Raw genomic sequence first — 144,179 nt, forward strand, 5'->3', positions numbered from 1 at the left:
TTAGCAAAATACAAGTAAAGTTATGTTGTGTTTATTTTTATTCTTTGATATGTTACCATTTAAACATTTTAACTCAGTTAGATGAAAATTATAGGAAATGACTTCTGACAGTCTGGGAACCAAACAACCTTTTGTTTCTATGTAAACTGGCTGTATCTGGGTCAGTGAGGTGTTTGACTGTGTCCATGTGGTTTAGTTTATATTTAAAGGGTTAAAATGTGAAAATAAACGTATGAATAACTTGCACACATTAATCTTTTTTTGTGGACCCAGCATCAAATTTCTGCTTTTAATCCATTTTGAGAGAATATATTAGAGGATTATGGCAAAAATGTCTAAGTGGTGTAACCATAAAAACTTTGTACCAAATAATTCACTTTGCTTAAAAACAGTAAATTGTCAATAAAACACCATATCAACTAGTTTGGCATGATCTTACATTATAACTTTTATATTAAATAAAGGTAATGGAATACAATTGTTCTAAATATTACATTTACTCTGGTAACCATGGAGATCAGGAAACATTTACATGTTTTAAATGAAGTCATTATTAGTATAAGTCCACTTAAATACACTGTAGGTGATAAAATATGTAATATTTATCATTCTTTTGTGGTTACACCATTTGACATTTTCAGGAGCATTCAGTCTTACTTTTGGTAAAAATGGTGCAAATGTCATTTCAAATGATATAAAACCAACACAAATACTAAATGTACATTTTAACAAACCTGATGCTGCTTTTAAAAATAGTTTTTAACATATTTTTGAATTGCAAACACTTATTTCTCACTGACCAATATGTGTATGTCGCTCTAGACAATGCTTTGCCTCCTCTTACTTGCTGCTTTTAACTTGATGGAGACACCTGGAGAGGATTTGTGGGAACTGAAAGTTACTAAATAAAGGAAATAACCTCAGTGCCTGCCCACCAGCGTTTAGAGCTGCACACCTGCACCAAATTAAATAAAGCGTTACGTGTTGGTTACACTTTATTTGTTATGTGGTTCAAAGAAGAAAACAAAGCACAGACTGATTTATTACTTTGTGTGTGTGTGTGTGTGTGTGTGTGTGTGTGTGTGTGTGTGTGTGTGTGTGTGTGTGTGTGTGTGTGTGTGTGTGTGTGTGTGTGTGTGTGTGTTTTCAGTCTATGTTATTTTAGGTGCAGTTGCTGGTACTGTGGTTTTTGCAATCGGTGCCCTTACGAGCTTAATACTTTGCCTCCAATACACCGGATTCCTGTGTAAACTGAAGGCGACTCTGCCCAGAGCACTGACTGCAGTAAGAAACGTACGTATTTGTCTCTATTAATCCATCTAATGTGTTGTTTTTTACTATTTGTTCTTATACAGATTAAATGAGTGTTATTATGTGGTAATGAAATAGCTTTAGATGAGCTAGCAGGCGGATTATGTTACTTTTGTTTCTCCTGTTTCCACCATGGATGTATTATAAGAGCTGGATACTGGACCAAAAGTGGCGCCCATTCAGCCTTACAGTATAAGAACCACTCACCTGCTACATAAGCGTTATGTGACCCACTGCTCATGCTTTTATTTAACATTTAACTGTTTTTATTCACATTAATATGAGAATAAAAACAGATAAATAAGGAAAACAAACAAGTGTATACCTATAATATATACTTATAAATTAGTAAGAAGTATATACATATAAAGAAGTATATACTTTTATACCTACAAATTACAAAGAACTATATACTTATAGATTAGAAGTATATACTTATAAATTAATTAGTAACAAGTACTTATATATGAGGAAGAAGTATATACTTATAAATTATGTGTAAGTATATACATATTAAGAAGTTTATACTTGTATACTTATAAATTAGGAAGAAGTACTTATATATGAGAGAGAAGTATATACTTCTTTCTTTCTTTGTCTGTCTGTCTGTCTTCATCTTCCTCCTTTTTTTTCTTTCTTTCTTTCTTTCTTTCATCCTTCCTCCTCACTTTTCTTTCTTTCTTTCCCCATCTTTCTCCTCCTTTTTCTTTCTCTCTTTCTTTCTTTCTTTCATTTGGACTCCTGACTATTGATTTAAGACGCTTGAAAAATGGTGAACTCGTCCTTTAATCTGATTTGTCTCTTTCTGTGTTTCTGCTGCAGTCGACTCTTCTCTCCGGCAAAATCCTGACTCTGGATCAGACGATCCCTGACCTGATCTCTGTCAGCTCGGAGAGTAGAAACCCCACAGTGCCTCTTCCTGTCCCCAAGTCCACTAGCACAGGGGAGGAGATAGAAGAAGAAGAAGATGATGAAGAGGAAGAAGATGGAGACGGAGAGAAAAACCCCTACATGGACAGAGACGGTGGACTATCCTCGGGGGAAAATTCCCACCAGGACAGTCGGGATGTGTCGGCCAACAGCGCGCTGGCTTCACCGCTGAGGCTGGAGGAAGCAGACGTTGAGTTTAATCCATATGAGGGTAAAGATAGAGGAGAGAAGGTTTCTGTTGTGTCTGAGACGCGTCAAACTGGAGTCCAGGGACATGGCTCAGGTCAGAAGGAAGAGGAGGAAGAGGAGGAGGAGATGAAGGAGGAGGCATGCCACAACTTGAGCAATATCAACCTGTTCTCAGTCACCCTCGCAGCGCTGGCTGTAGGTGAGGAAGAGGAGGAGGACTTGTTGGAACTCTCTGATCTGAAGCCTCTCCTGCTGACAGACTCGCACACACATGACGAGTCACGTGATCGGACAACTGCGGCATTTAAAGGCGTTAACGAGAGCGGATACGAGGGCAGAGCTGCTCGCTCTTCATTCGGCTGCCTCAAAGACTCTGATGGGGAGACGCAAGAGGAGGAAGAGGAAGAGGATGAATGCTCAGGATATATGGGACGCACGTGATTAATGCTCTGATGAGTGTGTGTGTGTGATATAGGAAGGTATTGATTATGGCGTTTATGAAAGAAAGGAAAACTGAAATATTTAAAGATCACCTCCAGACATGTTTGAACCCTTCGTAGGTCTGCTCAACCGTCACTTTGTGTCATGATATCTGCTCAAAACCTAAATCTATTGAACCCATTTAACTTTTGCTATAGATACAGGTTGTTCTATGGTTGCTATAGATACGGGTTGTTCTATGGTTGCTATAGATACACGTTGTTCTATGGTTGCTATAGATACAGGTTGTTCTTTGGTTGCTATAGATACAGGTTGTTCTATGGTTGCTATAGATACAGATTGTTCTATGGTTGCTATAGATACAGGTTGTTCTATGGTTGCTATAGATACAGGTTGTTCTATGGTTGCTATAGATACAGGTTGTTCTATGGTTGCTATAGATACAGGTTGTTCTATGGTTGCTATAGATACAGGTTGTTCTATGGTTGCTATAGATACAGGTTGTTCTATGGTTGCTATAGATACAGGTTGTTCTATGGTTGCTATAGATACAGGTTGTTCTATTGTTGCTATAGATACAGGTTGTTCTATGGTTGCTATAGACACAGGTTGTGCTTTAGTGTATAAACGAAGAATAACACAAATCACTGCTGACATCAGAGATCCTGCTGGAGACATTTTTAGAAGTTGACTTTCATGTTTTCATCTTGTAAACGAACAGAATGAGAGGCCATCCACATGGAGACGATTTTGGAGTGAAACCACAAATGTGTTGTGCGTTTAGGCCGACCGTAAAGACGGATCCGGAGTTTTCGCTGCTTGAAAACGCACTTTTTTGAAACCTGGTTCCAAGGTGGAAAAGTCCAAAACGTTTCAGGTTTTGGATTCGTGAGAACACCAGAAACGCAAACGATGATGTCATCACCCCTCGACCCGCCCCTCTAGCTTTTGACCTCTTAAGACTGCGACGTCTCATAACAACAACACACAATGGCGGAATACAGCCTAGCCCCGACGATGCTGGCGGTGCTGCAGCAGATAATGACCCTTATTAACACGCTGGGGGGATATATATTCCAGCAAATCAATATCATCCAGTTATTTCTCCTTCTTCGACTGTCTGTTTGTATACAGCGCGCAGGCTTTATGCGCATGCTCCGCCTCTTCTTCTTCGTTTTTCGGTGGATTTTTGTAGCTGAAACAGCGCCACACACAGGCCTGGAATATGTACTACAGCGTTTTCGAGAGTTAATGCGTTTCCATCGTTACGGAAAAATGTCTGGCCCCCCTGCCATGAGATATGGGGGGGGGGGGGGGGGGGGGTCGTTTTCGAAATCTGGCTTCGTGTAAACGGCCCCTGAGTCTCTAACATGTTTTTAAAAGAAAGTTTAGAACAAATGAGATGTGAATGAGTCTGTAGAGGTCTGTAAAACATCACATTTAGGCTCAATGAAGAAATAATCCATGTTTTATATTGTCATGATTTTTTAAAATAGCACTTTCTTGGTGTGACCTACAAAGGGTTAATAGTTTGTGACATCTCCTCCTTTTTCTTCTTTGTGTAAATATACCAAAAAAAAACTATGAATTCATTCCATATAACATTAAATTATTTAGAAAGTTGTATTTCAAGACCAGCAAACTATTTTGTTTTTTGTTTTTTTGTATGAGTGACCAAATAAGTCAGTGCATTGCTAGAAAAGTCAAATGTTTTATGTGATGAAGATTAATTTTTTTGGGGGGAACATTTTCGACAAAGACACAACACACAGCATTTTACAGAGCGAGACGCCTCAGTGTTAATCTGAGTCGGTCCTGACTGAAAGTTTTTGTTAATACTGACTTTTTATGGTGCTTTATTGACTGCTGCATGGTGCAATCTGGCTATATCTGCATGCTTATTCTACATATGTCCGTTAAAAACCAGCATTCTCCATTCACACATAGCCTACTAGGCGACTGTAACCACTTTCTTTCATTTCTCTGCGGCTCTTACACTAATACATCAAATCATTGACGTTAAAACTGACCCTTAAAAGATCCCTCGCTAACTCGCTGTTAGTGTAATATGTGTGTCTAATATGAGGCTTCAGCTGTTCAATTTAGCCAAATCATGTAGCTATATATTCTCCTTTTTTTGTACAAATGTTCCTCTTTTTGTTAATATTCTTCCACTGGAGCTCAACAAAGTGGGACATTTGTACTAAAAAACACTTGTATTAACTTGATTTGACTCATTTGGACAACTGAAGCTTCATATTAGCTTCAGATCAACTTATAAATACTTTTTTTTTTGCACAGAAGCAGTCTGAGTTAGTCATATCAAGTGATATCTGACACATTTACAGTCTTTATAGCATCACATTTCCCCTTAATGTTTCCCTGTTGAGCTGTGGTGGAAGTATGGTAACAAAAAGAGGAACTTTGCTACTAAAAACACTGAAACGCTGAAACATAGAAGATGAAGATTTGACTCATTCAGACGACTGAAGCTTCATATTAGCTTCAGATCAATTTTTAAATCCATGTTTCCACAGAAGGAGGACTGTGGGTTTAGTCCTCCATCACTTCCATTGTAAACATTATGAAGGGATCTTCTAATGGTCAGTATGAACAGGAGGAATCATAACACACACATAAACACACTTCATGTTACTTTGGGCTCCTGACTGTTGGTTTAAGATAGGTTTAAAAAATTGTGAACTGATACTTTAACCCTTACACACTGTTCATATTATGACTCATAATTAGTCTCTACATCAGTTCACATTCATAAACTCCTGTCAGTCATTAATAAATATTTCATTAATCCTTAATGAAGCTTATTATAATCACTATTGTATGATCCATATTTATAGAATATGAACAATACAACATGTTTTGAATTTTGTTATAAACACAAGTCACATTTGTACATTACATATACAAAAATGTGTACGAGCCACACACACACACACACACACACACACAAAAGCAGTTTTTTCCATTTTTGTAAACTGTGGGTCACATTAGGAAAATAATCTACCTAGAAGAAATGTGTATAAGTTGTTTTTACAGCTTTCAAGTGTGAAAATGGGTCTCTTTTTCTATTCAATTACTTTAAAGCTATATTTTTTTTAATTACACAGGAACATACAGTCTACTAGTGTTTTAACCTAAAAACTACGGGTACGCACATTTCAGAAAGTTTTGGCAGATAAGTTTGTATTCCTAAACTAAAAAACTAATGTCCAACATTACAAAATCTACAAATTCTGAAATGATTTAACACAAGGAATATTAATATAAGTGCCATGTTCCTTTTGAGTACAATATCCAAAAATTGTCTTTTAATTTAACAAGGAAACGTTAAATCATAATCATATTAGGTGTTGATATAATGTATTGAATTCATATGAACATAAGGTAAACAAGTCAGAATTGCAAAAAGTGTCCCACATTACCCTAATCTACCCTATGAAGGGTTAATAGAAACTGGCTTATTAATGTGTGTGGGGGGGGAAATATGAAATCTGACCTCACACACAATCCTAAACAATGTCATAAATCTGTTTTGTTCTTACATGAATTAAAAGAAATGAGCATGAATTTACTGAATGTTAGTTGTTGACTCCCTGTCTTGAATAAAGAGAGATAAACCTGGAAAGGAAAGGAAAAGGAAAAGGGAAAGCTGGATGTTACTGTACATTACAACCTGCTTCCACTACATCACGTGATTTCTCATCAGCGAACGTGCTCTGATGCTGCCTTCACGAACCGCCGGATAAATTTAAACTCTTGCAATATACCAACAACAGGAAAAGTTGACACGAAATGTAAAAAATAATAATAATAGCTTTGACAGCAGGAGAATGTATGTTAATGCTGTTTATTGAAATGTGTTTTTTTTAAATAAATATTTGTCATTGTGTAATATACATACTATAACAAAAGACTGCTGTATGTTTTGTCTTTATGTGTGTACTTATTAAGTATTATGAGTGATGTAGCATGCAGTATGCAGTATTACAGTAAAAGTACTGCAGTATTATGAGCGATGTAGTATGCAGTATTACAGTAAAAGTACTGCAGTATTATGAGCGATGTAGTATGCAGTATTACAGTAAAAGTACTTCAGTATTATGAGCGATGTACTGTAGTATGCAGTATTACAGTAAAAGTACTGCAGTATTATGAGTGATGTAGTATGCAGTATTACAGTAAAAGTACTGCAGTATTATGAGTGATGTAGTATGCAGTATTACAGTAAAAATAGTGGTTTGGTCCCTCTGACTGATATATTATTATATATGATAAAAAGTAATGTAAACAGTAAAGTAACTAAAGCTGTCAAATAAATACAGTGGAGGAGAAAGTACAATATTTCCCTCTGAAATGTGGTGGATTTGAAGTATAAAGTAGAAGCACCTCAACATTACACTTCAGTACAGTTGAGTAAATATAGTTAGCTACTTTACTCCACTTCTCATTTTGTTTTGTTCAATGTTTTCTTTTCAGCTTCTGATGCTACATGAGGAGAAGCGGAATTTTCCTGGCTGACCCTGAACGCAGCAGCAGCAGCTCTCATCGTCTGTGTTTTTACTGCTGATTTTTGCTCCTCTGGCTGTAATTAATGGATACAAATAAAACTACTCTTCAGTACAGGTAGCTTTAATATCTATCACTCTATTACCTGTTGATTATAGTTATTGTAGCTTCGGATTTTAGTTAAACTTAGCCTACATGCTAAGTCGGTTAGCTCGGAGGCTAACTGTGATACACATCCGGAGAGTAGGCGTCCTGTCAAAATGTGTTTTCTGACTAAATGAACGGGTAAGATATGCTTATCTGGCTTCAGCAGCTCAGGGCGGTTATTTTTCTGAATAAATGTGACGTTAAGTTATAAGTTTATGAAGCTGTTAGCCGGCAGAGAAAGTGAAAGTGTTTCAGCTTCATTGTGTTTAAATTGACAAAAGTTAACGGTTAAAATGTGTCGTCACTATTTAACTGACAACTGATTAAAACAAGTTAACGGTTAAAATTTGTCGTCACTATTTAAACTTAAAACTGTCAGTTGGAAAATAAACCGTCACATTTCATCACATTCAGAGGGTTAGGTTTAAGGTTGTTAGGGGGTTTTAGTGCTTTGGTTTCAGTCAAAGTCGAAGCCCAATTCAGCCATTGTGATGAAAAAGTCAAAATAGTGAGAAACTATCTCTAAAGTGAAAGTATTTCAGCTTCATTGTGTTTAATTGACAACTGAAAAAGTCAAAAATAATTAAAAAAAACTATCTCAAAATAATGAGAAACTAATAAGTCATAAAATGAGTCATTATTTTGAGTGACTAAGTCATTAATGCGATATATAAAGTAATTATTATGAGACACTAAGTCATATTTTGACACAGTAAGTAATTATTCTGAGTTACTAAGTCAATATTTTGATAAACTAAGTCAATATTTTGAGATAGTTTCTTATTTTAAGACACTAATTCATTATTTTCAGACATTAAGTCATTATTTTGAGATAGTTTCTTATTTTGAGACACAGCCTCTTTTTTTTCATCACATTGGTTGAAATGGGCTTCCTTAGCTTCCCCCAGAAATTGCAATAATTAACGCAACCTCAAGAAATCCCCTGAAATGTTTACAAGAGCTTTGAAGTGTTGCTTAATTATCTTCCACATGAAATACTCAAAAGAAAAGATTCACTTATACCTTTATAATCGATAAAGTAAGAAGTTAGTTAGTTCTAGGACAAAAAGTGGTCTCATTAATGTGTTTTCTGTTTTAATAATCAGCCCATAAATTCCCAAATACTACTTAATATAATATAATGTAAGACAAAGAAAGGTGTCAAGTTTCATATTCTTGATCGAATAATCAATTAATTGACTAATCATTGCAGCTCTAATCATGTTTACATGTATTTCGCTGGTACTTTAGTATGTAGTCTTTATATTCTTCTCAGTCATTCTGACTCCAGGTTTGTGTTACAGACAGTGTCTCATATGAAAAGTGAAAGCAGAAGCAGCAGAGTCCAGCTGATGGCCGAGCGAGCTACGGTGGCAGAGATGGTTTGGCTGTCATGACTGCTCTCATTTGGCTGCTCACATGGCTGCCTCAGGTCCTGTCAGGTGAGTCCACAGTCAGGTGATGTTGTGTGTTCACTTTATTAACCCCGAGGCGAAGGTACACCTACATTAAATACCTTTTGTGGTCTATGAAAAAAGCCTGTGTGATATTATAATGAGTCATAAACAGCAGTATCAGAGTGTTAACACGAAATCAAACATGTCCAGCCCTGTTCCTAAATATTTGCATATCTCTTTTTAGCTCGGTACTAAATAAAATACTTATCATAAGTTTATATGTTATTAACAGTCAAATAACTTTGTATAAACATTATTAGACAGTCAGGCGATAAAGGAATGTAAAACCACTTCAACATAGACACACGTCAGATGTAAATGGGTCAGTGACAAATAAGGGTTGGCAAGATGATCAAACCCTCATATACTGTTCATTGGGTGGGGGGGGGGGGGGGGGGTGTAGCCTCAAAATTATATCGCTATATTTTAAGGAAATTTGCAATTATTATATTTATGATGATATAGAACAAAATACTGAAATACATGTCTGGAGGGGATCTTAAAATAAATCATTGGACAAACCAAAACAACTTCCCGATAAACAAAACCATTTCCGCTTCGATGGTATTTAGAGTTCATTTTCCATTTCATAAACTAAACTAAACTAAACTAAACGATCATGGTTTCACTTTTTCAGCTCATCAGCAAACATCAAATAGTCATGTTTGAAACCCCACAGTATGTAAAGTCAGAGCCGTATCTCCTGTTTTGGTGAGAAGATTAACAGTACTCGTTAACCAGCGTTACCATGGTAACATACATCAGTAGTAGTAGTAACCTTCCCGTTAACGTTTGTCGCTTGTGGAGAATTGAGTTGAACGAGGGTCTAAGCTACCTCAACCTTTTCTCTAACACCGTCACATCTCACGTTCTCTGACTCAAATTTGACCCTGATCAGTATGTAAGGGTTGAATATGATAGACTAGCTCTGTAATCCGGCTGTGGACGTGTTGCTGGCTGCTGAAATTTGGTTCGATTGGTGGTTGGCGGTTCGATTCCCACCAAACTCCTCCAGTCCACATGATGCTGAACCCCATATTGTTCCTGGTGGCTGGGTGAATGTGACCGTAAAGGTGCTTTGAATGGTCTGAGGACTATGAAAAGCACCATCTAAGTACAGTCCACTTATCATTTACCATATAGTATCATTTTAGTTAGTTTGAGTACTGGTTGATGCTTTTATTTTGAAGGTACTGGGCAGTTTGGGTATAGGTAGGCAGGTAAAGGACCAGCAGGCACTGAGAAGGGTTGATGGTTTTGGTTGTTTTTTTACCAGGTAAAGAGGTGGCAGAAAATTGTAAAATAAACCAAAAAAGCTTCATGCTTTCCTGGACAATGAACTTATTTTTCCAGTGTATGATTCAGTCCTTATAGTCCTCATGCCTCAGTGGCCGTTTGATTTTGAGTTTCAAGTTAAAGTCAAAAAGCCACTGGACGTATATTAAATGCTGTCCAACGGTGACCAGATGACATCATTCACCCCTTTAAGATTTCCCTGAATTTCTAATGTCTTGTGTGTGTGTGTGTGTGTGTGTGTGTGTGTGTGTGTGTGTGTGTGTGTGTGTGTGTGTGTGTGTGTGTGTGTGTGTGTGTGTGTGTGTGTTTTCCAGCTATGAGTGAACTCCTGCCGCCGGTGAACGTCACTCTGACCTCCAAAGAGTTAATTCACCTGCTGAGATGGTTGCCTGCACCGGGTACACCTGCAGGAGTGTACTACCATGTGGCCTCCTGTCTAAACACGTTAGTTTCTCCTCTGTGTGTTTGTGTGTGTGAGCGCCTGTATTTCTGCTGCAGGCACTTCTGGATCTGTCAGTACAGATCAGATACGACAGGAAACGATTACAGATGTTTGTTTGTCTGACTCATAGAAGATGTTTTCAGGAACTGGCAGCTTTAGAAACTTGTACTAAGTTGTAGTTTTAGTCTGAGTTCATTTAGTGGCTCCAAACAGGTTCATGTTTAATGTTTGTTTCATAAGAGACAGATACTCATCAAATTACATATATCTAAATAGTGAATATCTAATTAAAGGATCATTTTGGTTTATGAGTCAGTGACAAATAAGGGTTGGTAAGATGATCAATTCAAAATATGTTAAAGAAATAGTTTTAAAAGCAGCATCAGGTTTGTTAAAATTTGCAAACAAATTTAACCAAAAGTAAGACTGAATGCTCCTGAAAATGTCAAATGGTGCAACCACAAAAGAATGATAAATATTACATATTTTATCACCTACAGTGTATTTAAGTGGACTTATACTAATAATGACTTCATTAAAAACATGTAAATGTTTCCTGATCTCCATGGTAACCCAGAGTAAATGTAATATTGATAACAATTGTATTCCATTACCTTTATTTAATATAAAAGTTATAATGTAAGATCATGCCAAACTAGTTGATATGGTGTTTTATTGAGAATTTACTGTCTTTAAGCAAGTTGAATTATTTGGTACAAAGTTTTTATGGTTACACCACTTAGACATTTTTGCTATAATCCTCTAATATATTCTCTCTAAATGGATTAAAAGCAGAAATTTGATGCTGGGTCCACAAAAAAAGAATGTGAGCAAGTTATTCATACATTTATTTTCACATTTTAACCCTTTAAATTTAAACTAAACCACATGGACACAAAAACACATCTTTGACCCAAATGCATTTTGTATAGCTGACTTTCATCTTGCCAAATAGTGACCCCACATTGATGTATGGGAATTTGACTAAACTACATGGACACAAAAAAACCTCAATGACCCATATTAATTAATCTGGTTTTATACCCAGAAATGTGATCGTTGTGAATAAAGCTGCAGTGTTCAGTCAATTAATCAATTAGTTGCTAATTATTAAGCTAACTGCCAGCTATTATTGAGTCAGTTCAAACTCAGAGACGACTGTATGAAATAATAGAAACCAGTTTATTTGGAGACTCGCAGTTTACATCAGGGGTGTAAAACATACGGCCCGACAAAGGGTCCAATCCGGCCCCACTGGATAACTTTACAAAGTATGAAAATAACAGAATAATAAGTACAATCTTTCAACATAAACTGCTGTTTTATTTTTGCTCTTCATTCTCAGTCAAGTCTTCTGATCTTCCTATGGACGTCAAACTTGAGATAATTGACTTGCAACATGATTCAGATTTTAAGAACACATTTTTATCAGTATCTGTTACCATGGTAACCCCCAAACTGACAGCCCTGTCTGCAAAAATTCAGTACATGTTTAGGACGATATATCTCATCTTTCTTAAGGCTGTTTTGTGAATAGATGTTTTATTATAGAAAAATCGTAATGTATATAATATGGATTATTTTTAGGTTATTTTGTAGTGGATTTTAACCCTTTCATGCATGAATTATGATAAAAAAGTGAATAAAACAAGATATTATTTGAATAATAATATAATTTACAGCTGATGCTTCACCAGTTCTTTATAGTAAATACATTTGAATGTAAAACCAGAAGTGATGACAGCTAACCTATCTTTTCTTTTATCTTATCAGTATATTTTATAGAGTTAAAAGAGACTGCTTGACCCGCTCCTCTCCCTCCTGTCCCGTTCTGCAGGGGGACACAGTTGCTGCCAGTGACTGGCTGCGAGCGAGTCCAGCACCCACTGGTTTGCAACCTGACGGATGCGTTCTCCAACCCCACACTGATCTATCTGACCCGGATTACAACACGACTGGACACACAGCCGGCCTCGAAACCATTTGACTACAAAAAATTTGAACCCATCGAAGACAGTAAGTGACATCTGAGGTCCTGAAACTAGAAGATGATGAATGAAAAGGGACATTTAATTACAGGCAGCACAGTATTTTCCACTTCCTATTAGGTTATTATTAGGTTGCTAAATTAACAGAGATTCAGACACAGCGTTTGTGACGAATCTGAGCTTTCATCACACTGCAGACATCCGCTCAGAGCTATCGTAATCGACCACATACACAAATGACAGAAGAGATGCACACAAAAGCTGCTTTTCCACAATAATGAGAACATGTCTTTAAAGGACAAGTTCACAGTTTTTTAAGTGTCTTAAAGCAGCAGTCAAGTGTCTGTATGAACAGTAAAGAGGTTTTCCTCTCTGTAATCATTCCTCCTGTTCATACTGACTATTTAAAGATCTCCTTCAAATGTGCTTTCAATGTAAAGTGATGGAAGACAATTACAGCGAGGAAAATATTGTGAACTCGTCCTTTAACCTTTACACACTTTTCATATTCTGGCGTTTCAAAATATCCCCTCATAAGTCTATATTCTTAATTTCTCAACCACAAATCGTTCATGAACACCTCATCAGTCATTAATAAACTGGTGATTAACACTTAACTAAGCCTTCAGAGCGCAGAGAGTGTGTATTATTTATTTTACATTTTATTTAGTTTTTAGTTTTTTGAATAAATACGTGCTAAACACTCAGTAAAAATGTGTAAAGCTGCATAACATTTTTTTGTTAAGGTTGAAATATTTTCTATTTTTGTATATTTTGGGTCCCATTAGGAAAAGTCTTCACATTTTTGGCTAGAAGAAAAAAGTTTTTAAGGTGTGTTTTCTTTGCTCAAATGTAAAACTGGGTCAAATTAGACCCTGAACAGTATGTGACTTTCTAATGACTGATTATAATGCTGCATCTCCACTTGTTACTTACAAGATGATCATAGGTGACGATTACAACACCTTCCTTCACAGTCTGTTCAGGTTTTCGTAGAATTAAAGCGAGAACCACAAGACTGTGAACCAGTTTCCTGATCAGCTATAACAACAACAGACTCTTAATTTGCACATTTAAATCTGCACCTTTTTTTTTTTTTGGCGTGCGCTCTGGTAGTCGAGTCCCTGCAACGCCCCCGGTTCAAATCTGGGACTAGCAAGGGACTTTTGTTGCTTGTCATACCCATTTCTCTCCCCTTGTTTCCTGTCGGCCTATCTGCCACTAACTATTCAATAAAGGTAGAACAATATGGGCTAATTTACACAATAATACTAATAATATACAGGGTGTCCATAGGAGACTTTGTGGAAACCCATATATATACACTGCTCACTTTATTATAATTATTAATTATACGGTATATTTATGGTTATTGTGTAGATGTTCTTTGTTGTATTTATAATTATATTGTCACAACCTGGCTGAGAGATAGGACCAAATATGGACACCACACATGACTTTTTAAACTCATGGGTGTGTGTGAATGTATGTAGGTGTAACACTAAAACAAAAATCTAAAATGACCAAAGTTCAAACAAACCCAGCAACTCCAAGAGGAGATAGAGGGAGTGAATGCTCAGAGCCATATTTATAAAGGATGTCTCCTAATGAGTCACTTCAACCAGTAAGAAAATAGGTCAAAGGCATTGGGGCTTTCACAATATACATAAACATATGAGAACAGTATTTAGTTTTCTTTCATGTGTCTGCACGGCTGGAATGACACAAACATCCTTTAATCCTTGAATATTAACATTTTTAAAAATCCCCAGATTTCCCCCAAATGTTTACCTTATGGACTTTATTTCACTTTCATATTTATGCTTCTATGGTTTCTATTGTTTTTTAACTGAAACTGGTTTTAAGTGTTATTTAAATGATGTATTTTTGCACTTTTATCCGCAGTGAAACATTGTTTTTATGACACCGTGCAGAAATGTTTGGTAAAAATGACAGTAAACAGATTTGATTTGATAGATAAACATGTTTTGAGCAGAGCTGCTGCTGCTTGATAAGATTTCAGTGTTTATCCCAAACGAGCCGTGACTGCAGGTTCAGTAAAGTGACTGATATCCATCTCATCTTACTTTCATCCTATTGTTCCCAGTTTGTCATGAGGTACAAATGTGAGTTTATGTAACTGAAGTGTGTTTCTCTGTGTTCTGTCGGTCAGCTGAACTCTACCCGCCGCGGCTCAACGTGACGCCCTGCGGTAAAGGTCTGTGCGTGGAACTCCAGCCTCACACAGAGCACCTGAGATACATCTACAAGTCACGCAGTTACCGACTCAGAATCAGGAGCAACAACACAGATAAAGGCCAGGTAGTGTTGGTGGACTCACACACGGACAGTATTTATGAAAACTGGTTTATCCTCTTGTGCCACAGCAATAAACGGGATTAAACGAGAACCGTGACCAAAAATATCTCCGTTTTTTAAAAGAGAAAAAGAAACAAACAAAGAGCTGCATTGTTGCAACAGTTACAGGTGAGAGGATACCATCCAGGAAGTCTGGTTTGAGTTTCACATCCACATGTTTTCAAATTTCCTTCCACATTTTCATCTTGAAAACTCAACTTATATACTTGTTAAGTTTAAAAACATTGTTGTGGAAATTGTTTGAAAACACTAAACACAAATATGTGTTTATTATACAATAAAGTACAATAAGGCGAGAGCAGACACTCAGAGTGTGGCAACAGACGAGAAATCTCATGAACATTGTACCTACTAAACTCAGTCATGGTGTCACCATAACTAACTGTCACCATGGTAACTATAATAGCGCAACAGCTACACAGATGCATTGTGAGAGACAGTGCTAATAAATACGTTTAGAAGAAATATTATTAATATAGTCTAAATAACCCATGTAAATATATATTTATTTCTATATATTTTGCACTAGTTATATATGTTTTATATATTTAATTGGTATATATATTTAATATTTACAATGTATATATTTTTCGCACATTTTCTTTTTCTAATAATTGCACCCTTTATATATGTTGTTATATCTTTGCTGGACAGGTACCACTAACATTTCAGTTATACACATTGTACTGTGTTTGATAATTATAGTCTATTTTTATTTTATTTTCCTACTTTTATATTGTTTTTTAAAATATTCAAAATAAATATAGACTCTATACAAGTCAATGGAGAATTTACCAACTTCTCACTTGATTTCTAACCTCAGTAAACGTTTTCAAAATGTGTTTATGGTCTCAATCGCTAGTTTAAAGCCTTCTTCAATGCAGTATGATGTTCATTTGGGACATTTTGGCCTCCCTGATTTTATATGTGACGATAAAGCAGGGTATGCATTAGGGCGTGGCTACGTGGTGATTGACAGGTTGATTGGTTCACAGGTTCAGGAGGGCGCCTCATGCTCCTCCTGATGCCCATATAAGTAGAATCCCTGTTTTTATTTTACCCAGCATGCACCTGAAACTTTCAAGTTGGCGCTGCTCAGATCCGAAACTATTCGCTTCCAAGCAGCAGTCCACAAACCAATGGGTGACGTCACAGATGTTACGTCCATTTTATATACAGTGTATGGTTGTATCACAATATTAAAATATAAAAAATCTAAGAAGATATCTAATCTGTATAATATCAATATATAGCCCAGCCCTAATGTGCTTTATGTATATAATATTATAAATGTGTTGTGCAAGGATGTATTGAAAATGAACTTAAACTCAACCCTGTCTGTGCTCTCTGCAGTTCTTTAGAGACACAAAGGGTCTGGAGGGGCTGAATCTGACGGACCTGGCTCCAGGCAGACAGTACTGCGTCTCCGTCTGCTTCCCTAAAAAGTGCAACTACAGCCGGCCTCAGTGTGCCTTCACCCACGGCGTCTTCAATACAGACGTGCTGATCTCTGCTCTGAGCTCTACTGTGACATGTTTGCTGGTGATGTCCGTTGTGGTCGTACTGGTGCTGCGGTTCCAAGCTGGTTTCATGTGTCTGAAATGGAGACCGATGCCACAAGTTCTGGTAAGTTTCAGTCTTATCATTTCTAAAAGGAAACACAAAACTTCTCAGCCTGGTTTTTGATTCATAATGTAATAGTTTATAGCCTTCTTTTTTTTTTTATGTCCACTTTATTTTACACTTTTTTATTATTATCATTCTATAGTTTTATCTTCTTATGGATTTTAATTGTCTATTTATTTTGTCTTTTAGTCTCTTTAAACTTCTTCTATTTTACTTTTCTTTTGTCTTTTTAATCTATTTTAACCAAATTTTTTACTTTTTATAAACCTTTTCACTTATTGTCTCTTATTTTCCTTTCTGCAACAATTAGTCGATCAATCAGCAACTATTTGACAATCAATTAACTATTTTTGTTGTTTTTAAAGCAAAAAGTCAAACATTTCCCAGTTTGCCAACTCGTCATCATGAGACTTGGCTGCTGTTTTTGCTTGTGTGTGACAGTTATTTAAATGTTTGGACAGCTTGTTGAACAAAAGATATGAGGACATTACATTGGGTGTTAAAGAAGCCATTACAGACATATTTTTACTGTTTTTATTTCTCTTTTTTTGTGAAAAAAGATTAATTGAGAGGAGAGTCATGATCATAAAATTATAGTTATTAGTTGCAGGCTAGTAAAAAATGTAAGCAGCAGAGGTGGAGATGTGTTGATGTCCAAAAAAACACTGGAGACTACATTTCCCACAGTGCAACTCACTCATTAGTCTTTTTCATTAGATCCTCCCGGCCATCTTTCAAACTTTACACACACTTTTTGTTCAGTGTAAAGTGTATTAATGAGCATTACAGAGACCACAGAAGACATTATACAACATGTTTCACTGTTTTTGTCGGTTTAATCTTATATTTGGCTGGTAAGTAATTCACTATTCCCATAAATTGGACATATTCTGCACATTTCCAGCTCTATTTTTATATTCTGAGGATCTACTGGAATATCTTTTAAATGTCGGAGCTGAATCACATCTGAAATATGAGCGATGACAGCGTGAACATCCTGAACTTGAACTGTGTTTAACATCCAACATCATAACAGTATATGAAAAGCCTGATATGTCCCCTTTAATCTTATTTAAGCCGTACTGTAGATCACTACTTTAGTGATGTAATTGCTGCCAAATCACTGCAGGAATAAAAATAACATCATATACTAAACGTCATTTAGTATTCACAGGAGTTGTAATCTCTTTATACTGATGAAAATAAAAGAGTTTCTGTGGTTTTAGATCTTATCTGTCATCTAAGATCTGCTGATATCAGAGGTTTGAGTCGATGCAAAATTATAAAATACCACAATGAAACTAAGACATTAACATCAAAGTGTTCAGTTGTCATTTCAAATTCAAATTTAGTCATTTGACAAGAAGTTATTAGTATTAAAATCATAGTTTTGGTATTTTTAAGCAATAATATGAAACATTTTGATAATTTGATGGGGTTTTTTTGGTCATACTTTGGGGGTCACATATTTTGGTGGTTTTGGACTGTTCAGACACAACGAGACATTTGAACACATCACCTTGAGTAGTGGGGGAATACTCATCATTAGTTGGATTTTTTATAAGTTGACCACACTGTTAACATGAAGCAGCTCAGCAGCTTTTTTCTGAGTAAAGCGACAGGAAAAGAAAATGCAGACGGAAACATAACAAAACATGCATTCAACACTGAACTCTGAGCTGTGCCATGGTTGTGGTTGATCTGTGGTGAAAGAAGAAGAAGAAAAAAAGAAAAAAGCAGACAGCTGCAACGTTTCCTTTGCAACAAACCTGCAACCCGATGGCAGGTCTTCTTAGAATAAGGTTTAACTGAGAAGTGCGCGCAGAGTCTGAATGATCAAACAAATGTGAGTCAAAGTAAAAAATACAAACCAGGAAGTGTATTATTGAATATTTGAGGATTTTCTTTTCTTTTTCTAGTCAGTGTCAGCTAGGGCTGAACGATAGTAAGCGGCTACAGGACGCGGTTGTGTTAGCTGTGGTCGTGCAAGCTAGAGAGTGAATGAAGAGAGAGAGCGCTTACAGACTAAAATACATAAGGATTATTTCTTATTACTAGGGGTGGGGCCCCACCAAAGGGTCAGCAGATAAATGTGAGGGGTGGTGAGATGATTAATGGGAGAGGAAAGAAGAACAAACTAAGTTCTGATACACAAATGTGTTTCAGTTTTTGGACTTTTTCTCTAATCTTTGATTTTTGCTGAAATATTGGATCATTTGAACATTTAATGAAATGAAAGCATGTGAGAAGTTTAGAGGGAAAAATCAGTATTTGGTGGAGCTGTTAACAACTCATAGACATCTGAAATGTGAGCCGACTACACACTGCTTTTTGTAAGATGTGCAGCATCACATGGAAATACTGCAGTCAGTTACTTTCCATCACTGCAAACAACTGATCCATTGTCCAGAGTCATTGAGCATTTTTCTCTTGTATCAGCTCAGAAATGTGGAGACCATTTTTTGAGACAGTGTGATTTTTACAACTAGACGAAGAACGAGTGTGTGTGTTATTTGTTTAGTCAACTGTGCGGGTCACATCATCTACACTCGTCTGTGTCTCGCTGTCATTGCATCAGTTCAGTCGGGGTAAAAGATTTGTGAGGCCCAACTACAAAGGTTGGCCGTCAGAGCCTCCTAGTGCCCCACAGGGGGATGTGCTCAGGGAGGGTGAGGAGAAGCACTGATGCTGGTTTCACTCAACGTGTCGCATGTGTGTGATATTTGAAGCAGTGTTTGTGTTTGTGTTTGTGTTGTAAACTGTTCTCACATGATTTCAGACACTGTCACTGCTCTTTCTGGCCATTTGTTATCGTCTTATATCTAACGTTTCACTATCAGGTTAGATGTTGTTTACTGACAATAAAGATGAATTAAAATCTAGTTAATGTTAAAGGTGGAGACGTAATTAGCTGGTGACGACATGAGACAGAGAGTGTTGATCTGTTAGTTTCAAAATTAGAGATTCAAAAAGCCATCAGGTAAAATATATTATACAAAGGTTAAGTATAAAGGGGCTCCTTGTGACCACCTTTTCACACGCCAATATTAAGATAGAATTGAATTGTGTCACTTGGGATCTAGGGCTTTGGTATCGGTACTCAATATCTTTAAGGTATTGACCGAAATAAATGGATACCAAGTAGTATGGAAACATCTCCCCAAACGATACCTGCAATCGATCCTTTTTGCACCCAGAGCTATAAAACATGACTATTTGTATGGACTTGCTCACAGCCAATCAACACAAGCGTTCTTGGATTTAATGTGACATGTGATTGGTCCACTGCCACAGCAGCTACAACCCGTCTGTGGTGGTGAAGTCGTGGTGAATTTGAGTTAGCGCGCTTAGCAGTTCAGCAGCCAAGATGCCTCCTAAACGCTCTAAAGTGTGTCTACACTACACGCCTGTTACCACGGATACAAGACAGAGACATACATGTGTTAATGGGAATCTAATGAAGTACTCGGTTGGTATCAGTGTCACTTTGAGGGGACTTGGATTGGTACTGGTATCATCATTTTTTAAAGGATACCCAGCCTTAAGACTGAGTAACATTATAGATGTGGGATTCAAATGATAACGTGCTGTCCAGGATGACACCCGGACTCTTTACCTGAGGAGAAGAGCGATGGAATTAACAGTGGTCAAGGGTCAAAGAGTCGGTTTTTTATCAAATGTGGACTCTGTACAGATGAGGAAGACCTCGGTTTTGTCGCTGTTAAGTTTGAGAAAGTGAGATTTTTTTAAGCAGATGAATGTGAAAACAAACTCTGCACAGAGAAGAAAAAAAACATCCAACTGAAGAATTGAGACTTAAGAGAATGATTCAGCTGATCACTGTAAAAAGATACTGATATACAAATATGTAGCATTTTATTTAGTTATTGTTACACAACATGTTTAATGTGGGTAAGATTGAAATGATTATGATTCATGGGAAACCACATTTTCTAAATCAGACTTCTGTTAAGATTAATTACCCAACCGAAATAAATATGCGAGCATAAAAAAGGCGTGTTTGACATTATCTTAATCAGCCGATAGTCACCAATAACTTGTGAAACCTTCGGTCCTGATCAGTCATTGTCTTGTTGCTGCGCTGCGATGTGACGATGTGGGCGTCGTTTACAGTTAACCTTTTATTATTCGAGGCCTTCATCTCATGTGAGGGGGATTTGAACACACTTCTTTATAAAATAAGGCGTGGTTTCATGTTCTGGTATTAATCGCCTCAAGTCGATCGGCAGCAGTGAGGCGCGAAGGGGCTTCCCCCCCCCCCCCCCCCTTCACACAGGGTTTATATGTGGTCAGTATATTACATGTGAAAATTTGGAGAGGATGCGAGGCGCAGTGGTTGCTCACCCAACTGTCTCTTTTCCAAACACATCGATGCACCCAGCAGTTTGCGGGATCTCACTTCCTTTCATGTGATTCAGTAACATTTCCACTGCTGAGAAACACACAAAAAACAAACAGCTTTATTTGGTTAAATGTCAGAATGTGTGCTCAAATGTCAGCATCCCTTCTGTTCAACAACCTGAGGCTTCACCAGCTGCTGGTTATTAGCTGAAATGCTTTAAACACTTTTCAGGTTCAGCTCATCATAGTAACAGATTAGAAGTGTGAAAACATGTCAGCGTTTAATGAAAATATCTTCCCTAAAGTGGTTAAAAAGTAAGAAAATTAACACTAAAAGGATTTCATTATCAACAGTAAATAAATCAACAGTTGGAATAATTATTTAAAGTTGTTTATTCTCTAAAAATAGTCAAATATTTGTAAATGACAGGTTCTCTGATATGAGCAAACAATGCACATTTTTCAGGTGGAGGTAACTCAGAGACTGAGAGGAAGTACATATTTGTGTTAATTCAGGTGATAATTGGTCCCTTTTTTTAATAGGTTTAAATAATAAAAATTACGACAAAATAATGAATCTGTGTCAATTTACAGCTATGATTGTAATGATGTAGGCAGGTGTCACTTATTATGTCTCTCACAATACAAGAAGTGTTAATCGCAGTTGTAAAAAGTACAAATTACACATTTAAAATAGTAATTAAGTAATTGTATATTTAGCATGTTGCCTGTAAAATGCCGGGAGGTCGATTAAAATGCCCAAAGTAATTTACCAGAAGTCAACAGGATGTATTTCAGTTTGTTGCTGTTTGACCAACAATCTAAACTCAAAGATATTAAGTTTAGACACACACACACACACACACACACACACACACACACACACACACACACACACACACACACACACACACACACTGTAATGTAATAGACCTAAACAGTCAGAGGTGGAAGAAGTACTCCAATCCGATCCAATACAGTAATGTAAAAATACTCATTACATTCCTGGATGAAAAATCTACTACAGTAAAAATACATAAGGATTATTTCTTATTACTAGGGGTGGGGCCCCTCCAAAGGGTCAGCAGATAAATGTGAGGGGTGGTGAGATGATTAATGGGAGAGGAAAGAAGAACAAACTAAGTTCTGATACACAAATGTGTTTTCAGTTTTTGGACTTTTTCTCTAATCTTTGATTTTTGCTGAAATATTGGATCATTTGAACATTTAATGAAATGAAAGCATGTGAGAAGTTTAGAGGGAAAAATCACTATTTGGTGGAGCTGTTAACAACTCATAGACATCTGAAATGTGAGCCGACTACACACTGCTGTCTGGTTTCATCTTTAACAATGTGTTGTATTTATAAAGCTTGTTATTTTATCCATTGTGTCAAATCTGCATCTGAAAAGTAACTAAATCTGTCACATAAATGTAGTGGAGTAGAAAGTACAATAATTCCCACTGAGATGTAGAAAGTAGCATCACATGGAAATACTACAGTAAAGTACAAGTACCTCAAACTGTACTACAGTAAAGTACAAGTACCTCAAACTGTACTACAGTAAAGTACAAGTACCTCAAACTGTACTACAGTAAAGTACAAGTACCTCAAACTGTACTACAGTAAAGTACAAGTACCTCAAACTGTACTACAGTAAAGTACAAGTACCTCAAACTGTACTACAGTAAAGTACAAGTACCTCTAACTGTACTACAGTAAAGTACAAGTACCTCAAACTGTACTGCAGTAAAGTACAAGTACCTCTAACTGTACTGCAGTAAAGTACAAGTACCTCAAACTGTACTGCAGTAAAGTACAAGTACCTCGAACTGTACTACAGTAAAGTACAAGTACTTCAAACTGTACTGCAGTAAAGTACAAGTACCTCAAACTGTTCTACAGTAAAGTACAAGTACTTCAAACTGTACTGCAGTAAAGTACAAGTACCTCAAACTGTTCTACAGTAAAGTACAAGTACCTCAAACTGTACTGCAGTAAAGTACAAGTACCTCTAACTGTACTTGAGTACTGTAGTTACTTCCCATCACTGCAATCATCCAGAGTCACTGAGTATTTTTCTCTTGTATCAGCTCAGAAATCTTTCACAGCATTTGTTTCATATAGCAGCATGACAGAGATCTGATAGTTTAAACACATTTCTTCTCTTCTTCTCTGTGTCTCAGACGTCCATCCAGCACATCCAGGAGGACCTGGCCCAGCCTTCACACTTGTCTTCCCTCTTATATGTTACGTTAACACTGCCCTCTGCAGGCACAAAGAGGAACAGTCAGACATCATCAGACGACAGCGATGGAGAGAGTGAAACAGAGAGCACAGCTGCGAGCACGGGAGCAGGTTATAAACTGCGGGCAGGCAACAAACCCCTCTCTGCCTTCACTACATCTTCATCATCTTCATCAGCACCTTTATCTCCTGACCCTGTAGTGCCACACAGCTATTCCTCAAAGCCCGACGCCGTGTTTCTTCCACCGGGCTTCTTCAGTCCTCAACCTGAAGCCTCAACATCGGGATCCAGACTGAACCAAACCGGGACCGCAAACACGACCTCGCCCCCTGCTCCAGTCCTCAACCCTGCAGGTCCGGACAGTCCCACGGAAGAGGGGCGGCCGGTGGGAGACGGGGACTGCCAGGTGGTGAACCTCTTCTCGTTAACTTTCGGCAGACGAGAGGAGAAAGAGGAGGAGAAATCCCATCCTGACATTTCGGAGGTTGAGCCAGAGTCTCCCTCCACCATCCTAATCCTGCCCTCACACACTTTGGACACTAAGGAAGTTACCATAGAAACAGTTTCCTGCTTGGTTGTCGAGGAGGAAGAAGACGAAGATGAGCTGTCTCCTTATATGAGGCGTCCGGACAAAGTCGTCTTACGGAACTTGATATAGAAGTCTTTACAGATGGAAGCTGCTCACTTTTTGTGTCTTTTTATACTTTTTTGTTGTTGTTGTTGTTGTTGTTGGAACAGAGAAGCTGTGAAGCTGTTGTCATGTGAAGCAGCAGCCGTCATTTCCACCCAAAACCACAAGAAGTACAAACAGATTCATTCTCTTCAACGGCGTCATTACATTCAGAGATTCAACTCAGCGGCTCCTCCACTAATACATCAAATCATCTACAACAACACGTCAGTTTAAGTGATACAAAATCTACAAGCCTCATTTTATGCTTATGATGCATATATGCTAATATGAGGCTTCAACTCTCCAAATGAGTCAAATCATGTAGATCAGGGGTGTCTTTCTTGGTGATGGTGATGTATTTCTTTTTTTTTTGTCATTGTAAATTTGACGAAATGTACAAGCCTCATCAGAAACTAATATGAGGCTCCAGCTGTTCAAATTAGTAAAATCATGTAGATATATCCTCCTTTTTTTGTTAATATCCCTCCACTGTAGCTCAACAAGGAAACAAAGTGGGAAATTTATACTAAAATAACTTTGATTAACTTTGGTAGATATCCACTTGATTTGACTCATTGGACAACTGAAGCGTCATATTAGCTTCAGATCAACTTTTAAATCCTTTTTTTCCCTCACAGAAGCAGTCTGAGTCTTTTTAGCATCAGATCCCCTCTTAGTGTTTCTCTGTTGAGCTGTGGTGGAAGTATAGTAACAAAAAGACTTTGCTACTAAAAACACTGTAACGCTGAAACATAGAAGATGAAGATTTGACTCATTCAGACGATTGAAGCTTCATATTAGCTTCAGATCAACTTTTAAATCCATGTTTCCACAGAAGGAGGACTGTGGGTTTAGTCCTCCATCACTTCCATTGTAAACATTATGAAGGGATCTTCTAATGGTCAGTATGAACAGGAGGAATCATCACAGACACATAAACACACTTAGGGCCGGATTCACTAAGATCCCAAATAAAGGATATTAAATTGCGTGCACAGTGCAATAGATTGCGCGTTTAGTTAGCATTTGGACGATCAGCAGGCTGCAAATGCAAAATGAACTTTGATCCCATGGAATTAAAGGTTCTAGTGAAAGATGTTAACTAATATATTGAGTATTAGTGACAAAGTCAATGCTGTTAGTAAAACCAAAAATATAACACTCTGTCTCCTCGTCTCCATAGTAACAGTTGGATAATATCTGCCCTTCAAACCTGTTATTTATAGACACAGTTACTGTCAGCAAAATTAGCTTCAGGTTTGGTAAACCACAATGCGTGTGCTAAATAACATATTTACATTTTTACTCCAGTATTTTGCACACTGGGGTTAAAACGCCTCATATTACATATTCACACTTGCATGGGTGACGTCAAGTTTGCACATGTTACACACGCAAAACTTTAGTCAATCAGGCCTTTAATGTTCATTTGGGCTCCTGACTGTTGATAAGACAGATTTGAACATTATAAACCCGTCCCGTAAAGTTGAGGGTACCAGTGATTTTTTTAGAGAACTTCTTGGAGTGATTACAATTTGGATGAGTTTGAATTTTATGTTATTGATTGAGGTATTTTGGTGACTCTACACTTTAATACTCTCCTCTGTCTGCTTCAGTGAATCATTGTCCTACTGTATAGAGTCTGCATGACTTAACTGAACCCCCCCCCCCCACACACACACACACACACACACACACCCTGTACCAGTTTGCTTTGCTCACTTTTTATTTCCACCACAGCGCACCTGACACATTGTTGGCAGCTGAATTGATGTTCTGTAGCTGCTTTTTGAAGTTCTGTAATGATCAGTAATTCCAATCATCACCTTTCACACGTGCACCTCATCTCATGAACATTGACATTTGATGAGTCTGACCTCACAGAAGAAGAATGCAAAAATGAGTTTACTGTAATTTGTGCAGCTGTATGAATCAGTGCTTCCTCTGCTGCTGATTGGACCGCTAATCCACCGCTCAAAGAAAAGCTGCCGTCTCTAAAGCAGACTGATGCTGAAAATGTTTGCACTCATTTTATGCTTTAATCCACAACTAGACTTAATAAAGAAGGGAACACTTGATTTTTTTAATTAATTTTTGTTTTATTTTTTGGGGCATTATGAAATGTAATTTGTACTTTGAAGTTCATACATCTTAAACTCTCAAATACAGTTTGCAGTATGCATTTTAATGTATGTGGTCGAATTTATTTCATATAAAACATGGAGTTAAATTAGGACATTACGGTGTGATAGCGAAGGAAACTTGAACGCTCAGAATTGAAGAACAAACGCTTATTTGTTTCATTTCACTTTGTCTTTATTGGAAAAAAAACCATCATCTCACATCTGGTGTTACATGTCTAGAAATGTTTCTCTGCTGGTTGCACAAGAGCATGTTGGGAAATGTAGTTTTAAGTAGTCTTATAGGAAACTTTACCTATTGTACGGTCGGTCACTGATGATATTTAACTGTTTTAAGATGTTTTTTTTTCACTTTAAACATTTACCTTCATCCTGCAGAAAAAAACTGAATTCATTACAATGAGTATGTCTTGCTTTTTAAAATATTTTGTGTTTGAGTGTCAGAAAAAAGTCAGTTTTCATGCAAAAAATGCCAAAAATGTGCTGATTTTGGTCTGTTGGTCAAACAAAACAAGCAATTTCAATATGTCACCTCAGGTTCTGGGAACTTATAATTCAGGTTTGTTTCAATTTGGATTGTTTTTGGCAGTTAAATATGCAAAGAGACAAAGAAACAGATAGGACTTGTGATATTAAGCTATTTATATATTTAGTGTGTTTTATGAGTAGGAGAAAAGTCATTTTTCAAGCAAAAAATGCCCCAAATTTAGCTGCTTTTTTATTTTTTATTGGACTGTTGGACTTGTAATTCATGTTTGTTTCAGTTTGGATTTTTTAAGGTTATTTTTTTGGCAATTTTTGCCTTTTTTTCACAGTTGAATAAGCAGAGAGACACAAACAGGTAGAAAGGATGCAGATGTTGTAGTTACGTGTAGTTACCAGTAGGACGCCTTCCCCTAATTTTCAACATTATCAACAGTTTTCTGACATTTTACAGACAAAAGAATCATTTTAGAGTCAAAGAATAATTGACAAATTCATGAATGATGACAATAATTGTTGTTGTGGGTTTTGTTTTAAAGTAAAAGCACCTTAAGGTCGAGTATGTTGGCCAGATTATTTTTGTGCACACATTCAAAGTTTTTAGTGATGATGAAAAGATGATGGGAACAAAACAATCTCTTCCATGTATTTAGATTTCTGAATAGTTTTCATATGTGGTTGTTGTGCTTCATGTGTTTCTGTTACAGCTGTGCACCTTTTAATCACGTTTAATGGATGATTCTTATAAAGTCTGTACTGTATACTTTTATTTTGTTAATTTGTCACATGCACAGTATTAATTAACAAATGCACTTATTAGCTACACATTGCATCAGGATAACATTATGCATTATAATCATTACTGGAAATTACATCTTTTTTTCAAACATAATCCAATGACTTTATGTATTTTTATACTGTCAGACTATAAGAAGAAGCTATTAAAAGCCTTGTGTTGTTCAGTATTGTCAAATAAAAGTTACATGCCAGATAGAAAGTAAGTTGTGTTTTGTCTTTAGTGCTACTGCAGTAAAAAGAAAAAGGCAACAAGTCCTATAAAAACTTCACAATAAAAACAATCAAATAATCATCACTATGTTATTAAAAACTCACAGATATCAGACAGTAGGTGAGTAAAGTCCAGCGTGGATCACTTTCTGACATACGACTGTGAAACTTGACTCAGTTAAATGCAGGATTTTGCAGGACAAGGCACAAGGGAGGGACTTCTGGGGAAATAGAAACTTAACCGTGTACATTTTAACTTGTGTTATTTCCCAACCCCCACACACCACCACCTCCCCCCACCACCACCACCACCAACCCCTCCAGCTCCCTCCCATCCCTCTCTATAGGTTGTTGTATGTTTTCAAACCCATAAAACAAAAAGCCTTATCATTCTTGCGTAAGGCGTCAAAGCAGAGCAGTGAGCAGTCCATGGAGGGACGATGGGGTTGTGGATGCTTCTTCTACTCCTTCTTCTCCTGCAATTTCACCTTGGTAATGCTCCCAGGATTGAAAGTGGAGGAAAATTTGGGGGTTTAAATGGTGAATATGTGACATAAAGGGGGTTTTTATTCGTGTCAGTGTATGTTTTTTATGTTTTATTTGATTTAAATTGTGTGTAAATTGAAATGTGTGCATGTTAGCTGGAGTAGTAAATGTATAATATTGCTGTTAATCTCTGTAGTCAGATGGAGAAGCTCAACTTTAGGTGCATAGCGAGTTTAGAAAGTTTATGAACAGGAACTGTGCAAACCACAAACTGAGCGACATGTGCATTTGCAGACTTATAGAATAATAAGACCAAACTTTCTCTTTTTTGACATCACAAAGCTAAAATCATTAATCTCTTCCTCCTCTGCAGGGCTCTGTGTTGCCCTCCCTGCACCTACTAAGGTCTCCATCTCTTCCTTCAACTTGGAGCACACACTCAGCTTCCTGCCAGGCCCTGAAACGCCGCCCGACACCCACTTCACTGTCCAAATCCTGCGTTTCAGGTACTCAGTCAAAAGGATGGGGGGGGGGGGGGGGGGTGGAAAAAGTGAGGTGATAAGACAGTTTGACAGACTCAGGATTGTGATTCATGACTTCCTGTTTTGCATTTTACATCATCTGAGCTGCTGCTGAAGCTGTGTCTAAACTAACGTGAACAAACTACAGTCCGACTGATGCTGGATTTGGACACTGTTATAACCCAGTGTCCAATCGGTGTAACCAGTATTTGTTCATAAAAATCTGATTATATACAGTGAGATAGATAGATAGATGATAGATGATAGATAGATAGATAGATAGATAGATAGATAGATAGATAGATAGATAGATAGATAGATAGATAGATAGATAGATGATAGATGATAGATGATAGATGATAGATAGATAGATAGATCATTTCCTTCTAATTTAGGCATCCAGTAGCTTATATGACCTTGCAAGGATATATAAATGTGGAATAAATTAGTCCACTTTAGCAACACAACACAATGGTTTTTTTTAAACAAATTTTACACAATTTGTCAAAATGTATTTAGAAAAATGTGTTGTTTTTAGTATAAGTCCACTTAAATACACTGTAGGTGATAAAATATGTAATATGTTTCATTCTTTTGTGATTACACCATTTGACATTTTCACGAGCATTCAGTCTTACTTTTGGTTAAAAAATGGTGCAAATGTCATTTCAAATGATAGAAAACCAACAAAAATACTAAATGTACATTTTAACAAACCTGATGCTGCTTTTAAAACTATGTTTAAAGATATTTTTGAATTGATTATCTTGCCAACCCTTATCTGTCACTGACCCACATTCACACACACGCACACAGTGAGGTCCAAAGGTCTGAGGCCATTTAAACACGGGGAAAATAGTCTCAGACTCTTAAACATGCTTAAAATGCTGCCTGTATAACTTTAAGAAATAGTTATTAGTGCATATTGGACACGATATACAAAGATACTGATATATCTGGAATTGGCAAATATTAGCCAATAATATCAACATAACAATATATATCAATCTCTTAATAATGAAGAGTTTGGCCTAGAGTCTGGTGTTTTTAGTCTTTGAACAACAACAGGGGAATAAGATATATCAGGCTTACATACACACACAGTACTTTGTTAGTAGATCAGTTCATTGTTGGTTTGGATCCAAACGTGAAATTTATTTACAGTAACAAAACATATAGAAAATCTCTGTCATCCTTTAAGATAAAGCCATCTTGATCCCCTCACACAGCTGATGTCCAAACTCAGATCTTTCAGGTAAATATATATATTTCACATGGACTCACAATAATGAGTTTTGGTGGTAAACCATAGACTGTATATAAGAAATGGACGTAACATCCGTGACGTCACCCATTGGTTTGTGGACTGCTGCTCGGAAGCCAATAGTATCGGATCTGAGCAGCGCCATCTTGAAAATTTCAGGTGCATGCTGGGAAAAATAAAAACACGGATTCTACTTATATGGGCATCAGGAAGAGCATGAGGCGCCCTCCTGAACCTGTGAACCAATCAACCTGTCAATCAGGACGTAGCCACGCCCTAATGCATACCCTGCTTTATCGTCACATATAAAATCAGGGAGGCCAAAATGTCCCAAATGAACATCATACTGCATTGAAGAAGGCTTTAAACTAGCGATTGAGACCATAAACACATTTTGAAAACGTTTACTGAGGTTAGAAATCAAGTGAGAAGTTGGTGAATTCTCCATTGACTTGTATAGAGACGGAAGTCCTTTTGACACCAAAACGGTCGCCCCCTGGTGGCCTTTTGATGGAATGCAGTTTTAAGTTACTTCCACGTTGGCCTCATTTCAGAGGACGAGAACTCCTCACCTGTGGTAAACATAAAGATGATAGAAAAGCCAACTTTACAAAAAGAAAGTACAGTATCTAAAGTATCTCTATCTAAATGTTGTGGTTGATTTCATTTATTTGTATCAGTGGAACTTCCATTAATGGAGCAGCACATCTCTTTGGCATTAAAACCAAGAAAGAAGGAATCATTTAAGAAACACTCTGCTGTCACCAACATGTTGAATTTAATGAACTGTTATCATTATAAGCTATTTAACATGGCTTTAACCTTGTCACTTAGATAAACACAGGTTAAACTTGTACATTTGCATACTTAAAAATGTGTATCAGCTGCACAAAAAATACATTTTTATACATTCAGGGTAGGAAAAGTCCACCTAGAAGAAATGTGTATATGGTGTTTTTACAGCTCTCAAATGTAAAAATGGGTCAAATTTGCCCGTGAACAGTATGTAAGGGTTAAAGATGCATAGAATAGTGGAATGGTTTTGGGTTCACTTATTGTGTAAAGTTAGGAGACAATTAACAACAACCTTCCAATCTAACTCAGTCGGTCCTCCTGGCTTCCTGACAAGTCCAAATGGCAGCAAAAATAACAGAAGTGGTGATTTATTCATCTTGCATCATGCCTAACTTTAGAGGATCATAACATTACGGCCATGAAACTGATCTGCAGATGCTCCGGTTCAAGATGAGACTAAACTTTTCTGTCTTTTCTTTCTAATATCGTTTTTTGAGCCACAACACAGACCAAAATGTGGCCTGCAACAGACTATGTAAGGCTTGTTTTTAGCCTAGATCACTCAGTTGGTTAATAAGAGCGAGGAGTCAGCATCCAGCCAGAAATGTGTATAAGATAGCAGTTTAAGATAAATGTTGACTTTTCTACCGATATCCGATATTCCGATATTCCCCAACTCTTAATTTCCGATACCGATATCACCCGATACCGATATTTGCAGGCTTTTTACACCAAAACTATTAGGTAACAACATAACATATCTCCTACTGTTGAATTAACACATTATGACTAATTTTATTGTGATGCCCCACTGGATGCAAACATAAATGCAACATGGCTTTCCAAATGTAAACACTGACTGTGCAAAATAAGAGAACAACTTCAACTGCACTGCCATATTTATTATGCTGCTTTGCAGTCATTTACTATCCGTAGGACAAACTTGGAAATAGTTCCAAACCACAGACATAAGCCCCGTTTCTGGAGGCGGGACCTTTCATAGGAACGTCCTCTCACTCGGTCCTCTCAGCTGTTGTGTCTCCAGCAGAGTAGGACCCAGATAGGACCCAGATAGGACCTAGATAGGATCCAGATAGGACCCAGATAGGACCCACCGGACTCTGACGTCACAGAGGCGACTCGCCGAAAGCAAAACAGAGAAAAGGACAACGAGGAGGTAAACCTTCTGTTTGTGTGCTCGTGTACATGGCGGTGGACGCTATGAACTTGTTAGCCACGGTTAGCCACGGTTAGAGACCCACGAGTCTAGCGTGTTGTTGTTGTTATACGTCATCAAACGCGCGCCGGTAAACGTGCCATGCTGCGTTCATGCAGGCTCGGAAATGCTGAAGCCTACAGAACAAACATCGGTTATAAAAACCCGATACCGATACTCCCCGATATTACATTTTTAAGTAAATATCGTCCAATAATATCGGAGGGCCGATAATATAGATTGCCTATATGGTAGATCCGGCCATGCGTGTATATTGTATATTGTTTCTACACAGTTTACAGCACACAGTTAGCTGGTAGGGTAAATTACAAGATAGTAATTCATTGGTTTCTGTAAGTATAACCTGCATGAGTGTGTTTGGTCTGCTTCAGGGTGGTAGGGAGATGATGATATCCCAATTATTATTATCAAGTTAAAAAAAAAAACACTTAAATCAGGAATGGGCTGAAAAATATAGAGGTGAAAATGTGCATGATATGTTCTTTCAAATAGTTATAACTAAAAAAAATGTTGATTCTTTGTCCTTTTGTCCTTGTCTTTTTAAATCATCATTGTCGCTTTATTACAACAATCAAAACATGAAAACACAAACATAAACACACATAAATACAACAAACTTTAATTTACAGTAGTAATATAAGCTTACTGTTAGTTTGCATTAATCAGAAGTATATTGGTATTAAAAAAACAATTTTCTGTATTACACATAAACTGTTGGTTCCTGCTGCAGGTACTTAGGTTGATGGTCACATCTGGATAAATAATGTTATCTGTTGAGCTTCTGCTGAGCTCTGCACAGGTCATATGTTTCATTTTTGTTCCTGAATGGCTCCTAAACCGCTGTGAGTAAGCACTTTCTGTTTTCAGTAAGCATGATTTTTGCTGGTGCCAGGATGACGTTCATCAGTGTGTCGCTAGTTAAGTTTCTCTTTCCTGACATTCACCTGCTGGGTCGTGACTAATTATTTCTTATCAGTGTTCATCCAGTTACCATCAAGGGGAGTTTTTTTTGTATTGCTGCTTTAAACAAAACTTAAAATCAATGTGCTTTACATGAAACATAAAAGGCATTTAAGGACATAAAAGAAACAAAATATATATTTTTAAAAAGACACATTTGAAAGGTTTTAAAATAAACCAGAAGAAAATAATAAGTTCAAAAATAATTTGAGTTTGATTTAATAAAAGGAAGCAGCAAACACTGCCCACCCAGCATCACATTTCTGCTTTTAATCCATTTAGAGAGAATATATTAGAGGATTATGGCAAAAATGTCTAAGTGGTGTAACCATAAAAACTTTGTACCAAATAATTCAACTTGCTTAAAAACAGTAAATTGTCAATAAAACACCATATCAACTAGTTTGGCATGATCTTACATTATAACTTTATATTAAATAAAGGTAATGGAATACAATTGTTCTAAATATTACATTTACTCTGGTAACCATGGAGACCAGGAAATATTTACATGTTTTAAATAAAGTCATTGTTAGTATAATCCACTTAAATACACTGTAGGTGATAAAATATGTAATATGTATCATTCTTTTGTGGTTACACCATTTAACATTTTCAGGACCATTCAGTCTTACTTTTGGTTAAAAAAAATGGTGCAAATGTCATTTCAAATGATATAAAACCTACAACACACAAAAGGTATATTTTTAAAACTATTTTTTAACATATATTTTTTTTACATTGCTCATCTTGCCAACACTTATATGTCACTGACCCATATATTAAAAGTGTCTCTCACTTTGTAGGAAGAGCACATGGAAACTAGTGACTGGCTGTTCAGAGCTGGTTGTTGGACAGACGTGTAACCTAACTCGAGTGCTCAAGGACCCGTTTCAGAGCTACCAAGCCCGCGTCCAGGCCTTCACACCCAACCAGAACCAGACCTCTAAGTGGACCATATCAAAGAGGTTCCTGCCCCAGTCAGACAGTAAGGCAACACCAGCAAACACACTTAATAACACATGAAAGATATAAACATTTCATACACACAGTAATCTCATTGGCTGAGCTTAAACGCTTCACTTTGTACCTTTTGGCTGAATGCAGTTTCCAATAATAACTGTGGCAGATATAACATTCAAGGTTTGGTTAGGTTTAAGAAAAGAGCATGTTTTAGATTAGAATAAGTAAGAATAAGGTTACGAGTCACAATAACTACCTCGTTAAGGTAAGGGGATCTTTGTTGTCCTGGTTAGTAGGCCTGTCACGATAAGTACTGTTGGACGGAGTTTGTTGGACGATATATTGTCTCAGAAATAATTGTGATAAACGATATTATTGTCATTTGAAGATCATTTTATACCACTGATATAATGATAATATAATAGCATAATAATGTAAAACCACAGACTGCCATTATGGTTGGGGACAGAGTTATTTACCTTTAATTCTTCTGCAGTCTCCACTCAGGACATACACAGTGAAGAATGGAGGACAGTACTCACTTAGCCAATGTGACATGATTAGCCTCTTAGCTGCTAATGTGAAGTGTGGCAGTACTGAGGTCAAAGGTCATGTCCATGTATCATACGATAAGTCCATCTATAGATATGATGATGTTGATAATAATGTTACTGTACGATGAGTCGATAATTATTGTGACAGGTCTGCTGGTTACAATTATAAACAATTGGTTAAGGTCCAGTACCAGTTAATTTCTGGTCATTGACCTTTCCAGCATGTCACAGTTTCACTTCAGCTTTTTATAACAACATCACCAGACTTGCTTCTTTGCTCCTGATGTACAGAGTTATAGTTAGTATTACAAAGTAAACAAATGTGTTGAAATGACTGATTCTGTTGTTTTTCTTTGAAAAACAGTCTCTTTTTTATCTTTAACAAGTCTTTTTCAAGATTTTAGACCGAAGCATGCTTCATATTTCTTTTCTTTTCATTTTTAATTTGGTTAATTAATTTTGGAAAGGTGATAATTGAGAGGCAAAAAGGAAAGATAGACAGACAGACAGACAGACAGACGACAGATAGATACCATAGATAGATAGATAGATAGATAGATAGATAGATAGATAGATAGATAGATAGATAGATAGATGATAGATAGATAGATAGATAGATAGATAGATAGATAGATAGATAGATAGATAGATAGATAGATAGATAGATAGATAGATAGATAGATAGATCTTTGATTTTTTTGCCACCTGTGTTTTTCTCAGCCCATCATCATTTCTGCAATTGTAGAAGCTCTGCTTGCAACTTACATAATACAGTTACATTTTTTAAGTTTAAATGAAACTTAAGTGTTGTCCAACGTCTCCTCAATGCTAATCTTTGCTTCAGTGTTTAAAATGATGATTAGTCCTATTAGATGAACATGAGTTCTGTTTCTCCCTGCAGCTGTGATTGGTCCTCCCGATGTTTCTGTATCCGGTTGTGGGAACTGTTTGCTTCTCTACGTCACTGTTCCCAAAACATCAGGGCTACAGCAGGACAAGCAGCTTCAACTCCTCTACAGAGATCTCCACATCCACGTGCACAGGACCCGGGACGGGGTACAGGTATGTGTCAGCTTAAAGGATAAAGTAACAATTTTCTTTATTTTTCTTATTGTCAACAAATTTCGTGTGGATCCAAACCAATAAATAATGGATCTACTAACAAGTATTGTATGTGTATCCAAAGCCTGACTTATCTTATTCCTCTGTGCCGTAGATGTTCCTTCATTTTAAAGAGTTTAGTCATGTTAGTTTGTTTAGAAATGGCTCCAAAGACCAAAAACAGTGATCATTTTCAGTCTCCAGAGAGTAGTTGTGTGAAAGGCAAAAAGTAGGCTACTTTTTACAGCTTTGTTACCTTGTTGTTCTACATATCACAACCTCTTTGACTTTGTACTAAACTGCTTTGAGAAATTTGAGGAATATGTGGACATTGGCACTACATCTTAAACTTCTCAAAGAACATTAGTACAAAGTCAAAGAGGTTGTGATATGAAGCACCAGAAGCTAGAAAAACTGTAAAGGAAATCTACTCTCTGCTTTACACAGAACTACTCTCAAAGAATAAAAATGATCACTGTTTTTGGTCTTTGGAGCCATTTCTAAACAAACTAATATGACTAAACTCTTTAAAATGAAGGAACATGTCACCCAGTGCAGCAGTGTGGCTCACTGATGTGTTTTTGGAACAATATCAGAGGAATAAGATGTATCAGACTTTGATGCACACACAATACTTAGAAGAACAAGAAAAGCACAACACCCTTCATGACCACATTTCTGCCAAAACAAACTGCCACAAAGAAATTCATTTGTATACATGCATATTTATTACCCAAAATTCATGTCATACATGGGTCACATGTCCTCCGCACATAGGAAAGTGGAACCATAGAAAGTGGAAGCCATAAATAAACAACTGGCACTTAAACATGTCCTGCCCTTTCCAAGACCCCAAGTCACAGCGTATCAGCGCACTGTTGCCATGGAGACCAAAATACACAAGGTGAAGGACTGGAGTCACACATCCATACCAGCGATAAAACGGATAATTCCGACTCGCGCGAACACTCGCATTTGATAATAATAATATTTTAAGCAAGATTTTCCTTTTTTAAGATTAGACCAGGGTCCGCAGATAGTTGTCCCGCGGTCTGGATGCGGACCCGCCCATTAAATCCAGACACAGAAATCTTGAAACACAGTTTGTGAAGCCTAGCTCCACAATTCAAATCTAAATGGTTGAAATGCTTTTTACACCTTTTTTAGAAATACATTTCTGACCTATTTAATGTGTTTAGAAGAAAATGTCTGAATTCACTTTACACGGTCTTTAATGTATTTAACTTGAGCATTCCTCAGGACACAGAGCCCTATGGGGTCAGGCAGTGGTCAAATATCCCAAAACTCAGAACTTCTATCTTATTGAGATGTGGACCAAGGCGAGGAAGTAACAGTAAAACTTATTAATAATAGCAAAGAACACATTCCACAAGACAAAACAGTCACAATCATACATTAAAATGGTTAACTCCACACTGATTTCACGTTGCTTCTTTACTTTTACAGTAACATGTGGCAGCACTGCCATGATTTAATCCCTGTGCCATTTATCATCCCAACATACAATAGTTTACCTCATGAGATAAGACTGGATTTCTGCAGGTCTGCATGTTTCTTTCAGTGTTTTATATCGGGTTGTGTGTGTTTAGATGATATGAAACTCGGCTCAGAGCGGTGTGGAATACTAAGAAATCAAAACAGCAGCCCACAACGCCACTGTTATTGATCTCTGTGAAACACTCTGTGAGAGACCGATCAAAATATTGAGCAAAACAAACATGTTGGAGGCTTATTTATCGCTTTCGAAAGACATTTGGTTCCCTCAGATAGCTGATGTTTTGCACTGTCTGTGGTTTTTGCCCACGTCTTCCTCTTGTCGCCTCGTGCTTGCTTGTGTTCGAGGAAACAGTCAGCCTTGATTAGAAGAACAAAAGAAAAGGAGCTCGTCTTCACATCTGTAATTTCAGTCCTCCCACAGCACATTTTTGTCAGTTATACTATACAGACCTGATAAATAATGAAGTCTTTTGAAAAGTCTGACAGACTGAAGAAGCTAAACCGTAAATGGAAAACATCCTGAATGTACTTCCTGTTGCCCCTTGAGGTTCAAAACCACAAAAAAAATCTCACTTAGCAAAGCAGTTTTGAAAGAGACACTCAGGAAACACATGCAGCTTTTTATTCTCACTAACAAGCATGTGCATCACAAAAAATCCCGAAATCAAAGCAGAATAAATTGTTTTCCTGCCTCATTAAGTATCAGTGATTCAGCTTGTATCTCATTGGTTTGCTTTGCCTGTTTTAACATCTGCTGCGCAGCAGGTCTCTCTGGGGAATAATGTAGAAAAATACAGAACATCGTCACAGGAAGTGGCGAGTATCATGCTCAGTACAGCAACAGTTTCTATGGAATTGCACATAATTACAAACCTAACTACCCGTTTCTTCTTCGCTTATGTGTGAAAAGTGACGGCTGAACAACGAAAGAAAAGAGTGCCACCTGCAGAACAAACAGAAATGTGGCTAATACAAATAAACTAAGACAAGTCGATTAATAGAAATGGGGCAAAACATTTTCACAAATCACATCAACAAAAATGGGAATTTGTATCTACTATTATGTCTGTTTTTATATATGAATTACAAACAAACTTGACAAACAAAAAATGGTTGTTCCATGTGATTAGAGACTCAAAATCAGGCTTTGTCTGATGTTCAGTGGTTGACAAAAACCCTTCAAGCACCGATAAAGGCAAGTTTACTTATATAGTAGTTCATACATAAATAATGAAGTCAGCTGCTGTCAATCAAACACAGACACCGACACACACCCCAAGCTGCTGTCAATCAAACACTGACACACACCCCAAGCTGCTGTCAATCAAACACAGACACGACACACACCCCCAGCTGCTGCCAGTCAAACACAGACACCGACACACACACCCCCAGCTGCTGCCAGTCAAACACAGACACCGACACACACCCCCAGCTGCTGTCAATCAAACACAGACACCGACACACACCCCCAGCTGCTGTCAATCAAACACAGATACTCACACCAGCGGAGACAAAAAGGAGCAAGAATTTCCTCGAAAAACCTGTTTTTCCATTCTAATGATACAAAACTTTTAACAATACAATTTTTTCTTAAACGTTGGCATTATTGACTGCAGAGAGTAAAGATTAAATGTGATTTTAATTGGACTTTAGCACACAAATCCAATGATAAAGTTCAACTGAAGCATTTCAAACTCCATCAAAGACGGAGACAAGTTTAAAATAACAAGCAGCCTATGTATGAAGTGTAATAATGTCGTTCATTACCTGGTTTGTTGTGTTTCAGTTCAAACTGAATCTGGAGTACAAAGAGGAGAACATGATCTCGTACTTGCAGCCAGGTGTGGAGTACTGTGTGACGGTCACTGTGGCAGTATTCTTCAACTCCAACTCTGTTCCCAGTAAACCTTTCTGTGCCTTCACCAGCCCTCCGCCCAGAAGCTCACGTACGTCATCTTGATACTCAGCAGATACACAGACTGCAATCCTCTTTCTTCTTCTGTGCTATCAACTTAAATCAGCTTATAAATCTCTTCACCAGCCTTTAATATATTACGTGCACTTTATTACAAAAATGTGAAGGCAGTTTAACATGTTGGTCTCATGTCTGAATGAGTACCGCAGCGTTTTGTAGTGATACATATTATCTGTTTATTATAAAATACCAAATCATCCCATTTAAACAAGAAACTAAGAAACATAATTACCATGTTATAACAAGAAATGTGTCTTCTTTTCATGAGATCTGTTGATTTTGTATGATGAGAAAATATCGCAATAAACAAGATAAAATGATGTTATACATGTATAGTAGTTCGCTAACAAATATTTGTTATTATAACACAAAAAATATCCTGTTATAATGTGAAAAGGTCCTTAAAACAAGAACATTATTTCCTTGAAATTGAAACAAAGAAAATACTGATTGCCTCAGATAGAATTCACACTGAGGTCACTTTACTGTAAGTCACAAAGGCAGAATAAGAAGGTTAGACCTAGAAATATTATATATTATATATAGTGTGAAAAAAAGTTGCACATGTTACACAATTTTATGCTTGGTGATTGGATGTTTCTTACTGAAATGTACCTCGGGAGTCGTGGATAAAGGATAAGGTCTGCAATTTCTTATATTTCTCTTATTGTCAACAATTGTAATCTGATCTACTAACCAGCATTGTGTGTGTATCAAAGTCTGATATATCTTATTCCTCTGTTGTTGTTCCAAAAACTATCAAAAAAACACATCAATTAAGTAAAAAGTTAAGCAGTTGTGATTTGTAGCACAACAAGCCAGCAGATCTATAAACAGAACTGCACATTACTGCACATGCTCAGTAGCGTCTGCCTTGCACAGAACTACTCTGAGACTGAAAACATGATCACTGTTATTAATCTTTGTTTCCGTTTCTAAACAAACTGACGTGACCAAACTCTTCATTATGAAGGAACCATAAACTGTATATAAAATGGACGTAACATCCGTGACGTCACCCATTGGTTTGTGGACTGCTGCTTGGAAGCGAAGTTTCATATCTGAGCAGCGCCATCTTGAACATTTCAGGTGCATGCCAGGTAAATAAAAACAGGGATTCTACTTATATGGGCATCAGGAGGAGCATGAGGCGCCCTCCTGAACCTGTGAATCAATCAACCTGTCAATCACGATGTAGCCACGCCCTAATGCATACCCTGCTTTATCTTCACATATAAAATCAGGGAGGCCAAAATGTCCCAAATGAACATCATACTGCATTGAAGAAGGCTTTAAACTAGCGATTGAGACCATAAACACATTTTGAAAACGTTTACTGAGGTTAGAAATCAAGTGAGAAGTTGGTGAATTCTCCATTGACTTGTATAGAGACGGAAGTCCTTTTGACACCAAAACGGTCGCCCCCTGGTGGCCTTTTGATAGAATGCAGTTTTAAGTTACTTCTGCGTTGGCCTCATTTCAGAGGACCGGAACTCCCCGCTTGGAAGGAACATGTGACCCAGTGCAGCGATGAGACTCACTCACGTGTTTTTAATAGTTTTTGGACAACATGATTGATATATCAGGCTTTAAATTCACACACAATAATTGTTAGAGGATTAATTTATTGTTGGTTTGACTCTGCTCGTGAAGTTTGCTGACAATAAGAGACATATACAAAATTAACAGCCTTATCCTTTCTCTTCTATCCCTTGAACCCCTTTTGTCGTCTGAATGATCCAACCAGTAGATTCACATGTTGATGCAATCATGTGATGTCTGGGGGCAAAATTAATAGCATTTTAATCTCATTTCATCAACTGACCATGAAGGAATGAATGAGCTAGCATTCATTTACAGTCATAACCTTCATGATGGTAGGATGTTTTGATTGGAATTGGGCAGCTGTGTGTTTTATCTGCCACAGTTCCCCTCACCAGTGTTTGTAGCTCCTGAAAGAGGAACTTCATTAGAATTTTAACGGTTCCTCTCAGAGATGTAAATGTATAAGAATTTAATATTTAACAGACATAGAAGATCGACCACAACACCTGCCAGATGTCAGGTTATCTTTCCAAAGGCCCAGTGTGTAAGATTTAGGGCGGATCTATTGGTAGAAATGGAATATAATATTCATACGTGTGTTTTAATTATTGTTTAATCACCTGAAAATAAGAATTGTCGTGTTTTTGGTAACTTGGAACGAGCATTTTATATCTACAGAGGGAGCAGGCCCTCTTCAATAGAGCCCACCAGGTTGCATTGCCATGTTTCTACAGTAGCCCAGAATGGACAAACCAAACAGTGTAGCTATCATAGTTTCTCCTACACACTTCGAAGGGGGAAGAGGAGGCTATTCAGTTAGTTGCAACCTCACCAATAGATTATCTTTAAATCCTACAAACTGGTCCTTTAATGAGCTGAATTTTTGAGTTTTAATTGAATTTTGAGTCTTTCTACTGGTGACTAATGTCTGATATGATGAGTATATGTGTTAAATGTTGTTGTCCTGTTTCACAGTGAATGTGGTCTTCTGCCTGCTGGGTGCGTTCTGTGTGATCGGATTCTTTCTCATCGGAGTCGTGGTTTACGGCGGTCAGCTGAGCTACGAGTTATTGAGACGACGCCTACCCAGAAGTCTGGTAACAGATCGAGATGATGAACAATTGAAAAATTATTCATCATCACCTTAGACTTTCCAATCAATATACTGCTTGAGTAGGTCTGATAGCATTTTATGGAATTCAAATCCAGTTTTAAATCTGAATCCTTTTGAATCCTTTATCGTATCTTATTAGGTTTTTTTATTTCAACATTTGTAGGTAACTTAATCCCAAAATAACTAAAATTCAAAGATGTCAAATCAGCTATTGATGGCTGAGAAGCAGAAATACAATAGTTTATAGTGCCAACTTAGTTTATTGTTGTTGTTGTTGTTGATCAACTCATTGATTAAATCAATAGACCCTGATGAGACTGTTGGAGTGTCAGAAGTCCAGATCAGGGCCAGATGATGTGCCTGGACTCTTAACCAACACTTCACTGAAACTCAACTGAAATAAATAATTGAAGTCTCAAAGTTGCTCAAAAGAAGTTCCTGGAAAGAGTTTTATTCACAAACAGGAACAAAGCCTGAGTCAGACCCTGGAATCAGACTGTGCTCCTTTTTATATACCCTACGTTCCCCCCCCCCCCCCCCCCCCCCCCATATACTGGTGGGTACCCCATCATATCCCCGTAACAGTAGTGTTATACCTTCTAAAAGCGATAACGCTTCACCCCCCTGTGCCCCAGTTTTATTGCCAAGGCCAGGTGGGAAAAAAATCTCCCAGATACCAAATTTAGCTGTTTAGATCTACTAGAGACCCACGAGGGTAAAAGGCCACGTTCCCAATTAGCATGAATCTACTAGAGAACTTCGAGGGGGTCAAGGCCAAAACTGTTGACACCAACACAAGAGAACAGCAGCTTTTATTTCAGCCTAAACTTCACCCAACGACAAGTTACACTGAATAACAATAACGTAGGTTTTTCATGACCAAAGAAACTAATTCTAACATTACATGTGTATGGGTGAGTGACAAATAAGGATTGGAAAGATGAGCAATTAATAAATCAGTTAAACTAGTTTTAAAAGCAGCATCAGGTTTGTTAAAATGTACATTTAGTATTTTTGTTGGTTTTATAAAATTTGAAATTACATTTGCACCATTTTTTACCAAAAGTAAGACTGAATGCTCCTGAAAATGTCAAATGGTGTAACCACAAAAGAATGATAAATATTACATATTTTATCACCTACAGTGTATTTAAGTGGACTTATACTAATAATGACTTCATTTAAAACATGTAAATGTTTCCTGATCTCCATGGTTACCAGAGTAAATGTAATATTTACAACAATTGTATTCCATTACCTTTATTTAATATAAAAGTTATAATGTAAGATCATGCCAAACTAGTTGATATGGTGTTTTATTGACAATTTACTGTTTTTAAGCAAGTTGAATTATTTGGTACAAAGTTTTTATGGTTACACCACTTAGACATTTTTGCCATAATCCTCTAATATATTCTCTCTAAATGAATTAAAAGCAGAAATTTGATGCTGGGTCCACAAAAAAAGAATGTGTGCAAGTTATTCATACGTTTATTTTCACATTTTAACCCTTTACATTTAAAGTAAACCACATGGACTTGTATACAGTATGATTGACATTCTTGGTATAAATAGGTTTGCACAAAGCATTATATCATACAGAGCACTTTTTACAAAAGTTGACCACAACAAGACCTTAAAGTAAAATTTAGTCCCTGTTGTGACTCTCACTCTTGTCTCCAGTAGTACATCGCCCTTCAAAGCCAGGACCGTGGGAGTGCAGCGCTGGAGCTCTCGGACCAGACTTCACCCCCCCACCCCCCACCCCCACACCCAGATACACAACAGGGACTCCTCTGACTGCCTCCACAGTCCACATTCCCCCCCCCCCCCCACTGAGGCGCAACTCTGAGACCAGAACAGCTTGTTTAGGTGGAGCTGAGTCGGCTGAAAAGGAAGAAGTTAAAGGATATAAAGGATAAAGTTGATCATTTCATACCTGACCGAGATGTTTTTTTATGAATTATAATCATCTTTTCTCTGCACAGATATTTCTAGTTTATTCTGAGTTTAAATTAGTTTGAGGAAGAGCAAGGTATTGATTTTAAAAATGTTTATAACCCAGAAAAAACTGGATCAAATGAGTAGGAACAATGCAACAATAAACTTTACAAATACTGTAATTGATGTTTGACACTTGACCCGAGCAACCAAGTTAAATAGGAATAATCATAATAACTCACTTTAATTCATGCATTAGTTTACTATCATATGTATCATAACTTCTTTAAATGCTGCTATTCATTCTGCTTTGTCTCTTTGTTACCTCTCTGCCAGCTCTGTGTTTTATTCACCAAATGTTTGCGGCTATCTCACCTTCATCAGGTTGGTGACACCTACGCTGAGGTGGTGTACCACCCTGATGAAGGTGAGATAGTGAAAACATGGTGAAGGAAATACAGTGTCCTGGAGAGTTGCTGTGTAAACTCTGACGCACTGGTTTGCACCTGACTGTGAATTTTATCAAACATCAAAAAGCTTCAAAAACCATTCATGTAACTTTATTGATTATGTTTCCAATAAAGAAAATTCTGATCAATAAAAAGCAGTGTGTAGTCGGCTCACATTTCAGATGTCTATGAGTTGTTAACAGCTCCACCAAATACTGTTTTTTTTCCCTCTAAACTTCTCACATGCTTTCATTTCAATAAATGTTCAAATGATCCAATATTTCAGCAAAAATCAAAGATTAGAGAAAAAGTCCAAAAACTGAAAACACATTTGTGTATCAGAACTTAGTTTGTTCTTCTTTCCTCTCCCATTAATCATCTCACCACCCCTCACATTTATCTGCAGACCCTTTGGAGGGGCCCCACCCCTAGGTTGGGAACCACTGGACTAAACTAGCTAACTGTATATAAAGTAGTGTAAACTAGCTCCACCTCCAGCAGCTACAACAGTAACATGCTGCTCTAACACTGATGCTTCACTATTAATAATCTAATGATGTCATAATAATAATATATCAGTCAGAGGACCAAACCACTACTTTACTGTAATACTGCATACTACATCACTCATAATACTGCAGTACTTTTACTGTAATACTGCATACTACATCACTATAATACTGCAGTACTTTTACTGTAATACTGCATACTACATCACTCATAATACTGCAGTACTTTTACTGTAATACTGCATACTACATCGCTCATAATACTGCAGTACTTTTACTGTAATACTGTATACTACATCACTCATAATACTGCAGTACTTTTACTGTAATACTGCATACTACATCACTCATAATACTGCAGTACTTTTACTGTAATACTGCATACTACATCACTCATAATACTGCAGTACTTTTACTGTAATACTGCATACTACATCACTCATAATACTGCAGTACTTTTACTGTAATACTGCATACTACATCACTCATAATACTGCAGTACTTTTACTGTTTTTCATGCTGGACTTTAACGTGTAGGAGTATTTTTACGTTTTTACAAGTACTACAGCAGTAGTAAACTTCATGAATTAAATGTGATGATAATTAAAATGTAAAAATATTGAGCACAGTAAAATCCAGACAGTCAAACAAACCTCTCAGCGCGTACTGTAAAAACACCAGCCTGGTTCCTGGAAACCTGTCAGACGACGTTTCTGCGCAGAGTTGAGTTTCGTTTTTTGCGGACTTCCCCGCCTCCTGTTGGTGAGGACTACCAGGAAATACACATTCAATACACGCAACACACTCACACAGACACAGACACACACACAGACACACACACACAGACACACACACACAGGAGAGGAGCTTCAGAGGAACATGTCAGCCACTATTTGTGCCTTCATACTGACTTTTTCAACACTATGCGGATCCAGAGGTAATTCATGTCTTTAATCTTTAATTCCTGTTTGTTAATAATCGAGCGGAGTGTGAACAGCGTGTGCGCGCGCGCGCGTGTGTGTGTGTTAGTGTGGATATTATTACTCATACTGGAGATTATAAGGAACTATACTCGTATATATTTTACAAAGTTAACGCCAGAAAAGTCCTTAAAAACATGAAGCTGTTGGTTTAAAGTAACTCTGGAGTCTTTCACTGTTCTTCACATTATGGTTCAATTCACATTGATTGAACTGAGAACAAAGAACAAAGAAAGTGTTTTTGAGGCTTGATTGAAAATATATTCAAAAAAAGTGAGATATATAAATATATATTACAGTAAAGTCAGATTAATAAGAGCAGGTGGATCTAAGTGATATACTGTAGAGTGTAAAGTGTGAACTTTGACACCAAGATAACGATCATAGAGATAGCAGCACCTGGAGTTACTGTAGAAGCATTATATTATTTACTCCTACAACACAACATATATATTTTAGTATATAAAAAAAAGTATAAAGGTTATGTATGTACTGTCTTCTCTATGGCAGCAACTCGTAATTAGTTTCAATATGATTAATCCTTTGGTTTTTTAAATATCTGTCATAGTTTCCTATAAAGCTTGAGCTGATGTCATCAAATGTCCCAGATAACTAACAGATTTAATTTAATATAAAACTAACAATAGCAGCAAATCCTCACAAATAACATGAAGATTGTTTTTATTTTCTGCTTTAAAAATGACACTAATAATGATTAATAGATTATTTTTCAGCTCTAGTTTTTATTCCTGAGATAATATAAACTTTTGTGCCACATGATGTTTGTGTGATTTGACTGTGCAGTAGTTTGAGATAAAGGAAACTAACTAACAGTGACGTGTCTGAAGAGAAGGAGAAAGATATTGGTCTCAGGTGTTGGTAAAGACACCAGATGACTATTTAAAGCATGGAGCTGGTTAAAAGTGACTCAGAACTTAACCTTGTCCTCCTGGGTCAAGTATAAATCATCACCCAATTCTGAGTTAGACCTTTTTTTTAGCCAACTTCACTCCAACTCTACACATATGTCTGGAAATTATGGTCAATAGGCGTCATATAAATGAGATTATACTTTATGTTTGTGCTAAAAAAAAAACAGAAATGAATGAATTATTTAAACTAAATTTAAGATCAGAGGAAAATATATTGATGGATTATAACAAACTGGTATATGTCACAAAGTTTAGTCCGGATACAGTTTTGAAACCATTTCAAATATTTGAACGACAGCATTTAATCACAGCTGATGTCCTCCTGGGTCAAAACTGACCTGGGTTGACTTGACTGTTGTTGGTTTTATGTCATTTGAAATTTGAATAAACCACATGGACAGAAAACAACAACAAAAGAAAACGTCATTGACCCCATTTAATAAGCATAAACTACAAATTATCACCCAATTCAGCGAAAGTAATGATGATTATACTTGCAAAGAATATATTACTGGAACCATCTGTGCAATTTATAGGCAATTAGATGAAATAAATCCACATTTCTGATATAAAATATATATTTTTTTAAAACAGGTCAAACCCATAGACTGTATATAAAATGGACGTAACATCTGTGACGTCACCCATTGGTTTGTGGACTGCTGCTCGGAGGCCAATAGTATCGGATCTGAGCAGCGCCATCTTGAAAATGTCAGGTGAAGAAGGCTTTAAACTAGCGATTGAGACCATAAACACATTTTGAAAACGTTTACTGAGGTTAGAAATCAAATGAGAAGTTGGTGAATTCTCCATTGACTTGTATAGAGACGGAAGTCATTTTGACACCAAAACAGTCGCCCCCTGGTGGCCTTTTGATAGAATGCAGTTTTACTTTAAATTACGGCCTCATTTCAGAGGACCGGAGCTCCCCGCCCAGTCAAACCTGACCTTAAGGACAACAGGATTTCACATTTCGATTTAATTCACATTTATTGAACTAGGAAAAAAAGGGTTTTTGAAGCTTGAGTGGAAATATATGTAAGATTTTTCACAAAAATCACCCGGCAGATTGTTCTGTGATCTTTGACATGAGCAGTAGCTATTATTATAATTATTATGGGTTTATACATTAGAAAACCTCCAGATATACAGTTACTCAATAGTCAGTTTCTGTTACGGTGCTTGATGCTAACTGTGTGTCACTCTGCTTTATGGACGCAGTGGTTTCAGGAGTCCTCAACCCACCCAGAAATGTCCGCCACACCTCCTTCAACATGGACCTGGTGCTGCTGTGGGATCCACCTGAAGAGGCACCCGAAGGTCTGGTCTACACCGTCCAGTACAAGTGAGTCAAACACACAATCTCTCCTTTTGTTTAGTGTGTGTTATCAACGCAACGGCTGATTACTGCGATGGCAGCTTCTTTTCATTATGAACTTTAATAATACCATTGATCTTTGGTCCAATCCACAGGGACGTACAGTACCAGTCAAAAGTTTGGAAACACTTTCTCATTGATGTGAATGGGAAAGTGTGTCCAAACCTTTGATTGACGTCAGCATGTATTGAAAGTCAAAAATCATTGTTTTCTTGGTACCACTTTAACAGTAAGACTATCCTTATTAATTAGATCATAAACACTTCATAAACCATTAATTAATTATTGTAAATTAGTTATAACATAAATTCCCATACATCAATGTGGGGTCACTATTTGGCAAGATGAAAGTCAGCTATTCAAACTGCATTTAGGTCAATTATGTGTTTTTGTGTCCATGTGGTTTAGTTTATATTTAAAGGGTTAAAATATGAAAATAAACATATGAATAACTTGCACACATTCTTTTTTTGTGGACCCAGCATCAAATTACTGCTTTTAATCCATTTTGAGAGAATATATTAGAGGATTATGGCAAAAATGTCTAAGTGGTGTAACCATAAAAACTTTGTACCAAATAATTCAACTTGCTTAAAAACAGTAAATTGTCAATAAAACACCATATCAACTAGTTTGGCATGATCTTACATTATAACTTTTATATTAAATAAAGGTAATGGAATACAATTGTTCTAAATATTACATTTATTCTGGGTTACCATGGAGATCAGGAAACATTTACATGTTTTAAATGAAGTCATTATTAGTATAAATCCACTTAAATACACTGTAGGTGATAAAATATGTAATATCTATCATTCTTTTGTGGTTACACCATTTGACATTTTCAGGAGCATTCAGTCTTACTTTTGGTAAAAAATGGTGCAAATGTCATTTCAAATTTTATAAAACCAACAAAAATACTAAATGTACATTTTAACAAACCATTTACTAATGATTTCTTAACATTTTATCTGCTTTATCTTTCATGCTAATCCATTTCTCTTTACTGTAAGTGCTGTGATCAGACACATCATTTGCTTGCTGATGTGTTGCTACTTGTGTCATGTGTCAGTACATTTCTGCAACGTTCATTATCACCACTGGAAAAAGAAGTGGTTGGTGTGTGTCGAGGGGTTTGAGATGTTCACTAACTGACAAACACTCGGTAACACTAGGCGGTTATTGCCGGGCAACCTGAGACTGTGACTTAATCACAAACCACCGTTTATCACAGCTCATCGTTACACTGCTGACTGAAAGCTGACCTCATTGTTCCTCTTCTGCTCGTCAGCTGTGATGACTTATGACTATTCTCAATTTAGTAACCAGTTTTGGTTTTCAAATTAAGAGAGGGATGAACAAGGCTTGATTAGTACCCCCAGGGGCCCCTGGGCACTGACGCTCACTGACCCCCCCCCCACACACACACACACACACCGTCTCGCCACACGGATCAGTAAGTGACGACAAATACGACTTTATTCACGGGACTTTGCAGCCGCTTCTTTCTCTTCCCTTTTTTCGTTCTTTTGGCTTCTACACTGGGTTTCTGGTTACAGCTGGCACTGTCCATTTTCTGCTAAGTGATCATTTTTCCTGCACACCAGGGGAAAAAATTGAATTAAGGGTTAGTTACGGTTTTTTTTTATTTAATGTTAATAGTTTTTGCATTTTAAGAACCCCTTAATGACTCCTTATATTGATAATTAAGGGATTATGTACCCCATAATCATCCTTAGTAAATCCTCAGTAAATAAGGGCTTTATTAAATGAAGGTATTTTAAGAAGTTTTGGTTTTCAAATGAAAGAAAGATGAAGGTGTCTCTGGTTACCCTACTTTACCCCTTCATGTTTCAGGTTTTCTTTTTGCACACTGTTATCACAAACACACTGATATCACTAATACCAGCACTGTGTCCTCCCCCCATGCCCCAGGACTATAAAGACGACTTACACAGAGGTCTGTACCAACGTCTCCACCCCTAAATGTGACTTTAAGAGCCACGTCTACGCGTACGGGAAGTATACGAGCCAAGTGCGGGCGCAGGCGGGGGACGAGATCTCCCCCTGGGTGGAGACTAACCAGACTTTCTTGGACAAAATAAGTGAGTCCACACACACACTGAATTTGAGTGCAGATATGAGAATTTGGCAGAGACTTCAATGGCTGCTACCTCACTAGTAATGTATTTCCAACCATGTAGTTGTTGTATGTAAACAATATAAAATGGACGTAACATCCGTGACGTCACCCATTGGTTTGTGGACTGCTGCTTGGAAGCCATCAGGAGGAGCATGAGGCGCCCTCCTGAACCTGTGAACCAATCAACCTGTCAATCACGACGTAGCCACGCCCTAATGCATACCCTGCTTTATCGTCACATATAAAATCAGGGAGGCCAAAATGTCCCAAATGAACATCATACTGCATTGAAGAAGGCTTTAAACTAGCGATTGAGACCATAAACACATTTTGAAAACGTTTACTGAGGTTAGAAATCAAGTGAGAAGTTGGTGAATTCTCCATTGACTTGTATAGAGACGGAAGTCCTTTTGACACTAAAACGGTCGCCCCCTGGTGGCCTTTTGATAGAATGCAGTTCTAAGTTACTTCTGCGTTGGCATCATTCAGGGGACCGGAACTCCCCGCCTGGTCAGTACACTCTGTACTTATTTGTGTAGCACAGACACAGGTCAGTGTTGTCTCAAATCAAACACAATACATTCTGTTTTCTCATAGTGCTGCATGTTTTCATACTTCTCAGTGTGAATGCACTCAAAATATTAAGAAGTGAGAGTACAGAAGAAGAGATTCAAGACATGGCACTGATAATTATAGGAAAGATAATTGATTAGTAAAACAAGAAATCAGTTAAAGCTGCTCTAATCTTTATATGAAAAACAGGTGAAATGTCAAAGTGTAATTTAACAGGTTCCTCTTGTAGCTTTACTGTTTGGCTCTTTATCATAGCTCGGCTGTGTTTCGCTTCCTGTAGATTCTTCATAATGAAAGTCTCACGTTATCTACTTAAAAGCTTTTCATTGACAGCAGTGAAGCGCCCACTGGGCTTAGGGGCTGGAGAATAAATAAGACAATAAAGAGTTGGAAATGAGTGTAATAGGTTCTCTTAAATACTTTTTCTGAAATGGTTTAATGGCACAGATTTATAATCTTAAATAAAGTTAAAAGTTTTTAAAAGTTTAATAAACCGACTCTGAATATTTGCAGGATGGCCGTGGACTAGCGTTAAATTTTGATGGCAACTGAGCTATTTGTCTTTTCATACTGACCACCATCATTTCCCATAAAATCTGTACAAAATCAGCAAAAAATACATTCGAGCATTAGATAGAATATTCACATGTGCTCCGTCCACAGCGGAATCATACCATCAGTTACTCATTTCTAATCTCCATCCTTCTGCTTCTGTTCTTCCTCAGCCGTCATCGGTTCGCCCAACGTCTCTCTCTTCTCCAGCGGGGCCACCATCGAAGTCAGCATCACTGACCCGGTGTTCGCGACTTCGTCCCTCAGGAGCGTGTACGTCAGAGCCACCTACAACATCACCTACTGGAAGGAGGGCGAGGAGGAAAAGGTGGGACCATTGAATAACAACAACAAAAAAACCTGTCATAGTGCGTCTTTGAAGTGTTTGACAAGTTTGTTATGTAATGTGAGGTCAGTAAAAACCACCAAGAGGAAGTCATTAATATTACCTAACAAACTGTTCAAATAGCTGCTGATCTGATGGACTGTGCCAATATAAAAACCCAAGTCACAGTAATGCAGGCTATACAATATCAACAGTGTTGGGGGGTAACTAGTTACATGTAACGGCATTATGTAATTTAATGAGGAAATAAATATAAGTGTAATCCGTCACAGTTACTGAGAAAAAATGTGTAATTAAATTACAGACTCTTATCATCCGTTTATGGAGGATAAGATTATCTGCATACCACTGAACCACACACCTGACCATCTCCCTTTATGTTTTCTACAGACCATAATCAGCAACCTAGAGCAGAACCGGGTGGTTCTGAATGATCTGGTTCCCTGGACCAAGTACTGCGTCCAAGTCCAAATCGACACAAATAGGGACCCTAAATTCAGCGAGCCCAGCACTGCTATCTGTGAGAGCACCACTGATGGTAAGAGTCCTCTGTTAACAATAAAGTATTTTAAGGACTTTTAGTGAGTTATTCACAGTAAATTGTAATGGAAAAATTTAAATCCACTATAGTCTTTTGAAAGGAGAATCACAAAATGTACTCTCTGCATGTCAATTTAATTGTTTTTCCGGCCTAAAAGGTAACAAAAACATAGAACTGTGTGTCCGGATCTAATTGTGTATACAATGTATTTCTCGCTCTTCTTTTCCTAATAGCTAGTGTGTGAAATTGGTCTGCTGACCAGGCAACACACTCAGGCACTGACCCTGAGCGCTGATAAGTCGACACCTCCCAGTCTTGCCTTAGTTGAACAAAGAACAATGGACTGATTCTTAGAGCGGGAAGGAGTTCACCTGAGATTATAAAACTGTTGCTCATTTTAGATTCGGTGGACTTCTTAATGCAACTCTCTGTGTGCTGTATTCTGAACTCTCATCTTGCTGCAAGTTGTGATCTGAGATCGTTGCTGGAAATTTGATCTGCCAGTCATGAAAGAGTGAACAGATTTCTACCCACATTCACTCAGTCAGCTCAGCACTTTGGTTCAGACTGAAATATCTGTACAACTATTTAAATGAACTGCCATAAAACTGACAGTGATGTAAGAAGTATTCAGATCTTAAAAATACTCCATTACAAGAAAAAGTCTTACTTAAAAGTACTGCAGTATTATGAGTGATGTATTATGCAGTATTACAGTAAAAGTACTGCAGTATTATGAGTGATGCAGTATGCAGTATTACAGTAAAAGTACTGCAGTATTATAGTGATGTAGTATGCAGTATTACAGTAAAAGTACTGCAGTATTATGAGCGATGTAGTATGCAGTATTACAGTAAAAGTACTGCAGTATTATGAGTGATGTAGTATGCAGTATTACAGTAAAAGTACTGCAGTATTATGAGTGATGTAGTATGCAGTATTACAGTAAAAGCACTGCAGTATTATGAGCGATGTAGTATGCAGTATTACAGTAAAAGTACTGCAGTATTATGAGTGATGTATTAAACATGTACGAGTATGAAAGCTTGTGAGAAGTTTAGAGGGAAAAATCAGTATTTGGTGGAGCTGTTAACAACTCATAGACATCTGAAATGTGAGCCGACTTCACACTGCTTTTTGTAAGACGTCAAAAGACAAAAAGGTTGGAAACCACCGGTACTACAAATTAAAAGTAGTAGTAAGTTAAGGTTAAAACATGTTAATTGAAACTTGGTGTTCTTGGTCTGGTTGTTCTGCAGATGAGGAACCTCCATGGGTGGCAGCAGTGGTGACATTCGTCGCCATGGCCATGACGGTGTCTCTGGTGGTGGTCGCAGTGGTGTATCGGAAAATGATATACAACTTTCTCTGCCCAAAAGATACGCTACCTCAGCACTTTAAAGAGGTGTGTATGCTCATGTGTATATGGTTCAATGAGGGTTTTTTAGTGTCCATGTGGTTTAGTTTATATTTAAAGGGTTAAAATATGAAAATAAACGTATGAATAACTTGCAAACATTCTTTTAATCCATTTAGAGAGAATATATTAGAGGATTATGGCAAAAATGTCTAAGTGGTGTAACCATAAAACTTTGTACCAAATAATTCAACTTGCTTAAAAACAGTAAATTGTCAATAAAACACCATATCAACTAGTTTGGCATGATCTTACATTATAACTTTTATATTAAATAAAGGTAATGGAATACAATTGTTCTTAATATTACATTTACTCTGGGTTACCATGGAGATCAGGAAACATTTACATGTTTTTAATGAAGTCATTATTAGTATAAGTCCACTTAAATACACTGTAGGTGATAAAATATGTAATATTTATCATTATTTTGTGGTTACACCATTTGACATTTTCAGGAGCATTCAATCTTACTTTTGGTCAAAAATGGTACAAATGTCATTTCAAATGATATAAAACCAACAAAAATACTAAATGTACATTTTAACAAACCTGATGCTGCTTTTAAAACTAGTTTTAAGATATTTTTGAATTGCTCATCTTGCCAACCCTTATTTGTCACTGACCCTTAAAGATTGTTTGAAATGATTCGAATGTTTGACTTACCTCTTCAACCTCTTTGTGCACATGGCAAGAAATGTGCACTGAAAGAAGAAGAGGAAGAAAAGTGAATTCAACACAAACCTGAATCTCTTAACCTCCTTCTCCACCCTGTAGTATTTGCTGGAACCCCCCAACTCACCCATGTACTTGGCTATGCGCAACTCCCATCCACCTGAGGAGGTCTACCACCAGGTCAGCATCATCCCAGACGGCAAGACTGTGGAGGAAGGGCGCCCTCTTGAGGCAGCAGGGACTAACTGCAGCAGACAGCAGCCTGTGACGTCAGGCTGCTGAGATGCAGAGATAAAAAGCAAAGAAAGAGAGAAAAAAAGACTGAAAAGCACAGAAGAAATGAAGAAGAGCTGATCTGCAGGCCGCTATCATTCAGGGACGCTGAGAAAAAGTGAAATGACGGCGCTTTGCTCGATTTTTTCGAGTTTTAATGCTGTAAATTCTGCAGCAGTCTCGTGTTACTGTGAAGTTATTGTACAGCAGAGCCACAGAGAGGTGTAGATGTGTGTACAGAATGTTTACCTTATTCTGGAGGTGTTAATTATCTGTTGTACATCTCTATTGTTGCTTGCAGTATTACCACATACTGTACTTACTCTACTGAAGACATACTGTATGGCACACCCAACCAGAGCTTCCCACACTAACGTATTTAAGCTGCCTAGACATGTCCACCATTCCTTTACTGTGTACTGAAACTGAAATATAGACTGACAATATTATCTAGACGATTCCAGATGCCTACTCTGACAACATGACTGCGATGTCTGTCTGTGAGTAGGACCGAGCACTTTCACACTGAGAGTGAAAGTTTGGGTTCATGATTGTGGAAGTTTTTCATTGAAAAAAAAAAAAAAAACACAAAAAAACAACATGTATGAAATTGGTTCTGACGCAGGCGTTGGGACAGAAGTAACGTCAGACCTCCACAGTCCGGATGAAGTGTCGCCATGTTTTCGGGTTGAAAGCGATACCTCGGCACAAACGTCCACTCGGGCTCATGAACTGATTCAAATTTGGCGTTTAAAGGTCACTTTGATCCTGCAATACACGTTTTTTTGGCCATAACTCAACAATTCATATGCTCAATATCACAAAGTTCACATAAATGTCTGTCAGGATAAATGTCTGGGTATGATGTTTTATATCGTAAAGGTCAAAGATTGACTACACAATGTTCTGCAAAAAAACACCCTTTTCTGGCCATTATTGATCGCCATAACTCAGGAAGAGAAAGGGGAGACTGTGACCATATTCCACTTGTGGTCAGATACTGACTTGGTGACACTAATCTTTGGGTTTCCACTTTAAAACTGTGGTGATTGTAAAGATCTTCTGTGCTCCCGGGTTGAAGAAGTGTCCCAGGCTAGCAGAAGTTTTGATGGCCCCCAAAGCTTTGATTAAAAAAAATTAATATATTTCATGAAGCAGAGATTTATGGCTGAAAACGGTACAAGAAAACTGACTGTTATAAGATGATATAGTATGTTGAAAAGTGTTTTCTTTAGATTTGAGAACTTTTAGACTATATTTTCACTTTAGAACCACTTTTCTTGGATCTCCTGGACAGATTTCTCAACAAAATCACCAAAACAGTGAGATCCTTGTACATATATTACAATGTTTTATATATATGTATATGTATGTGTGTGTTTACCAGTGAGTGCCATCGATGCTATTTCTGCTTTCTATTAACTGCCAGCACATTTATTAAAGGTATATTCATCCTCACTGGTGCTAATTGAAGATAATGTTGAAGGTACATAATTAAGAGTTCAGTGCTCAGAGTGGAAACAAGGCAGCTGCAAAGTAACACAACGTCCACCTCAGAGTTTTACTCAGTTGAACTTAAATAAATACATTTTTTGAACATGACAGTCGGTTTGGTGTCATTGTGTCATAAAGCAAACGGCAAACATAACTTATTAAACTATCAATTTTCCACATTTTCTTTCAACTTAAGTGAAGATGATGAAGAAGATGAGTGCACATTCTACTCCAATGAACAACATTTATATCATATTTCAATCACTTTTTTTTTCTTAGCAAGCGTCAGATAAAGTCTCATATATATAATATATAGATAGATATATAATAGTGTGTATGGGTCAATTATGTTTTTTGTGTCCATGTAATTTAGTCAAATTTAAAGGGGTTAAAATGTGAAAATAAACATATGAATAACTTGCACACATATCAACTAGTTTAGCATGATCTTACATTATAACTTTATATTAAATAAAGGTAATGGAATACAATTGTTCTAAATATTACATTTACTCTGGTAACCATGGAGATCAGGAAACATTTACATGTTTTAAATGAAGTCATTATTAGTATAAGTCCACTTAAATACACTGTAGGTGATAAAATATATAATATGTATCATTCTTTTGTGGTTACACCATTTGACATTTTCAGGAGCATTCAGTCTTACTTTTGGTTAAAAAATGGTTCAAATGTCATTTCAAATGATATAAAACCAACAAAAATAGTAAATGTACATTTTAACAAACCTGATGCTGCTTTTAAAACTATTTTTAAAGATATTTTTGAATTGCTCATCTTACCAACACTCATACAGTACACCACATGGTGGCAATCTGCAACCAGTAACGATTCCTCAGCCAAGCATTAGACTATTAGATAATTAATTAATATGAAACTGCATCAACATTCATTTCCATATACTGTGTATGTTTAACACGAGGCAGGACTGTGCCCGCAATGTTCACGTCTAAATAACCCAACTTAAAGAAGACAAACTAAGAATAAAAGAGGCTTTGATTCATTTTCTATTGCTCTTGTTAACCCTGAACTGAACCGCAGCTCCTCACCTGTGAGCACATTCCTTTTTATGAGTGAAAAATGTAACTAGTCTCTCAGGGAAAACAGGTGTGACTGGTTAATTATTACAGTAAATGCTACTGGTGTTGGCGGAAGCTCAAAAAGTGATGTAATTGTGTGACGTTTTTCCTCTAACAGGAAGAGTAATGTAATTAGGTCAGTGATTACACTGCAAGTACTGAAGTAACTTTCTCTCTGGTGTAATAATGTAGACATAGTGTCTTTGCTTATATCATTATCATTTCAACTTCATGTAATCAGGTAATCTTATTGAGAGAGACTTGAAACTTCCATAAGGCCGGAAAATCACAGTTAACAAAGAATGAATGAATTAGTTACAAGAGTCATAAATGAAATCTACATATCTGATAATAAAGCTTTAAATGATGGGTTTCCTTCATATCTCTTCATAATGCACTTATAATATAAGGGATGGGAGCCTTTTTCTGTTTAAATATGTATTTAAAACTTTATCTGAAGCTAATATGAAGAATGTAAATATGAATAATATCAACATGGTTTTATAATTATCCTGTAAACTGTCTGATTTACACAAAAGGGCCTTTACTTTAATTGAGATAGAGATCATTTACCTTATCATTATGCGGCACATGACTGGACATAACCATCCCCCTACCAACCTGAAGCAGACTGAACACAAGCACTCAGGTTATACTTACAGAAACTATTGAATTATTATCCTACATGTAAGTTACTCTATCAGCTAACTGTGTGGAACAATATACACTGGAAAAACTGAGAGAAATCTGTTAAAAAAGCACATATTCTGCACATGTACAGCTCTATATTTATATTGGGGGCTCTACTGGAATATCTTGGCATGATTTCCAGGTAACATATATATATATACTGGTCCTTTATGCAGCCCCTCCTGTCTCTATAATGATGAGCCTGCTACTTTTATTATGTACTTTTTAATAAAATTTAAAAAAACTATTTTCAATAATTACTATTTTTGTTTTCCATCTTATATCACACATTAACATTTCTTTTTTGTTCTTTTCAACGTTGTTTTATGCTTTAAAAAAATAGATAAAAATTAACAAATTCACGCCTGTATCTTGATGAATAACTGCTCTGGTAAATATTTATAAGGGTGCAATTTGTAATCCAAATGTACACAAACTGACATGTTGACCATCCCTGCTATAAAAGGATTAACAGGTCTTTGAATACAGGCACGAACACTGAGCTCATTCACACGATGTTTTCTTCTAGATGTTAAAAGGTTGTTGACCTCGGTAACTTTTAAAAACACAGAACTGACCATTTCTGATTCATTGATGCTGATTCAGCAGTCATCTGTCTTCATTTGGCTTCAAGTTTGAGCAAATTAATCCCCAAAAATCAGTTTTGTTATTTTGTTATATTACAAACACTCATCTATATTAAGGACCACACAGACAGTGTGAGAACCAATCACCTCACCATCATCCATATGGCCTCATACTGAGATAAAATAGCTTTTATTTACAACAACAGCCTGTTTAAAACTGTTAAATTAGTGAGAATTGCAGCTTTTCTGACCTAATTTAGTTTTAAAGCTAATAAATAATAATAATAATGATAATAATAATTATAACCGTATTTATATTGCACCTTTCAGAGATAAAATGCAGCTCAAAGTGCATTTAAAGCATTAAAACAAGAACAAACAAGTACAGCTAGTTAAAATGGGTTAAAGCATGGGTTGAAAATGAAATGAAATGAAATAAAATAAAAACATTAAAACATTAAAACATTAAAACATTAAAACATTAAAACATTAAAACATTAAAACATTAAAACATTAAAACATTAAAACAGGTAAGAAGGGATACAAGTTAGAATACATTTAAAAGGGGAAAGTAAGTAAAGTAAAGGTATGTTTTAGGCTGTTGTCCACAGAGGTTGCCCGTTTGACGTACATGGGAAGGATGTTACACAGTTTTGGTGTCTCAACCATGAAAGCAGCTTCCTCACTTTGTTTGCGGAGCTTTGGTTACAACCAAACCATCAGCTGTGGAGAATCTCAGAGAATTAATGTTCAAATATCATCTTCTTTTATAAGCTGAGTAAATAAAACTTTCCCTGTAGAGTGAATAATGTTTGTCTGTCAGCCTTCAACACTCAAACTGCATCAAGCTGCAGACGTAACATCAGAAGAATCATCAGTGTGCTTTCAAACTAAAACTGATGCTGTGATCTTCACCACAGACTGTATATAATCATATATAATTATATAAGAATAGAATAGAATATCCTTTATTGTCATTGTACAACAGGTGTCACAACGAGATTGGTACGGGGTCTCTTCCCGTAGTGCAAAATAGTCAAAATACAAAATAAAAAATTGTGCAAAATAAAGTCAGAATAAAAATAAAGAAGTCTAAATAAATGTAACTATTATACATAAGAACAATGAACTACTTCAAAAGCTATTTACACACACACACACACACACACACACACACAAACACACAGTCACAGTCTATTGCCCATATTGCACTTATGCCTATGTAACCTGAGGTAGGTGTTGAATACTGTACTGTATAAAAGGTGCTGAGTAGAAGTAATGGGGGTGGGGGGTGGGTGGTTAACTGTTCAGGAGCCTGATAGCCCAGTAGAGGTGCTGGGGGTGGGGGTGGGTGGTTAACTGTTCAGGAGCCTGATAGCCCAGTAGAGGTGCTGGGGGTGGGGGTTGGTGGTTAACTGTTCAGGAGCCTGATAGCCCAGTAGAGGTGCTGGGGGTGGGGGTGGGTGGTTAACTGTTCAGGAGCCTGATAGCCCAGTAGAGGTGCTGGGGGTGGGGGTGGGTGGTTAACTGTTCAGGAGCCTGATGGCCCAGTAGAGGTGCTGGGGGTGGGGGTGGGGTGGGTGGTTAACTGTTCAGGAGCCTGATAGCCCAGTAGAGGTGCTGGGGGTGGGGGTGGGTGGTTAACTGTTCAGGAGCCTGATAGCCCAGTAGAGGTGCTGGGGGTGGGGGTGGGTGTTTAACTGTTCAGGAGCCTGATAGCCCAGTATAGGTGCTGGGGGTGGTGGGTGGTTAACTGTTCAGGAGCCTGATAGCCCAGTAGAGGTGCTCGGGGTGGGGGTGGGTGGTTAACTGTTCAGGAGCCTGATGGCCCAGAAGAGGTGCTGGGGGTGGGGTGGGTGGTTAACTGTTCAGGAGCCTGATAGCCCAGTAGAGGTGCTGGGGGTGGGGGTTGGTGGTTAACTGTTCAGGAGCCTGATAGCCCAGTAGAGGTGCTGGGGGTGGGGGTGGGTGGTTAACTGTTCAGGAGCCTGATAGCCCAGTAGAGGTGCTGGGGGTGGGGGTGGGGGTGGGTGGTTAACTGTTCAGGAGCCTGATGGCCCAGTAGAGGTGCTGGGGGTGGTGGGTGGTTAACTGTTCAGGAGCCTGATAGCCAAGTAGAGGTGCTGGGGGTGGGGGTGGTTAACTGTTCAGGAGCCTGATAGCCCAGTAGAGGTGCTGGGGGTGGGGGTGGGTGGTTAACTGTTCAGGAGCATGATGGCCCAGTAGAGGTGCTGGGGGTGGGGGTGGGTGGTTAACTGTTCTGGGGCCTGATGGCCCAGGGATAGAAAGTCTTTTTGAGCCGGTTTGTGCGGCTCTTCAGGACCCTGTATCTACTGCCAGAGGGCAGAAGTTTGAAGAGGCCTTGATTCCTCTTATAATTTCTCACAACTAAAAATGACACATTAAAATAAAAATAAGAGTGGTGTATAGTCTTTTTTTGTTACATAAATATTTTTCTGTATTTATGACATGGATGACAGGAATGAAAGTGGACCGGATTGGACCCTTGGCGGGCCGGTTCTGGCCCACGGGCCTCACGTTTGACCCTCCTGCTTCAGACGCTGTGTTATACTCTTATTTTGAAAGCGCCATCGGATCTGAATTCTGTAGCCGGCGCTGACGTCACGAACACATCCGAGTGAACCCGAGCCGAGCCGAGTCTCTCCGAGCAGAGCCTCGCCGATGAGTACATGAGGAAGTGAACTGACGGTGTAAAGGTTCACTGTCAACACCGCTGAAGGAAATATCAACCATGTCTGCTGTGTTTTACCTCTTTCTTCTCTCTATGTGCCTCCTCATCGGCGCCGGTAAGTGTTTATTTACCGTTAACGTCAGATTTGTGCGTGTTTTTGATGCTGTGTCGGTGGTTTTAACGAGCTACGGCTAAATGTGAACATACTAACTGTACCACACTGAGCTTATTTAACGTGCAGGCCTGATTTTCCGCACAGCAATAAATGTTGTATTGCATGTTAACAGCTTAATGTCTCCACTGTTTAACCCTTACATGTGTTTGAATATTTAGGTTAGTGTCTTGTTAGTGAGAAGACACACACACACACACACACACACACACACACACACACACACACACACACACACACACACACACACACACACACACACACACACACACACACACACACACACAGGCTGCTGATGTTAACATTCAGATACCCCAAAAAATGGTAGCTGCCAAAACAAAAACAAAAAAACAAGCAGGACGTGCACAAATATACAAAACATTGTCAAAACCGAAAGTTTTACTGAGCCAAGATATTCTCAGCTGGATGAGTCAGGTTTCGAAATGAGTCAAAAGGTTTTGGGATTGAATGCTTAAAGGATTGGTTCATAATTTTTCCACATTTGTGTGTGTGTGTGTGTGTGTGTGTGTGTGTGTGTGTGTGTGTGTGTGTGTGTGTGTGTGTGTGTGTGTGTGTGTCTTTCAACAGTCAAGGGCCCAAATGAACATTAAAGCAGTTTTTCTTGCTGTAATCATTCCTCCTGTTCATACTGACTATTAAAAGATCATCCTGCAAATGTGCTTTAATATTAAGTGGATATCAGACACATTTACAGTCTGTTTATGCATCAAATTCCCTCTTAGTGTTTCCCTGTTGAGCTGTGGTGGAAGTATAGTAACAAAAAGACTTTGGCACTAAAAACACTGATGACAACACTGACGTTGAAACATAGAAAATGAAGATTTGACTCATTCAGACGGCTGAAGCTTCATATTAGCTTCAGATCAACTTTTAAATACATGTTTACACAGAAGGAGGACTGTGGATCTAGTCCTCTGTGTATTCAAATGTTTACCTGATGAGCTCAGATTAACCATGCTGGCAATAAACGGTCCCAAAACCTTCACAAACATTTCCACTTTCCCTTTTCATACATCGCTCTCTTCTAAAGAGACAGTTGTTAACATTACCTATCATAATGTGATAGGTAAATATTCTTAGTCAGTTGTGATCAATCTTCCATCATTACTCATTCATTGGCCTACGTGTGGTGTTTTGGGAGTAGGCCTAAAATTAAAAGTCCAGGGTCCATTGGAATATCTTTTGAGATAATCTTTTTTTTGTATTACTTTTTTAACCTCCACCCAAAAAGATTTCACCTTACCTCATTTCCAAACACAATGAAATAGTGTCACCTTTATCACAGTGCATTATGTATATTTAAATTAACTGGAGTGAAATGTGTTAATCAGTCTTAATCGGGTATCTTAATCAAGTACATACTGATTCCCAGTCCTCTAATGATATATTAGGGGATTTGATGCTAAAAAGACTGTAAATGTGTCAGATATCGCTTGATATGACTAACTCAGACTGCTGAAGCTGAATAGAAGCTTCACATCTACTTTTAAATGACTGTGTGGACACACTGTGGATTTTGGCCTACATCACTGAATATTGAAAGACACCTGATTGCTGGTTTAAGACACACTTGAAAAAGGGTCAACCTGTCCTTGAATACTACTTTCAGACCAAGGGCCAGGGTCGGATCAGGCTTAGTTGACCAGGGTTGGTTGTCCAGGGTCGGACCACGGTTGGTTGACCAGGGTCGGGCCAGGGTTGGTTGACCAGGGTTGGACCAGAGTTGGACCAGGGTTGGTTGACCAGGGTCAGACCAGGGTTGGTTGACCAGGGTTAGACCAGGGTTGGACCAGAGTTGGACCAGGGTTGGTTGACCAGGGTTGGTTGACCAGGGTTAGACCAGGGTTGGACCAGAGTTGGACCAGGGTTGGTTGACCAGGGTCAGACCAGGGTTGGTTGACCAGGGTCAGACCAGGGTTGGTTGAATATGGTCTGATCAGGGTTGGTTGACCAGGGTTGGATACCTCACAATGACCTGCAAGCTGAACTATCTCTTCCTTCGCCACACACGGTGAGGAACACCCATACCTCCCAATCTTTCCAGATTTCCCAGCTTGTTAATCAAGGTTCACGTTCACTGTTCTATTTTTAAACATTCTTGCTTGGCACCTTTTTGTTTAGGTGCAAAGGTCGCCTGTAACTGCGTCACGATTATGCACTTTCATCTGTGACCGATAAGATTAATTTGTTAGGATGCCAGGTGCGCCGTTCACACTGAAATCAACCCTGGTGGAGAGGTGGGTCACGCGAGCAGGGTCGACCCTTTCAGACGCAGAATCGAGGCGGGAATAAAACCTGGTTGGAGCTTGGTCTGAAAGGGATGTTAGACAACGTGGGGTAAAAACCTGTTGTGGGAAATGTTATTCAGTGTGTTATTCATGCATTTATTTTGCTAATCGATCAATGCCAAACTAATTGTATCACACCTGCCTCTCAATTATGAGGATTTTCTGCTTTTTCTCTGTCTTCTTTGATAGTAAACTGAATAGCATTCCTCCTGTTCATACTGACTATTAAAAGATCTCCTTCTAATGTACTTCCAGTGTTCAGTGATGGAGGACTGTATCACAGTGTGTTCACACAGTCATTTAAAGTAGATGTGAAGCTTCTATTCAGCTTCAGCAGTCTGAGTTAGTCATATCAAGTGATATCTGACACATTTACAGTCTTTTTAGCATCAAATCCCCTAATATATCATTAGAGGACTGGGAATCAGCATGTGTTTGATTAAGATACCCAATTAAGACTGTTACAGTAGGTTATAAATGGCTCATGAGAACACATAACACTCCAGTTAAATTAAATAAATATAACAGGGGTTTGGGATCATTGGTCAAATGAAACAAACAGTATGATGGCAGCAGCTCGGACTTCAGAGATATGATTGGCAATTTCTCTTTTCTATTAACACTTAAGATTAATTTAGAAAATATTTTGATGACTAATCAGTAATGAAAATACTCTTCAGTTGCAGTTAGTTTAACCACACAAGATGTACAGTAGATAAAAGCATTATGTGCACAGAAATCACATCAGAAGCAGTTTTTTGCCTTCTTGTAATCATCTTCTGGGTATTTTTAAAGTTAAAAATAATTTGTGAAATGTATCCCCTGAAATACCCAGAATACAATTACTTTGAATCACTCTGAATCCCGAGGCAGGCAGTGATCTTACAAGGTGGAACAATACAATCCCTCATCAGTCTGCCTCTTTTTTTAGGCAAAAGTACCAAACATTACCAAAGTTCAGACATCTCAGCTGTGAGGATTTGCTGCTTTTCTTTGTTTTATGTGAAAGTGTATTGAATATGTTTGGTGTTTTGGGCATTTACCACCATTTTTTTTTTTTTTTTTTTTTTACATTTTATGCACCCATTATTTGGCTGTTTTGAGAATATAATCAGTAAAGCTTCAATGATTAGTCAAGAAAACTTAATTGGCATCTATTTTGATAATTGATTGATTGTCTTCAGTCATTTTTTTAGGAAAAATGTCCAAATCCTATAAAACCAGCTGCTTAAATGTGACTTTTTGTGGGTTTTTTTTTTTTTAGTTCTTTATGATGAAAATGTTTGGATTAGGGACAAAACTGGACATATGAAGACGTCACCTTTGGCTTTGGGAAACTGTTCTTCAACTTTTTCTAACCTTTTACATTAACCAGCAGTCACCTGACTGAAACAAAACACAGAGTTTTGCCTCCAGCAGCTACTTTGTCAGCTAATAATAGCTCCTGCTTCCTCTTGAGTTTGTTCCTCAGTTTTTTTTACCAACACACACATATCACCAACATTACCTAGTTTCGTTCTCTTGCTGTAAGACTGTGGAAGACATGATGAGAAAATAAATTTAGGGCCTTGAATTTTCTTAAGAGAACGAGCATCATGTTTTGTTAATCAAAGTCTGTTTCTAATATATGTAAATTAGCAGTGATATTCAGTCTCTAACAGGTCAAAGATCAGCAGCCAACGAAGTGCTTCTCTGAGAAACATATTTCTGCTGAAGCCTTGAGGAAATGTGTTTTTAAAAAGAAATGAGTGGCATGCTTGTTTTATTTCCTCTATTCAGTATCATGTGATTTACTGTGGACGAGGTTCACCCGGGTTTTTTACATTTTTAAGTAGGGACCTTTATCCTGCAGCTGAACGCTTCCTGTCCTTGGAGTTAAAATGAAGTAGGAGTGATGTTATGATCTGAAGATGTTTTCTCAGCTGTTTCCACCTTGTTTTGCCTTAAATCCTAGAAAGCGACTGTAAAAGGGTTTCTATGACGAGGTAGATGGTGAACAGCTTATGACTTGCTTTAGTCCCTGTCTGAAGGGAGCAGATGTCAGATAAAGAGAGCGATCCTTCCCATGATGGATCTCATACAAAGATGATTATATGTCAGAGTTTGAAAGCATAAAGTAGATTTACATAAATAATATTAAGTTTTTAAAAGAAGGCTTAGATTAGCAATACGTCTTTGTTCTCTGCTAGATTAACTGATTTATATCAATTTCATGAAATTGAGCTTTTAACGTCATGTACAGCTGCTTTTAATCATCACCTGATTGATCTTTAGTCTCAGATTGTGCTGGGTATCAGTACTCGATACCTTTTTTAGGGTACCAAGTAGTATGGAAACGTCTCTTGTCAAACGATACCTGCAATCGATATTTTTAGCACCCAGAGCTAGAAAATATGACTATTTGTATGGATTTGCTCACAGCCAATCAACAGCAAGCGTCTTTGGATTTAATGTGACATGTGATTGGCCCACTGCCACAGCAGCTACAACCCGTCTGTGGTGGTGAAGTCGTGGTGAATTTGAGTTAGCGCGCTTAGCAGTTCAGCAGCCAAGATGCCACCTAAACACTCTAAAGTGTGTCTACACTACACGCCTGTTACACCGGATACAGGCATAACAGACCGACATAAATGTGTTAATGGGTATCTAATGAAGTACTCAGTTGGTATCAGTATTACTTTAAAGGTACTTGGATTAGTACTGGTATCATCATCTTTGACCCAGCCCTAGTGAATCACCGCTCTGAAATCTGTACCTGCAGGGCTAAAGGAAGAGATATATCTACACCTAGTTTCAGTCAGTTAAGTCAGTGACAGATCAGTGTTTAATGAGGTGTTTAAGTTTTCATCACTAACCAAAACTTTTTTTAATGCCAAAATTGTAAAGCTTGTTTTCAGACTCTATTTGAAGCGCGTGGAGCGAATGTGAGTCAGTTATTTGTATGAATTTAGTCACTGTAGTGTTTCATTTATATATGGCAGACCTTATTTTTCATGCAGATGTATATTTATATTAACTGTCTTCACTGTCAGTGTGTAATGTGTTTGTGTGTCTTAATGATGAACCTACAGAATATTATCAGAGACTCTGCAGCTCCTCTCGGCTTTATGAAGCTTTATAGAGAGTTTCAACTCATTGTTAGCTGGTAAATAAAAAAATAAAACATTTTTTAAAGCTGTATGTGATGTGAAAGGAGCCAACACTTGATTCACTGCTCTCTCACAGTCTGTCAGTGATTAACAACAACATTGGTTTTGATGCAATATTATTAGTTTTATCTGCAGTGTCAGATTAAAAATGCTAAATGACATTATCTGGTGAAAATAAAAAATAAAAAACTACAATTTTGAAGCTTGGGAAACAAGATTACGGGAATGCATGAAAGAGTCATATATTTTGGCAGAGGGGGTCAAATGAAGTAGTTTTAATGGGGACGTTTTTGTCCCTAAGAGTCTTAGAGGAACAATTTTGTCAATACAGTGTAATATAGAGCTATTATAAGTGATTGATTGAAATAAAAGGAATATCCTTGGAGAATTTGATGCTACAGTATATGGATGAACACAGCCCAAATATTCAAGAAAATAAAAAATGAAAAACCAAAAATGTCCTTAGTGAGGCACAAAGGTTAATATATTAACTTCAAAGCTGATGAGTTGTCGTCGTCTTTCTGATGAAAACTTTTGAACCAGACTTGTTGAAAGTCTCGGTTTAGTCTCTACAATGAACCACTGTAATCCTCAAAAACTCAGATTGACTGTATATGAGCTGTAAGACTTTGGGAGGCATGTGCCAAAACAAACATGCTTAGATGTGTTTATTCGTAATGGGGTGTTTTCTCATTTAGTTCTGAGTCACGTAAGGAGGGTGCAAATGAAACCATTACAGTTTAATTTAGTGTTGAATAATTTGAAGAAAAATGGTGAAGGGCAGACAGAAAAACAGCAAAAAAATAGAATTGCACAAGAAATGGAAATGAAGGACTGAATCAGTGCGGAAACTATTGTGAAACCTCATCAGCCCAAAATCCAAAAAGGAGTCCACTGAGACCTGAAAACCTGAGACACACAATCATATAAAAACCCCTCACGAGCAGAGAGAGAGGAGTCACTCTGCTCCCACAAACCCCCCCAAATACTTCCTGTTTTTGTCATGCGTTCAGTGTTTCGAAACTTCTAGTCTTTCATCTATTTTTTCTCTTTTTTGTAGTTTTCCCCTGTTTTGAATGTACAGGTGCTGTTGAATCACTTGAGTTAACAATGTTCCTTCAGTACAGACGATAAAATGTCCTTTAATCCTCCAGAGAGCCAAAATTATTCAGTGTTGTCTTTTTCCTCCTCTGTCTGAGTTCACTTCCTCCCTTTTGTTTTCCCTTTTTGTTCTCCATTTATCTGTTTGTTCTTGTTCTTTATGAGCATCAAAGAAATGACGCTACAGTCTGCAAAAACTGTGCCTATTTTTATTACTATTATTTCAAAATAACAGCGCAAAACAGCAAATATAAAAACACACATCATGAAGTAAAGTAAAAGCAGTTCAGACTCATATTTTAAGTCGTATAACACCCGTGTTAAACTGCATGAAAGCCATTTAAATCACTCCTGAATAAATGCGTCCCCATCGTCCAAACACCAGAAAACACCTGTGTTTCTCAGTGTGAGTGTCGCAATAGAAAAGACTCAGTTCCTGTTGTGATCTAAACCTCACACCACTGTGTTTGCATGTCTTACGTCTTTTAAAACCACAAATGTCACCGCTGCTATTGTAAAACGTGCAAAAGTCTTGTGACATTCGATATATATATATACGTGTGTCTCATTTTCAGCCCGACCCATAAAAAGACCAACGAGGAATGGATCTTACCAATAAGTACAATAAGAAATGTTTGTTTGTGTGTGTGTATCTAAAACCTGATTATATTATATTATAATATATATATATATGTGTGTCTGAAATCTGTTCAAAACAAGCTCACTGTTGCACTTCATTACTATGAACACACACACACACACACACACACACACACACACACACAGTAGTTTATTGTGATTCAGACCCAAACACACCATCCAGCTGTCCGAAATACTCACTATACCAAACATGGATTCATCAACAGCTGAAACAGTCCCATTAAAAGCACTGATTAGTCTTGTTTGAATGATAACAACTGTAGTTCCCAGCTGGTTCAGGAAGCCTTTTTTTGTTATTGCACACAAAAGAAAACAAAATACAATAATTATACATAACACAAGCAGAACATCGATATTATAAAAAGAGAACAATCATTAACTAAAGAGAAATGTGAAGGAGAAGCAAATAAAACCGATAAAGGTCCTCCAATTGTGATACATACAACATAAAAACTCATGAGTGAAGAAACACAGAGAAAGACTGTCGCGCGCTGTCACTCTCTGGTGCGGCTCTTGCTCGTTCACTCCAGATTCCGGGAGATTACGTCTCATTTGCGGGCGTCCGTTATCTATTTTTGTAAAATGCTGCCACACTGCCGATGTCTTTGACATGGTAGAGGAGGACTGACTGTAAATGAAACGCTCACAATTAAATACACATTCAGCAAACCACCAGACCAAGGCCTTCTACTCTCCTCAATCTGTCTCCAGTGGGTTGGACTAATCCAAAAAAAGTGAAAACAAGGGGGGGTGTTCTGAAGACAGACTGTTACCTGTGAAACAGGGGTGCTCTGAAAACACCCCCATTAGCAATTAGTGCTTTCCACCTGATGAAATTAACACGGCAAAAAATCGACCAATCAGAATTTTGGTCGAGCCAGAACATATCGACCAATAAATCAACTAGTCGACTGGGAGATTACAGCCCTATTAATATTACTATTAATATTGATAAAACTTGGACGTACTGTTTAGTCCTAACCCTTAAGGCCTTTACACACCAGAGGAGAGACAAATACCAACACAAAAACACAAAATACTTGTGACAGCTTTGCTTCGGCTGCCTCTGTGGACGGAGATGCTCCTCATTCAACAAAAGAGGAGAAATTTCTATCGTCCCACACTGACTCCGACCTGTATTCAGTGTCTCTGTCAACAAACCTGTGGACAGACTGCCTTCACCAGGCTGACTGACAGACAGAAGTTTACTGAACCAAAATAGTTTGCATGTCAGGGCCATTGAAAGAAATCAGTGTTTGTGAATCAATATATTGATTGATTTGGTTTTTATTTCTCCGTCCAGAGTAGTGAGTGAGTCTACCTGTCTGCCTGCAGTGAAACAGGCTCACAGATAGACTGGAAGCTGATTGATGAATGTAGATAAAGTAAATAACACATACAGCGGGTTATTCAACCTTCCCTCGTTGGCCTTTGCAATCAACCGCTATCTGAGCAGAATACGCTTTGTGATGAGTTCATGGTTTTTTTCGTTGTGTGAAAACCTGAAAGAAACATTGCCGTGTAATATCCACATTCTGTGCCAAAGTACTCATGGCAAAAAAACACAGCTCAATAAAATGATTGACGTGTGAACTAATCAGACAAAAAAACGCCTTTAATCTTCAACATAAGAACATTTTGCATCCTGATGACTCCCATTGTCCATGTATGTTTTATTTTGTTACTGACTCATTTACAAGTGAACAGGTTACTAATGAACAGCTTTGTATTGTATTATTATAACAACGTGTGCAATGTTTTCTCCTTTGTGTTTCAGCTGGAGCAGAGCTGGTCCCGCCCCAGAACGTCGCCATGGTCACTTTGAACACCAACTACACTCTGAAGTGGGACTGGGACCAGAGCGCTGCCGAGGGGCACGACGCCACCTTCACCACACAATACGTGGGGTGAGTCTCATTCACACATCCATTACCGAGGAGAGCTCAGACTAATCTGACAGATGTTTGCTCTGTAAAAAGACAGAAAGATGTCTGCAGATCCTTCATCCAAGCAACAGTACACACCAAAAGTTTTCAATTTAATCAAAGTCAAACTTATTGTAACTCTTCAAATAAACCATGAAATCAAAATGCCACCGATGCACCAAAGGGATGTATTGATCCGTCATCCAAATGTATGTTTCATGTGGTTTATTTGACCATGGTGATCAAACAAGGAACCTGCTGCCTCTCTTGTTCTGGTTGGTAAAAACAACATAGACCCAGTATATGAGTCAGTGACAAATAAGGGATGGCAAAATCAAAAATATGTTGAAAAATAGTTTTAAAAGCAGCATCAGGTTTGTTTAAATGTGCATTTTGTATTCTTGTTGGTTTTATATCATTTGAAATGACATTTGCACCTTTTATTTTATTTATTTTTTGAATGCTGTCAAAAATTTGAAAATGTCAAATGGTGTAACCACAAAAGAATGATAAATATTACATATTTTATCACCTACAGTGTATTTAAGTGGACTTATACTAATAATGACTTCATTTAAAACATGTAAATGTTTCCTGATCTCCATGGTAACCCAGATGAAATGTAATATTTAGAACAATTGTATTCCATTACCTTTATTTAATATAAAAGTTATAATGTAAGATCATGCCAAACTAGTTGATATGGTGTTTTATTGAGAATTTACTGTTTTTAAGCAAGTTGAATTATTTGGTACAAAGTTTTTATGGTTACACCACTTACACATTTTTGCCATAATCCTCTAATATATTCTCTCTAAATGGATTAAAAGCAGAAATTTGATGCTGGGTTATTCATACGTTTATTTTCACATTTTAACCCCTTTTAAATTTGAATAAACCACACAAACACAAAACGTCACTAACCCATATTGGAATAGGTATTACCATGTGTAATAACTAATGGGGATCCTAATAAACCTAACTAAAGCATGATTAATGGCTGATGTTTTCTCTGCTCCTCTCCAGGAGGTACAAGCTGGAGATGAAGAATCACGCCAAGAGCTGGATCCCAGTGTGTCAGAATAAGCCACACATGTCATGTGACCTCACCGTGTTGGACATGGAGTACCTGGGCGAGTACATGATCCGCGTACGAGCCAACGTGAACAGGAATCACTCCGACTGGGTGATGATACCATTCGGCCCTGATAAAGATGGTGAGAGAGAGGGGGATGAAATAAAGATGGGAGGGGGTGGGGGGATGGGTTTACCTCAAAGACCACCAAAAACAAGACTTTGACACGGAGGATAAGAAGAGCAACAGAGCATGAGTGTACAACCGCAGAGTGATGTTGATGGAGCTGTGAATCATCTTAGCATCTGTTTTAAGTTGTGCATCTCTGAACTATGAAAACCACATTATGACACAGAGCTGTCTAAGTCTCCAATGTGTCTTCACCAAGTTTAGAAAATCACACAGTTGGTCACAATTAAGAAAGTAAGTCAACTTTATTTATTTATTATAACAGAGAAAATACAGTACCATAAAATAGGACGGGAATTTCAAGGAGTGGCCACACACAGGAACAAGAAATAATAGAACAATATAAAACCACATGAGTAAACATTATTCTTTTTAAAGGATTTTAAAAATGCTGCATGAGTAAACAAACAGGTTTTTTTACAATGAGGCTCTAACTCAGTTCAAGATCAAGATCAAGATAGCTTTTATTGTCATTTCTTAAGTACATGTACATAAGAAACAAAATTGTGTTTCCCTAAAACAAAAAGTTCAGTGCAGTGCATTTTGGTTAAGAAAGAGGTTAAAAAAATCATATGAAGCACAGCAAGTCTGTAGGGATTTAAAAGTAATCAGTGAAATCCTCTAAACATTAGTAACAAGGTAGTGAAGCTGATGTCACTCAGGCAGGACTGGAGACATATTTCTAGTGTTCATTAGAGGTCTTACTGCTGCACTCTGCACCAACCGAGCAACACAGCAGCAGTCGAGGCGAGAGTCCCGATTGACACTGAAGTATCGATCAAAAACAACTCCTAAAATTCTGTCTGAATTAATATTCTGCACATTTCTCTACTGGAATATCTTTATATGATGTCCTGTTAAAAACTTCTTATTTATCTTCTACTGGTCCTTTATGCAGCCGCTCAGTTCAGCCTCTGTCTATTAACAGGCCGTTTTAGCTCCTGTGTCTTTAAGGCCCCCCCCCCTTAAATGTTGTTGTCAAACACTTGTGACAAAGATATGTAATAAATGACATTTTATAGTTTATATTTTAGGCGACCACTAGCTTTGTTGTTTTAAGCAACATTTTAATGACCATCCATGTTTATTTGTTGGTCTCTTTATTAAGATACAAACAGAAAATACAGGAAATATGTAGACAATTTAAAAAACCCACCATTTTCAGAACAAAATGGTTTCTACAGGCAAACGTCAGTAATTAGTGTGACCTCTGTTTGCACTAAACACAACTTGAACTCTTTTTCTTTCCTGTTTTTTAATACTGCTTTCATATTTCCTGTATTCTTTGGTTGTATTCTAATATATAGACTGATACATAATTTAAATATGTTCATTATAGCATTGCTAAAACAACAAATCTAATGGTGGACTTTTGCACAGGACTGTGTCTTTAACTTGATTTAAGAAAAAGGATCAAATACACATTAAATGATGCCGATACTGATATATCTGTGATAGTCTTAACAGTATTGAGCTGCAGAGCACTTAACAAATACAGAGAGCTTTTCTAGAACATCAAATCTTTTGTCTGGAAGCTGCAGATCCAGGTGAGACCACGTCACTGTAAATAAAATATGAACCACGAGCCCTGTGAGGCTCCGTAATCCAGCACATCCTGAATAAAACAGGCAAAACATAGCAGCTCATAACCAACCAGACGTATGTGTGGTTGTTTTGTTGCAGTCTGGTTTTATTTGCATGTGTTTTTAATCTACAGTGTCTGAGCTGCAGGAATGTAACAGAATTTCAATATTTGACTATATAATAATCTTGTCATAATTGAGCTTTAGAGAACAAACATCATGCCCCTGACCCGTCATGTCCACAGGATCCATCTGGAAACGTCTCAGAAGCAAAGCATCTGTCCTTCAGCAGCCACATAAAATCATTCAGACTTGTTTTTCCAATATTTTTTTCTTGTTTTGCAGCTTATTAAAATATGTTTTGGCATGTCGGTCAGATGGTACCGGATGCTTTGTGGCAAAAATGTCAAAACAGTCCCAAGTTTGACCTTTTTATTTGTGATTCATGCATAATTGTAACAACCAAATACATAAAAGATCAAATAATAATAACAAATCTATAAAAAAAATAATCTATAAAAATAAATAAATAAATAATTAAAAACAACAACAACAACAAAAAATTGGTAATATAATATAAATATATAAACCAAGGCATAGAGTTTTTCACTACATATACCAATCAATCAGCCCATATGTGCTGCACATTTCAACAGTCCACAGGAACATTTCTAATAAATCACAACTCACAGCAAATTCAATTTTTTCCAGTTTCAACGTTGACGGCACCTCCTGAACCCACTGAGTAAAAGAAAAGGGCACTGCTCGCTTTCCAATGATGGAAAATAAGTCTGAAGATTTGTTTTACCGTCAAATAATAATATATGTATAGTTTGGACTGTTGATTACTCTGAGATAATCCGAATAATCGATTATGAGAATGATCATCAGTTGCAGGTCTAAAGTCAATCCAGCTGATCTCACATCACAGCTGCTGTCATGAACCTGGATGTTTGTTAATTTTTATCTAGGCAGGGAGTTCCGGTCCTCTGAAATGAGGCCAACGCGGAAGTAACTTAAAACTGCATTCTATCAAAAGGCCACCAGGGGGCGACCGTTTTGGTGTCAAAAGGACTTCCATCTCTATACAAGTCAATGGAGAATTCACCAACTTCTCACTTGATTTCTAACCTCAGTAAACGTTTTCAAAATGTGTTTATGGTCTCAATCGCTAGTTTAAAGCCTTCTTCAATGCAGTATGATGTTCATTTGGGACATTTTGGCCTCCCTGATTTTATATGTGACGATAAAGCAGGGTATGAATTAGGGCGTGGCTACGTGGTGATTGACAGGTTGATTGGTTCACAGGTTCAGGAGGGCGCCTCATGCTCCTCCTGATGCCCATATAAGTAGAATCCGTGGTTTTATTTTTCCCAGCATGCACCTGACATTTTCAAGATGGCGCTGCTCAGATCCGATACTATTGGCTTCTGAGCAGCAGTCCACAAACCAATGGGTGACGTCACGAATGTTACGTCCATTTCTTATATACAGTCTATGTTTTTCATGATGATCATAAATGAATCATTGTATCTGGAGCACAGCAGCTTGGTAGTGTCCAGTCCAGGATCTCATCTCTCTTTCCTCTCCTCCTCCTGCTAGCTGCTCTGGGTCCTCCAACCAAAGTGGACCTCGCCACCTCAGGAAGTGGCCTGGACGTTTACATCACGGACCCTCTGACCAGCACTAACAGCTCCATGAGGGACCATATTCAAGCTTTGTCCTTCCACATCCTCTACTGGGAACGCACTGAAGACAAACAGGTAGGAAATGCTCCCCATCAAAAGGGAGAAATGTTTATTTTAAGCACTTTGATTTCATGATAGCGCCCTCTTGTTTTACATGTTTCCGCTTACGTAGCTGGAGTTCATATTTCCATGAAGCAGACCAAATATTTTCATAAACCAGTAATCTGACAATGAGGTTGTTTGTGTCCATGTGGTTTAGTTTAAATTTAAAGGGTTAAAATGTGAAAATAAACGTATGAATAACTTGCACACATTCTTTTTTTGTGGACCCAGCATCAAATTTCTGCTTTTAATCCATTTAGAGAGAATATATTAGAGGATTATGGCAAAAATGTCTAAGTGGTGTAACCATAAAAACTTTGTACCAAATAATTCAACTTGCTTAAAAACAGTAAATTGTCAATAAAACACCATATCAACTAGTTTGGCATGATCTTACATTATAACTTTATATTAAATAAAGGTAATGGAATACAATTGTATTCTTTCTTTCCTCCTTTCTTCCTCTCTCCTCCTACTTCTTGTTCTTTCTCTTCTTCCTCCTTTCTTTCTTTCTTTCTTTCTTTCTTTCTCCTCTCCCTCCTTTTATCTTTCATTTTCCTTCCTCTTCTTTCTTTCTTTCTTTCTTTCTTTCTTTCTTTCTTTCTTTCTTTCTTTCTTTCTTTCTTTCTTTCTTTCTCCTCCTTCTCCTTTATCTTTCTTTTTCCTTCCTCTTTTCTTTCTTTCTTTCTTTCTCCTTCTCCTTTATCTTTCTTTTTCTTTCCTCTTTTCTTTCTTTCCCTCTTTCTTTCTTTCTTCCACCGTTCTTTTTTTCCTCTTTCTCTTCTTCCTCCTTTATCTTTCTCCCTAGGTGGATAAAATATGTAATATGTATCGTTCTTTTGTGGTTACACCATTTGACATTTTCAGGAGCATTCAGTCTTACTTTTGGTAAAAAATGGTGCAAATGTCATTTCAAATGATATAAAACCAACAAAAATACTAAATGTACATTTTAACAAACCTGATGCTGCTTTTAAAACTATTCTTTAATATATTTTTGAATTACTCTTACTTACTTACTCTAGAATTGTCACTGACCCTAACACACATCTCGTCCTGTAGCAACTTGTTGAACGAGCCACCAAACAAACATTCACAGGGGAAAAACGAACTGCAAACGTCCTACTTTGGTTCAAAATCTCTGTTACGCTGTCTGTCTCTGATTTATATCTAACGCAGTGTGTTGGCTCTGTGTCCGTTGTGTAAATCTTTATTCAGACCAAATCATGCGGTGCAACGAAAACACAGATACTACTATTCATTTGAACAGGGGTATTGTGTAACTCCGTCATGAGGGAGTACAAAGATATTACAAAGAGGAGGGCAGGACATTTTGCTTTGTTTGATAACGCTGAATGTAAAAGACGAGAGAGAGAGAGAGAGAGAGAGAGAGAGAGAGAGAGAGAGAGAGAGAGAGAGAAGCTGTGGTCGAACGAGCTAGAGAGTGAATGAAGAGAGGGAGCACTGGCTGAATCAGATCATTAAAACGTTATTTTCTGATCATTGTTACAGCGAGTACGTTACCAACGTTACTAACAACGGTAGCGCTGCCAGCTGCTGACAATCAAACGCTGACACCGACACGCCATCTAGGTGCATTTCTAATATTTTTAGGAAGATATTTTAAAACCATGCCACGAGATCTCATGAGATTAAAACGTGACGATATTTCTCGTCAAAGTGAATGCTGTCTCCCGAAGCAATATTCAGGGCGCGCACCAAAAAACCCCCCCAAAAAACCAATCTGTTTTCTATCGATCATTCGCATGTCATATCTTCTTTTGATAATGTCACGTGTGGATCATTAACCTTGTTGCAGCTTCTACCTGCTAAGAAGATCTCAGTCAGCAGTATGAAACGAGGAGAGGAACAGGTTAACCTCAGGTCTCTACACTGAGAGCCTGAAGTAGGAGGAACAGGGAATCTAGCAGCTATGGAAGCCTAATGATGCAAAAATGAGTCACACTACCAAATTATAACAATTTATATGTTGTTCTACTTGTTTATTTATGTGACACAGGATACAAGATGATTAATTAAAACCTTTCAAAATGCATTATTTCCATTTTGTGAATTTCAAATAAAGGAACAGTCATATATTTCCTCATTGAAGTTTTCTTAAAAATATAGTTAAAATTTTGTGAGTGTATCGTCACACTCCTAGGGATGACTAAATCTGCTTTCAGCTTATGTCCTTGCAGAGAATTTGTAGTAAATTCCTGGTGCATTTTATATTATAAGCATTTTGTTATGTTATGTGTTGTTATTCCTCTCATACAGGTGCTTTGTGTAAAAAGAGTGAAATGAATCCTCACACACGTGTCACAGCAGGAGAAAATACCCAGCAGTTTCTCACTTTTTCTCCTCGTTCCCTACAGACTTGAATCACAGTGAAACTCGAGGCTGCAGCAGCCACACAAACAGTCACCTGGTTTCTGTTATGCGTGTTTAGCAAAGCGTTGGTTTACCGGTTTCAACCTGTGCCCTATGTGCCAACAAGCAGAGGTGTTTCCTGTCAGCGCTGCGAGTGACTCTCATGTGAGAAAGAGTGCTCTGACTTCCTGCGTGTCGGTTCCATCACAGAACCTGTTAGACGAGAAACATCGGCCTAAAATAACAGCGCTGACGCGGATCTAATGTTCTATGTCAAATGTTCTGGACGAATGCCAACATGTTGTGATACCATAACAATCCTGGAATATGAGTATCATGTCAGTGTGTTAAAAATAGCATCTGTTGTTTTTACATACAGGTGCTTCATAAAAAGAAGATTTAAATCCCCCAGTCTAAGACTTGAGCAGCTGCTTTTTTTGTCTAATTTTGCTATGATGTTTTTCTGTGATCATGTATATCACAATCCTGCTGGGTAATTTTATAAAGATAAATACACTCACTGGCTTCTTCATGCTTCTAATGCAATCCAATACAACAGCTCTGCTATAAATTCTACATTTATGAAGCTTATAAATTCAGTTTTGCACCTCTCATGTATGATAATGGTGTGGACAAAAATATTGGGAACACCATTCAATATAATGCAGCCTAATAATACACCACCATCACCCACTATGACCTCAGTAATAAACATAAAGGAAACCACCAAAAAGCAGATTGAGTCTTTGAGCCACATCGTCGTATTTCTTTTAAAGATCTTTTTCAAAGGCTTTAAAATGACGTCATAGATATTTGAAAAACAAAAAGTCCTGTTTACATACTGCCAGTGCCTCAGGCCTACAAGTAGTTTGCAAAGTAAATGATTTAATTGTCTCCAAACTATGACTCATCTGTTGTTAATGTCAACAGACTGCAGGCTACAGACCTGTCCAACCACATATTTATGGTTTTATCAGAGCACCACAGTGAGTCTAATGGAGGCTAAGTAGATATGAGGTCAGTTTGTGTTGGAACTTCCCAGCTAGCCCAGGACATTTATTTCCTCTTCAGTATGTGGTGTTACTTAGAACTGCAACTGCAGTCAAGTAATCGATTAGTCGATCAACAGAAAAACAAATCCTCAACTATTCAGATAATCAATTCATCATTTTAACCCTTACATACTATTCAGGTCAAATTTGACCCGTTTTGACATTTGACAGCTTGTAAAAACTCCTCAAATGTCTTTTATTCTGAAATGTGATGACTTTTCCTAAAGTGGCCCAAAATGCACAAAAATGATAATATTTTAAATGTTATATTTTTGTATAGCTGCTCCAAATGTTTGTCCATTGAGGCTGTTCTGGGTCAGATTATCTCCGTATCTATTGACATGTGTTTTAGTGAAATGAATAGTTAATAGTTTTAATAAGATAGTAGTTATGAGGATTTCTTTTTATGATGTAGCAGTGAAGACTGATGGCTCTAATGGTTATACAATAAATCCCACAGTTCCATCAAGTTCTTGTCATTTTCACTTTCAATAAAATACATTTAACTCATTATTGATGCACGGATTTGATTGGCTGATTAGTGTCTGTGAGTTTCCTAGGGCCGCTCGACTTTTACCGTAATAGCTGGAGAAGCTGTGCCAGTTAAAATAGAAACGCTTGGACAGAATTTAACAATCCTTAATATTTAATCAGTTACAGGTCTGGGTCTGGATCTGGACCGCGGGCAACCTATTAGTGACCTCTGATATACAGAGTATATGATCCAATACAATATGCACAGAATGGCCAATACTGATTCTTAAGATCTAATTATAATTAGAAAAATGAGTAGAAGTGATTATTGATTGAATGATGTCTTCATCACGTCAATCTGACGTTTCATTCTGTCAGTGATCAAAACTTTAATGTGCTCACTTTTGAATGAATGTCATGAATTAGTCCTCCTAAAGACTGAATCACCTCTCCTTTTTGTCTTTCAGGCTTTAAGAACCGTCTTGTTGCCCACCAATACCAACGTGGTGACGCTGCCAGACTTGAAGGCGTGGACGTGGTACTGCGTGAGCGTCCAGTCACGCTACGAATTCTACAACAAGACCAGCAGCTTCACATCGCCCCAATGCTTGCAGACCGAAGGTGAGTCATTTTTAAAAACTGAGAACCCGACTGTCCATCACTTGTACTCTCTATTTCTGACTACGATTGGTCAAATATGATAGAAAGTGGGCTCATATCAGACAGAAAGTCTCTAAAATCTCGACAGCGTCCCCGCAGATCCTTAAAAAGTCTTAAATTTAGTTTTTGATATTATACTCATGATATTATTATTAGGGCCGGGACTCGATTAAAAAATTAATCTAATTAATTAGAGGCTTTATAATTAATTCATCGAAATTAATCGTATTTTAACCGCATATAAATATTTGACCTGAGAACAGTGAGAAGTCATTTTTTTCACATGGATTTTTAGTATCATTGAATAATGACTGAATAAATAAACTTAAGCAACACAAATATTGTTTATTTTTGTTCAAGTCCAACAGAGCAGTGCAATTTTTGCCATTAAGTGTAGCAATAGCATATTTAGAAATATAGTACATTTCAGAAATTAGCTAGCTACCACACTAGCTTCCATGCTAGCTGCTATATGTTTTGCATTGAGGTGATACTTGAGGCTCGATGTGCTGCGGTGATATGTGAATTCCTTGTTGCATAGCTTGCACACAACCATGCTCTTATCCACACTCCCATCCACGGGGCAACCAAAGCAGTCTCATCAGCTACTTTCATGTTCACTGTGGTTTGTTGTTGTCTGAACTACGCTAGTTAGAAAGCCCACATTGTTTTGAGTGATATTTACCTGTTTATAGTCTGTTTGCATTGTAGGTTTCATTTGTCCTACGTTATTGAATGCAGCTGAGTTTTACCGACGTTCTTGAACGCACCACACCTGTGCAATTCTCCTTCTCCATGCGCTAGAGAGCTGACGTTTTTTCCCTTGCCTTTTTGCATCTTGCATCCTTATTGCCCTGATTTCCTGCTGTGTGTGAATGTATAAGGACCACAGCTGTAATAAAGCAGATAACTCCGTACATCTGTATCCGTGTTCTTTAATCGGGACACACTCATCATACCTTGCCACTCTAAACCAGTTAACTTCCTGGAGACCCCCACTATCTCCTTTTTAACGCTAGTTGGTGCTCCAGTATAATCGGTCCGCCTGAAACTCATCCAGTGAGAAACGTTCCGAGGTGCAAAAATAAGTGTGATTAAAATGCGTCCATTTTTTTAACGCGGTAATTATTGTGTAATTAATTAATCTTAATTAACGCGTTAAAGTCCCGGCCCTAATTATTATTGATATTATACTGTCTTCAAAACGAGCTCCATTTCCACCCACTACAACAGTAAAATCCTGCTATTCCATTATTATATGCCTCAGCAATGGTATCATTTTTTTCCTTTTAAAAAGGTCTTAAAAGTCATTACATTTGTTCTAAAGGTAAAAGTCCGGTACAGGAGAGAGGAGAATCTGTCTCTGAATCATAATCAGACAGATTAGTTTTAATGTTGAAAGTCATCAGAGATAAAAGAAGCTGGTGCAGACAACCCCAGCATGTCCATGTGGGCCCCACATGGGTTAAATGTTAATGTGGGCTACCATATTGTTTCAGCAACATGGGGCTCGCTAAATGGGCCCGATTTAAGGTCCATTCTGATCCTACTTAGACCCCATTGGGCAAACATATACATACATGTGTCTCACGTAGTTGGGCCCCACCTGAAACCCAGCCAGAACCCACTTGAAGCCCATATTTGCAGCCCAAATGTAACCCCTATGGGGCCCACATGGACATGCTGGCTGGGACAGAGTTCATTTATCAAAGATGCCGCTGAGATTTGTTGCGTATTTGAGCGATGTTTTCATTGGAGCTGGAGAAGTCTGCAGGGCTGAATATCAGACCTCAGTGTGATCCTGGATTAACTGTAGGAAGCTTTTATTTCCACCCAGGATGAAAAGATCCTCACTGCAGCTCAGCAGAGAGTAAAAACAGTGAGGATCAGCAGGTTTTTAGTGAGAGGTACAGAAGGGTATCATATGCATAACAATGACGGCGTGACATTAAACTGTGAAACGGTTCAATGAGGTAAAACATCCTTTCTCTTTTTGTTCTCCATGTTTATGAACGATCTGTGTTCCTCTGGTTCACTGAACATGTGAAACCTGAGAGGAAACATCATGAGGCCCCCGTGGACCAAAAGGGGGATAAAAAGGGGACTTCTCTTTTTCAGCAGCTGTCGGAGAAAACAACAATATGTAATTAAAAGAATAAAGAAATACAGTAACTGCTAAATGTTTAGAGAGCAGATTGTAATATTTTAAGTCAAGTCAGATGTATTTTTATATAGCACATTTAAAAATATCATTAGTTAACCAAAGTGCTGAACAATAAAAAATAAAAATAAAACATAAAAGCGCAGCAAAAAATATGAAGACTAGGGTGAGATAAAAAAAAACAAAGATTACTTTTTAATGAATAAAAGACAGGATTTTAAAAAACAGGCAGGGTGGGACATGCCGAACATGCAGAAGCGACTCCTTTAAATAGTATAAAATAGAATACGTTTATCATTGAACAGCAACTGTACAACAACATTTCAGTGCTTCTCCTTTCTGTAGCATATAAAACAACAAACAAACAGATAACTACCAATTTAAAAAAAGTGCAGGATAAAAAAAGATAAAGAACACAATCAACCATGAATCGAATGTAGAATAAATTAGTAATAATAAATGTATTGCACATTATATTGTATTGCACACACAAGCAGGAGATTATTAATTATTGCACGAATCACAAATTATTGCACAGTGTTATTTGATAGAGTTCAGTTCTTTAATTGCATTAAAAATGAACAAAAATTATCAGCCACCTTTTTCCTGCTGATTTTGACATTCATGAATATTATAATAATAATAACAATAATAATAATAATATTAAGACAATAATATTTTACATGTACAATCCTGCAAACTCACGGAGGGTGAAAAAGGTGACAAAATCTTTTAAATATCAGCTTAAAATGTGGATTTAGAGTCAATATTTAGCATTAGGATAAAGGGGGAAACTCACCCTAGAGTTAATGTAATCTTACTGCTACACAGGTAATGTCTGGGGAGGCATGCCACTCTGGATGAAAGTAGCAGAAACTCTAAATTGATTTATGGCACTCGATACTCATTTTCATTCCAGACGAATGAGTTTATGGTCAAGTTGGACCGTTAATCCTCAGCAGGTCTGTGTAAACTGCTGTTCTTCCTGCTATCAGCACCTGGACAGCAGCCATGCCACACGTTGGCAGAGGATCATAAATTATTTACTGCTAAAGGAATTTCATTTTTTGTCACATTGGGCCTGATTTACTAAAGGTCTGCGTGTGTAAAAACTTGAAGGTTTTATTGGGGGCTTTCTGCCTTTTATCTATATAGTAACTGGCAGAGAGGCCGATAGGAAACAGGAGGAGAGAGAGGGTGTAAGATAATTCCTTGGTAACTTAACTTAACTACCTTTTAAAGTAAGAGACCGAGAACAGAAGTATTGAACAGCCAAATGGGATATTTATTAAATATGCGTGGGACACGGCATACAATCGACAGAGACTGCAGCATAGGTCCCTGGCCGGATTCGAACCTGGCACGCTGCGATTATGTGGCACGTGCTCTAACCAATCGACCACCAGGGTGCTCCAAAACGTGTGCAAACATGACATCACCCACAAAAAAATTTGCAATCTGATCTACTAACGCAGCACACTTAGATAATACGCGCTGTACATTTAGTACTTTTGCAATAATGAATATGTAATATTAGTAGTTTACCGTAATGAATGTAATATTAGTAGTTTACCATAATGAATGTAATATCAGTAGTTTACCATAATGAATGTAATATCAGTAGTTTACCATAATGAATGTAATATGAGGCGTTTTAACCCCAGTGTGTAAAATACAGGGAGGAGAAAATGTAAATATGTTATTTAGCACTCGCATTGTGATTTACCAAACCTGAAGGTAATTTTTCTGACGCTAACTGCGTTTTTAAATAATAAATTTGAAAGGCAGGTATTAACCTGCTGTTACCATGTAGACGAGGAGACGGAGGCACAATGACACAATACACAGAGAACAGGTTTTTTTCTACCCGTGTTTTCTACCTGGTAATATTTGTTTTTGCTGTAACTCAATATGTTAGTTAACCTCTTCCAATAGAGCAGGAGGATCAAGCCACATACAGCCCAATTTGATCTCATGTGGGGCGGACCAGTAAAAAGATGGAAGGAAGGGAAAAGGGATTAGGAAGGAAGGGAAAGTGGAAAGGAAGAAAGGGAAAAGAAGACAGGGAGGAAAGATGGAAGGAATGACAGAAGGAAAAACGAAAGGGAGGAAGGAAAAAGGATTAGGAAGGAAAGAAAGAAGACAGGAAGGAAAGATGGAAGGAAGGAAGTAAGAAAGGAAGGAAGGAAGGAAGGACAGACAGATAGGAAGGAAAGTGGGCCGGATTGGACTCCTCGGCGTGCCGGTTCTGGCCCTGGGGCCGCATGTTTGACACCCCTGCACTAGAAGCTGTAATTCCATGGGATCACATTTCTGCTCGTCCAAACTCTCCATTAAGACACAAAACCCTCTATTAAACACTGCTGTCTGCACCTGTTGTTATTAGCACAGTTATTCTCAGTAGATGTAAAACACGCAATAACTAAACCTACAATCTGTTGCACTGCACACATAATTTAACACCCTTTATTTGGGCTCTTAGTAATACAGACACTGTGGTACTAGTTTGTACAACATGTTGTGACAGAAATAGTGGAATCAGATGTTGTGTAAAGGTTTGAGGCCAGAGGGTTTCTAAGTTATTCAACCATTCAGAGAGCAGGTATGACTGAGGGTATTGGCTCCTTAACTGGGCACGTTTAAGGCAAGCACCACACAGAGTCCGTTTACTGGTTCCCAAAATCTGAACTAACGTGTGTTTTGGTGTGTGTGTGTGTGTGTTAACAGGTCCTGTCCCGTGGTGGATCATCTTCTTGAGCTTCCTGGGCTCTCTGGTGATGTTTTTCCTGCTCGTGCTGCTCTCGCTGTACGTCTTCATTCGGTGCTTCAAGACCGTCAAGTCAACATTTTTCCCCTCCGGCCAGCTGCCCAAACACTTCCAGGAGGTACCAACACAACAATTTAAAATCCTTTTTTTATTAGTCATGTGATCAAAATCCTTAAAATCTAAAAGTATTGACTGTGAAAGTACTGCAATGAGTGATGTAGTATGCAGTATTACAGTAAAAGTACTGCAATGAGTGATGTAGTATGCAGTATTACAGTAAAAGTACTGCAGTATTATGAGTGATGTAGTATGCAGTATTACAGTAAAAGTACTGCAGTATTATGAGTGATGTAGTATGCAGTATTATAGTAAAAGTACTGCAGTATTATGAGTGATGTAGTATGCAGTATTACAGTAAAAGTAGTGCAATGAGTGATGTAGTATGCAGTATTACAGTAAAAGTACTGCAGTATTATGAGTGATGTAGTATGCAGTATTACAGTAAAAGTACTGCAGTATTATGAGTGATGTAGTATGCAGTATTACAGTAAAAGTAGTGGTTTGGTCCTCTGACTGATATATTATTATTATGACATCATTAGATTATTAATAGTGAAGCATCAGTGTTAGAGCAGCATGTTACTGTTGTAGCTGCTGGAGGTGGAGCTAGTTTACACTACTTTATATACAGTTAGCTAGTTTAGTCCAGTGGTTCCCAACCTAGGGGTGGGGCCCCTCCAAAGGGTCAGCAGATAAATGTGAGGGGTGGTGAGATGATTAATGGGAGAGGAAAGAAGAAAAAACTAAGTTCTGATACACACGTGTTTTTTTCTTTCTGGTGAGAAAAAGTATAACTAACCATGTCTAAATCATTTACAGTTCAGCATCAGTAATAGTAATTATTCGTCCCATTAAAGCTCAGAAATATTAACTTCCAGCAGAACAATCATCAGAGTCTCACCTCAGTCTCTCTTCTGTCCAGTATTTCTGTGACTCTCCAGGTTCGGACGTCCCTCGTCTTCTCACCCCGGATTCAGAAGGCGAGTTGCTGTGTCATAAAGTGACCATCTGTCCAGAGCCGGTGTTCCTGGAGATCCATGACCCCCCTCCCGAGGCCCTGCTGGAGCCTGAGTCCGGCCTGGAGCCAGATAGCAGGTCGGTACACGTGCGATGTTCATGTTTACATGTTTACGTTGAACGAGTGTGAGGCGCGATAGGAAGCTAAAGGAACTGCAGTCACAGAAGAAAGTAACTAAGACATTTAAATACCAAGATATGTGTTCACAACTGTGAGGTCCAATGGCTCAATGTTTAAAAACATAAAGATATAGATTTATAAAATAAAAAAATAAAAAAAGTAAAGATAAAGATGTTTAAAAATAAAGTTAAAGATGTTTAAAACGTATTAAAAAGAAGAAAAACATAAAAATATATATTTTTAAAAAGCTGTTGAAAATAAAGAGAAATATGTTTAAGAAATAGAGTTAAAGATGTTTAAAAGAAAATAAAGATGAAAATGTTTAAAACTTCTTAAAAAGAAGAAAAAAATAAAGATATTTAAACGTCTTAAAAGGATGATTAAAAAATAAAGATGAAAGATGATTGAAAATAATAGCAATAATAATTTGTGTGTGTGGGTGAGGGGGGCCTTAATAAATCATTACATTTTGTAAGGGATTTCTTTTATTTCTATGGTTGCATAAAGACCTTACAAAGAATCATTCTCCAGCTGATTATCACCTTTAATGTTTAACGTCATGATGAATAAATGACTTTACGTCCTCTCTGACGTTCACAGCGGCAGACACAGCCGTCAGGGCAGCAGCGGCAGCGGAGACTCCGGCGTTTACTCCACAGAGGGCGGCTCTGGCCAGCGGCACCCCAACAGCGCTCAGTCCTCCTCGGGAGCCGAAGACTCCTGGCAGGGCCCCATCAAACCGGACCAGGTGAAGATGCTGGACATGGCTCCAGATCTCAAGAGTCAACGTCCGATCGGAGACGAGTTCATCGTAGACGTGTGTGTCTGAAAGCAGAACGGAGGGGAAAAAAAAGACTTTAGATTTTAGAAGCTGTAACATGAGGTTTGTAGAAAATGTGCAGCATGCCTTTTTTTTTTTTCCTGCTGTCACTGTTAGGAGAGGAAGGAATCATCATGTCTGCTATAAAACTGAATTACTAGTATGGAGAAAAAAAGGACCAAAACTAAAACCATCTACTGTGATGCCACTCAGTGTCTCCAGGAAGCAGGAAGTTCTGTTAATGCTGATTTTAAATGCGTGGTACATTCCTGAACGTGACTGACAGGATACGATTTTATCTGTGTGGCACTCTGAACTAATCGTGGTTTTTAAAAGTCAAATCATTCCATCGTTTTAAAAACCAAACTCACTCCAGAGCTCGACGTCGACACCACCGATTGTTCTGTTAAAGCTCTGCTGTGGTTTCAGAGAGGAAAACAGGAGGAACACACACAGCATGTCTCAACACTGTTATATAACTTACTTAACGACCTATAACCTGGAGCGTCGAGCAGTTTTAGGGGCGCAGGTGATCGTTCTGGTCGGGAAGGCTCCAGTGTATTTGTTTAAAATGTGCTCCCTGTTACAGGATCTTGATTTAATACGATCTGCTGAAAGGTGCCAAAATTGATCTTGTCTCAGAATCTGCGGGAGATTTAAAACGCCTAAATAAAATAAAACCAGTTCGAACAATTAAATAAAGTGGAATGAAATTCAAGTTACTATTCATATGTATTTCCTTTGTATTTATGCATTTATTGTGTCATAATTAAATTAAAAGGATTATTATTTACAATTATCAGAGGTGTGAGCTACTAATACCAAATACTAGTCATTAGTTTATTTTTATTTTTTTTAAGAAAATAAAGGAGAGTCACCCATTAACGAGTAGTATTCTAAATATACTGACACACTGAAGCAGAACTGGACCCTTCCCGACCCGATAAGACCCAATATAACCTGGACCTGACCTAACTCCGGTCCTGTGTTGCCCTCCCCTGTAAAAACTGTTAAAACCGCAGGTCACATGACCCGCTGAGACCCATTTAGTGCCAAAAAAACGACCATGACCATGAGACAGTGACTAAAATATGAGACATCAGGATGTTTGTTTTTTCCAATCAGACAGAGGAAGCATTAAGTCCACCTGATACAGGATGGACCTGACTGGATTCCTCGGTCATTGTTTAAACTGGTTCGTGGCTGCCGGCCAAAAAACTGTGAGAGGCTTTGGTGTCAAACTTGTTGAGCGTTGTGTCTTTTGTTCTTTCGGAAACTAACACGCTTGGTCTTACCCGTTAAACTGATACTGATACAGTTACGGATACTTTACTGTAGCTGTGTGGCATGAGAACCTTATAATAGTTGGAGTATGTGCTTTTAAGCTATAGATTTTTTTTCTTTTGAGTACATTTTGTAGCTTTTCTTTCTAAAGCCCCACCTCATATTTCATGTTCAAAGACTCACGTGGGCCTTTTGAATACTTGTCTGGAGCAACACCTCCCACCACTGAGGTTTTAGAGAGTACAAACATCTGAAAATGACCTTTATGTTAACATAGATGTCATTATGAAAAAGAAAAAAAAAAAAGACTCAAAGCGGATAATATGAAAAACAGTAAGGAAAAAGATTAAATGTCAACAGGGTTAAAAAAACAAAAAACCATTAGAAACTTAAAATAATCTTAAATACTGCAATAGGTAATGTGTCTTGAGCTGTCGGGAGGCGTCTAATGTCTATAAAGTAAAAGTAGAATTAGAGTCTCATAATGGACGAGCGTCATTTTTAGCATCAACTTTTTAAAAAATTGGTACATCCATCCATCCATTTATAATCTGCCACTAATCAAGAGTCCATTCACATTAATTTAATTGTTTTTGTCAGGAACAAATGTTTTATATTGGAAAATACTGAAAGAAATATGATATAATTATAGTAAATTACCGTCCCCGCTGGTTTCCCATCTTTCTCTCATACTTCGGCTGATATGATGGTGAAAGTTACGTTCTGTGTGGTCATAAAATGGCGTTGAAGAGTTTTAAAAATCTCCCTCCAGTCGAAAATATGTTCTTCTTCAATTGTACTCGTGTAACTACGAGCAGGATTCGTTATATCACAACTATCCTGCAGCCAATCGTGGAATATTTACAATTAAGGAGAATTTCTTATGAGCTAATCAACTTTGTTTTCCATGGATGTATTATAAGTGCTGATAGGGCAACGCTGCTCAGCCTATCAGCAGATTTCCCCCAGTGATCACTCGTGGTATTGCAGCTAAAAAAATCCCCTTGCGGCCCCAAAAATAATTTTCCCCCATAGACCATCATTGTAAAAGAGACTGAACTGCAATAAAATGTGAATTATGACTCTTTTTTATTATACATTTTTGATTCGTGGAGGTTTTTTATATTTGTAAAACTTTCCTCGAGCCTAAAAAAGCGATTTAAAACCTTGAGGAACACTATTGAGCATGTGCAGTAAGCCGAATAACTTAGAAGCTAGAAACTTGGCTTATACTGGCTGAATAATTCTTACAGGAATGAATAGGCGCTATTTTTGGTCCAGTGTCCAGCTCTTATAATATATCCATGCTCTCGCTTTGAAGAGGATCCTTAAATTTAACTCCGATATCCTGCTGCTGTGTTATATTTTCATGTTTGTAAGTCCTCCTCCGTGTCTGCACGGTGTCAAAGAACCAACATAACCTGCTCCCTCCATACTTGTGAACGCTTCTTCATCCAATCATGAAAATACTGTGTGTACATATATATACAATATACTGTTGTTGCTGTTTTTAGGCAGTGCTGGTCGTTGCCAGTCAAGTGTAAAACCTAGTCACATACATATTTTTAATATGGTTAATCATTTTTGCTTAAAAAAATAAAAAATAATAATAATAATAATGTGTTCGTTAGAAAAACTGTAAATGGAGAAATCTACTGACTGTTGGGTAATATTATGATAATAAAGTAATAGCTTGATAGATGTAACATCACATAGAAAACACATCTCTGTCTATCCAATGGAAAAAACTTATAATGATGTAATAATAATAATAATATACCTTCTGTGCATAAAGTACCAGTAAATTCGCCCTGCAGTTTTAAAAAAAAAACACCTAAAAAAAATTATAATAATGATAATGAAAAAAACCTGTCTACACAGCGCACAGTCTAAAATAAACCCACAGACATTACTTCAGCAGAGTTGGTGTATGTCGGTAATATTACAGAGAAATATTAGTAACAAGGTAATGAGTCAAAAAAACAAAAGGCAATAATAAAGAAACACATCTACAGATAATAAAGAGGCTACTAACTAAAACTACATTAAAGGACCAGTGTGTAGGATTTAGTGACATCTAGTGGTAAGCTGTGAAACTACAACGAAAAATACAAAAGTCCCTCTCAAGAGTCAGTGTTAAGTTTTTCCGTTCTGGGCAACTGTAGAAACAAATTAAAACATATTTTTTTATGTTTTAATTTGTTGTTTCTAAAGTTGCCCAGAATGGCAACATAATAAATCATATTTGATATATGATTAAAAACAAATTAAAAACATACTTAATGTAATATTATATTACATTTCTGCCAATTCTGCATTCTGATAGATGCCACTAAACTCAACAGACTGCACCTTTAATTATATTAAATGTAATGTGAAGGTAGCCTTTTTAGTTTCTGTGTAATAATCATTCATTAAAGCTTGAAAATACAAAATGTATTGTTTATACTTTAATTTCATGTTAATATTGATTAAACCAAACAACAAATGATGACCTGAACACTCTTCTAATAATATCTAGATATACACATTGTGAACGCCAAGCTATTACCTGTTATTACTGTACTAATTACCATGATATTACTTTATTATTACCCCTTTATTATCAGAATATTACCTGATTATTACTGAGCTGGAGTGTAAAGTGCTTCTGAAATTCTTCATGCAGCTTCTGTGTCAAAAAACACAAGAAAGGAAACAGTTAAAAATATGTTTATCTGTCTTTTTTTAATCATTGTAAAACCATCAATATGAATTTGAAATTTGAATTTGAAAAGTTAATGTTTTCTTTATAGTTATTGTGTGTGTTTCTGAAAGAAGGTTTTATTTTATTGACCTTGTTATTCTTCCATTTATGATTCTTATAGAATCTTGATACATGATATTAGTTTTTGTTTTATTTTGACTTATTTTAATTTGTATCAAAGATGTTTTCTTCATGTTTTTGTTGGAGTTTATTTGTCTATATTGTGTATGGATTATTTTACTGTCTTGTCTATTGTCTGTATGCATCATTATATTCATCAGAATCTGAAGCTTTAAGCCTTTTTGTGTGTGTGTGTGTGTGTGTGTGTGTGTGTCTGTGTGTGTGTGTGTGTGTGTGTGTGTGTGTGTGTGTGTGTGTGTGTGTGTGTGTGTGTGTGTGTGTGTGTGTGTGTGTGTGTGTGTGTGTGTGTGTGTGTGTGTGTGTGTGTGTGTGTGTGTGTATTTCTGCTCTGTGTATTTTATTAAATGACTTTCATCTGCTTTATAACAACAAATACAAAACGCCTTTTTCCTGAATCTGCAACGAGTGTCGAGGCAACGACTGTGGCACAAATGTACACATTTTTTTAAAAAGAATAAATGACGCTGATCTGGACGTGAAATAAGATGGAGGGAAAAAATCCAAGTGAATAAAAATGAATTGAAAGCATAAAAAGCCCAGTTTTCAGAAACCTGACAGCTGCTGCCTCGATGTCCTGCCCGTCACTGTTTGTGGAAGTTGTAAATATTGTGAAGCTCTCTCTGTGTGTAACCAATTCATCATGTGCAGCAGCAGCAGCAGTCGTGTTAATGGACAATCATTCAAATTAAATAAAGAAATAATAACCCGATGATGAAGTTTGATGTTGAGATATCTTTACTACACACACACACACACACTACTTTCCAGACTGTCCCTGCTGGTTTTCCGTCATTCAAACTGAATATTTTAAGTTTGGACTTTTGCTCAGATAAAGCAATAACACAACAATAATAATAATAATGATATGATATATATCTATGTTTCAACGTTACAGTGTTTTTAGTGCCAAAGTCTTCTTGTTAGTATACTTCCACCACAGCTCAACAGGGAAACATTAGGAGGGAATTTGATGCTAAAAAGACTGTAAATGTGGTAGAGCAGGAGGAATGATTACAGCAAGAAAAACTGCTTTAATGTTTATTTGAGCTCCTGACTGTTGGTTTAAGTCCAAGTCCTCAGTAATTATGATTATATATCACTGCACAGGCTGGTATCCCTTTATCTGTCCTGCCGTCTCCTCCAAGTCATTATGAAAGTGAAATAAAAAGCACAATAACGTCTCTTTCATTTCTCTGAAGATGAAATAAGACATTCAGTTGCAGTTAATCCTCATATACATTCATATTCGGGCATATCACAGTATCTCCTAATTATTAGTCTCTATACATAATTTAGGAAACCTCAAATCATTCATGAATTCAGTCATTAATAATTTGGTGAATAATCCTTAATGAAGCTTTCAGAGTTTATTCTTTATTCTAGTTTTTACACTTTTTGTTGATGGAGAAAAAATATTTACAATCACACGATATAATGATCCAATGCTATATAACACTGTAGAACATAATGTTTCAATGAATTATATTAAATGTGATTAAATTGTGCATTGTTTAAAAAAAATGTGATCAGTAAATCAAACTTTATTTATATAGCAGCGTTCATACAGGTTGATGTAGTTCAAAGTGCTTCACAGTTGATTGACAAGCTGATAACCATTTTTTGTATATTCTGTAAAACCATCACATTTCTAGCTAAAAGAAACGTTTAAGGTGTTTTCTTCTCCCAAATAGGGTCAAATTAGAGCAACTTTGAACAGTATGTGAAGTTAAAGTCTCACTGCTGAGGATCAAACCAGGTGATTTAACACCTCTGGATGATAAAGACAATAAATCGAAAACCCCCTGTAGTTTACTACACATTTCATTTCATATTATCACAGTTACAATGAGATAATGAATTTTATGACATCAGAGACATAAAATATGACGTGTGAAACTCAGACGGTTATGTATTGTGTGTGATCGGCTCTGAAGTTCAAAGTTCACATTAACATTAACGATTTACAGCCATAAATCACAGAGGACGTTTTTCCACTGCAGCATGACTGTCTGCAGAGGAATGTGGGACATAATCCTCCCATCAGAAATATAACTGGTGATAAATGTCTCCCTCTACTGTCAAACTGGAGTCACTGACTTCATTACAATTTTGAGGTATCATACTTCACTTATTTAACAGGAATAAGAAAATAATAACATTTTTAAAAAATAAACTTTTTTACTCTGTTTTATTCTATTTTAACTGTCTGATTTTATTGCTTAATTGTAGTTTTTTTTATGTTTCAACCATGAAAATCACTTTGTAACTTAGCTTTGAATATAATATATATTTGTAATATAAATAAAATCTATTATTATTATTGTTGTATCATAATAATAATAATAATAATAATAATAATAATAATACACTACACTGAACATCTGCAATAAGATATGTTGAAATGTGCAATATACTCTTTACCATATGAGCAAAAAATAATGATACTGAACACTTGTGCAATAATAAGCTATGCTGCTGACTTGAATACTTGAGGCTGAGCCTGGCATCACTGCCAATTTTGTGAACTATTTTGTATGATTATTCTGCGGTTTAGCTCTATTCTTTATTTATCTACTTATTTATTTGGATTGGAGTTTTAAATGCACCTCTGGGGTTGTTGCACTCCAATACTATGTTCCTGCAATAGTTTTAAAAGTTAATTCCACCCAAATATTACTTTCCGTATAACTACTGTCAGTCTTGCAATTCAACTTGGTTGCTAAGATGTGCATGTTTGTGTAATTACCATAATTAACTCATTATCAGGTAAAATAAAGATGGAATCAAATGTAATGCTCTTTGCAGTTACAGTACTAGATCTCAACCAGATCTTTTTTAAATTATTACACATTTTTCACACCGTGGTTTTATTTCACACACAGACACACACACACACACACTCACACACACACACACACACACACACACACACACACACACACACACACAGACACACACACACACACACACACACACACACACACATTTACTCTTGTAAATAATGTAAATAATTTAAATAATCTCACTATTATTTATCTAATAAAGGAATATCTTATATTAAGATAAGATAGTAGTATTACAGCAGCAAGTGGACATTAGAAAATAGAAGAGCATCAATAAGAAAGAATAAAGAGCAATAAATAAGTAAACAATAACCATTATAGTAGAAATATATAATTCAAATAATAATAATAGTGATATTATTTACATTATTTACAGCACAACAGTAATATTAGTATTGAGTGGTAATATACCAGAGACAATGTTGTTATTGCACAGATTAAAGTGAAGAAAAAATATATGTATATTATTGCACAGTTTAATTGAAATTCGTCATATACATGAAATACTGATATTGCACAGCATTGGACATTAAAAGAGCATTCTCTTATCTTAACTTATCTCTCACACACACGCACGCACGCACGCACGCACGCACGCACACACACACACACACACACACACACACACACACACTGTATGTCATAAATCTAATAATAATATTACGGAAATACCATATACACAAAGCTAAATTTAGTCACGCAAATACGTTTTTTGGCATTTCAAAGGGAAACTGAACAATACATCCAGAGCATCTGTGACTCGAATAATAAGAAAGCTATCAAAACATATAATTTGTGCACTTTATTTACTGTATTTATTTGAATAACCCTCCTGGCTGATGTTCATTTGTTTGTATGTACATTAACAACTGCCTTTGTACTGAAATATTATTGTCAATAAAGGTTTTTTGAAGAAAAAAAAGAAAGAAAAAAAACTGCAGCTTCTTCCGGTTTTGCAGGAATCCCCCTACTGGTCGCAAAAGTAACTGCGTAGTGCTTTTCAATGGCAGAGTGTTTGTAATGAACAGTAGGTGGCGGTAATGCACTAACACGTTGTTTGCCGACTGCCGACAAATTTAAAGAAGAAGAAGAAGGATGAGAAGGAGGGTGTACGCAGAATGCGGGTAGGAGCCAAACAAGGATCGCTGCTGTTATTTCCCAATCTCACTTGCGTCGCTCCCTGTTTTTAGGGAAGTGACTCACACATACACACACACACTGACGTTAAAGAAGACATGTTTTAGCTCAGATGTATAATGGCTACAGTGGCTCCAGTGACATGACGCCGACACGATGTTTTGTACCTTAACGTTACTCTTGTGGATCTACGTCGACCAAGGTAAATATTAAATACCCGTTTTAAGCGAAGTGTTCTGAGGTGAAGAAATCTGTGTGTGTGTGTGTGTGTGTGTGTGTGTGTGTGTGTGTGTGTGTGTGTGTGTGTGTGTGTGTGTGTGTGTGTGTGTGTGTTTGTGTGTGTGCGTGTGTGTGTGCGTGTGTGTGTGTGTATGCGTGTGTGTGTGAGAGAGAGAAAATGAAAGTTAATGTTTTAATAATTAATGTCGGCTCCTGTGGTTTAATCGGCACATGGAGGATCCTTATCCATTATTATCCTTTAAAAATCAGGTTTAAATATAGTAAATATTAGACAAACCTGTCAGAAACCAGAGGTGGAAAGTACACTTACTGTAGTACAGTTAGAGGTACTTGTACTTTACTGTAGTACAGTTAGAGGTACTTGTACTTTACTGTAGTACAGTTTGAGGTACTTGTACTTTACTGTAGTACAGTTTGAGGTACTTGTACTTTACTGTAATATTTCCATGTGATGCTACTTTCTACATCTCAGAGGGAAATATTGTACTTTCTACTCCACTACATTTATGTGACAGATTTAGTTACTTTTCAGATGCAGATTTGACACAATGGATAAAATAACAAGCTTTATAAATACAACACATTGTTAAAGATGAAACCAAAGAGCAGTGTGTAGTCGGCTCACATTTCAGATGTCTATGAGTTGTTAACAGCTCCACCAAATACTGATTTTTCCCTCTAAACTTCTCACATGCTTTCATTTCAATAAATGTTCAAATGATCCAATATTTCAGCAAAAATCAAAGATTAGAGAAAAAGTCCAAAAACTGAAAACACATTAGTGTATCAGAACTTAGTTTTGTATGTACTTTTACTGTAATACTGCATACTACATCACTCATAATACTGCAGTACCTTTACTGTAATACTGCATACTACATCACTCATAATACTGCAGTACTTTTACTGTAATACTGCATACTACATCACTCATAATACTGCAGTACCTTTACTGTAATACTGCATACTACATCACTTATAATACTGCAGTACTTTTACTGTAATACTGCATACTACATCACTTATAATACTGCAGTACTTTTACTGTATTTTTACATTGCTCTATTGGTACTTTTTAAAAGTCTGAATATTTCTTCACCTCTGATGCAAACAGCAGACTTCAGGCTGGATTGCAAGTCATCAGTTGTGAAATATTTTAGTTTCCAAAGAAGCCTGACAGTGTTTGTATTCACTTTGATTTTATGAGTCACAAATTCCCACGTTCACTATTCCACCCGGCCGCCCCTTTATTCCTATTATGTTGAATTTAATTAGAAACATGCAACAGTGTAGCAGAATTGGTCAATCCTTTAAATAAACAATAATTACTATTAATTATTATTATTAACTATAACAGCAGATTAATGTAGAATTTTAAAAAAACAAAGAAAAGAGAGAAAATTGATTTGATTTAAAACTGAGGTGACTGACTAACTAACCCCCAAATCACAAATACAGCCAGGAACCAATCACATGCCTTCCTTTAAAAAATAAAAGACCATTTAAGTCTTAAAGTCTATTCTAAAACTCAACTATGGCTGCCACTCCTAGAGATTTTTCTTATAGATTCATTAACTGATTATTCTCAAGATTAATAATTTGGTCTGAAACATCCGTCACAACATCCTGGAGTCCGAGGTGATGTCTCCGAGAGTTTTAATTTGTCCAAAACCCCCCAAAATATTAAATTCACAGTAATTTAAGATCATGAAAAGCAACAAATTATCACATTTAAGAGTCGTAAATCTTCAATTATTTGGGTTAATCACAGCAGCTCTAATTTATTAAAGAACAAATAGGTGATACATTAAAATATTTTTTCCTCGTTCTCTTGTCTTTATTTTGTCTCGTCTGTCCAGCGCTGACTGAAACGCCGCCGCCGCCGCCACAGGATGTCCACGCTGATAACTGGCTGCTGACATGGAGTTCCGCCACCGAGGACAGAAATGTCACCTACACCGTCCAGTACAGGCCATAGTGAGCCCACAGATTCATTATCAGCTCATTAGTCGATGATTATCTATATTTATTGATTAGCCGTCTGTACCGCCACTACAGCTGTTTAAAAGCTTTATCTCACAATTCAAAGATAATCAGTTTACACATTAATTTGATGTTATATTCATTTAAGGAGCTGGAATCAGATACATTTTAAAATTCATTCCTTTTTAAAAAATGACTAAAAATGATCATTTTAATAATTATTAGAATTTGCAGCTGGAGTTGCAGTTATTTCATTATTTAGCTTCTTTATTTGTGACTTCTTGTTTCTGCTGATAGCAAATATCACTAAATAAACACCGTTAACAGTTTCTGGTCTGAATCTCGTCGTTGTTTTTCTTCCTCGTCTTTTCAGCTCTCACGACGAGCAGAAGTGGAAGAATGTGCCGTCCTGCGTCCAGACGCCTTCGAATTCCTGCAATGTCACTTTCACCAGAGACGAGGAGGAGAAACACAGATGCGTGATGCTGAGAGTGCAAGCGAAGAGACGAGGCCTGAAGTCTGCGCAGGTTGACGCCTGCAGCAAACACGGTGAGAGACACAAGAGAAGCTCTAAAGATCTGCACACTGTCAGAGTTTGAATATTGATATAAGGGTCAGTGACAAGAAAGAAAGACTCCAAATGTGGTAAGAATAAGACTCTGTAACACATACAAACATCTGTGTATCATTTTAGCATCTGTTATCTGTTTAATACTGCTTAAGGTTTAAAATATGTTTAAACTAGTTTTAAAAGCAGCATCAGGTTTGTTAAAATGTACATTTAGTATTTTTGTTGGTTTTATATCATTTGAAATGACATTTGCACCATTTTCTACCAAAAGTAAGACTGAATGCTCCTGAAAATGTCAAATGGTGTAACCACAAAAGAATGATACATATTACATATTTTATCACCTACAGTGTATTTAAGTGGACTTATACTAATAATGACTTCATTTAAAACATGTAAATGTTTCCTGATGTCTCAGCAATTCGATTGTTTTTTCCTTAAAGAGGTTTTAAAAAGGTTCTTAGAAATGTGCAGATACCCTGTTAGTGTATGAAAGGAGCTGTAAAAATCAGCGGGTTTCCTCTTGCAGTTTTTAAATCGATGTTATCTGTGAATTTCGTGTCCAGCGGAGACAAAACCAATCAAATCATTAAAACCCCACTGTTCACACAGGAAGTGACATCTTTCATTTCTGCCTGTGCGTGTTAACCATCGTCACCGAGGTGTGAACCACAGACTGCAACAGCTCAATAAAACCAAAGCACACTGTACTAACTTCATCTGTATCATTGATTATTGATTATTGGCAGGTTAAGATGAACATGTTTGTGATTTAATTTATTTATGAATGTTTGTTTGTTTTTTTGATTCCAGGTGACTTGTGCACGCCTAATGTCAGCCTGTTGGCGCACCGAGGATCTCTGACCGTTAATCTGAGCGGGAACAGCAAGTTGTACCAAGAATACGCCGCACACATAAAATACAACATTTACTACGGGAAGGAGGGAGAGACCCTGAAGGTGAGAGTCCTCATTAACAACAACAACAAGATTAAAAAAGTTTTCAGCTGTCGTTTAAGAATGAATAATTAATTTTGAATAAGAATATAATAATAAACGTTCTTTATATAGAACTTTTCTTAACAGTGTTACAAAGTGCTTTACAGAAGAAAATAAAACCAAACAAGGCAGATTAAAAATGAAGCAACAAGGAGCAGAAAAACAGGGAAAATGATCTTGTTAATTCAGAAAAACAGAGCTTTAAAAAAAAAAATAAAAAAAAAAGTTCAAGTAAATGCAATATAAAATGTTACAAAATGGTGAAAAATGTTAATCACTAAGATCAGCAGTCCACAATCCAAAGATAATCAGTTTACACATTAGTTTTATGTTATATTCATCTCAGCCAGCAGCAGCAGTCTGTGTAATAATGTCCTCCTCTCCCACACAGGAAAACAGGAGGCAGATATCCTCGGTGACCATCCCCGACCTGAAGGAGGGACAGCGGTACTGCGTCAGAGTCCAGTACCTGTTGTATGGAGATGAAGTCGGCATGAGCAGCTGCCCAATATGTGAAGAAATCCCCAAGACCAGTAAGACCATCTCTGTATTCTCTTTACTGTAATATGAGCTTAATGTAGTATGCAGTATTACAGTAAAAGTACTGCAGTATTATGAGTGATGTAGTATGCAGTATTACAGTAAAAGTACTGCAGTATTATGAGTGATGTAGTATGCAGTATTACAGTAAAAGTACTGCAGTATTATGAGCGATGTAGTATGCAGTATTACAGTAAAAGTACTGCAGTATTATGAGTGATGTAGTATGCAGTATTACAGTAAAAGTACTGCAGTATTATAGTGATGTAGTATGCAGTATTACAGTAAAAGTAGTGGTTTGGTCCTCTGACTGATATATTATTATTATGACATCATTAGATTATTAATAGTGAAGCATCAGTGTTAGAGCAGCATGTTACTGTTGTAGCTGCTGGAGGTGGAGCTAGTTTACACTACTTTATATACAGTTAGCTAGTTTAGTCCAGTGGTTCCCAACCTAGGGGTGGGGCCCCTCCAAAGGGTCAGCAGATAAATGTGAGGGGTGGTGAGATGATTAATGGGAGAGGAAAGAAGAAAAAACTAAGTTCTGATACACTAATGTGTTTTCAGTTTTTGGACTTTTTCTCTAATCTTTGATTTTTGCTGAAATATTGGATCATTTGAACATTTATTGAAATGAAAGCATGTGAGAAGTTTAGAGGGAAAAATCAGTATTTGGTGGAGCTGTTAACAACTCATAGACATCTGAAATGTGAGCCGACTACACACTGCTGTTTGGTTTCATCTTTAACAATGTGTTGTATTTATAAAGCTTGTTATTTTATCCATTGTGTCAAATCTGCATCTGAAAAGTAACTAAAGCTGTCAAATAAATGTAGTGGAGTAGAACGTACAATATTTCCCTCTGAGATGTAGAAAGTGGAACTATAATACATGATCATTAACAATGTCTCTGCATAATTACCACAAAACTCATTTAAAAAATTTAAACTGATCAGTGTGTTGAATATCAATTAATGAGAGTGTCTGTTTTGGCTTCTTACAGAGGAGAGAAATCAGTCTTAAAACACATGAAGTGTTGTGTTTTGAAATGATTGACAGCATTGGAGAGAATTGATGACTTAAAGGGAGAGTCCACTGAAAATCTGTTTTGAGTCAGTCAGATACTCACCGCTGTAGGTTTTTCAGAAAAACAACAAGACACACATTAAAACTTGTGTGTGTGTGTGTGTGTGTGTGTGTGTGTTCAGAGCCCCAAGAATCCAAACTAAAAGAGGCAATAATCGTTCCTGTTGTGGCCGTCAGCATCATCCTAGCTGTGGTTATCCTTTCTTACGTCCTCATCTACAAACGGAAGAAAATCAAACAGTATCTGCAACCGCCGTACGAGATCCCATCTGAGGTGGGTTAAACACACTGACCTCACAAACACCAGGTCAGACTGGATAAAGCTGTTTTTCTGTCTGTAATGATTCCTCCTGTTCATACTGACCATTAGAAGATCCCTTCATAATGTTTACTGTAATGATTCCTCCTGTTCATACTGACCATTAGAAGATACCTTCATCATGTTTACTGTAATGATTCCTCCTGTTCATACTGACCATTAGAAGATCCCTTCATAATGTTTACTGTAATGATTCCTCCTGTTCATACTGACCATTAGAAGATCCCTTCATAATGTTTACTGTAATGATTCCTCCTGTTCATACTGACCATTAGAAGATACCTTCATCATGTTTACTGTAATGATTCCTCCTGTTCATACTGACCATTAGAAGATCCCTTCATAATGTTTACTGTAATGATTCCTCCTGTTCATACTGACCATTAGAAGATCCCTTCATCATGTTTACTGTAATGATTCCTCCTGTTCATACTGACCATTAGAAGATCCCTTCATAATGTTTACTGTAATGATTCCTCCTGTTCATACTGACCATTAGAAGATCCCTTCATAATGTTTACAATGGAAGTGATGGAGGACTAAACCCACAGTCCTCCTCCTGTGGAAACATGAGTTTAAAAGTTGATCTGAAGCTAATATGAAGCTTCAGCCGTCCAAATGAAAGACAGAAAGAGAGAAAGAAAGAACAAGAAAGAAAGAACAAGAAGAAGGAGGAGGAAGATGAAGAAAGAAAAAAGAAAAAGGAGGAGGAAGAAGGGGGAAGGAAAGAAAGAAAATGTAGGAAGAAAGAAGAAGAAGAAAGGGGAGGAAGATAAGGAAAGAAAGTAAAGTAAAAGGTGGAAAGAAAGTAAGACGGAGCAAAATGAGGAAAGAAAGGAAAAAAAGGAGGAAGAAAGAAAAAATGAAGCAGAAAGAAAGAACAAGAAGTAGGAGGATAGATATAAAGAAAGAAAGGAGAGCAAATGAATCTTCATCTTCATCTTCTATGTTTCAACGTTACAGTGTTTTTAGTAGCAAAGTCTTTTTGTTACTATGGTTACACCACAGCTCAACAGGGAAACACTAAGAGGGAATCTGATGCTAAAAAGACTGTAAATTTGTCAGATATCACTTGATATGACTAACTCACACTGATGAAGCTCAATAGAAGCTGATCATCTACTTTAAATGACTGTTTGGAAACACTGTGATACAGTCCTCCATCACTGAACACTGGAAGCACATTAGAAGGAGATCTGTTAAGTGTGCAGGATTGTTTGGTCCTTTCACACTCAGATACATACCAGCATTGCATAAAGCACTTCTCTTTTTCTCTTGGGGAAATACAAAAAGATGAAAACATGACACAAGAAGAATAACGAAAGAGCTGCACGTCCACTTTAATGATTAGTGTGAACACAGACCGACTGTGTTGCTGTCAGTCTGATATAACAGTTCAGTGGTCAGAGATAATATCTGGTTGACAAACATAATCTGAGCTCAGATCAGCGTGCAGGCGCTTCTATATACCTATAATATATATTATAAATAATAGATAAATACTTATAAATGAGTAAGGGTGTGACGAGATCTCGTACCACGAAACAATATTTCTCGTCAACGTGAATTTTGTCTCGCGAAGCTATAATTAAGGGGCGCGCCAAAGAAAAAAGACGATCGTTTTTCTATCGCTCATTCGCACGTCATGTCTTCTTTTGATAATGTCACGTGTGGATCATTAACCTTGTTGCAGCTTCTACCTGCTGAGAAGATCTCAGTCAGCAGTAGGAGATGAGGAGAGGAGCAGCTTAACCTCAGGTCTCTACCATACACTGTATATAAAATGGACGTAAGATCCGTGACGTCACCCATTGGTTTGTGGACTGCAGCTCGGAAGCGAATAGTTTCGGATCTTACCCGCACATCTTGAAAATTTCCGGTGCATGCCGGGTAAAAAAAAAACACGGATTCTATTTATATGGGCATTGGGAGGAGCATGAGGCGCCCTCCTGAACCTGTGAACCAATCAACCTGTCAATCACGACGTAGCCACGCCCTAATGCATACCCTGCTTTATCGTCACATATAAAATCAGGGAGGCCAAAATGTCCCAAATGAACATCATACTGCATTGAAGAAGGCTTTAAACTAGCGATTGAGACCATAAACACATTTTGAAAACGTTTACTGAGGTTAGAAATCAAGTGAGAAGTTGGTGAATTCTCCATTGACTTGTATAGAGACGGAAGTCCTTTTGACACCAAAACGGTCGCCCCCTGGTGGCCTTTTGATAGAATGCAGTTTTAAGTTTCTTCCGCGTTGGCATCATTTCAGAGGACCGGAACTCCCCGCCTGATTTATACACTGAGAGCCTGAAGTAGGAGGAGCGGAGGAATCTAGCAGCTATGGAAGCCTAATGATGCCAAAAGTAAAATGAGACACACTACCAAATCATAACACAATTTATATGTTGTTCTACTATTTATGTGATACAGGATTTGTACAATTTACTTTTATTTCTGTGTTTTTTTATTAGCAATATGTTATAATTTGTGATAATTGGATTCTTTATTTAATTCATATTTATATATTAGAATTGTTTTTACTCTTTACAATTTACTTTTTATTATTTGTGATTGTATCTAACTTTTGTATTTATGGTTGTTATTTCCATAAATACCAAAATGATCCATCTATAAAATATCTATATGGGGAAACCTTTTACAGTGCTGCATACTGCATATGATAATTATATATTTAGAAAGTAGAAAAAAGTGATTCATTACAAGATGATTAGTTCAAACATTTCAATTCAATTTCCTTTTTGTGAATTTTTGAATAAAAGAACAGTCATGTATTTCCTCATTGAAGTTTTCTTAACAATATAGTTAAAATCTCGTCTCGTCTCGATCTCGTGAGCTGAGTGTATCGTCACACCCCTATAAATGAGTAAGAAGTACTTATAAATTAGAAGTATATACTTAAATATTTATAAATTAGGAAGAAATATACACTTAGAAATTAGAAGTGTATGCTCATAAAGGAGTATATACTTATAATCATACATTTAGGTAGTATATACTTTTTCACTATTCTATTAACTCATAGTCACTTGTAGTAATATAAACTATTAACTCATCGTGCAGAATGATAAAAGTTGGACTCAGCAAATCAATCAACAATCTTAAATAGAGATGATTGATTGATTGATTGATTGACTGATTTGATTTATATATTTTTGGACAAAGAAATACAAACAATTTAAAAAAACTAAACACAATCCCAAAAGACCAAATAATACACCATTAACTACTCAATTTACTAAAAAATAAAAATAACCATCACATCAGAAAGACAACAACAACCAAAATAAACAATTTAATTGCAAATCTCAGTGTAGATCTGTTCAATAAAGCAGTTCTAACCTGACTTCTATAAACCACTTTCATTATTAAAGACTTCATGTGTGGCGTGACACTGAAAAAAGGAACTTCTGATCGCACTATGAGTTATTCCCACAAATACATACAACTCACATGTGACCTGATTAAACAGCCTGTAACATGTTTCAGTCACGTTTGTCTTCTCTTCTAGTTCCTCCTCGATGACGTTCCCATCCCCAACAGCACCTACAGACCGCGGGACGAGATCTATGACACCATCTCTGTTATGACTCCACTGGAGGTCCGAGGACAGTGAAGGCCCTCGTGAGGTTTATATATTAAGAGTTAAGACTGAGAGGAATGTTTAACTGAGGATGGTCCGAAGATGATTTAAAACTTGTTTAATTTACTTTCCAGGTGAGAAAAAAGACAGAGATAGTATCTCCCACTCTCCATTTGTTTAATTCAGCTGGGAGCTTTTTAGGAAATGTAAAGTTTTTTGCACAGAAAGGAAGAGAATAATACTTCAATTCAGTCCTAAAAGAATAATCAGGTACCAGTATGAACACTGAAACATCCCTCCCCCTGTTCATATGGACCATGCACTACATTCAGTCCTCTTTACAAGCAGAAAACTGTATTTTTAACTTTTATCAGAAGTTATCTCAGAAGTCTGAATCAGTCAACTCTTCTAAAGTTCATATATTTTTAGTAGAACATTTGTGATTTGGTTTTAAAATGACAATAACTGTAAGTAGTCCCTTTAACCACTGCAGACTCACATTTGTTTATTAAGAAACCACCAAATCCAAATATCTATCAATCAATCAATCAATCAATCACTCAAACTGTATTTATATAGCACCTTTCAGACGGGTTAATGTAGTTCAAAGTGCTTCACAGTTGATTGATGTGCTGATCCACTGTGATGACTACTGATAATAAGACAAATGTCGACATAGCAAGACTAAAGACTAGCTTATAAAAGAGATACAAAGTCAAAAGAAAGATGAATCAATAAAAAGTGTGATTAAGACTAAAAGTTTCTTCATGACAGCAAGTAAAACCTCTTTCATGTGTTGATACTTAGTTGTGAAGGTTACAATGGAAATGTAATAAATTTACAGTTTACTAGTTTACTACTTACTACTTACTACTTATTTAAAATGTAATAAGTAATGTAACTATGTAAATTACTTAATCAAAGTAATGTAACTTATTGAGTTTGATGTAACCTCCTTTATAATCATCAACATTTTCATAAGTAACTGTAATTTATTTACACATTTTTCTCAGTAAAAAATTACAGTTGCATTTATTTTCTAATTAAATTACTTAACGCCGTTACATGTAACTATTTACTCCCCAATACGGCTCATGCTACTCCACATTCATCTATTTGACACTAGTTTTAAGGAAGGTCACTGCAGGTCGTTTCCTCTGAGCCATAAAAACTGCTGATTTGTTGAATACATAACAACCGTACACAGTTCTTTCTTTTCTTTTTTTTATATATCAGTCACAACATTTGTGTTTCACAAGCAGCAGTTTATGACACTCGCAGCATTAGAGCAGAAACAGAGCCTTCGTAGAGAGGAAGTGATAGCGAAGGCAGTCGAGCTCCCACAAAAAATCACTGTGAGCTAAAAAATCTAAATCTCCTGAAGCTTATACATGAACAAACACTCTTTAAATCTCTTATTGTACCAGCTAGATTTATCTAATAGGATTATTAAAGGTGCATTTTGGGCTTGAACATAACATTAACTTCCTTCTTTTTAACACAGAGGTCTTTTTTACGTGTTGTGGTTTACATAATCCTGCACTTGAGGTGGACTTTTTGTTTCTCTTTGTATTCTTTGTGTAGTTTTTGTGTGTTAAATGTGGTCTAAGACAGGGGGTTTCAAAGTTGGAGGCAGTGCTCTAATCCAGTAAAATGTGTGATTTGGTTAAGGGTTCAGATATGCAGTAGTTTTGGGGGATTTTTATAGTTTTTTCCACTTTTATTTAGAGTTAGTAACAGATAAATGCCTTCATGTATTTGTTGTAGTGTTAAGTTTGTCTAACAGCAGTATGAGGCTAAATTGAGTGTCTATGGCATCAAATAACATAATTAGGATCTAATAGGCATCCAAGAATTGAGCTAAACTAAGCAAGTAAATACTTAAGGGAGCTTTTTCTCAGACGTTGAAAACCTCTGGTCTAACAGATCCTGTATCTCAGTGGGATCTTACATTTCGCTGGAGCTGAAACAGTTAAATGTGAACTGAAAGCACAGAACTGGCGTGCTGTTGGTCTCATTATTTCTGCGGAGTTTTTTTTAGCAATCTCTCCTTCAGTTTTTATTGACTGATCTGATACGAGGCCTTAAAATTGGCCGTTTGGCTGTGTTTTCTAGTTTATTAAAATCATTTAGGGTTAATGAGGAGATGATTTGGATTTTCAATTTATAAATCAGTGATGATTTATACTCATATGCTGACTTTATGTTAATCTGATAACAGTTCAGACTAAAGTGAAAGAGAAATGTTTAACCTCACAAGACCTGCAAGCGCCTCTCAACTTCCTCTAACGTCTCTCAGATTGTTGATGTGTTTTCAGATCTGCTTTGAGATATAAAATACTCCTTAACACAATCTGACCTTTTATGGGTTTCTTTACTTTGAGCTGCAAATTTCCCCACTGTGGGACTAATAAAGGAATATCTTATCATATCTTATCATACCTTATCTTGTCTTATCTTATGGTGTTGTTCGGCTACCTGAGAGTCTTAACGAACGCTAATCCACTGCTTCAAAATCTTTGCACAAATGGAAGCATTTCTCTAAAATGTTGCAGTTCCTGTCTGAACACTGTTAGATCATCCTAAATGCTACTTTTGTTTTTCAATTGAATTAATCAACTAAAAATGTCTTACTTTTGATACGAACTGCACACACTTAAATGTAAATATGATAATGCGATTTAACAGTTTTCTGCTGCTTCTTCACCTATAAAGGTATTTTTGTATGAATATAAAATGTCTTAATTAACAAGCTTAAATCTTGCATATGAGTTTTTTTTTCTTCCAATAACTGCTTCACTTTGACTTCTTACATCATTTTTACAACACTTGAGTCCATAATGTGTCTTTTAACTGCAGGTGATGAAGCTACCAGCGTTGCCAAATGTATGATCATTATTGTATTTGCATGATAATTTTGCCCTCTGTACAATATACGATTGATAATGTCAAAAGTCCCATAATGTACGATAACTTTGCCCTCTTTACGATATACAATTGATAATGCCAAAAGTCCCATGATGTACGATAATTTTGCCCTCTGTACGATATACGATCGATAATACCAAAAGTCCCATAATGTACGATAATTTTGCCCTCTGTACGATTGATAATACCAAAAGTCCCATAATGTACGATAATTTTTCCCTCTGTACAATATACGATCGATAATACCAAAAGTCCCATAATGTACGATAATTTTGCCCTCTGTACGATATACGATTGATAATGCCAAAAGTCCCATAATGTACGTACATTTTTCCCTCTGTACGATATACGATTGATAATGCCAAAAGTCCCATAATGTACGTAAATGTTTCCCTCTGTACGATATATGATTGATAATGCCAAAAACCCCATAATGTACGATAATTTTGCCCTGTGTAAATATACGATTGATAATGCCAAAAACCCCATAATGTACGATAATTTGCAACTTCTACGTGTTACGTCTCACAAGTTCCTTTAAATGCTGTGGGAAATTAAAAACTTGCATCGACAGCACAGAAGATGCTACATGTAAAAATCAAACTGTATAAAAAGCTTCTAAAAGTCGTGTTAAGGCCCATCCATGAACGCAGCACTCATGTTTTCAGGATTCAGGATTGAACCTTTTTAATTCATTACTTTTTCTTTTTTTAATGTAGTATTTGATAGAAACCATTCAACTGTTTTAAATTGTCAGTAGATAATGTAATGATAATCAGTTTGGTTTTTGAGTCCATTTCCTCTTTACAAATGTCTGCGAGCTGGATGTCACAGTTTCTCTCTTCCGCTCTGCTGCTACGACAGATAAACAGATATAAAGATGTGTATTTCCAGAAACCTGAAAGTGAGACATTATATTGAGTTTTAACATCTTTTTATTCTGTTGACAAGTCAGAGAAGATTTAAAATCAAAGATGTAGAGAAGCTTCAGTTTGTGCATTACAAAGATTTTTAACACGTCTGAGCTGCTCCTCTTTCTGTATGATGATTTTAAATTGTGTTTTTGCTGTCAGGAAATACTAACGTTGCAGAGTAGTTATCTGATGGTTTCCGCTGAGACTCGGATTAATGCCGATACATGAGAGGCGCAAATTCAGCAAAAATCCCACCTTTCTCTCGCTCTCTCCATTTTATTTCCCTCTCTAATTCGCTGTAATTAATAAAAAAACAGTCTGTTGTAAAGTTGTCTTAAAGTCCTTTAATACTGATACTACGAGCATCTGGCTTCACAAAATTTGTTCTTTTTACTTAAATAATTAAAACAGCTACATAAAAACTGAAAGCATCAGAATACATACATCTCAATTTACAGATTACAGTTTTTTTTCTTCTTTTTTAAAACATGAGGACAAAAAAACAGACGATTAAAAAAAAACAGACTTAATCCTGAGGCATAACGACAGCGATTTATCTGTCAACAGGAAACTGATGTGAATCAGACCTGCGAGAAAATAAAGTTTTATCTTTTTTATCTGAAAAGAGGAAAAAAAAGACGTTATAATCCAGTGCATGTGTTGAACTTTGACATACGAGCACATAATAAAAAGCAGCTTCAGTGGAGACAGCAGGATAGGCTTTGTTTGTGTTCCCTCTGTGGTGGGTTCACACTCACGTCCACTTTAAAAATGAATTTATACCAATCAATCAATAACTTAACACACACACACACACATCAGTGATTTCCCTTTTTCTGACTCACTGCAGTGAAAATTACACCGAGACGTTTCTCCTCATCGCGCCGATAATAAAATGAACTAAGACTCAATAAAACTAAAGGAAGCTGCTCCTCAGTCAATCAATCATTCAATAATGAACATTAAATCCCTCATTCAGTCGTTTAAAATACAGTTTCAAAAATGATTTTTTTTTTTTTTTAAGTGAACAAAACCTGGATCTGAACTGAAAAGACAAAGAGCTATTTATAAGATTTATATTCCCTAAAACTACTAAAAATACTGAGAATAGTAATTGTCTAAATGACAGGATGAATGTGTGTGTGTGCGTGTGTGTGTTGAAAAAGCACCACTGGTGGGTTTCTATTTAAAAAGCTGTGAAGGTTTAGAGCTGCACCCATTTGTTCACCAACAGGAAATTAATCAACTATTTTGACGATTAATTGAGAAAATAAAAATACTGTTTCTAGCCTTTAAAATTAATATGACGAAATACTAATTAATATTTCCCTGTTTCTTTAGTTTTCATCAATATTTCTGGATTTTTGACTCAAACAAGACATTTGAGGACATCTTATTTGGCATTTTCTGACATTTTATAGACAGAAACCACTAATCAGATAATCAGCCAATGAATTAAATAATGTTTAGTTGCAGCTCTGTGCAGGTTATTAAAGTGTGTGTGTGTGTGTGTGTGTGTGTGTGTGTGTGTGTGTGTGTGTGTGTGTGTGTGTGTGTGTGTGTGTGTGTGTGTGTGTGTGTGTGTGTGTGTGTGTGTGTGTGTGTGTGTGTGTGTGTGTGTGTGTGTGTGTGTGAAGAGAAATAAAAAAAGACCCTTTAACCCCATAAATCTTCAGTCCGGCCAAACTTGTAGATCAGAGTGCTGCAGAGGAGAGAAAAGAGAGAGAGACACAATTTTAAAACTTTTCAGAGGATGAATAATGCGGTTTTGGTTATTTGATTGATGTGGGGTTCGACTGAAAAGTTGGTGTCGAATATCACGCCGAGGTTACGGATGTGAGGGGAGGGAGACAGTGTGGAGTAGTCAGTGGTGATGGAGAGGTGGGGGGACTTGTTTCAGTTTCTAAATGAAGGGACAAGTCACCCAGTGCGTTTTTAACAACAACAGACCATAAACCATACAGCAGCCTGACAGCCAATCAGAATCCTTCCTATAAACTGTACAGCAGCCTGACAGCCAATCAGAATCCTTCCTATAAACTGTACAGCAGCCTGACAGCCAATCAGAATCCTTCCTATAAACTGTACAGCAGCCTGACAGCCAATCAGAATCCTTGCTATAAAACATACAGCAGCCCGACAGCCAATCAGAATGCTTGCTATAAACCATACAGCAGCCTGACAGCCAATCAGAATCCTTCCTATAAATCATACAGCAGCCTGACAGCCAATCAGAATCCTTCCTATAAATCATACAGCAGCCTGACAGCCAATCAGAATCCTTCCTATAAAATATACAGCAGCATGACAGCCAATCAGAATCCTTCCTATAAACGGTACAGCAGCCTGACAGCCAATCAGAATCCTTCCTATAAACCATACAGCAGCCTGACAGCCAATCAGAATCCTTCCTATAAACCATACAGCAGCCTGACATTTACAGTAAAACTTCAAAACCTGCAAATATCATCTTAATTATGACTTTATTTATTTCTATGTATTTATTGTAATGCAGCTTTGCTCCTCTCTCAGCACTCATCAATATCAATATCTAAGTGTAGATGCTCACATTGTTATCTTTATAGTTATTGTTATAGTTATCTCTCTTAGTGTGGACATTCTTTTATCCTTTAATAAAGTTACCTAAAAAAGATGAAGGCATTCTGAAAAAACACAGCGAGTCCCGGTGCCACTTCTTTCTCTGAAAAACAACAGAAGAAAAGGAAGAATTATAGTCAACATTATTATTATCATTATTATTATTATTAATGTGTCTGTAAATAGAGTCGTTAAAAGCATAATGAGATGAAACTAAAAAGATGAAACACTGGAGGAAACTGTTTTGTGTAGGGCTGTAATCTCCCAGTCGACTAGTTGATTTATTGGTCGATATGTTCTGGCTCGACCAAAATTCTGATTGGTCGATTTTTTGCCGTGTTAATTTCATCAGGTGGAAAGCACTAATTGCTAATGGGGGTGTTTTCAGAGCACCCCTGTTTCACAGGTAACAGTCTGTCTTCAGAACACCCCCCTTGTTTTCACTTTTTTTGGATTAGCCCAACCCACTGCAGACAGATTGAGGAGAGTAGAAGGCCTTGGTCTGGTGGTTTGCTGAATGTGTATTTAATTGTGAGCGTTTCATTTACAGTCAGTCCTCCTCTACCATGTCAAAGACATCGGCAATGTGGCAGCATTTTACAAAAATAGATAACGGACGCCCGCAAATGAGACGTAATCTCCCGGAATCTGGAGTGAACGAGCAAGAGCCGCACCAGAGAGTGACAGCGCACGTGTGTGTGTGTGCGTGTGTGTGTGTGTGTGTTTGTGTGACTATAAATGCAGCGCGTGTGAGAGCAAAGCATCCTTATAACTCTGTGTTGCCGCTTATTACACCGATTGATTTTGGCTTTTACACCTCTGCTATCACACACGTCCTATTTTACCTAAGACATGAAAATATAACATAATGTTTTTATATAGAGAGCTGTGAAAGAACTTTATGAAATCCTCATATCTACATAAATAAGGAGTTTTTTAACTGGAAATCATGCAAAGAATAGAAATATAAAGCTGGAATGTAAAGAATATGAGTCCTATAAGCAAACATATAAAATATGAATTGGTTGAAGCTTCTGAAGTGTGAGGATTTAAAGCTTTTCTTTGTTGATAAGACAAAAGAAGACAGTTGAAGACTCATGTTTGGCTCTAGAAATAATAATTGTCTGTTTTGCTGTGAGATGTTGATCCAGTCGCTGAATGTCGTGTATTTTTATAAAACTTTAAGCGGAGGGAGGGAGGGACTCACTGGGCACGACGTAGGCACCAAACAGGATCCAGATGGAGGCGATGAGCGAGCCGAACATCGTCATGAAGCCGATAAACAGCCAGAGACGAGCTCCTGAAACACACAGAGAGAGAGATTAACATTAAGGTTACTGATCAGTGTGAGGCAGCTGACACACACACACACACACACACACACACACACACACACACACACACACACACACACACACACACACACACACACACACACTTATAGAAACACACCTGTCCTGCCGAGGCAGCCCTCCCCGTACGTGTCTCCTCTCACCTGACCGTTAGAAACAGCATTGATCCTGAAAACAGACACAGTCGAGAATTAAAAGTTAGAAAATGTGTCAATTACATGTTTTTTCTGTGTCCATGTGGTTTATTTTAAATTTAAAGGTTTAAAATGTGAAAATAAACGTATGAATAACTTGCACACATTCTTTCTTTGTGGACCCAGCATCAAATTTCTGCTTTTAATCCATTTAGAGAGAATATATTAGAGGATTATGGCAAAAATGTCTAAGTGGTGTAACCATAAAAACTTTGTACCAAATAATTCAACTTGCTTAAAAACAGTAAATTCTCAATAAAACACCATATCAACTAGTTTGGCATGATCTTACATTATAACTTTATATTAAATAAAGGTAATGGAATACAATTGTTCTAATTATTACATTTACTCTGGTAACCATGGAGATCAGGAAACATTTACATGTTTTAAATGAAGTCATTATTAGTATAAATCCACTTAAATACACTGTAGGTGATAACATATGTAATATGTATCATTCTTTTGTGGTTACACCATTTGACATTTTCAGGAGCATTCAGTCTTACTTTCGGTAAAAAATGGTGCAAATGTCATTTCAAATAATATAAAACCAACAAAAATACTAAATGTACATTTTAACAAACCTGATGCTGCTTTTAAATCTAGTTTAAAGACATGTTTGAATTGCTCATCTTGCCAACTCTTATTTGTCACTGATCCATGTACATCTTTACATCTTAAATCCACATAAACACTGCTCGGTGCTCTCACTCTGTTTGTGCTGTGATAGAGTTTGCCAATTTATGAAATGAACATTTAATTACAGTCATTCTCTCCTCATTAATATAAAAACCTCCCAGTTTCCGTGTGTGTGTGTGTGTGTACGTGTGTGTGTGTGTGTACGTGTGTGTGTGTGTGTGTGTGTGTGTGTGTGTGTGTGTGTGTGTGTGTGTGTGTGTGTGGTCTCTTACATGAAGAACGCAATGGTGGAGAAGACGCCACACGTGTGGAAGGCGTGGTTCATCTTCTCCGGGTTGGGATACGTCACCGCCGCGTCGATCATGATCCACCAGCCTGTGAAGAACTGAGAGGAGAGGATACAGTTGATTTAGTACATGAGATGCAGGTCCAGTTATTGAGCTGTTGGGGGAAGAGGGAGGAAAGGAGAGAAAACAAGGAATTTTTGGAGCAAAGTCTCAAAACCTGCATTCCACAAAACCGTTAATCGACTCACATTTGCAGCCCTGAACAAAAAAATCTGCCTATAAGATAAGATATTCCTTTATTTGTCCCACAATGGGGAAATTTGCTATAAATGTCCTGCTTCTAATAGTAGTATAGAGTACATTGCGATGGATTTCTCTGAACTGCTGGGTCATTCTGTCTGTAGGAGAGAAAGTTATTTAAGAAAGTTATTTAACCTTTACATACTGTTTATATTCTACACCCTTGCAGTATGTTCTGGGTCAATTTGGAAGAATCCCCTCATTAAAAAAGCGTCTATACCAAATGTTGAAGCACAGATGTGTTTAGAAAGCATCAATAGTGGATCTGATTGATCAATAAATGTGATTAAACCTTGATTCATGTTTCAGAGAGCAGAGAGAGTGTATTTTTTAGCTTTTACACCACTAAACATCTCCTATCACACAATATCATGTCCTATTTTACCTCAGACATGAAAATATAACATAGCAATAATGATTGAAATGTCTCTTTTTGGTAGTTTTGAGTCTCTTTAGTCACTCCATCTCATAGTTACTATGGTAACTAGTTCTTTCATCTCTTTTTGGTAGCAATTAGGTTTCTTTAGTCAATTTATGTCTCTTTTAGTCATTTTTGCATCTCTTTTTGGTGGTTATGTTATTTTATTGAAGTGTATTTTGTATTTTTGGAGAAAAAACATCTCCTATCACACAATATCATGTCCTATTTTACCAAAGACATGAAAATATAACAGCAATAATGATGGAAATGTTATTTTATATGTAAAGTGTAAAATGAGCAGAGCTTTATGGAGCTGTGGGGTTTATTGTATAACCATTAGAGCCATCAGTCTTCACTGCTACATCATAAAAAGAAATCCTCATAACTACTATCTTATTAAAACTATTAACTATTCATTTCACTAAAACACATGTCAATAGATACAGAGATAATCTGACCCAGAACAGCCTCAATGGACAAACATTTGTAGCATCTAGACAAAAATATAACATTTAAAATATTAACATTTTTGTGCATTTTGGGGCCACATTAGGAAAAGTCATCAAATTTCAGAGTAAAAGACATTTGGGGAGTTTTTACAAGCTGTTAAATGTCAAAACAGGTCAAATTTGACCCAAACAGTATGTAAGAGGTCAATTGTGATTATTCTGACTGATATTGCAACTGTGATAGGATTTACAACCTTCTGAAAAACAAAATATTCACATTTAATAAGCTTATCTTGTCCATTAATCGTCTGATCGTTGCAGCTCTAATAAATATCGCTCCTTTTTCTTCTAGGTTTTCTTTCTTTGCAGGTTTTTTCTGTCTGGATTCTTCTGAACTAACACTGATGAAAAAAATAACACGTTCGGCTGTGTGACAAGATGAAAAGGTGAAAATAACCTTCCTGTCCAACCGTCCCACACAGAACTTTGCGGTTCAGTAATTTGCTCCAGAACCAGGCGGGGAGTTCCGGTCCTCTGAAATGAGGCCAACGCGGAAGTAATTTAAAACTGCATTCTATCAAAAGGCCACCAGGGGGCGACCGTTTTGGTGTCAAAAGGACTTCCGTCTCTATACAAGTCAATGGAGAATTCACCAACTTCTCACTTGATTTCTAACCTCAGTAAACGTTTTCAAAATGTGTTTATGGTCTCAATCGCTAGTTTAAAGCCTTCTTCAATGCAGTATGATGTTCATTTGGGACATTTTGGCCTCCCTGATTTTATATGTGACGATAAAGCAGGGTATGCATTAGGGCGTGGCTACGTCGTGATTGACAGGTTGATTGGTTCACAGGTTCAGGAGGGCGCCTCATGCTCCTCCTGATGCCCATATAAGTAGAATCCCTGTTTTATTTTTTCCCAGCATGCATCCAAAACTATTGGCCTCCAAGCAGCAGTCCACAAACCAATGGGTGACGTCACGGATGTTACGTCCATTATATATACAGTCTATGTCCAGGACTCTTCACTCCATTAAAGCCCACAGTGCAGACCCTCATCACGGTCACATCGCCACTCACTACTTATATTTACTGGATAAACATTTTTGATCCGCTTAAACTTTTACTATTTGTTTCGTTTTTAAGCCAAAGAGAAAAAAAATCCCCTTCCGCTTTACCTCTCTAAAGAAAGTGAGAAAACAGAGATGACAGAAGATGATCCAGAAAGTATAGAGAATTAAATGAGCCTTTAAGAAAAAAGAAGATAGAAGCTACTTCTCTAGAGAGCAGGAAATTATGCCATTTCTAACCACAGTGCCCACGGCTGTGTGTGTGTGTGTGTGTGTGTGTGTGTGTGTGTGTGTGTGTGTGTGTGTGTGTGTGTGTGTGTGTGTGTGTGTCAAACGTCACAATCACACACACACACAATCACACACAGTCACAATCACACACACAGTCACAATCACACACACACACACACAGTCACAATCACACACACACAGTCACAGTCACAATCACACACACACACACACACACAGTCTCACACAGTCTCACACACACACACAATCACACACACAGTCTCACACACACACACACACACGCGCAAACACACACACACACACACACACACACACACACGCATACACAATCCCTAACACACACTCACCAGCACTCCTGCTACGATAGAGGCCACAGCGTTCCTCCTCTCTCCCCAGTCGATGCATTCACACTCCGGCCAGCGGAAGTTGTCCAGAAATCCCGCCATCTGTGTCCTCTTCCTCCTCGTTCTCTGATCCTTCTCTGCACAGGTGAACCGGTGCTCTTCCTCTTCCTCCTCCTCTTCGGTCTCTGTTAACAGCTGCTGCTCCTCGCTGACTGCAGGCTGCTCTGCTTCTGGCTTCTACCTGGAAATTAGGATATATTTTATATGAATCTCTCCCTAAATGCTCAGAATTAAGTCTCTTCTCAGTATGTCATGATTTATGACCCTTAGTGGTTAAACTATAAAAGAACCATATGTGTCAAAATCTCCTTGTTTTTTCATTAAATCTGTATTGATACATAACTTTTCTTTTTTTCGGGAAAATTCTTTAATAGATATATCAGTGTTTCCCACAGAATTTTGAGAGACTATGGAAGAAAATGTTGTACATCTTTAAGTCAAACGCATCATTCTGGTGCAACATTAAGGTTATACACACAGACAGACACACACACACACACACACACACACACACACACACACTCAAACACAGTCACACACACACAAAGTCACACAATAACACACACAAAAACAGTCACAAACACACAGTCACACAGTAACACACACACAAACACAGTCACACGCACACACGCAAAAACAGTCACAAACACACAGTCACACACACAAAGTCACACAGTAACACACAAACAGCCTCTCTCTCTCACACACACACACACACACACACACACACACACACACACACACAATCAAACACAGTCACACATACACAAACAGTCTCTCTCTCTCTCACACACACACACAATCAAACACAGTCACACACACACAAACAGTCACACAAACACAGTCACACAAACACACACAGTCACACAAACACAGTCACACACACAAAGTCACACAGTAACACAAAGACACACACAAACAGTCTCTCTCTCTCACACACACACACACTGTGACACTAGCGTTATACTAACGTCATTGCATAGTTAATATATATTATAACATTATTATATTAAAGTGATCGTTTGTTTGCTTGTTTATCACAGTGAGCAGTTTTATATAATAACTAATAATAAATAAAATGTTCTTCTTTCTTATTGACGCAGGAAGCTAACAGTAGCTAGCATCACATCCAGCTGAGGCTATCTTTTGTTTAAAAACGATATTAAAACATGTCGATAAACACTTAAAATCAAGTTTATACACACTGATATTAATAACTATACTTAATGGTTCCCAATAAGCTTCTGTGACGTGTTTTAATGCAGTTTGCTCACCTTTAAAGTCAGTGATTGATTTCAGTTTCCTTTTAAAGCGTCTTCTTCTTCTTCTGTGTTATTCTGCGTTAAAAACTCACTACCGCCACCTGCTGACAGAGGAGTTACCTGCACCAATAAATTAAGAAATAAAATAAATATTAATAATGATGATAATAATAATAATATACGAAATAATAATAGTAATCATAATAAATAAAAACAATAACAATACTACTCATAATAATGATAATCATACATGAAATAAAAAATAGTTAAAACATTAATATAAAGCTAAAAAATAACAACAACAACAATAATAATAATAGTAAACTTTAATACAAAGGATCAGATATAAGATATAAACTTTATTGTCCCCGCAGGGAAAGTATTTCTCAGTGGGTAAACATGTTGGTCTCCGGCATTGCCGTACAGGCACCTAAAAGCACCCTACCACAAAAAGTAGAGAGAAAAAAACAAAACAAAACAAACAAAAACACACAAACTATGAGTTAAAAGACAGGCTTCACATCACCATCCCATAACAGACAAATAGCATCAGTCCATTAAAAAAAGCCTTCTGACTAAAGGGAAATAAATACAATAAATACATATATGATATTCTCATAAGAGAAGGTGTTCAGACCTGCTGAACAGAGGCCCAGAGAGAAATTAAGGCCTGCCATTACTTTTCAGGTGTTTGTTTAGGTGGCTAATCACCTGTGGAATAAATGACTGTAGAGCATATAGGGCATATAAGGTTCACAGTCCTTGACAGAGAAAAATACAATAAAACAACAGCAAATAAAATAATACAATTTGTCAATTTGGCTATATATGTGTGTTAAAAAAACAGTTACAGATGTGCAGCCGCTGAGAGAGTGATACTTTTTAATTGGCGAGAAGATAAAATTTGCCTTGTGACAGAAACTGTACAAGCTAGAATAAAAAGTATGAAACATGCGTGGTATGAAAACAACAGAGAGAAAAATGTCCGATAATTGTAATGTAAGATTCTGTCACATTCATATGTTCATTCATTGTGTCACACTGTTGTTTTTACCCTTTAAGCTGATACTCTGTTAACAGCTTGAGGCATCATCTTTAAGATCAGGACATAAAACCTTCAGTTAATTAATTGATTAGTTCATAAACAGAAAACTAATCAACAACTATTTTGATAATCCATCAATAGGTCACATTTTTTGTTTGTCACAGCTCATTAAAACAGATAATTTGCTGCTATATATATAAATTCACTGATCAGCCAAAACATTAAAACTACTGACGGGCGAAGTGAATAACATTAGTTATTTATATATGTATATAAATATGTAAATATATATTATATTTTTTATTATTTTTTTTTGTGTGTGTTCTATGTGTTTTATATATACATATATATAAAAGGCAGTTCGTGAATAGTCGGTCCTTGAAATTGATGAGTTGAGAGCAGGAAAAAGTGCACCCGCATCATGCAGTTTATGACGAGTCAGAGGTGTTTTGGTGGCATGAAGGTAGCCTAAACATAAATAAATATATATATAGATATTATTTTTTTTATATATATATATATATATAGATATGTATAAAGAGTTAACTCTTTATTCTACATTATATTATTGGTCTGTGGTAATTTTACGATTGCTGAAGATCTGTTAAATTGAAAGAGAAGCATCCTAGAGGGGTGTCAACACTGTTTTGCAGGGTTGTTCAGTGTAATCAGTGTTTTTTCTTATATTCGCATGCCTTGACCTTAAGTGGGTTTTTTTCTTTGTTTGTTTTGTTTTCTTATGTTTTATCTTAGAGATTCTTGTGGCAGTGTGTTAAGCCTGTGCCATTTACCGAAGGTGCATCCCTGGTTTTTAAAGTAGCTGTGACCCCTCTTCATTAGACTGTAAACATCAGTGTCAACATTTAAAAAAAAAACAGTTCAAACGTACTTTTTGAGGATGGCATTCTTGTAATATATTGTCGGGTGTGTGTGTGTATACTTTTACATAAAGTTTTTAACTAGTTTCCAAGGATTTTACCATATTTTACTAATTTGTAGTAGGGGAGACTGGGGACAGTTTTAACAGGGGACGGTTGCAAGTCTTATTTCTCCAATCAGAAGCATGCTAGAGTGATGACACTCACACTGCTCAATGCTCAGTGAGACCCTCTGCCCACCAAGAAGAGAGAGGCCATATTGAGCATCTGGTCCTGCTTTTATCAAGAAAAGTTGTTTTGGAGGTATGAAAGTAGCTTTTTTCATGAGCTGTATTTCTGTCATGCTGTCCTGACCTTTTGTATGAGTGAATCCAAATTTACCTAGTTTGAATCATTGTTTTGTTGACTATTCAGTGACATGTATTTCAGTATGCCAAGAGTGAGGAAGAGATTTTGGTTCCCCTCCAAAATAATAGTCACTAACCCCTCTAACCCCTCTGTTAGTGACTAACAGAGCGGTTCCCCTCAATATTTTTTCATATTTCTTCATATTTTGTAATTATTTTTGTGCCTTATTTTTGTGCCTTTAACAAAACTTAAACAACGTTCATATTTACTGGAGTTTTCAAACAATTTTTATTTTGTTCACTAAATACATGTTCAATAAATGTTTTTTGTATTGCAAATTATTCCATTCTTATTGTCTCACACTGAAATGTTGAGTTTTAATAGCTTCAGTAACATCTGCACATTCACACAAGGTAGGCCTATGATAAATATTACTAAATAAATAATAATTAATTAGTGAAATGTAATGTTTTTTTAATATGTTGCAACCGTCCCTGATCCGTGTTGCAACTGTCCCCAGGTTTGAGGTCAGTTGCAACATCTGAATTTTTCTATTCAAATCAATATTGTGATTGATATTTTATATGTAACCATCTTTAAATGGTATGGGTAATTAGCAGACATTTAATATGTAAAGGTTTGGTGGGCCTAGTCCAAATAGTCTCTGAGTAACTGAGAGTAATGTAAAAAGTATTGCAACTGTCCCCAGTCTCCCCTACTCTAATGTTCATGTGGTTCATCTCCCTTAATGCCGTTCTGTTTTTAGTAGTCATTCTGTCTCTACTTTTATGTAATCTTTTCTGTTTTATTGCGCTGTGAAGCACTGTGAAAAGTGCCACATTAAGATGATAATTATCATTACCTTTATGACTTCCTGTACTGATGTGTGAGTATTGTCCTCTGCAGACATTTTCTGATGACTCTGCAGTTGTGGGTTGTGCCAGCAATAGACATGGTGGACTGCTTTGTGGTGTGGGAACAGTCAAGTCCATTTAATTTGTATAGCACATTTCATACACAGGTATACAGTGACCGAGAAAGGTCACCGCACTGCAAATAAAAAAAGTTGTGATACTAATACAAAAGCCACAACAGAAATGAATTGGTCTGGGCTACCGGGGACTATTATTGCCGACGAACAGGTCGGTTGTTGTTTTTTTACCTATGCATATTTTTGTAAAAGCCCTTAAAGGAAGTATTTATGTGAAAAATGCACAGACACACAAACTTTCCTCTGGTCACTCTGTAATGACTGAGAAAAAGCTAAACAGCTCTACTATCCCTCTGCTGGAGACCTGTAGTAACTACGACAACACTACTGCTGGCGTTAGATTAACATTATAAACATAAAACATGAGGGAAACACAGAAACGTCTATTATCACAGTGCTGCAGCTGACAAAACAACATTTAAAACACAAGATAACTATAACCTTAGAATGCTAACAATGTACATTATTCAAACTGTCACATTTTTTATGTTGGTAAATTATTGGTTGATGTTCAAGATTCATATTATTTGGCAGTAAATAAAAGTATACTAAGTCAGTATCCCCTTTGGCATTAATTCTAAATAAACTATTGCCCAATTAATCACAAATATACAGAATATATGATAAACTCTCAACATGCAGAGTTAATTAAAACCTAATCTCTGTCTTTACTTGTATGTTAAGCAAAATACTTTCACATATACTGCTTGTTCTTCTAATAGTGTGTTATGGTTTTACATATCAGAGGAAAGCATACCACACAATTTAATACATATTTATTTACACAAAAACAAGATTTGGCTGTGGTAGTTTATGTTTGATTTCAATAATAAAAAATTATTAAAAGTTACTTATATTTATATTTATATTTATAACAGTTGTGTGATACTTTTAAAAAATAACTATGTTACGCTGTTATTTGTTGGATTTATCTTTTTTTTAAACTTTTTTCATCAGCAGATGTAGAAAGCACTCAAAAGTTCATATTTTTTGCGAATCACGATTGAGTCGGGTGAATAATGTGTTTTTTCCAAGTGGAGTTGCTGTTCTTAACTGTCCAATATGGCAAGCCGATTGTGCACGTGCGACTCACATCGGGTAATGAAAAACCCCCAAAGGAGCATGAAGTGAGGGGTGGGTCTGTTTTGGTTTTCACTTCAAATATCAACAACTTTTCTCCTCCTTGTCTACCACATCGCTAACTACCTACTACTAGCTACCTTCAACATAACAAACCTGAAGTGAATAATACATTTGTTGAACATGGCAATTGCAGTAGGGGTGTCACGATTCTCCAAATCCCCCATTCGATTTAATTTTCGATGTTAAGGTCACGATTCGATTCGATATCTTTTATTCTTTTTTCTGGTCCTTTTCTGGACCTTTGGTCTAGAAATGCATGAATGTCTCACCTGGTTGAGAGTCAAGGACAGACTATCTGCTAATGTACTGATATACTTGCATAGAATAATTAATACTCAGACTCCTACATTTTTTTTATAATAATATAATTTACTGCTCAAATACTCATTCTTATAACACTCGAGGGGCGAATAGTGGACTGATTACTCTACCACTACCGAAGTCCGACTCTATGAAGTTGTCAGTATTTTATAGGTCAATTGCGTTTTGGAACAGTCTTCCAGGTGAGGTTCGTGACATTAAGGGAAAAGCTGGTTTTAAAAGAAAATTAAGAACATATTTGATATCAATGTAATGTAATTATATCATCATCTCATTTGAGTGTGGTGATACATGACTGTATAATGTTTTTCTTTCATTTTTATATATTTTTATATTCACTTGAGATTGTAATGTATGTTGTGCTCTATTAAATATTATTGTCTGGACACCAGGAAGACTAGCTGTCGTCTTGGCGTCAGCTAATGGGGATCCTTTTAAATAAACAAATAAACAAATAAACTTACTGTCAGACTCTGCCACATGAGGTGAACTTCAGAAGGAGGCGTCCAGAAAGGCGGCCAACATGCATGATAAAGTCTGTTGTTGTCGAGGCACAAAAGTGTAACAATAAAAACGTGTTCATGATAAAAAATGACAAATAAAAACATACAGCACTTGTCTTATCAAGCTTAGTTTACACAATATCATGAATCTGGACCTGGTTATCAGCCAGCTCTGTTCATTCTGGGTTTACCAGCTATGAGTGCATTCATGTGAAAGAGGCAGAGCTGTTAATTATGAGAGACATCACCAGAACCCTGAATGAAGTACTTCATATGATATAACATGGAGCGGTGATACATGCTGGAAGTTTTGATAATATGAACAGCACAGCCATATTATTACATGTTATACATGTCTTTAGTATGCATATGTAGACTATTTTTTCTTTTATGCTGGATTATAAACAAAGTATTCTAAAGATGTGATGCACATAAAAAGATACCACAGCAGAGAGGAGAGCTAATGCCTGATGAGGTCTATCTGATTGAAATGTTGCATTTAAGTATAATATTATATTATTCATCTGTGTGTGTGCAGCTAGTCTCTCTGTGTAGAGGTTTGGTTTGCATGAGGGCGGGTTTGAACTCACTCACACTCACACATTGACATTCCTGTGTGATGCTCATCATCACTAAATCATCTTCTGCAGTCAGAACTGGATTCACCGGCTAAGAGGCCCTGCAGCAAACCACAACAAAAAACAAAGCAAGAAGTGAGGACACAATGTTCAGTCACTGAAGAACATTTAATTAGTCAGCTGAATGCAAATAGTATGTGCTTTTAATTAGGACATACCTGAATAATGATACCCTGTCACACTGCAGCGCCTCACCCATCACATGTCTCATGATGGAGCCTAGTTGAAGTGGCTTTTACATTCTTGGGAATGTCACCCGAGTAGTTTTATAAATGTCACACAGGTCATCTTCATGATTAAAAAAAGAACAATTGAAAACACACAGCACTTGTGTCATCAAACATAGTTGACACCACACCTTAAGCTGATGAGCTCCTCTGCTTTCATTTGTGGTATTTTGCACCAGGCAATTCTCTATGTGACTGCATGAAGCTGTTTGTGCTTTATTATTCATTGATGCTTACAGTTTTCATCAAGTTTCCTCTGAAAGAACCCAAAGGGCTTTTAACGTGACTGGGTTGTAATGTATCTAAGTGTCTTCTTAATTTGTTGGGTCTCATACTGTCAGCTGTGAGTTTTCAGACATAAAATGTACTCTGGTCTCTCCTCACCTTCCACCTGATTCACTGTGAAGACAATAACAAGATAGGCTCTGTTATATTTTCTTGACTTGTGTTTTGGTTGATGACTTTCAACAATCTTGTGTGCATACACAGCGCGGGGGGGCTTAAGCCCCGGATCTTTCATCAAAAGCTTTATTCTATTCTTCTTCTTCTTCTTCTTCTTCTTCTTCTTCTTCTTCTTCTTCTTCTTCTTATTATTATTATTATTATTATTATTATTATTATTAAATCATCCTCAGACCGATTAATGGCTCAGGAACATATAGCCTTAAGGCTCTAGCTCCATAATTCAGTACTGCATAGTTATCATCCTTTTCCCAAGTTTTCTGTAACCATTTTACAACATGTATAATATGTTTAGATGTAAATCAATGAATTGACTTTACATGGACTTTAACAATAAGAATTTATTAAATATCTCAGTGCAGTGAAAATAAAACCTTATCTAGCAACATTGGATACTTATACGCTACCAATCTTGGCTATAACCATTATAATGTGGCGGCTGTGGCTCAGGAGGTAGAGCGGTCATCCACCAATTGGAAGATTGGTGGTTCGATTCCCGGCTCCTCCAGTCCACATGTCGATGTGTCCTTGGGCAAGACACTTAACCCCAAATTGCTCCCGTTGCTGTGCCAACGGTGTATGAATGTGTATGAATGATTAGCTTCCCCTGATGTGCAGGTTGGCACCCTGCGTGGTAGCTCCTGCCATCAGTGTATGAATGTGTGTAAATGGGGTGAATGAAATGTATTGTAAAGCGCTTTGAGTGGTCGAAAAGACTAGAAAGGCGCTATATAAGTACAGGCCATTTACCATTTACCATAATGTCAAAGAAGTCATCATTATGGTCCACTGTCTGGCATAGTGATGTGTAAAGAGATAAAGTGTTTACTTATGACAGTCAACAGGCTATAATATTATAGGTTTTTATAGTGAGGTGATTTGAGTGAGAGTTTGTAATCATCATTGTTCATTCACTCATAATGTCCAAGATGCAGCGGAGCTGTGATGTAGCAAGAATACCTTTTCATAACTTGCATCTTTTACTCTTTTCATTAAATATTTTTCCATTGCACTAACAGCCTCTCAATCCCTCTATTTAACGTTGATTTATTCACATGACAAAACAGCAAACAATAGGCATCATAATCATTTAGTGAATGAAGACAAAATTAAACTGAATAGGGATGTTGAAGAGTAACCTTGAAGGTGTTTTAGACTGTATATAAGAGCTATGGTTTCTACTACATTAGCTAAAATGCATTTTATTTATTGGACATAGCCACCTAGTGGACAACCAATGCAACAGCATGAAAAAGGTACCTGAAATAGAACTACATGAGTGCTTTCAATTCCAATGAGCCACCTACTAGGCCTATTGACCCTGAATTGATTATACAGTAACTTGAATGTATTATATTTTAGTCTAAATTTTGCCATTATAAGTCTCTTAAAATCCCCTAAAGCCACTATTTAAGGGGTTGTTTTTCAAACATTTTCTCCGGACCCCCCTTGTAAAACCGGGCATAAGCCCCGGATGTCTACAATGTCTGGCACCGCCCCTGCTTGTGAGTCTCAGATGCATGGCCTGTTTTTCTTTCTCCCCTGTCAAACATCTCTCCATCCCTCTCATTTATTCAGGTTTATTGTTCTGATGTGAAAAACATTAGTTCGTTCCGCAATACGTTTCCTCCCAGTAATGTGGCATCCCCTGTCATGCCTCTGGTGAATGTTTTATATCTTTTATTACTGCTCAAAGTGTTATTCAATATTATTTCATGGAAATAAAAGTCCTGCAGTGCTATATACTGTATATTTCATATTCTTGAACTAATTTTGTTTGACATGGAGCGGTGATACATGCTGGAATTTTTGATAATATTAACAGCCCTGTGATATTATTACATGTTATATATGTCTTTAGTATGCAAATGTAGACAATATTTGCTTTTATGTTGGATTATAAACAAAGTATTCTAAAGATGTTAGGGGTGAAGGGTTTGCCCTCACTCACACTCACACCTGTGACATTCCTGTGTGATGCTGATCATCACTAGATCCTCTTCTGCAGTCAAAACTGGATCCACCGGCTAAGAGGCCCTGCAGCAAAAAAACTTGATTTTTGTGTCATGTGTGTGTCTTAACTTTTGTAAACGCCTAAGCCTCAGGCATTTTGTTAAATCAGGCACCAAGACACATGGTAGTAGAACTGGCCGTGTCTAATTTGGTAAGGGGTCAGCAAGGGTTTGGCAGTGTTCATTGCTTGTTTTCTCTTACTTTATTATTTTATTACCATCTATTATTCAAATTTCCACTAGGAGTTACAGTATAAAAGCTGAAACTGTTTGTTGTTCAGTAAAACGACTGTGTGTCCTTCTCCGTGCTGGCATGAGTAAAAGACAAGGATTCATCATTCCGTCGTCTGTGATTCTTTTCCGAGAAACTTCTAGTGAAAAATTTCTACTACACAACAAAAAAACAAAGCAAGAAGTGAGGAAACAATGTTCAGTCACTGAAGAACATTTAATTAGTCAGCTGAATGCAAATAGTATGTGCTTTTAATTAGGACATACCTGAATAATGATACCCTGTCACACTGCTGCGCCTCACCCATCACATGGAGCCTAGTTGAAGTGGCTTTTACATTCTTGGGAATGTTACCCGAGCAGTTTTATAAATGTCACACAGGTCATCTTCGTAATTAAAAAAAGAACAAATAAAAACACACAGCACTTGTGTCATCAAACATAGTTGACAACACACTTTAAGCTGATGAGCTCCTCTGCTTTCATGTGTGGTATTTTTCACCAGGCTTTTTGATGTGACTGGGTTGTAATGTATCTAAGTGTTTTCTTAATTTGTTGGGTCTCATACTGTCAGCTGTGAGATTTCAGACATAAAATGTACTCTGGTCTCTCCTCACCTTCCACCTGATTCACTGTGAAGACAATAACAAGATAGGCTCTGTTATATTTTCTTGACTTGTGTTTTGGTTGATGACTTTCAACAATCTTGTGTGTCTCAGATGCATGGCCTGTTTTTCTTTTCGCCCCTGTCAAACATCTCTCCATCCCTCTCATTTATTCAGGTTTATTGTTCTGACGTGAAAAACATTAGTTGGTTCCGCAATACGTTTCCTCCCAGTAATGTGGCATCCCCTGTCATGCCTCTGATGAATGTTTTATATCTTTTATTACTGCTCAAAGTGTTATTCAGTATTATTTCATGGAAATTAAAGTCCTGCAGTGCTATATACTGTTTATTAGTTTTTTTACTTGTTACACACTTCCCTCCTCTGGTTTTGATGTGCATCTTTTGAGTCTCTCAATGTCCTGTGCTCTTCCCTCAGATGGATGTTGTCCAGCCTAATTGGGGGTAAAAACAATAAAAGAGGGTGCATGAATCTTGGCTCACTCTCTCTCCTCCCAGCCTCAACACCAGCAGTCTGTATTTGTGACCAACTTGAATTAGATGTTTTCTTTTGTTGGTTATTTGTATTTTGATGGATCCTGAAGGTCTGTACCACGAAGCTAGTTCGACTTACCCGGGATTTCCACCGGGTCCGTCAGCGGCACCTTACAGCTGCGCCACAGTTTAGCTCCGTCCTCTGCCCAGCGTCAACTCACACCGGGAGCGTTACAGCAGCGGTCTTGTCCTTAGTATGCATATCTAGACTATTTTTGCTTTTATGCTGGATTATAAACAAAGTGTTCTAAAGATGTGATGCACATAAAAAGATACCACAGCAGAGAGGAGAGCTAATGCCTGATGAGGTCTATCTGATTGATTATTAATATAAATATTATATTATTAATCTGTGTGTGTGAAGCTAGTCTGTCTGCGTAGAGGTTTGGTTTGCATAAGGGCAGGTTTGAACTCACTCACACTCACACAGTGTTGGGCAAGTTACTTCCAAAATGTAATATATTTCATATTACTAGTTACTTGCATTTGAAAGTAATACGTTTCTTTACAATATTACCTTCTGTGTAGAGTAATAAGTTAATCATTACTTTTTAGTTACTTTCACCAAAATAAACATTTAGGCGAAAATAAAGGCGTGCAATACATGTTGCTGTGCACTCTCTCCAGGTGTTTCTTTAGGTTACTTGTACTATTTTTAGCCGTAGACAGTTCCCTCGGCCTCCCACCAGCACAGAAAGTGCACCTTACCGTCTTCTTCTTCTTCTGTTGATTTAAAATCGTCTTCTTCTCCTTTTTATTTACGGCTGTTGCACCTAGGTTGTTTTTTCTTCTTTCTTGGTTTCTGTTACTTTATTATTTTATCACCCTCTCTTATTCAAATTTCCACTAGGAGTTACAGTATAAAAGTTGAAACTGTTTGTTGTTCAGTAGAACGACTATACGTCCTTCACTATGCTGGCATGAGTAAAAGAGAAAGATTCATCATTCCGTCGTCTGTGATTCTTCGGAGAAACTTCTAGCGAAACATTTCTATAATTTTTAATAATTATAAATAATAATTGATTATTAAAGAGAAAATAATTCAAGAATGATTGATTTACTTATTAATTCGGGGCACTAACCGGAGACCAGGACCGATAACCAAACAGCAGAATTAGCCTCAATTAAGAATAACACTTTGGAAAATGAAGGATTGGAGTCCGAGCTCTGACTATTTTGATCAGCCACTTATCACAATAACACATGCATAATAATCACAAGACACTCTTTTAATCCAAAACAATTTATTACCAACCATCAAGTTTTGGCTCAACATCCCCCCCTTTTGGTCTGAGGACTGAGGTGATGGACACAGTCCTCAGAGCAACTTAAAGGGCCGATGTCTTTCCTAGGAAGTGTAGGCAGTTGATGTCTTGGATCCCTGAGGAAAAAACAGTGTCACAAAGTCTGTACAGTTCAATTGTTCAGAGGTTTTGACGTATCATCTGGGCAGATGGTTCAAACGTTGATGCAACTATCTACAATACAATCACTAAACAAAACACATTAAGAATACCCAATCCTCAGCTGCTTGAATTTCTTTTTACCCTTGCTGCTGAAAAGAAAACAGGAAAAGGAAAGAATAAGAGCAGGAGGGTGTTAGAGGCTGTCAAGTGGTTAGTCAAGGGAGCAGGTGCAGACTGGTACAATGAACCAACAGGAGGATGTCCAGTCTGGCCTGCAACCTTTGGATTAGGGATTAATAGGTTTTCTGAAAATAAGACATTTTAAATTCCGGGAAAGATGTCAAATGAAAAAGAACTCTTACAAAAATAGTTAGCACAACTTCCCCAAATTTCCTTACTCTTTTGTCTTGTGTGAACTATCCAAACAAAACAGGAACTCTGTCTGGCTGTTGAATGTTTTAAATGCGGCCTTATAATCAGCATTGTCAGCATCAAAATCCACTGTGTTGGTTTGAGGCAGAAATCTCAGGCAGAGAACTTAATACCTGAACAAGCGAAAATAAAACCATAGTTGTTTGACTGGTCAGGTCAGAGGGAAGAGAGGAAATATGTTTGTGATTTGGGTGAATTGGTGCTTTAATAATCACTTTTCTGCTAATCTGAGTGTCAGCATCTGCTCATGTCGTTGAAGAGACTGGTATGTTTATTCATATTCCACGTCACCAGTATCACAGAGGTTACTGTCACAGGACAGAAGCACAAAACATGAAGATATGAACCAACCTTTGTGTACAAACTGAACTAAAACTGTAAAGTGTTCTGAGCTTTCATGCTTTTGTTCCTGGATACTGTTAACTAAAACACATCAAATCAGGACTCTTGGAAATGAAGAAGCATCAAATGATATGTAGGCTGGTTACGTAAAAAACGACTTGCATAACAGTTTGTTTTTGTTTTTCTCAAAGCTGGAACCAATGGCATGATAATTGCATCAATATGCAAAAGCAAGACACCTGCTAGGAATGTAGCAGAGCAACATCAAACAGATTCCTTTATGAGTTTTGATGGATGAGGTGCGGCAGTGGGTGTGTAATAAGGTAAGATTTAATTAAATTTGTCACACCCAGATGTTAGCGCAGTGTTAAGAAAAGGGCATGTTAGGAGTCACACCACTGACTTTACTGACGACCACATCATATCTTATTCCTAGTTTTTTGTTCACTGTTGTACTTATTAGTTAAATAACTTAATCCTTAATTGCCTTAAGCCTGCATCCCACTCTTTGTTGTCATGACTTCAGAGACAGGCCACGAGGTGCAAATGGGTGAGGCTCATATGGAGAGATTTTCCCAGACACATAATCCAGTTTTTGTGAAACTTATAGTTCAAAATGTAAAGGCTAAAACATAAAATGTGTTATCATAGCTGGCCAATATGGGTCTTATTTCATACTTCTTTGCCATCTTGCGGGAATTTGCAAAAAAACCACAACAAATTAACAATGTTAATTAATATAGTTACAAGTGGCAATTTGATTCAAACCTTTTTTGCGCTCAACAGAAAGAAGCAACTCATTTAATCTGAGGCTTGAATCTACAAAAAATTAGCAACATTTTAAAACAATTAAGTTAGGGTTAAAAAAAATCAGCTATCAAATTTTTCTTCAATGACTGGAACCTGAGTTCTTGCATTTTTTCTTAACTGCGTGTTATATCTTATTTGTTAATATGCATTAACATCATGAGTTGCTAAATACGACCCGCCCACAAACACTGAATCCGGTGAAACCAGTCTGCCCTGATTTCATCCCTATAAATGTAGGATGTGGTGTGAGAGATGAGCATTGCAGTTTAACACTGCAGCCCTTGGTGCCGAAGCCTCACAAGAGAACATTTTCCTCCCGATTGGTCGGAAAGACTCCAGAAGGTAAGACAACCTGACCACTCATCTATGTCTCTCTGTGTGAACACAGGAACTGATGGCTTAACCCATTGCAGCGTTAACCTCACCAGGGACCTAAAAGGGCTTTCAGCGTTGATTCTATAGTTGCTACAGCATACATTCATGCATTCTGTTTTAGAGGACTTTCAAACTGAAGCCCTGGCTCCAAAATTGAAGTTTTTACTATTTTTCATTTGAATGAGCCATTTTGTCCTTTTTAACTCTTTGCACCAAAATCATTGTGTGTGAAGATAGGGCTGTCTAAATGTGGTATGTGTGTGTGCATGCATAAATGGCAAATTATTTATTAACGTATTAGCAGACCAAAAAAATTAGCTGGGTAATAGGACACATAACATAGACAATCAATTAAAAAGTCAAGTTCCTTACTTTAACACCACTAGGTTGAAGATTTAAATTATTATTCTACAGTAAGTTAGACAGGACATACTGAGTGACATCAGTCAGAGAACAAACCTAATCTATTATAGTTTCTGAAGAAACAAAGAAATGATCTGTGATTGGTCTAACATATCAGTTTATATGATAACAGCCAATGGTAAATAAACACAAGACATATCTGCCTACAAATGTATGTTACGCAAGCATTATAAAAGTAGACACGAAAAGTAGGGGCTCCAATCTATAAATTACTCTTGAAACCTTACTATATCGTGCTCTTCCCAAAATTCAGAGAACCTACCTAATTTGGACATTAACCAGAAAGACTGGAGAGCAGTTGTCCTCAAAAGATAACAAAAGAGCATTCCTTTCTAACACAGGTACAAAGCAGTGATAAACCAACCATTTTATCTTACTGAAAAAAGACTAATGCATAAATAACACTGTTGTTGCTAATCATTAACACATCCCAGACACACAGAAATGCATAGAAAATGGTATTCTGATATGTTTGACAACTATTGAAATGACCACATGAGCTCTTGTCAGTTCAGTCAGTTACAGTAAGTTTCTATGAGCAAAGCTATTCTGCCTGACACAGATCATTACAACTATTTGTTTTACCAAACAATAAATAATAGATTTGTATTTTAACACTGACGTGCCTGAACATTAAATATTTGTGTTAGAACAACATAATAATAGATCATGTTACTGATAAGATAATTAAAGCTTTTGAGTGTTGCCTTTGAATGCTCACATACAAGGTATTACTTGTATTGCCATCAAAGTAAAAGAACTAGTGTTATTCCTGTAACAATATTATTGGTAGGTTTACTGACAGTGATAAAAGCTGTACGTTTTATAAGAGAATAAAAGTATAGTGTGGTGGAAATTGTCTGAAAACACTTAACACAAAGGTTGAAGATTAAACAATTATTATTGTACAATAAGGAGACAGCATACATACAGAATGACATCAGCTCATCTCAACGAGCAAAGAGTATGCCTAAACTAGTATAGTTTCTAAGAGAACAAAGAAATCAACTGTGATTGGTCAAATATATAAGTCTATATAATTTTACCCAATAGAAGACGACCACGGAGCAGAACATACATGCATATGTAAATCCTACACTGGATATACAACCCCAAAACAAGAACATCCCAACGTAAATACTTTGTTGACACCTTGTAATGTGTCCCCACGCCTTCTACCTTATTTTTATTTTTGTCATGCTTCAGCTGTATCTCAGTTGTATTTACTGTATCTATTTTTAATAAATGTCCTGTTTGGACATACAGAGGACAGACTGAATGATTTCTGTGCTGTGTATTTATGTGATGAGTGATGGAAATGGGATCTTTTCCCACTGTGACACACGCTCTGAAATAAAGTCAACTGAACTGATTTACATTGAATTGATTGGATGTCAGATATATGTGACTGTGTGTCCTCCAGCTCTCTGTCAGCTGATTGGTCTCCTTCACCATGCTCATCTTCATCCTGCTGCTCTCCCTGGCTGCAGTCAGCCATGTGTCAGGTAAGAACACACATGACTTATACTGTGTACTGCTCAGTATTCATTCTGTGTACTGCTCAGTATTCATTCTGTGTACTGCTCTGTATCCATTCTGTGTACTGCTCAGTATTCATTCTGTGTACTGTGTAGGGGAGAATGGGGTTGGTTGTCACATTCATCAGATCTCGGTCTCTAGAGGGCGCTGTTGTTAAAAAGTTTCGGTACTGAAAGTTTCAGAATTTTGTTGAGATGTTACTTCAGATCATTTCTGGAGTAAACTGCTTGACATTGAGGTGAGAGGATGTTTAGTGTTTTTTCATGTGAAAATGTAAATATCCAACTCTTCAGTGTTTCTCTTCTTTTACACAATGAGTTTATAATAAAACATCATTACCATTAAAAAGTATGAAGAGAGAGCGATAGTTAGGGAGGTTGTTTCTTAGCTACACCAAAACATGTGGTTTATAACTTTGCTGGTAGAGAAAAATCCCAGTTGGGGAAGCTTGTCACATTCTCTTCCGGGTTGGTTTGTCACATGTTGGTATATACAAATATAATGTGATATATCTAGTTCTTTCTTTCTGTTAAGAGAGAAAAATGAGCAGGAACTTTGTCAGGAAGACAAACAAATAGCCAGACTCCTCCAGATGTGAAGCTAAACGGATAAACTGTATAATAAAACTGTATTTTAAACAGGATCAGCTGAAAGAGAGTCAGACCTCTCTATTCCTACTTGACACTTTAGACTTTCATTACAAATTAAAAGGGAATTTATTCAGTTCATGGTTTATGAGGAATTCAAAGGAAAGTAAAAAAGTTTTCCCCCACTGCTCAGTATTCATTTTTACTAACAGAATGTGTTTCTATTATTTATTAATTATTTGTCTTTATATTTATTTATATTATATTTAACAACCCAGAATATTATTTGGGTTTGTTTTCAACACTGGAAATTATTTATTAGGCTAAATGTTTCTAGAAAATGATAATCCAGAAGGAGCAGGACTGGGGAATTGTCCCATAGGTAAAATACAGATGAATGATGTTTATATCTGGTGAAAAACAATAAAAACTAACATTTAGTTTGAAGGCCTGTCTCCCAAACCACAGCCCAGAATAAATGTCACAGGAATGAATGAAAGAGTCATTTTTTTTTGGCAGGGGGGTCAAAAATGTAGTTAAAATGGGTTTCAATGGGAAATTTTTGTTCCTAAGGATTCCAGAGGGAGTTTGTTTTTGTTTTTTTAAAAATCTGACACTGCACAAAAAAAGAAAATGCATCAAAATCAATGTTGTTGCTAAAGATTTACATGTGTGAAAAAAATCACTTTGCATTTAGTATATAGGAAATAATTTCTTTTTTGTGTGTTTTTTCATTTTAAAACAGGCGTTATATGTAAACAAACTGGCATTTAAAAGCTTAAAATTCTGAGAATGAATATTTGATATTTATTATCAGGACTGACGTTTGTTTAAGAAACACAAATACAAATATTTAATTTATAATATTTTTTACGCTGACATTTTTGTCCCTAATGAACTCAAAGGGTTAATCAATTCTTTCATTGAACAACAAAAACATGAATGTTGAGTAAAATCAACATTTTCCCTTTCAGAGATCATGTGATGGAGGAGTGCACAGTGCATGTGGGGGGAGGGGGGGTCCTGCAGTAAGTACTGTGCTGTGTGCATGTGATGGAGGAATATGGACATACATGAAGACACATTCTGAATAAATGCAGAAAGTTCTTTATGCTTCTTTTGTTGATCAGACCGATAATTAACACAGATTTTTAACTAGATGGTGAATCAGAAAATCAAAACGTGGGAGTGATGAATTTGAATTGAATCTGTAATCTGTCTGTCCAGTTATGTTGTGATGGATCGGATCAATCCGATCGGAACAACTTTCGATTCAAGTGAGGGTCGAGAAGCGAGGTAAGACGAAATAAGAAAGTTGAGATGTACAACATGAGTTTAGGGTCTGCAGACCTGACTGATATCAGATGATCTGACACTCTGAGGAGCAACTGGAAGAATGATTTGAACTGAGGCAGGAAGGTCATTGTCCAGCTGACTTGTTACTGAACTTTGAGTCAGCTTGTTTGTGATTATGGACCTAAAATGTTGCTCTGTGAGTCTACATGGCTGCTGAGGCTCCTCAGAGCTCTTTGTTCTTTAACATTAGTTTATGCAGTTTTTAGCTGTGGTCCAACCTGCTGACTGACTTCAGTTCACTAACTGACTCTCACCATGTCTCTTTTTCAACAGGAGCTGAATTTACAACCAGCACTAACATAGACATCAAATCGTGTCCCATTGTCTTCTTTGAAAAAGTTTACCAGAACTTGTATGTAAGTAAGATGAATCTTCCTGTCTTTGTCCTCGCTGATCCTTTGTGTCTGGAACAATGCTTCACTTTTACTTTTCCATAACGTTTGATAACTTCAGCTGTGTGTGCTCTGAGTGGAGACTGGTTGCTGTATGCTTTCTGTGATCGTATGTCTGCATGTATTCTTCAATGTGTTTTTAAAAATGTTCTCAATCTCTTTCTTTGCTTGTCTATGTCTTGTGTTAAAAAAGGCATAATATAAATAAAGTGTTACTTCTTTACTTACTGCTTGCAGCCTGCAGATACTATTCAGGGCTGAAGAATATGTGGCAAACATTGCTTTTAATGAGATAGTTCAGCAGAATGTTCTTTGTAGTAAACATTATTCATCAGTAGCTATTAGGGCAAGGCAGCTTTATTTATATAGCGCATTTCATACACAATTAGGTTTTTATAACTATGCAGAGCTTTACACAGAAGTGTTCTTATACTATCATTATTATGTGAAGCACAATTTTTAATTGTTTCTTTTTTCACATAATGTTTGAGGTCTGTGAAGTTGGTTTAGAGTATAGAGAAAGAGACTCTATATCACTGCTCACCATGGAAAATATATTGAACATAAATAAATCACTTTAATACGCATTTATACGCTTTAATATGTTTTAATATGCTTTAATATGTTTTAATATGCTTTAATACGCTTTAATATACTTTAATATGTTTTAATATACTTTAATATACTTTAATACGCTTTAATATGCTTTAATATACTTTAATATACTTTAATATACTTTAATATGCTTTAATACGTTTTAATATGCTTTAATACGCTTTAATATACTTTAATATGTTTTAATATACTTTAATATACTTTAATATGCTTTAATACGTTTTAATACGTTTTAATATGCTTTAATATACTTTAATATGCTTTAATACGTTTTAATATGCTTTAATACGCTTTAATATACTTTAATATGTTTTAATATACTTTAATATACTTTAATATGCTTTAATACGTTTTAATACGTTTTAATATGCATTAATATACTTTAATATGCTTTAATACGTTTTAATACGTTTTAATATGCTTTAATATACTTTAATATACTTTAATATGCTTTAATATGCTTTAATACGTTTTAATATACTTTAATATACTTTAATATGTTTTAATACGTTTTAATATGCTTTAATATGCTTTAATATGTTTTAATATGCTTTAATACGTTTTAATACGCTTTAATATGCTTTAATATGTTTTAATATGCTTTAATATGTTTTAATATGTTTTAATATGCTTTAATATGCTTTAATATGCTTTAATATGTTTTAATATACTTTAATATGTTTTAATATGTTTTAATATGTTTTAATATACTTTAATATGTTTTAATATACTTTAATATGTTTTAATATGTTTTAATATACTTTAATATGCTTTAATACGTTTTAATATGCTTTAATATACTTTAATATGCTTTAATACGTTTTAATACGTTTTAATATGTTTTAATATGCTTTAATATACTTTAATATGCTTTAATATGTTTTAATATACTTTAATATGCTTTAATATACTTTAATATGTTTTAATATGTTTTAATATGTTTTAATATGTTTTAATATACTTTAATATGCTTTAATATACTTTAATATACTTTAATATGTTTTAATATAATTTAATATGTTTTAATATGTTTTAATATACTTTAATATGCTTTAATACGTTTTAATATGCTTTAATATACTTTAATATGCTTTAATATGTTTTAATATGCTTTAATATACTTTAATATGTTTTAATATACTTTAATATGTTTTAATATGTTTTAATATGCTTTAATATACTTTAATATGCTTTAATATGTTTTAATATACTTTAATATGCTTTAATATGTTTTAATATGCTTTAATATGCTTTAATATACTTTAATATGCTTTAATATGCTTTAATATACTTTAATATGCTTTAATATACTTTAATATACTTTAATATGTTTTAATTTGCTTTAATATGTTTTAATATACTTTAATATGCTTTAATATGCTTTAATATGCTTTAATATACTTTAATATGTTTTAATATGCTTTAATATACTTTAATATGTTTTAATATACTTTAATATGTTTTAATATGTTTTAATATGCTTTAATATACTTTAATATGCTTTAATATGTTTTAATTTGCTTTAATATGCTTTAATATGCTTTAATATGCTTTAATATGTTTTAATATGCTTTAATATGCTTTAATATGCTTTAATATGCTTTAATATGCTTTAATATGCTTTGATAATGACTGAATGAATGAGGAAATGAAACAGCGTGTCTGGCTCTTTAATAGAGAGGAGACGGTGAGAAACTCAGAGTTTGTTTAGGTTCACACAGTCAGTTACCATGGTAACAGAAACAGGGCCTTGTTTCAGTTACCATGGTAACAGAAACACTAGAATAGTTTCAGCTCAACAACACAAACATCCAGAGAGAGAAAGAAGAACAGAACACATTCACCTTCACCAGCGTTACTCATGTATTTGTTGTGTATCTCTGATGTTAACAGGTCGACACTGCCGACAACAAAGTCTCAGTTTGTTTCAAAGGCCCACGCAGCACAAGTAACAACGACTGTGTTCTGGTGGATAAAAGTGGAGGAGTCAACAAGGGTGAATGGATCACTAGAACCACACTGTATGCTCCAGGATCAGATGTTCATAATGAACTGCCACAGCTCACAGGGAAAGCAACATGCTACACATTCATTAGACTCTTAAAGGACACTTCTGAATATGTGAGCATTGTTCAGTTTCATCAGCCTCCATCTGAACATCTCTTATATCAAATCAATAAAGTCTTTTTTAAACGATTTAGGATTTCATTTGCTAATTATATCTGTATCTCCTTTACATGTTTACAGCTTCGGTTTGCCTTTTACAAATTTGGTGACCAAGGAGTTGTTCGTTATACTATGCATTTACCCTATCCATTCACTGCTTTGGTAAGTATATGCTGGACATATTTTGGGAGAAGTTCACACACACACACACACACACACACACACACACACACACACACACACACACACACATACACACACACACACAAACACACACACACACACTCTCACACACACACACACACACTCTCACACACACACACACACACACACACACACACACACACTCTCACACACACACACATACACACACACACACACACACACACACACACACACTCACACACACACTCACACACACACACACACACACACACACACACTTCATGTGTTGTGCCTCTGTCCTGTCAGTGTGTAACCTCTGAGCTGTTGCTCCTCTGCAGGACGTTGATGTTCAGGTCGATGGTAAGAAAGTGGATACGTGGAAGACTCAGGTTAGAGGCAGTGATGTCTACAAGGATGTGAGCGCCTGCACACACGCAGGTTAGTAGAGAAGTGATTATTAAAGGACCAGTTCACTCAATTCACAAAGTAGCTGAACTGACTATTTAAACTGATCCTCGGGGATCCTCGGTGATCCTCTGGGATCCTCGGAGATCCTCGGGGATCCTCTGGGATCCTCTGGGATCCTCTGGGATCCTCGGGGATCCTCGGAGATCCTCTGGGGCCCTTGAGGCTGAATGATGACATTTGAAAGTTACTGTTAGAGTTTACATGTGATTCAGCGATCTGTGTATTTTTGTTTCAGGTGCTCTTCTTCTACCAAATAAGGGATTATGTGAGTCAGGCTCCTCTGTAACGTGCAGCGCCTCAGCAGAGCTCAAATCAGGTCCTTGTGGCTCCGGGGAGAAATGCGAGGGCGAGGGCCAGTAAATATATTTGATTTATATTTCTAAGAGAATGCAGTTTTCTGTTCTGTCATCATTTTGTTCTGTGTCATTCAGCTGTGATTTTAGACCCTTTTTAGGGTTCAACTACCCCTAAATTTGATCTCAGCACCCCTAAAAATAAATAAATGATCATTTTTTAATAGTTTTATTAACAGCTTTAATGTACTTTGGATAGTTCTGTCATTAACATTGTGTTTCCCTCAGGGTTTGTTAACTATCTCAGCCTCCTCTCTGTAGAAATCTGTCATTGTTTATTCTGAACCATTATTATTATTATTATTATACACTATAGTGGAACACTCTACTATGTATGAATACTTGTTGTCGTAATTTACGTTATGCAGTGAAATGAGTAGTTTAGCAGGGGCCCCTCTAAAGGTCCGATCCTAGAATCACCCCTGCTGTCATTGCTCAGAGTCAGTGAGCAGTCTCCTTCCCATCAGCTACATCTTTCCACTGTTAGTTCATCACTTTGGTTTGATGTTACTTCCTGGAGAGTTTCCACTTCCTCAGTCATTTCCAGATGTTTCTTCATGCTGATGATGCTACTTGCCCCCCCACTTCTGTCAGGTGTGTGAAAGATGCCGTGTGCACGGTGACCGGCTCCACTGTCATCGATGTCGACGGTAATGCTGCCTCCGTCCCGGATCGCTGTGCGTACACTCTGCTGTCAGAATCAGGCATCAAGCTGCAGGCCGTCTTCCAGGACCGCCGTCGTAAAGATATTAGTTTTTTGGATCATGTGATCCTGCATCTGGATAAAGATGTTAACATTCACCTGGGACAAGGTGGGAGGGTTACGGTGAGTTACCTTCAGCCACAGGTTCAGTTCCTGCTGTTGAAATTGTTCTATGTTTGTGCTGCCATGTTCCAAATGTGCCAAAAGCAATCATCATTTCATGTTTCGTGTTTTGTCTGAATCCCTCAAACCAAAACAAGTAGATAAAGGAGGCATCCCCAACATATTATTGATTTCATTTCCTTCCAGTGTAACACCATGGTATATACAGACACTGTGTTAATGTTCTGAGGTAATAATGACTGTGCTCCAGTTTCCTGCTCACAGCCAGAATACATTTGAACCTTTACATACTGTTCATATTCTGACCCTTCACCGTTTCCTCTCATTAGTCTCTATACCAAACTTCTGAACCACAAATCTATTTTTTATTCATAAATACGTCATCAGTCAGTGATAAACACATGATGAAGCTTACAGAAAGACTGATACTTTAGGTTTTACACTATTTGTTATGGACAAAAAACATTCACAAGCAGACATTATTATTATTATTATTATTATTATTATTATTATTATTATTATTATTATTATTATTATTATTATTATTATTATTACTATTATTATTATAATCATTATTATTATTACTACTGTTATTATTATTATTATTATTATTATAATTACTATTATTATTATTATATTATAATCATTATTATTATTATTACTGTTATTATTATTATTATTAGTGTCATTATTATTATTATTATAATAATAATAATTATTATTATTATTATTACTATTATTATTATTATTATTGTCATTATTATTATTGTCATTATTATTATTATTAATAATAATAATATTATTATTATTATTATTATTGTCTTTATTATTATTATTACTATTATTATTATTATTGTCATTATTATTATTATTGTCATTATTATCATTAATATTATTATTATCATTATTATTATTATTATTATTATCATTATTATTGCCATTATTATTATTGTCATTATTATCATTATTATTATTATTATTATTATTATTATTATTATTATTATTATTATTATTATTATTATTGTCCTATGGTTCCTACAACATGACAACCATCAGGATTTCAGTGAATGTCACTGAATGTGAAAGTTGTTTATATATATATATATAAATAAATAAGGGTCACATTGAACCCAGAGCACTTGGTATAAATATTAATATCTATTTTATTGGTTTGTATTATAGATGACAGATAAATAGTTGAAAATATGAACAGATAAATGCACAAACATTGTAAAAGCTGACAGAAACATGTTGATGGGTCACATGCTCCTCTGCAGTTTGACTACATACTTGTAAACATGAAAAGTTGAAATATTGTTTCTGATAACAGCCACATTTATCTCATGCTGAGAGTAAATGTAAGTCAGTCAGATAAATGCAGTGCAGTCAAAAGTATCAGATGTCTCTCTGAAATGTGGAGGAGAAGTAGAAAGGTCCAAACTGGAAAAAGTGGAGCACAGAAGCAGAAGATGACTGAAGCATTGAGTGAGTTTGTCTCCACTTTGTTCCTCTGCTGTGATGCAGCTGAAGGACAAAGAGCTGAGCCTCAGCAGCACACCTGTGAAGCATCACGATGTGGAGCTCACTAAGGACCAAACTGGGGTCACCGCCAAGCTGTTGAAGTCCAAATACGGCACCTCTGTCTTCTTTGATGGCTACACCGCACAGATCCACATGAAAGGTAGAAACAAACACGTCCTACATGGATGAAAGAGGGCGGCTCAGTGTGAGAATAATAAACAACTATCATACAAATGTCATTTTTCAAACTGAGGCCTTCTGTTGCTTTACGCTGCTGATGCTGATTAATGAACAAATCATTTGACTGTATGTTGCAGTAAACCCATTCAGCATGGCACCAACTTACACAAACTATGTTGTACACACTGCTGGTGGTTGGGGGGGAGGGGGGGGGGGTGTAAGGCTTCAGTACAGCACACTACTGACTTCATTATCTGGAAAACTCAGTGAAAGGATCCTGATTTGTTTCAGTTGCATTTTAAGACATTTTTGTTTTGGTGTGCTGCTAATGTTAGCATATCTGTCATCTGACTCATACTCTCTCCTCAAACTGTCCAGTACCAAGTGGAACCACCATACAGGGTCTATGTGGCAAGTCCAGTCAGACTCTGAGTGGAGTGAAGGTCTCTGAGTTAAGCTCTGACAGGTAAGACCTGGTCACTGACTGCTGCCTCATCACTGGGCTGCATGTATAGTAGTAGTGCTGATGTGTTTATATGAAGGACTGATGCCTGGGAAACACTGCTGACTTCTGCTGTTTGTCTCCCCCTAGCTGTGATAAAGTGCACACGGACGCTGTTGACAGTACGATTGACTGCAAGGAAATAACTAAACGGTGAGCAGAGACACACCGGAACTGATGCAGTGCTAAGGCTTTCATTGTCTACGTCCACATGAATATTAAAGTCACCTACTATAATTACTTCATCAGTACCGAGGACTAAGTTTGATAAGTCAGATATAAATTGGGCGTACGGGCCAGGAGGACGGTACGCTATAACAAATAAAAGAGGCAGTAAAGTTTTCCAGGTTGTGTGAGAAAGACTAAGAATAAAACTTTCAAATGAGTTAAAAGTAAGCTTAAGTTTAGGGTTGATTATTAGGCCGGTGTCTCGAGGAATGAGAGTATTAATATGACTGGGAGGAGTGGATTCATTTAGACTCACATATGCTTCATGACACAGCCAAGTTTCAGTCAGACAGAATAAATCAATATGATAATCTGATATTAGGTCATTTATTAATATAGGTTTAGACGATAGTCCACATTTAATTCTCCTATTTTGTTGTACTATTGCAGTGGAGGTATTCATTCCTTTCTTCTATTTACAGCTGATTTGATTGATTTAAGTGATCTGTGAGGAAAAGAACAGGGGTGCAGCTTGAAGCCAAACACACCTGAACACACATTAAAGTCTCCTCTTTATTTGGGGAACAGAGTTTTCTCTGTCCTGTGATTAGACTATCAGCCAATAACAGAACAGCCTTATGACAAACACGCCTTCGTCTTGTTGTTCGTGTTAATTATCACTGACCTTATTTTTGTGTCCGACTGGACTTGATCGTTGTGTCTCCCATGACAGCTGTGAACTCCTGAAGACGGCTCCCTTCGACTCCTGCCACAGCTCCATCAAGCCTGATCCCTACATCAAAGCCTGCACCGACACTCTGTGCAAATACCCGGCGGTGGACGGTCTCAAGTGCCAGTTCCTGGAGGCCTACGCCAAAGCCTGCAGCCTGGTCGGCAAGACAGTCAAGGACTGGGGGACACCGACCAGCTGCTGTAAGACTGTCCTTCACTGTCATTCAGTTATGTTTTATAGGCTGTAATAGGACAAGATGATAACAGTGAGAACAAAACAGGAATCAAAACATGAGCAACTGTTTACATGGAGTCAGTATGTGAACAGCTGTTATACCTGTTTATCTCACTGACTGACTCTAGTAAGTATTGATTTGTGTTTGATCTTTCAGCCTCTGCCAAGGCCTTCTGTCAGGACAAGTTCTGCAGTGCTCATGAGTTCTGTGCTGAGGATACCAGTGGTGGAACCAGCTGCCTCTGTCGGCCCATTTTTGCCTCCAAATACAGAACGGCAAAAACTTTTGGTAAGAAGACTGAACAGGGAGACCTGTCTCACATGTGAAATGACACAATATGGCATTAAATATAACAGTTTACATGTGGAAACACCATCTGACATACTGTCACATTAAGTGAGAGACAACAACTAGAGACACTTTTACATTACACACTGGATCAACTAGAATCAAAACCGTATTGATTAGTAAAGTATGAATCTTAGTGCTACACATATGTGTGTTTCATTGTCCTCGTCTGTCCTGCTGTTCAGGCGAGCCGACCGTCTGCGATAAAAACTCTGCTTCAGTCAGTCTGGCTGGTTGTCTCATGGAGGAAAAGAACATCGACTACTCTGTCTTACACCTCAACGACAAGACATGCAAAGGTCAGCGGGACGAAAAGACCCACATGGTGACATTCAGCTTCAACAGCGACACCTGTGGGACAGTGCTCACGGTGAGCATCTCTTCTCTAATAACTGACTGTCAGTCAGATCCCTTCTGCCTCTCAGCTGAGCTTCTCCTCACACTCTGTTAGTGATCCATGTGTGGCAGCAGGGGTGTGGTTTCTGCAGTAACACTGTCTGTATCCCTTTGACCCTGCAGGCCGAAAACAAACAACTTAAGTTCAAGAACGCCATCCTTGCTCAGGACAGCTCTAGCTCCAAGATCACTCGCCATGATGAAGTGAAAATCGACTTCTCCTGCTTCTACAACCAGCCGGACGTCGAAACCATGTCCTTCAAAATCAAAGACAGGTGAGTGTTCAACAGGTTTGATCTTCAATCACCAGCTGACAATAACAGTTTATTATTTATTCTCACATTTTAATGAATGACTCATCATTTATAAGTTGAACAGAGAAGTAAAAAAGACCAGATTCTGACTGGTCGTGTGTGTGCTGGTTGAAACAGAATTCTTTTATTTCAAATGTCTGATTAAAATGTGCACAAAGCAGAATTAAAAATTAATTTGTGCTGAAAAAAGGATCTATGCATCAGTGATACACATTGTTTTAAAGAAAAGGTCAGAACCAGTCACAAGCAGACAAACATGCCTGAAAAAGCCTTAAATGATCCCATAATATTCACTCACAGCCCTGACTTTGAACTATCTGAACTTATAGTCAGAGATTTCCCACATTTGAAAGACGAGTCGTTTCAAGAAACTTAAAGTTGCAATAGATGTAAAATAAACAGAAATACTATCATTAAATAATGATCAAATTAAATAATTATAAATATGAATGAAATAAATGTTTGGGTTCAAATTAAACAGTTTTTACATGACTTGATCCATTCACTTGTGTTCATGTGGACAGTTTAAGTGACTCACAGCTGTGAAATAAAGATTCATGTTTGCTGCAGAATGTAAATGCAACT

At 36.9% G+C, this 144,179-nt stretch overlaps 8 protein-coding genes across 12 annotated transcripts in view; 7 read left to right on the plus strand and 1 right to left on the minus strand.

The window, feature by feature from the left end:
• Nucleotides 1-3,049, plus strand: part of LOC133993025 (uncharacterized) — a 14,056-nt gene extending 11,007 nt beyond the window's left edge. Inside the window, exons 7-8 of the mRNA XM_062431858.1 lie at nt 1,151-1,293; nt 2,134-3,049. Coding sequence (XP_062287842.1) covers nt 1,151-1,293; nt 2,134-2,871 — 881 coding nt within the window. The 3' untranslated portion in view covers nt 2,872-3,049. The remainder of the gene's footprint in view (nt 1-1,150; nt 1,294-2,133) is intronic.
• A 4,369-nt stretch (nt 3,050-7,418) lies between these two features.
• Nucleotides 7,419-24,605, plus strand: LOC133993026 (interferon lambda receptor 1-like). 3 transcript variants are annotated; one of them, XM_062431860.1, is made up of 7 exons: nt 7,419-7,515; nt 8,850-8,987; nt 10,613-10,742; nt 12,578-12,756; nt 14,902-15,050; nt 16,461-16,733; nt 23,283-24,605. In XM_062431860.1, the coding sequence occupies exons 2-7, from the start codon at nt 8,939-8,941 to the stop codon at nt 24,000-24,002; spliced, it is 1,500 nt and encodes a 499-aa protein (XP_062287844.1). In that variant the 5' UTR covers nt 7,419-7,515; nt 8,850-8,938; the 3' UTR covers nt 24,003-24,605. The 3 variants fall into 3 exon arrangements, with proteins under 3 accessions (XP_062287844.1, XP_062287843.1, XP_062287845.1); XM_062431859.1 differs by having other exon boundaries at nt 7,493-7,515; nt 8,854-8,987; XM_062431861.1 differs by lacking the exon at nt 7,419-7,515 and adding an exon at nt 7,653-7,683.
• A 3,448-nt stretch (nt 24,606-28,053) lies between these two features.
• Nucleotides 28,054-44,198, plus strand: LOC133993040 (interferon alpha/beta receptor 2-like). Of its 3 annotated transcripts, none has more exons than XM_062431879.1 (7): nt 28,054-28,141; nt 28,509-28,641; nt 33,719-33,900; nt 35,331-35,491; nt 38,838-38,997; nt 41,547-41,668; nt 43,372-44,198. In XM_062431879.1, the coding sequence occupies exons 1-7, from the start codon at nt 28,090-28,092 to the stop codon at nt 43,483-43,485; spliced, it is 924 nt and encodes a 307-aa protein (XP_062287863.1). In that variant the 5' UTR covers nt 28,054-28,089; the 3' UTR covers nt 43,486-44,198. The 3 variants fall into 3 exon arrangements, with proteins under 3 accessions (XP_062287863.1, XP_062287866.1, XP_062287865.1); XM_062431882.1 differs by having other exon boundaries at nt 28,090-28,189; nt 43,369-43,493; XM_062431881.1 differs by having other exon boundaries at nt 28,090-28,189; nt 41,547-41,744; nt 43,372-43,423.
• Nucleotides 44,199-45,394: 1,196 nt separating this feature from the next.
• On the plus strand, nt 45,395-55,999 carry LOC133993039 (interleukin-10 receptor subunit beta-like). The gene is made up of 7 exons (XM_062431878.1): nt 45,395-45,521; nt 47,718-47,841; nt 49,813-49,982; nt 51,319-51,473; nt 51,882-52,029; nt 53,292-53,437; nt 54,227-55,999. The coding sequence occupies exons 1-7, from the start codon at nt 45,464-45,466 to the stop codon at nt 54,404-54,406; spliced, it is 981 nt and encodes a 326-aa protein (XP_062287862.1). The 5' UTR covers nt 45,395-45,463; the 3' UTR covers nt 54,407-55,999.
• A 4,940-nt stretch (nt 56,000-60,939) lies between these two features.
• Nucleotides 60,940-91,298, plus strand: il10rb (interleukin 10 receptor, beta). The gene is made up of 8 exons (XM_062431870.1): nt 60,940-61,075; nt 70,129-70,258; nt 71,303-71,493; nt 74,726-74,886; nt 79,280-79,433; nt 84,361-84,518; nt 85,383-85,555; nt 86,199-91,298. The coding sequence occupies exons 1-8, from the start codon at nt 61,021-61,023 to the stop codon at nt 86,425-86,427; spliced, it is 1,251 nt and encodes a 416-aa protein (XP_062287854.1). The 5' UTR covers nt 60,940-61,020; the 3' UTR covers nt 86,428-91,298.
• Nucleotides 91,299-94,589: 3,291 nt separating this feature from the next.
• Nucleotides 94,590-109,461, plus strand: ifngr2 (interferon gamma receptor 2). Its single transcript, XM_062431883.1, has 8 exons — nt 94,590-94,771; nt 96,669-96,786; nt 97,166-97,341; nt 98,177-98,322; nt 98,753-98,894; nt 100,113-100,264; nt 103,844-103,956; nt 109,395-109,461. The coding sequence occupies exons 1-7, from the start codon at nt 94,726-94,728 to the stop codon at nt 103,946-103,948; spliced, it is 885 nt and encodes a 294-aa protein (XP_062287867.1). The 5' UTR covers nt 94,590-94,725; the 3' UTR covers nt 103,949-103,956; nt 109,395-109,461.
• On the minus strand, nt 107,976-117,044 carry LOC133993045 (transmembrane protein 50B). The gene is made up of 7 exons (XM_062431888.1): nt 116,997-117,044; nt 115,666-115,903; nt 112,816-112,928; nt 111,808-111,875; nt 111,563-111,655; nt 110,401-110,458; nt 107,976-109,459 (listed from the first exon to the last, which is right to left on the minus strand). Exons 2-7 carry the CDS (start codon nt 115,762-115,764, stop codon nt 109,414-109,416), a joined length of 477 nt encoding a protein of 158 aa, XP_062287872.1. The 5' UTR covers nt 115,765-115,903; nt 116,997-117,044; the 3' UTR covers nt 107,976-109,413.
• A 15,139-nt stretch (nt 117,045-132,183) lies between these two features.
• LOC133992658 (alpha-tectorin-like) overlaps nt 132,184-144,179 on the plus strand; it is a 14,684-nt gene continuing 2,688 nt past the window's right edge. Inside the window, exons 1-14 of the mRNA XM_062431344.1 lie at nt 132,184-132,235; nt 134,486-134,568; nt 137,113-137,340; nt 137,467-137,547; nt 137,889-137,988; nt 138,254-138,374; nt 138,966-139,197; nt 140,722-140,878; nt 141,277-141,364; nt 141,491-141,553; nt 142,302-142,501; nt 142,693-142,824; nt 143,070-143,254; nt 143,404-143,555. Of these exons, the coding sequence (XP_062287328.1) occupies nt 132,184-132,235; nt 134,486-134,568; nt 137,113-137,340; nt 137,467-137,547; nt 137,889-137,988; nt 138,254-138,374; nt 138,966-139,197; nt 140,722-140,878; nt 141,277-141,364; nt 141,491-141,553; nt 142,302-142,501; nt 142,693-142,824; nt 143,070-143,254; nt 143,404-143,555 (1,874 nt within the window). The remainder of the gene's footprint in view (nt 132,236-134,485; nt 134,569-137,112; nt 137,341-137,466; nt 137,548-137,888; nt 137,989-138,253; nt 138,375-138,965; nt 139,198-140,721; nt 140,879-141,276; nt 141,365-141,490; nt 141,554-142,301; nt 142,502-142,692; nt 142,825-143,069; nt 143,255-143,403; nt 143,556-144,179) is intronic.

This window comes from Scomber scombrus, chromosome 13 (genome assembly GCF_963691925.1).
Source record: "Scomber scombrus chromosome 13, fScoSco1.1, whole genome shotgun sequence".
Classification (NCBI taxonomy): Eukaryota; Metazoa; Chordata; class Actinopteri; order Scombriformes; family Scombridae; genus Scomber; species Scomber scombrus.

Coding starts and splice junctions, on each gene's coding strand:
- LOC133993026 (XM_062431860.1), top strand. CDS start 8,939: ATGACTGCTCTCATTTGGCTGCTCACATGGCTGCCTCAGGTCCTGTCA. Junction 12,757..14,901: donor ATTTGAACCCATCGAAGACA/GTAAGTGACATC, acceptor TCTGTCGGTCAG/CTGAACTCTACCCGCCGCGG. Junction 16,734..23,282: donor GACCGATGCCACAAGTTCTG/GTAAGTTTCAGT, acceptor TCTGTGTCTCAG/ACGTCCATCCAGCACATCCA.
- LOC133993040 (XM_062431879.1), top strand. CDS start 28,090: ATGGGGTTGTGGATGCTTCTTCTACTCCTTCTTCTCCTGCAATTTCAC. Junction 28,642..33,718: donor GTCCAAATCCTGCGTTTCAG/GTACTCAGTCAA, acceptor CTCACTTTGTAG/GAAGAGCACATGGAAACTAG. Junction 35,492..38,837: donor GGACCCGGGACGGGGTACAG/GTATGTGTCAGC, acceptor GTTGTGTTTCAG/TTCAAACTGAATCTGGAGTA.
- LOC133993039 (XM_062431878.1), top strand. CDS start 45,464: ATGTCAGCCACTATTTGTGCCTTCATACTGACTTTTTCAACACTATGC. Junction 45,522..47,717: donor AACACTATGCGGATCCAGAG/GTAATTCATGTC, acceptor TTATGGACGCAG/TGGTTTCAGGAGTCCTCAAC. Junction 52,030..53,291: donor CTGTGAGAGCACCACTGATG/GTAAGAGTCCTC, acceptor GTTGTTCTGCAG/ATGAGGAACCTCCATGGGTG.
- il10rb (XM_062431870.1), top strand. CDS start 61,021: ATGTCTGCTGTGTTTTACCTCTTTCTTCTCTCTATGTGCCTCCTCATC. Junction 70,259..71,302: donor TTCACCACACAATACGTGGG/GTGAGTCTCATT, acceptor GCTCCTCTCCAG/GAGGTACAAGCTGGAGATGA. Junction 74,887..79,279: donor AACGCACTGAAGACAAACAG/GTAGGAAATGCT, acceptor TTTGTCTTTCAG/GCTTTAAGAACCGTCTTGTT.
- ifngr2 (XM_062431883.1), top strand. CDS start 94,726: ATGTTTTGTACCTTAACGTTACTCTTGTGGATCTACGTCGACCAAG. Junction 94,772..96,668: donor GTGGATCTACGTCGACCAAG/GTAAATATTAAA, acceptor TCGTCTGTCCAG/CGCTGACTGAAACGCCGCCG. Junction 98,323..98,752: donor AGGAGGGAGAGACCCTGAAG/GTGAGAGTCCTC, acceptor TCTCCCACACAG/GAAAACAGGAGGCAGATATC.
- LOC133993045 (XM_062431888.1), bottom strand. CDS start 115,764: ATGGCGGGATTTCTGGACAACTTCCGCTGGCCGGAGTGTGAATGCATC. Junction 111,656..111,807: donor GGGCTGCCTCGGCAGGACAG/GTGTGTTTCTAT, acceptor TGTGTGTTTCAG/GAGCTCGTCTCTGGCTGTTT. Junction 109,460..110,400: donor AATGCCTTCATCTTTTTTAG/GTAACTTTATTA, acceptor TCTCCTCTGCAG/CACTCTGATCTACAAGTTTG.